Source organism: Pseudophryne corroboree, chromosome 2 (genome assembly GCF_028390025.1).
Source record: "Pseudophryne corroboree isolate aPseCor3 chromosome 2, aPseCor3.hap2, whole genome shotgun sequence".
Taxonomy (NCBI): domain Eukaryota; kingdom Metazoa; phylum Chordata; class Amphibia; order Anura; family Myobatrachidae; genus Pseudophryne; species Pseudophryne corroboree.
In genome coordinates, this window is record NC_086445.1 from 915,187,735 (window position 1) to 915,331,913 (window position 144,179).

At 45.8% G+C, this 144,179-nt stretch overlaps 1 long non-coding RNA gene across 2 annotated transcripts; it reads left to right on the forward strand.

Moving 5' to 3' along the window:
* Positions 1-27,149: 27,149 nt before the first annotated feature.
* On the forward strand, positions 27,150-99,605 carry LOC134986623 (uncharacterized). Of its 2 annotated transcripts, XR_010192484.1 has the most exons (4): positions 27,150-27,318; positions 27,648-27,717; positions 96,713-97,014; positions 99,498-99,605. It is a non-coding gene; the product is annotated as an uncharacterized LOC134986623 (long non-coding RNA). The 2 variants fall into 2 exon arrangements; XR_010192478.1 differs by lacking the exon at positions 99,498-99,605 and having other exon boundaries at positions 96,713-97,243.
* The last annotated feature ends 44,574 nt before the right edge of the window (positions 99,606-144,179 follow it).

Here is a 144,179-nt window from a genome sequence, read left to right on the forward strand (position 1 = left end):
TCACAGGATGACACACAGTAAACCTTGTATGCAACACAATGAAAGGCTGAGCCTATACTGTAAACCTTGGTTCTGTAATGTAAACACAATACTATGCTAATTAACCTCTATTATATAAAAGCCTCTTGAGCGATTGAGACGCTCTGAATACTCTCAGCAATGTAATAAACACACAATACCTTGCTAAAGTTCCAAAACCTTTACTAACGAGATTATAGTATGTAAAAGGGGAAAATACAGTAAACAGTTTATACACTACAGGCTAACATCAATATCTAAACATAATAACTACACATATACAATATACAACAGCGTAACAATAACAGACAGAGAGAGAGAGAGAGAGAGAGAGAGAGTATGGCAAATACAAACAGAGAACAAGTTGGTTACAGAGAAACACTTACACACTGGGGAATGATCGCTGCGCAGTTCTGGTACCAGCTCTCAAGTTAGTCAGTGATGAAAACCTTTTGTGGAGAGTAGACTGAGCTGGCCCAAGCTGGCTGCCTTATATACACTGCATACATTGCACTACAAAGGGGCCTGCAATCTCATTGTTCATTGGACGCAGGAATCTGTCCTTACATTATAACAAAAGGTCATAGGTTGATTCAAACAGGTGGGCTCATTGTTCATTGGACGCAGGAATCTGTCCTTACATTATAACAAAAGGTCATAGGTTGATTCAAACAGGTGGGCTGTGACTATTTCATACTGACAGGATGGGGATTAACCCCTGGTGTCCCCCAGCACACCAAACTATATGGGTAACATGACTTGAAAACCTACATGTAATAGAAATCCAGAGGTCTTCGTTACATATATGTGCAGAAATATGGCAAAGCCACCAGGCCTCGACAAGGCTCCTCTGATGCTGGTGGTCCTAAACCTAATACTATATCTGGGCCTGGGGTGCAGAACCCCACAAACCGGCATAGGCCAGCCACCCCAGGGCAGCACACATGTGAAAAGGTAAAGTGTTAGTATGTGTTAATTAAAGGGAACGCAAAATCTGTATACAAAAGTGATACACTAGTGACGGTGTAATTAAAAGACCTAAAGGATTAATAACAGTGTTAAGGGGGGTGCTAAATAAATATAATAGTGTGCTACCCCACAGCAGCCCAGCCACTCCAATCAGGGGGAACCGCACCCCAGACCCATTTCCAGTACTACTAATAATAATAAATAATAATAATAATAATAATAGCCCTTCTGGGTCATACTAAATGTAGTGCCACATGATAATGGCACCTAACAGATATACCCAAATTGAGAGCTAACTTACCTGGAGCCACCCCTGGGATCTCCATATGGCACTGTAGGAACCAGCATGCCCTCCAAACACTGGTCCCATCTATGCCTCTCATACTAGCAAAACAGAATGCAAGTTGCTCATATCAATTTGACAATATACTTCAGGTGCTTGAAAGGGAGGGGTAATTCTAAGCAAGAGACAGGATGGGGATTAACCCCTGGTGTCCCCCAGCACACCAAACTATATGGGTAACATGACTTGAAAACCTACATATAATAGAAATCCAGAGGTCTTCGTTACATATATCTGCAGAAATATGGCAAAGCCACCAGGCCTCGACAAGGCTCCTCTGATGCTGGTGGTCCTAAACCTAATACTATATCTGGGCCTGGGGTGCAGAACCCCACAAACCGGCATAGGCCAGCCACCCCAGGGCAGCACACATGTGAAAAGGTAAAGTGTTAGTATGTGTTAATTAAAGGGAACGCAAAATCTGTATACAAAAAGTGATACACTAGTGACATTTACATTTACACGGAGTGGCAAGGAACGGCTGAGGCCCTGGCCTATGTTCATGGCTAGTGGTTCAGATTCACATGAGGATGGAAGCACTCATCCTCTCGCTAGAAAAATGAAAAGACTTAAGCTGGCAAAAGCACAGCAAAGAACTGTGCGTTCTTCTAAATCACAAATCCCCAAGGAGAGTCCAATTGTGTCGGTTGCGATGCCTGACCTTCCCAACACTGGACGGGAAGAGCTTGCACCTTCCACCATTTGCACGCCCCCTGCAAGTGCTGGAAGGAGCACCCACAGTCCTGTTCCTGATAGTCAAATTGAAGATGTCACTGTTGAAGTACACCAGGATGAGGATATGGGTGTTGCTGGCGCTGGGGAGGAAATTGACAAGGAGGATTCTGATGGTGAGGTGGTTTGTTTAAGTCAGGCACCCGGGGAGACACCTGTTGTCCGTGGGACGAATATGGCCATTGACATGCCTGGTCAAAATACAAAAAAAATCAGCTCTTCGGTGTGGAATTATTTCAACACAAATGCGGACAACAGATGTCAAGCCGTGTGTTGCCTTTGTCAAGCTGTAATAAGTAGGGGTAAGGACGTTAACCACCTAGGAACATCCTCCCTTATACGTCACCTGGACCGCATTCATCAGAAGTCAGTGACAAGTTCAAAAACTTTGGGTGACAGCGGAAGGAGTCCACTGACAACTAAATCTCTTCCTCTTGTAACCAAGCTCCTGCAAATCACACCACCAACTCCCTCAGTGTCAATTTCCTCCTTACACAGGAAAGCCAATAGTCCTGCAGGCCATGTCACTGGCAAGTCTGACGAGTCCTCTCCTGCCTGGGATTCCTCCGATGCATCCTTGAGTGTAACGCCTACTGCTGCTGGTGCTGCTGTTGTTGTTGCTGGGAGTCGATCGTCATCCCAGAGGGGAAGTCGGAAGACCACTTGTACTACTTCCAGTAAGCAATTGACTGTCCAACAGTCCTTTGTGAGGAAGATGAAATATCACAGCAGTCATCCTGCTGCAAAGCGGATAACTCAGGCCTTGGCAGCCTGGGCGGTGAGAAACGTGGTTCCGGTATCCACCGTTAATTCCGAGGCAACTAGAGACTTGATTGAGGTACTGTGTCCCCGGTACCAAATACTATCTAGGTTCCATTTCTCTAGGCAGGCGATACCGAAAATGTACACAGACCTCAAAAAAAGAGTCACCAGTGTCCTAAAAAATGCAGTTGTACCCAATGTCCACTTAACCACGGACATGTGGACAAGTGGAGCAGGGCAGACTCAGGACTATATGACTGTGACAGCCCACTGGGTAGATGTATTGCCTCCCGCAGCAAGAACAGCAGCGGCGGTACCAGTAGCAGCATCTCGCAAACGCCAACTCGTTCCTAGGCAGGCTACGCTTTGTATCACCGCTTTCCATAAGAGGCACACAGCTGACAACCTCTTACGGAAACTGAGGAACATCATCGCAGAATGGCTTACCCCAATTGGATTCTCCTGGGGATTTGTGACATCGGACAACGCCACCAATATTGTGCGTGCATTACATCTGGGCAAATTCCAGCACGTCCCATGTTTTGCACATACATTGAATTTGGTGGTGCAGAATTATTTAAAAAACGACAGGGGCGTGCAAGAGATGCTGTCGGTGGCCCGAAGAATTGCGGGCCACTTTCGGCATTCAGCCACCGCGTGCCGAAGACTGGAGCACCACCAAACATTCCTGAACCTGCCCTGCCATCATCTGAAGCAAGAGGTGGTAACGAGGTGGAATTCAACCCTCTATATGCTTCAGAGGATGGAGGAGCAGCAAAAGGCCATTCAAGCCTATACATCTGCCCACGATATAGGCAAAGGAGGGGGAATGCACCTGACTCAAGCGCAGTGGAGAATGATTTCAACGTTGTGCAAGGTTCTGCAACCCTTTGAACTTGCCACACGTGAAGTCAGTTCAGACACTGCCAGCCTGAGTCAGGTCATTCCCCTCATCAGGCTTTTGCAGAAGAAGCTGGAGACATTGAAGGAGGAGCTAAAACAGAGCGATTCCGCTAGGCATGTGGGACTTGTGGATGGAGCCCTTCATTCGCTTAACCAGGATTCACGGGTGGTCAATCTGTTGAAATCAGAGCACTACATTTTGGCCACCGTGCTCGATCCTAGATTTAAAACCTACGTTGTATCTCTCTTTCCGGCAGACACAAGTCTGCAGAGGTTCAAAGACCTGCTGGTGAGAAAATTGTCAAGTCAAGCGGAACGTGACCCGTCAACATCTCCTCCTTCACATTCTCCCGCAACTGGGGGTGCAAGGAAAAGGCTAAGAATTCCGAGCCCACCCGCTGGCGGTGATGCAGGGCAGTCTGGAGCGAGTGATGACATCTGGTCCGGACTGAAGGATCTGCCAACGATTACTGACATGTCGTCTACTGTCACTGCATATGATTCTCTCACCATTGAAAGAATGGTGGAGGATTATATGAGTGACCGCATCCAAGTAGGCACGTCAGACAGTCCGTATGTATACTGGCAGGAAAAAGAGGCAATTTGGAGGCCCTTGCACAAACTGGCTTTATTCTACCTAAGTTGCCCTCCCTCCAGTGTGTACTCCGAAAGAGTGTTTAGTGCAGCCGCTCACCTTGTCAGCAATCGGCGTACGAGGTTACTTCCAGAAAATGTGGAGAAGATGATGTTCATCAAAATGAATTATAATCAATTCCTCCGTGGAGACATTCACCAGCAGCAATTGCCTCCAGAAAGTACACAGGGACCTGAGATGGTGGATTCCAGTGGGGATGAATTAGTAATCTGTGAGGAGGGGGATGTACACAGTGAAAGGGGTGAGGAATCGGAGGATGATGATGAGGTGGACATCTTGCCTCTGTAGAGCCAGTTTGTGCAAGCAGAGATTGATTGCTTCTTTTTTTGGTTGGGGCCCAAACCAACCAGTCATTTCAGTCACAGTCGTGTGGCAGACCCTGTCGCTGAAATGATGGGTTCGTTAAAGTGTGCATGTCCTGTTTATACAACATAAGGGTGGGTGGGAGGGCCCAAGGACAATTCCATCTTGCACCTCTTTTTTCTTTCATTTTTCTTTGCATCATATGCTGTTTGGGGACTATTTTTTTGAAGTGCCATACTGTCTGACACTGCAATGCCACTCCTAGATGGGCCAGGTGTTTGTGTCGGCCACTTGGGTCGCTTAGCTTAGTCACACAGCTACCTCATTGCGCCTCTTTTTTTCTTTGCATCATGTGCTGTTTGGGGACAATTTTTTTAATCTGCCATCCTGTCTGACACTGCAGTGCCACTCCTAGATGGGCCAGGTGTTTGTGTCGGCCACTTGGGTCGCTTAGCTTAGTCACACAGCTACCTCATTGCGCCTCTCTTTTTTTCTTTGCATCATGTGCTGTTTGGGGACTATTTTTTTGAAGTGCCATCCTGCCTGACACTGCAGTGCCACTCCTAGATGGGCCAGGTGTTTGTGTCGGCCACTTGTGTCGCTTAGCTTAGCCATCCAGCGACCTCGGTGCAAATTTTAGGACTAAAAATAATATTGTGAGGTGTTCAGAATAGACTGGAAATGAGTGGAAATTATGGTTATTGAGGTTAATAATACTATGGGATCTAAATGACCCCCAAATTCTATGATTTAAACTGTTTTTTAGGGTTTTTTGTAAAAAACACCCGAATCCAAAACACACCCGAATCCGACAAAAAATTTTCGGTGAGGTTTTGCCAAAACGCGTCCGAATCCAAAACACGGCCGCAGAACCGAATCCAAAACCAAAACACAAAACCCGAAAAATATCCGGTGCACATCACTACTTTAAACAGGTTATACGTTTGTACACAGCATACTGGGGTCAGAAAAGTAAGCTGTTTATAAATTTAGACATTTGAAATGCTGCATAAATAAATGCCTTGTTAATTCAGGTGCATAATGTATGGCTTCATCCAATTAAGGAATGCATTATGCACAACCCTTGACTAACAAAACCATTTTTCAAGCTCGCAGGACAGATACAGACAGAGTGACAGGTCACGGGACAGCAATGGTACTTTAAAGGGCCTATACACTACAACGATATGTCTAGAGGCTGAAGTCGGGGCGATTTCCCTTGAACTCTCTCGGGAGCTTCCCGGGAGTGGTTCCATACGATTCCAAATGATTTGGTACATTTAGCATGTGATATATCGCATGCGATACCAGCCATGCCTGCGGGAACCGACATATCACAAGTGCAGCACTAGCGATCTGGAGGATCCAATCTGATGCTCACAGGGCCGCGCTGCGCATCGGATCGGATACACAGCCAAAATGCCCGATTTCACCCAATATATTGCCCCGAATGCCCGAATTGGGCTGAAATCGGGCATTATCGTTTAAATTTCTGCTCCTGCCTCCCCTGTATATGCATACCTCCAAACTGTCCCGAATACAGCGGGACAGTACTGCTAACTAGACACTGTCCCGCTGTACCACCCGTGGGCCACAGTGTCCTGCGGGCAGGGGGGGCAGATGGGAGAGCCAGTGATCACCGCTGCCCTGCTCTCTAATTTTTTTCAAATATTATTTTCAGATTGTGGGGCAGTACTGGGGCATATGATTTTATAGGATTTGTTATTTGGACACAGTTTGCCATATATAATATGGGGGCACACTGGGGCACATTTTCTGATTTGTTGGCACACTGGGCCTCATTATGTGATTTGGGGGCACACTGGGGCATATTATTTGATTTGGGGCATACTGGGATGTTTGATGTGTGTTGGCGGCACACTGGGGCATATTATGTGATTTGGGGGGCACATTTTGTGCTTTGGGGGCACACTGGAAACATTATGTGATTTGGAGGCACACTTGGGCCCATTTTGTGCTTTGGAGGCACACTGGGGCACATTATGTGATTTTGGGGCACATTATATGATTTGTGGGCACTCTTGGGAATTGTATGTGCTTTGGGGGCACATTGGAGCATTTTATGTGATTTGGGAGCACACTGGGATATTTATGTGCTTCAGGGGAATACTGGAGCATATTATGGTATTTGGGAGTACAATGGGGGCACTTTATTTGATTTGGGGGCACACTGGGGCATGTTATGTGCTTTGGGGGCACACTGGAGCATATTATGGGATTTTGGGGCACACTGGAGTGCTTGATATGTGTTGGCGGCACACTGGGGCATATTATGTGATTTGGGGGCACACTGGGGCACATTTTGTGCTTTGGGGCACACTGGAAACATGTGATTTGGGGACACACTAGGGCACATTTTGTGCTTTGGGGGCACACTGTGGCGCATTATGTGATTTTGGGGCACATATCATTTGGGGGCACTCTTGGGAATTGTATGTGCTTTGGGGGCACATTGGCGAATTTTATGTGATTTGGGAGCACACTGGGATATTTATGTGCTTCAGGGGAATACTGGAGCATATTATGGTACTTGGGAGATCAATGGGGCATTTTATTTGATTTGGGGGCACACTGGGGCATGTTGTGTGCTTTTGGGGAACACTGGAGCATATGGGATTTTGGGGCACACTGGGATGCTTGATGTGTGTTGGCGGCACACTGGGGTATATTATGTGATTTGGGGGCACACTGGGGCATATTTTGTGCTTTGGGGACACACTGGAAACATTATGTGATTTGGGGGCACACTGGGGCACATTTTGTGCTTTGGGGGCACACTGGGGCACATTATGTGATTTTGGGGCACATTATATGATTTGGGGACACACTGGGGAATTTTATGTGCTTTGGGGGCACATTGGAGCATTTTATGTGATTTGGGAGCAAACTGGAGCATATTATGGGATTTTGGGGCACACTGGGATGTTTGATGTGCTTTGGAGGCACGGTGCTGCATATTACGGGATTTTGGGGCCCACTGAGGTGTTTGATTTTATTTGGGGTCACAGTGTGGTGAATAATATGAATTGAGTGGAAGTGTACATAATATAATGTGAAATGAGCACTCTTTTGCATAGTGTTGATGGGGGGGTGGGCCCAAAAGTATATTTTTGCATCTGGGCCCGACCCACCACTCACTAGTTACGCCTCTGATGCATAGCAAAGATGTGGCACAGCTAAGGTATGGATTAACTGCAAAGAGGCATTGTTTCTTCTGTAATAAATTATACATTTCTGTGGTCCCTTCCAGTGGTCGAAGTGGGCCGGTATGCGGCGGTAGGCATACCATCACTTCGCCACAAACCCGGTAGTCTTTATTTTTAATTTTTTTTATAGCAGTGTGCAGACTTGAGTCTGACACTGCAGAGGCAGCGCTGAGCAGCAGGAGGTGGGGTCGGACGCCCATGTGCAGGGGAGGCAGATTGTGAGTGCACGCTCAGGAAGGGGAGGCGCTGGTCAGTGTGTGTGGAGCGGAGGAAGACACTGGCGTCAGCGGCGACGACTGTGGATCCTATCAGCTGCAGCCGCCGCCATCCTCACTGCGCACTCTATTGCTATCTGACACCACCTCAGCTCTTACACTGCGTCTCACTCCTAGCAACCAGTGCCGTCCACAGCAAAAAGGTCAAACATAGTGGTGGCGCGAGGAGTCTTAGGGGTCTATTCATGAAGCAGTGAAAAGAATGGAGAAGTGAGCCTGTGGAGAAGTTGTCCATGGCAGCTGCTCCGTACAATTGTATAGTATGCAAATTATAAATGTTACTTCAATGCTGATTGGTTGACATGGGCAACTTCTCCACTGGCTCACTTCTCCACACTTTTTACTGCTACATGAATAGACCCCTTAGAGAGTGTAGCCAGCGCAGGGCAGGTGGTGAAGCAGCGCAGTCCACAGGGGTGAGCTGTCGCAGCTGTTCCTTGATAGCAAGCAGCCTCCCCTCAGCACAGGCAGCAGCAGCGCGTCACCGCACGGCGTACTCTGTACGCGTCACTAAGGCATGTTATTCATCTGTGCGGTACATGTTTCGTGTAGAACTAGACATAGTTTATCTGGGACTGTTTCCGAGCATCATGTCTGGCACTACAGCATCGTCTGCACTGCATGGTATGCTGGGGCATGTAGTCCCACATCATATGGGGAGCCAGAAAGTGCCTGAGTCTGTCCTGTGTATAATACAGATGTTCCCCCCCCCATACAGCTGAGCTCTCTATGTACACACCTGTGTCTCCCCAATACAAGCTCCCTATGTATACAGCAGTGCACCCTATGCCCCCCATACAGCTGTGCATCATATGTCCCCCCATACAGCTGTGCACCCTATGTATACAGCTCTGTCACCCCATATACAGCTAAGCTCCCTATGTATACTGCCGTCTTTCAAATTCCGCGCTGGAACCGGCAGCCAAGCAGGAGCGGCCGCGTGGCTGCTCTTGATTGGCTGCAATCCACGGCAGATTTCAAATGGTTGATGCTGCCCCGGGCCTTCTCCTCACCACCACAGCCGCCCACGTCTTCCTCATCGCTGCCACTGCCCAGGGCTTTCTCCTCACTGCCGCCGCCCACGTCCTCCTCACCGCCGCCGCTGGCAAGGGCCTTCTCCTCCTCATCGTCGCCGACTACAGCCTCTGCACCGCCGCCGACCACAGGTACTGTTCCCTGTGTCCCTCTGTCACTGCTGTCCCTCACTCTGTCTGTCACTCTCCCTGTCCCTGCTGTCACTCTCTCTGTCCCTGCTGTCACTCTTCCTGTCCCTTAATTGTGGATCATACCGCGTTGCATAATGTGAATTGTGGCTCATACCGTGTGGCATAATGTGAATTTTGGATCATACCGTGTTGCATAATGTGCTTTTCTACAGCGGGGTACATTGGTATTCCACAGGGAATAACATCGGGGTGTAGAGTAGGATCTTGATCCGAGGCACCAACAGGCTAAAAGCTTTGACTGTTCCCAAGATGCTCAGCGCCGCCTCCTCTATAACCCCGCCTCCGTGCACAGGAGCTCAGTTTGTAAGTTGGTGCCTGCAGTGCAGGCAGGGCTGTTCCAGCAGCCCTAAGAAGAGCTATTTTAAAGAAGATAGAAGACTTCAAGAGCTGCAGCAGAGGCACTCTAATGCTAGATATCATTCTGATATCTCCTGCTGCAGCTCCATCACCTCCCCCAGCGGCGCTGTGTACTCCCGCGTCCCCGGTTGCCGGGTACTTACAGCAGAGGCTCCGGTTCTTCACCCAGGGCACACACACTAACCGAAGTTCTCCTGGATCGCGTGACGGCACTCAGGGAGGAGGTAAGAGGGTCCCCCAGGAGGGACCTGCTGGAAATCGCGATCCGCCGCGGCCATTAGGAGGTGGACCGCGCACGCTGGTGTGGACACTGTGGCAGTACAGGGACCCCACTAGACCACCAGGGCAAGGGCACAGGTCGGATTGGCTATAATCCATTTTATTAAGGCCCGCAGCACCCGGTGGTGAAGTCCAGCAAGGGGATAAGGCTCTGGCCTGTAGCCCCTCCCCCAGCCCCTGGACGCCATTTAGAGTAAATGTTCCCGCCCTGGAGCTGCATCTCTTTGTCTCCCTCACTTCCTGTCAGCGTTTGGGCGCCATTACACAGCTGCGCTGATTCTGGGACTGCTGGGTGATGCCTCCTCTGTAAAGCCGCCTGCATTATCAGCGCTGTACATTTACAGGACACTTAAGTAGTCTACATGTCGTTTAGACAGTGTTAGTTAAGAACAAGCGCATACTTCAGGGTTATTTAGTACAAGTACCCTGTGATATTCATCCAGTTTTTACTGTGCGTTGATATGTCTGTTTATATACATAGCTTTACTCAGTAATAGTATTGCTAGTCCAGTGCAGTTTTATTGTTTGTCATAATTCCTGCATTGTACATGTGACTGTGTGTGTGCATATAGCTGCTGGGTGATCTCTACTCCGTGTATCTCACTCCTACTGCTATCCCTATATTCTGTACCCTGAGGATGCTCTGTGCGTCAGGGTTATTAGATAATATATATGGGTATTTCACAGGATATACATATTTTGTATTTTTCTCTTTGTTTTTCAGTCACATTTTACCTCAGAAATCCTCTGTTTGTGCTGTCACACTGCACGGGGGGTTTGTGTTAAGTATTATATCTGCTGAATATTGTACTGTGTCGCCCGTGGTTTACGCTTTCATATCATGTCAGCTACAGGGGGCTGATTCCGCTGTGCTCGGTTATGATGTCCCAGATGCATTTGAGGATAACATGTCTGCGGAGGGTTAGGTTTTGGGGGTTCTGTACCCCCAGGCAGTTTGTAACAATGGGGGTACATCAAGGCCCGCCTTGGGCTGCCTTTTCTAATTTACTGACTACGCTGGTAACTAGACTCGCGCCACCTATGGGACCTCCTGTGCCTTATCAGCCTTATATGGTCCCTGTGGTTAATCCGCCATGGACAGATGCTCTGTCCACTCAGTTAGAGCAGTTGAATAACTCTTTGGATAAGCGTATTCCTGACCCTCGCCCGCCTAAGACTAAACCTAAGAAGTCCTCTAAGCGGGCTGTTACTTCTTCTCAATCCACGCATGTTCCGGATACCTCTTCCGATGAAGACGGCGTGTATACTGACCCCACAGTCTCTGATCATGACGTTTCTGATGGGGAATCTGTTTCACAGGTGGATGTTCCTGATCTATTAGAGGCTATCAGGCTCATTCTTCATATTGATGATTATCCTGAGCCTGCTACTACATCTAAGAAACCGTAAAGGTTCAAACGACAGAAGGTTACTAAATTGGTTTTACCTCATTCTGACCACTTGGTTGACATACGTCAGGAATCCTGGGAGAACCCAGGAAAGAAATTCACCCCGCACAAGAAGATGCACGCCCTCTATCCCCTTGCGGCAGAATTGAGTAAAAATTGGGAAGCGCCACCGCCGGTGGATTCGCAAATCACTCGGCTGGTGGCGGCATCTGCTCTGTCTGTCACTATCGTCACTTCTCTCAAGGAGCTGACGGATAAGCATGTGGATGGCTGCTTAAAAGCTATCTATACCCTTGCAGGAGCTGCGCATAGGGCAACCATTGCGGCTACTTGGGCCGCAGAAGCTATTTAGGCATGAGCTCAGGAAATAGAGGCTGAGTTTCCGTCCAATTTTTATGAACATGCCAGACAATGCCTCTCTTATATTGTCACGGCATCTCATTACATTAAAGAAGCAGCTTCGGATGCAGGTGTTCTGGCGGCCAAGGCTGCTACGACATCCATTTTGGCTTGCCGTATTCTCTGGTTGCGGTCCTGGTCGTGGACTTGGACTCTAAGAAAACCCTGGAGGTGCTCCCTTTTAAAGGAAACATCCTCTTTGGTGAGGATCTCAACAAGATTGTCGCTGACTTGGCGTCTGCTAAGACTGCATGTCTACCTAGTACTACTCCTTCTGCACCGAAGGCTAAGAGTACTTCCTTTTGTTCCTTTCGCCCTACGGGTAAAGCAAACTGTCAGGTGTACCCGAAACAGCTTCGTACTTCCAAAACCACCAAGCCCAAGCCTAAACGGGCCTGGGCTGCCCATCAGCTGGCTTCCAAATTGGATAAGCCTGCGGCATGATGGGGCAGGCCTCCTCCTGGGAGATCCCAGGGTGGGAGGCCGACTTCTACAGTTCACCCAGGTATGGTTTAAGACCACTTCAGACGCTTGGGTGCGGGAAGTCGTCACTCACGGATACGCTATATCCTTCAAGACACGTCCCCCTCCTCGCTGTTGCCTGACGGACATCCCTTCGGATCAGGTGAAGGCAACAACTCTCCATTTAGTGGTACAATCCCTCCTGGACACCGGAGTGGTAGTACCAGTGCCTCTGGCTCAGAGGGGCAGGGGGTACTGTTCAACGCTGTTCCTAGTCCCCAAACTGAATGGTTCCTCCCGGCCCATTCTCAACCTCAAATCTTTGAACAAGTTTGTGAGGGTCTCCAAGTTTCATATGGAGACCCATCGCTCTATTGTCCTGGCTTTGGAACCAGAGGACTATATGGTATCCCTGGATATACAGGATGCTTACCTGCATATCCCTATTGCCATATCACATCAGCAATACCTGCGGTTTGCTATTGGCAATCTCCATTACCAATTCCGGGCCTTACCGTTTGGTCTGACCACGGCTCCGCGAATTTTCACCAAGGTCATGGCAGTTATGACGGCTTTACTCCGCCGTATCTGGACGATCTGCTGATCCTGGCCAATTCCCCAGAAGTTCTCCTCAGTCATTTGGATCTGATGGTCCAGTTTCTGTAAGCCCACTGGTGGCTCATCAACTGGAAGAAATCATCCCTGGTCCCTGCCCAGAGCATGGTGCATCTGGGAGCGTTGTTGGACACACACAACCAGAGGTTGTTTTTGTCACAGGAGAAAGTCCTGAAGCTTCAGGACAAGATACGTTGCTTCCTCTCTCGTCCATGTGTGTCGATACACTCGGCGGTGCAAGTACTAGGCCTCATGGTGTTGGCTTTCGACATGGTTGAGTGTGCTCAATTTCATTCCTGCCCTCTGCAGAAACTGATTCTTACTAAGTGGGACAGCCTGCCTCACCGGATCAGGTCTCAAATGATCTCCTTGTCTCCTGAGGTCCGTCTGTCACTGACTTGGTGGCTGCAGGACCATCGATTGAGCAGGGGTCGTCCCTTCTTGATCTCCGACTGGGTCCTTCTGACGATGGATGCCAGTCTGAGGGGTTGGGGTGCGGTGTTGGAGCAACACTCTCTTCAGGGTCGGTGGACCAGGGAGGAGTCTCTCCTCACGATAAACATTCTGGAATTGCGGGCAGTATTCAGTGCTCTGAAACTGGCCCAGCGTCTGGTACTGAACAGGCCTGTTCAAGTACAGTCAGACAACGCCACCATGGTGGCGTACATAAATCATCAAGGCAGCACTCGAAGCCGCATGGCAATGTTGAAGTATTAAAGATTCTTCAATGGGTGGAACGCCATCTGCCAGCCATGTCAGCAGTGTTCATTCCGGGCGTCCTCAACTGGGAAGCTGACTTTCTCAGTCATCATGACGTACACGCCGGAGAGTGAAGCCTTCATCCAGAAGTATTTCAACTCCTAGTGGAAAAGTGGGGCCTACCAGATGTAGACCTGATGGCGTCTCAACATAATCACAAGGTTCCGGTCTTCGGAGCAAGAACAAGGGATCCTCAAGCGGCATTCGTGGACGCACTGGCAATTCCATGGAACTTTTGGCTGCCATACATGTTCCCTCTGGTGTCACTCCTGCCCAGAGTAGTGAGGAAGTTCAAGCAAGAAGGAGGAATCCTTCTTCTAATAGCTCCAGCGTGGCCCAGACGGCATTGGTTCTCAGACCTACAGGGTCTGTGCTTAGAGCGTCCACTTCTGCTTCAGTAATGACCAGACCTCCTCGTTCAGAGCCCTTGTGTTTACCAGGATTTGGCCAGACTGATGGCGTGGCTCTTGAAGCTTCTGTACTAAGGGCCAAAGGATTTTCTGAGGCTGTCATGCAAATTATGTTGAAGGCCCATAATCCGGCTTCTGCTCGGATTTACCATAGGGTCTGGAATTCTTACTTTGCTTGGTGCGCATCTAACAATCATGACGTTTACAAGTTTAGTACGCCAAACTTTTGGCCTTCCTACAACAGGTCCTGGACTTGGGCCTTCGGCTGGCCTACCTCAATGTTCATATTTCTGCCTTGTTGGTATGGTTTCAGATAAAAATTGCGACTCTGCCTGATGTTCATACCTTCACTCAGGGTGTTTTGCGGATTCAACCTCCCTATGTCCCACCTGTGGCTCCTTGGGATTTGTCGTGGTTCTGGAGGCTTTGCAAGAGTCTCCGTTTGAACCTCTTGAATCTCCGGACCTTAAGTGGCTTTCCCTCAAGGTCTTGTTTCTGCTGGCTATTGCCTCTGCTAGACGGGTATCGGATTTGGGTGCCTTGTCTTGTAGGTCCCCCTATCTGATTTTTCACCGTGACCGGGCGGTTCCTCGAACGCGCCCTGGTTATCTACCTAAGGTGGTTTCTTCTTTCCACCTTAAACAGGAAATTGTGGTTCCGGCTTTTGTCTCTCCGGATTTATCCTCCAAAGAGCGGTCTTTGGATGTGGTACGGGCTCTACGTATCTATGTGAAGAGGACAGCCTCCATCATGAAGTCTGATTCTCTCTTTGTACTGTTTGGTTTTCACAAACGTGGCTGGCCTGCTAACAAGCAGGCCTTGGCCAGATGGATTAGAATGGTGATTGCACATGCTTATGTACAGGCTGGTCTTCCAGCTCCTGCTACCATCAAAGCCCATTCTACTGGGTCTGTTGGACCTTCTTGGGCGGCCCGCCGTGGTGCGACCCTTGAACAATTGTGCAAGGCGGCTACGTGGTCCTCAGTGAACAAGTTCATAAGGTTTTATGCCTTTGATACATCCGCCTCCCAGGATGCTTCCTTTGGACGCGGGTTCTTGTGCCCGCTACAGTGCGTCCCCTCCCATAAGAAACTGCTTTAGGACATCCCCTATGTTATTCCCTGTGGAATACCAGTGTACCCCGCTGCAGAAAAGGAGATTTATGGTAATAACTTACCCTTGTTAAATCTCTTTCTGCGAGGTACACTGGATTCCACAGGGCTTACACCCTGACGCACTTAGCTTCTTTGGGTTGGTATGGCATTAGCCGCTGATACCTTCTCCTGTTGTGAGAGTGTGGTGTACGTGGCTACTAATGGCTGTTGTCTCTTTTCCTGCTACTGCACTGGACTGGTTAACGAAACTGAGCTCCTGTGCACGGAGGCGGGGTTATAGAGGAGGCAGCGCTGGGCATCTTGGGAACAGTCAAAGCTTTTAGCCTGTTGGTGCCTCGGATCAAGATCCTACTCTACACCCTGATGTTATTCTCTGTGGACTCCACTGTACCTCGCAGAAAGAGATTTAACAAGTTCTTACCATAATTCTCCTTTTTGGATCATACTGTGTTGCATAATGTGCATTTTGCCTCATTCCATGGGAATTTTGCCTCATTCAGTGTGGCGTAATGTGTAAGGGGCACCAGTACTAGATAGTATTATGGGTCCTACTATTGTGGTGCATAATGTGTATAAGGGGTATATGGTGTGGTACACTACACTGAAGGACACGCCCCTTTTCAGCTGCCATCCCCACCCTTTTCCGGAAGGCGCGCACATAATTGCAACCTTCACTTTTCCATACCCCCCATTTCAAAATTTCCACTTCGATCACTGGTCCCTTCAAATGACTAGAATGTCTTAATGCAGCCACAGACCGAAAGGGATTATGCAAGACTGCTATACTATCAAATCGGAACAGTCTCAAATGGCTTGGCAGCTTTATTATACCTCTATAATTTGTTAGGTATAAAGTATTCCAGAATATAGCAATATACAAATAGCGGCGATTGTAGGGATATTATGAACCACTGTGTTATTGTTACTATTTCAGATACAGGTTCTTAGGACCCGTCCTGTCATCTATGCACTCTGAAAACTGTTGGTTTCTGATAAAAGCTCTGCATTATCAGACAGAACTGAGGGATTGGCACAATGCGGTGCATAGGTTATTTTAAGTTGTAATTTCCCGAACAGGAACATCTGAGTGTATGCACAAAGGTACCTAGTACAATTATTACACAGTGCAATGTATTGGTCTGCAAGAAAAGGATTGGGGGAGGGAAATTGTTCTGATTATACACAAAAATTGCTGCTTTAAAGAGTAGCTTTTCTCCTGCCAGTCCTCTCTGACTCACTCTCTGCCTTGTTTTTAATGGATTTTTTCCATGGAAACCCACACAGAGCCGGGAACTGCTTTAAATGTTCTGAATCATTCAGTCACTCAGCCAAATGCTGGCAGATGGCAAAAATAACTCCTGTGACTTAGTCACATCTCAAAAGCTTCCGACAAAAGGAACGTGGAGCTCTTAACTTCTTGGCTGCCATGAGGTTGCCCTGCCTGGTAGCACCATCTTGCTGTTTATGGGTTAAAAATATCAGGAACGCATATTGCAGGAACATAGCAACACACAAGCCCGGGATCTGTTTCTATTACATCCGAAGTTCAGCCCCTTAGTCCTGGAGTCAGTCCATGCGTTGGAGTTTGGATGTGTTCCCAGCTTTAAAGAAGTCAAACATGTATATTATGATCTGTACTCTAAATGGGTTAGGGGGCTATATCTCCCAATCTAGAAGCTACCTGTTACTGAAAGATGCCCAGTATGGTTTGGGATGCTGTCCTTTTAATTTAACAATAACCATTTATTTATGAGGTGAATGGTGGTGGGTAGAGCCATTACCAAACAGGGGAACACTAAATCTACATTGCTAATGTACATGTTGGTGAAGACAAGCTTATGACCAAGAGGATAATTACCATAGGTTCAGGAGGTGCTGTCACTATGGGGCCACACAGCTGAGCGGGGCTGATCTTTCCTGTTCAAGTTCCAAGTGTTACATACATTTTTCATCATTGGGTGGTACATGAGCCTGCATACTTGCCGATATTGTGATTACCCCCTCCAGGAGGAGGCAGCCATCTTGACAAGGCGGAGAGCAGCACACTGGGGGGTGGCCTCGGGTGCTGCTCCTGGGTAGGGCGGGGGCGTGTCTGCAAATTCCCATCATCGCGGACCCACCGCCGCCACCCAATGCTGAAATTACAGGCATTGTGCGGCAAGGGGACGGGGCCACAATGACGCAAATCACGTCATCAGTCCCCCTCGGCTGCGGGAGGATGAGTGGTGACAGAGGATTGCGGGCAGGAGGTGGGCCGGGAGACTTGCCCACCCTTCAGGGAGAGTAGGCAAGTGTGACATGAGGGATATGCAAACAGATGTTATGTGGCCAGCAAATATCTAGTTACGTCCCTGCTTATGACCATCTGAATTTCATATTCAAACTTTGTGAACTCTTATGAGAAAATAATACACTGAAGATAGGGTTTTTATTATGAAGGAAGACATTTTGCCATATGACTGAAATCAGCTGGCAGGAACTTGCAGTAAAGTAGATAACAAACCAAACTCTTGATCCCTGTGCCATTATAGATGACACAATTGCTTTTTCATTTCTCTGACGTCCTAGTGGATGCTGGGTACTCCATAAGGACCATGGGGAATAGACGGGCTCCGCAGGAGACTGGGCACTCTAAAGAAAAGATTAGGTACTACATCTGGTGTGCACTGGCTCCTCCCTCTATGCCCCTCCTCCAGACCTCAGTTAGAATCTGTGCCCGGCCAGAGCTGGATGCACTCTAGGGGCTCTCCTGAGCTTCCTAGAAAGAAAAGTATTTCTTAGGTTTTTTATTTTCAGTGAGATCTGCTGGCAACAGACTCACTGCTACGTGGGACTTAGGGGAGAGAAGCAAACCTACCTGCTTGCAGCTAGCTTGTGCTTCTAGGCTACTGGACACCATTAGCTCCAGAGGGATCGAACACAGGGCCCGACCTCGATCGTCCGTTCCCGGAGCCGCGCCGCCGTTCCCCTTGCAGAGCCAGAAAACGGAAGAAACCAGAGAAAATCGGCGGCTGAAGACTTCGGTCTTCATTAAGGTAGCGCACAGCACTGCAGCTGTGCGCCATTGCTCCCTATGCACACCACACACTCCGGTCACTGATGGGTGCAGGGCGCTGGGGGGGGGGGGGGCGCCCTGGGCAGCAATTAGAGTACCTTACATGGCAAATTGGCATATAATACAGCTTTTAAGCTGTATATGTGCATAATCCCCCGCCATTATACAGATAAAAAAGCGGGAGAAGCCCGCCGAGAAGGGGGCGGGGCTATCTTCCTCAGCACACCGGCGCCATTTTCTCTTCACAGCTCTGCTGGAAGACAGCTCCCCAGGCTCTCCCCTGCAGTTTCCAGACATCAAGGGTAAAAAAGAGAGGGGGGGCACTAAATTTAGGCGCAAAACTATATATAAAGGCAGCTATAGGGAAAATCGCTTTTGTTAGTGTAAATCCCTGATTATATAGCGCTGTGGTGTGTGCTGGCATACTCTCTCTCTGTCTCCCCAAAGGACTTTGTGGGGTCCTGTCCTCAGTCAGAGCATTCCCTGTGTGTGTGTGCGGTGTGTCGGTACGGCTGTGTCGACATGTTTGATGAGGACGCTTTCGTGGAGGCGGAGCAGGTGCCGATAAGTGTGATGTCGCCCCCTGCGGGGCCGACACCTGAGTGGATGGATATGTGGAAGGTATTAACCGACAGTGTCAACTCCTTACATAAAAGGTTCGATGACGCAGCTTTGGGACAGCCGGCATCTCAGCCCGCGCCTGCCCAGGCATCTCAGAGGCCGTCAGGGGCTCAAAAATGCCCGCTACCTCAGATGGCTGACACAGATGTCGACACGGAGTCTGACTCCAGTGTCGACGAGGATGAGACAAATATACAATCCACTAGGGCCATCCGATGTATGATTACGGCAATGAAAAATGTGTTGCACATTTCTGACATTAACCCGGTTACCACAAAAAAGGGTATTATGTTTGGGGAGAAAAAGCAGCCAGTGACTTTTCCCCCATCTGATGAGTTAAACCAATTGTGTGAAGAAGCGTGGGGTTCCCCAGATAAGAAACTAGTAATTTCTAAGCGGTTACTAATGGCGTACCCTTTCCCGCCAACGGATAGGTTACGCTGGGAGACATCCCCTAAGGTGGACAAAGCGTTCACACGCTTATAAAAAAAGGTGGCACTGCCGTCTCAGGATACGGCCGCCTTAAAGGAGCCTGCAGATAGAAAGCAGGAGGCTATCCTGAAGTCTGTGTATACACACTCAGGTACTATACTGAGACCTGCTATTGCTTCAGCATGGATGTGCAGTGCTGCAGCAGCGTGGTCTGATTCCCTGTCTGATAACATTGATTCCCTTGACAGGGACACTATATTGCTAACCATAGAGCATATTAAAGACATAGTCTTATATATGAGAGATGCACAGAGGGACATTTGCCGGCTGGCATCTAGAATTAATGCGATGTCCATTTCTGCCAGGAGAGTATTATGGACTCGGCAGTGGACGGGTGATGCTGATTCTAAAAGGCACATGGAAATTTTGCCTTATAAGGGTGAGGAATTGTTTGGGGATGGTCTTTCGGACCTCGTATCCACAGCAACAGCTGGGAAGTAGACTTTTTTACCTCAGGTTCCCTCACAGCCTAAGAAAGCACCGTATTATCAAGTACAGTCCTTTCGGCCTCAGAAAGGCAAGCGGGTTAGAGGCGCGTCCTTTCTGCCCAGAGGCAGGGGTAGAGGGAAAAAGCTGCACCATACAGCCAGTTCCCAAGAACAAAAATCGTCCCCTGCTTCCACTAAGTCCACCGCATGACGCTGGGGCTCCACATGTGGAGCCAGGTGCGGTGGGGGCCCGTCTCCGGAACTTCAGCGACCAGTGGGTTCACTCACAGGTGGATCTCTGGGTTCTACAAGTGGTATCTCAGGGATACAAGCTGGAATTCGAGATGTCTCCCCCTCGCCGTTACCTCAAATCAGCCTTGCCAGCTACTCCCCAGGACAGGGAGGTAGTACTGGCGGCAATTCACAAGCTGTACCTCCAGCAGATGATAATAAAAGTTCCCCTCCTTCAACAGGGACGGGGTTACTATTCCACAATGTTTGTGGTACCGAAACCAGACGGTTCGGTGAGACCCATTCTAAATTTGAAATCCTTGAACACTTATATAAGGAAGTTCAAGTTCAAAATGGAATCGCTCAGGGCGGTTATTGCAAGCCTGGAAGAGGGGGATTACATGGTATCACTGGACATCAAGGATGCTTACCTACATGTCCCCATTTACCCACCTCACCAGGTGTACCGCCGTTTTGTGGTACAGGACTGCCATTACCAATTCCAGAAGTTTCCGTTTGGTCTGTCCATGGCACCGAGGGTATTTACCAAAGTAATGGCCGAAATGATGATACTCCTTCGAAAGAAGGGCGTTATAATTATCCCGTACTTGGACGATCTCCTTATAAAGGCGAGGTCCAGGGAGCAGTTGTTGGTCGGAGTAGCACTATCTCAAGAAGTACTACAACAGCACGGCTGGATTCTGAATATCCCGAAGTCGCAGCTGGTTCCTACGACGCGTCTGCTGTTCCTGGGTATGATTCTGGACACAGAACAGAAGAAGGTGTTTCTCCCGGAGGAGAAGGCCAAGGAGTTGTCATCTCTGGTCAGAGACCTCCTAAAACCAAAACAGGTGTCGGTGCATCACTGCACGCAAGTCCTGGGAAAGATGGTAGCTTATTACGAGGCAATTCCATTCGGCAGGTTCCATGCACGGATCTTTCAGTGGGATCTATTAGACAAGTGGTCCGGATCGCATCTTCAGATGCATCGGCTGATCATCCTGTCCCCGAGGGCCAGGGTGTCTCTGCTGTGGTGGCTGCAGAGTGCTCATCTACTCGAGGGCCGCAGATTCGGCATACAGGACTGGGTCCTGGTGACCACGGATGCAAGCCTCCGAGGTTGGGGGGCAGTCACTCAGGGAAGAAACTTCCAAGGAAGCTTCCCTACACATAAACATTCTGGAACTAAGGACCATTTACAATGCCCTAAGTCAGGCAAAACCCCTGCTTCAAAACCAGCCGGTACTGATTCAGTCGCCCATGTAAACAGACAGGGCAGCACAAGAAGCAGGATGGCGATGGCAGAAGCCACAAGGATTCTCCGATGGGCGGAAAATCACGTGATAGCACTGTCAGCAGTGTTCATTTCGGGAGTGGACAACTGGGAAGCAGACTTCCTCAGCAGGCACGACCTCCACCCGGGAGAGTGGGGACTTCATCCAGAAGTCTTCCAACTGATTGTAAATCGTTGGGAAAGGCCACAGGTGGACATGATGGCGTCCCGCCTCAGCAAAAAGCTAAAAAGATATTGCACCAGGTCAAGGGACCCTCAGGCAATAGCTGTGGACGCTCTAGTGACACCGTGGGTGTACCAGTCGGTTTATGTGTTCCCTCCTCTTCCTCTCATACCAAAGGTACTGAGGATAATAAGAAAGAGAGGAGTAAGAACTATACTCATCGTTCCGGATTGGCCAAGAAGGACTTGGTACCCGGAACTACAAGAAATGATCTCAGAGGACCCTTGGCCTCTGCCTCTCAGACAGGACCTGCTACAGCAGGGGCCCTGTCTGTTCCAAGACTTACCGCGGCTGCGTTTGACGGCATGGCGGTTGAACGCCGGATCCTGATGGAAAAGGGCATTCCGGTTGAAGTTATTCCTACACTGATAAAAGCTAGGAAGGATGTGACAGCAAAACATTATCACCGCATATGGCGAAAATATGTTGCTTGGTGTGAGGCTATGAAGGCCCCAACAGAAGAATTTCAGCTGGGTCGTTTTCTGCACTTCCTACAGTCAGGAGTGACTATGGGCCTAAAATTGGGATCCATAAAAGTCCAGATTTCGGCCCTGTCTATTTTCTTTCAAAAAGAACTGGCTTCACTGCCTGAAGTTCAGACGTTTGTTAAGGGAGTGCTGCATATTCAGCCCCCTTTTGTGCCCCCAGTGGCACCTTGGGATCTCAACGTTGTGTTGGATTTCCTAAAATCACATTGGTTTGAGCCACTTCAGACCGTGGAGTTGAAATATCTCACGTGGAAAGTGGTCATGCTTTTGGCCTTGGCTTCGGCTAGGCGTGTGTCAGAATTGGCGGCTTTGTCATATAAAAGCCCCTATCTGATCTTCCATATGGACAGGGCAGAATTGAGAACTCGTCCCCAATTTCTCCCTAAGGTGGTATCAGCGTTCCATTTGAACCAACCTATTGTGGTGCCTGCGGCTACTCGGGACTTGGAGGCTTCCAAGTTGCTGGATGTAGTCCGGGCCCTGAAAATCTATGTTTCCAGGACGGCTAGAGTCAGAAAAACTGACTCGCTGTTTATCCTGCATGCACCCAACAAGCTGGGTGCTCCTGCTTCAAAGCAGACTATTGCTCGCTGGATCTGTTGCACGATTCAACTTGCACATTCTGCGGCTGGACTGCCGCATCCTAAATCAGTCAAAGCCCATTCCACGAGGAAGGTGGGCTCTTCTTGGGCTGCTGCCCGAGGGGTCTCGGCTTTACAACTTTGCCGAGCTGCTACCTGGTCGGGATCAAACACGTTTGCAAAATTCTACAAGTTTGATACCCTGGCTGAGAAGGACCTTGAGTTTGCTCATTCGGTGCTGCAGAGTCATCCGCACTCTCCCGCCCATTTGGGAGCTTTGGTATAATCCCCATGGTCCTTACGGAGTACCCAGCATCCACTAGGACGTCAGAGAAAATAAGATTTTACTCACCGGTAAATCTATTTCTCGTAGTCCGTAGTGGATGCTGGGAGCCCGTCCCAAGTGCGGAATTCTGCAATACTTGTATATAGTTATTGCTTAACTATAGGGTTTTTTGTTCTGAGCCATCAGTTTAAGGAGGCTCAGTTGTTGTTCATGCTGTTAACTGGGTATAATTATCACAAGTTGTACGGTGTGATTGGTGTGGCTGGTATGAGTCTTACCCTGGATTCCAAATCCTTTCCTAGTAATGTCAGCTCTTCCGGGCACAGTTTCCCTAACTGAGGTCTGGAGGAGGGGCATAGAGGGAGGAGCCAGTGCACACCAGATGTAGTACCTAATCTTTTCTTTAGAGTGCCCAGTCTCCTGCGGAGCCCGTCTATTCCCCATGGTCCTTACGGAGTACCCAGCATCCACTACGGACTACGAGAAATAGATTTACCGGTGAGTAAAATCTTATTTTTGGACCAGTGAATGCTAAAAATATAGGGGCAATTTGGTATATGTTGAAAAAGAGACTTCCACAACATTATATTTAATAGGGCACTAGCAATCCCTAAATGCCAGAAATGTGGAGATATCTTGTGCAGGGTCCCATAGTTCCCAAGATACTCACTCCTCACTCTGCTATAATAGTGATTTTAACAGCACTGGCCTGTGAAGACCGTTGGTTGGATCTACAGTGTGTTTCTGTGCAAACGTATTGGTAGTGCTGGTTATATGACACAAAGGGAGACATGTACTAAGCAGTGATAAAAGTGGAGAAGTGAGCCAGTGGAGAAGTTGCCCATGGCAACCAATCAGCATTGACGTAACATTTATAGTTTGCATACTATAAAGGTATATAGAGCAGCTAATTGGTTGACATGGGTAGCTTCTCCACTGGCTCACTTCTCCATTTTTAACACTGCTTAGTACATGTCCCCCAAAGTCTACTGCTTATATACACATTTGCATGTATCTCTCTAGTCAAAAAGTATCTATTAAATTGACAGTCTTTGAAGCTGAATGTGATAGTACGACAATGCATCTTTAATCCTATTCCATGAATAGAAACAGCAACAAGACTTATAGATTAATAGAAATCAAATTAAATAATAACCCTTTCAGACCACCTGAGGCAGGTCACACTCGGGTACCTGCCACAGGAGCTCCTAGTGTGCCCCCCGCCTCACACATGATCAAAAAAATTGGACTGTCCCGGTAAAATCAGGACATTTGGGAGGGTACTATGGCATAAGGTGCCAACGCATCACAGCAGCATACAACAGAATCAGCACCAATATGTTTTGGACTTATTTAAGTTTATGCTCTACAGCTGGTTTGCATTGAAGCTATTTCTAAAAATATTTTTTAGATTACAAGGGATACCTTTCTTCATATGAATATGGAGTACAAATGACACATGACAATTAATTGAAGTAAATATAGATCTGGCTGAAGGATTTCACGTTCCATTGGGATAACGTAAAATCTGCAGAACCCAGGAAGTAAGATATATGAGCTATGCATCATATACAGAGTATTTTATACAGGTACACCACTGATTTTCCGGCATCCTCAGTTCCAGTGTCGTGCCGGATTATCGATTTTGCCGGATTAACAGTGGAAATGTTTTTTTACTAATTTTGCACCTTCAGAACATTTCTAAAGTAATAAATAGTAATATATATGCTACAGTGGACACCATAACAGCCCCACCGATGCTTGCTGTGTCACCTGCATTGTCCGCGGAAGCTGTACCCACTGACACTTGCGTGTATTGCGTGTTACGCCCGTGCGCAGAAAATTTCCCGGATTAAAAAATGTCCCTAGCCCCCTTTAATCCGGACAAAGCAAAATTGGTTGGTTCCGGATCATCGGTTGCCGGAAAATCGGTGGTGTACTTGTACCATATTCATTAATTTCCCAGATGCCTCACTTCATGACTGTGTACTGCTGTGGTACTCCTGCATGCCTAATAGTTCCCTTCCTATCATGGCACTACCCTGGTCACGTGCAAGATCAGCAATCATTTCCTGAAATATTCTGTGCTGCTGTAAACATCCTGATGATCGGACAGGCCACAGGTTGATCTACCAAGGCCACTTCGAAACAGGTTTCACATGAATGAACAGGATCTGAAGGCTAATAAAAAACAGATGTCCAAACCCTGATCTAATACCCTGCAAAACAGTGCGCTCCTTTAGTTTTATACAAAAAAGCAAATTGATCTAAATAAATCCTATGATAACATGCTCTCAAACAATAAAATAATCTTCTGATACGCATTCATTGTTTTCCATGTACATATTTATTTTGTGTTTCTTAAATGACTTTTACGGATGTTATGCGTAGTATGTGGGGAAACAGGAAATGAAAACATACTGTAGTGTCCAGGATACAAACCTGCTCCGGGAGATTCCACTAACACATCACTATGGTCCCTCCGAAGAATACCTTCTGACTGCGAATATAATGACAACACGGAGGGCTTGTAGTATTTATTATGTATGGTGCAGATAAGGGTGTACAGGTAGGCGGTAGGTAAATGTGTATGACACATTGAATTACGATTGTTCCATCACTAATCCCATTCCTAAAGAAAACAGAATTGTTAAATATTTGCAGTGGTGACAACCGTATCTTCACAGATAATCGTCTTCAGACCTGCGTAATAAGTGGAGATTATGAGCCAGATGTGGCTGTGTGGGATGCGGGTGAACTTGGACGTTTTTTTTCAAGGGGCAATCACTGTCTTACAAGGCATGGTTTTGCCTTGTAAGTGATTGCCCCTTTAAAAAAAAAGTCGGAGTTCGACTGGCATTACACACGGCCGCCGGACTCGGGCGGAATTACATCTGGCCCTATATGTTAGACTGTAGCAGAAAAATAATTCTAGTGGCTATGGCCTAATTCAGCATCAGTAGCAGTTTTGCTAGCAAAACCGCTACTGCTTGCGATCGCATGCTGGGGGCCGCCCAGAACAGGGCAAGGCCACCCAGCATGTTAAGTGCCGGCCAGCGATGTGATCGCAATCCAAATGCGATCACATGGCAGAAATCGTCAGGTAGTGGAAGTCCCATGCACACACAGCCTGGCAGACACACCGCCGCCATGTTTCCAATCTCAGGAAACGCAGTCGTCATTGGCCGGCCCCGAAAATAGCCATGAAATGCCTGTGTTTCCTTCTGCCCCCCCCAACACCACGTCGTCGCTGCTGAACGTCGCCTGTCAATCAAATTAAAGTTTGCGCATGCGCATTTTTAGGCATTAGCGACAGATGCTAAATTAGGCCCTGTATTAGTTGCTGAGTAAGTACACTGATCATATGTTATAGGCCGTTCAGATTCCAAGCCTTCTTGCATACTCGTATTTGCCAGCAATCTGTAGACTAGACCTGGCCAATGTCCAGCTGTTGTGAAACTACAAGTCCCAGCATGCTTTACCAGCTGATCAGTGGGACAGTATGCTGGGACTTTTCACAACAGCTGGAGAGCCACAGGTTGGCCAGGCCATTGTAGAACATTCTTTGAAACCTTTTTTGGAGGAGAAAATGACAGATACATACTGTAGCTGCTGATAATACACTGAAGTTGAAGTGAGAAAGGTGAAACATTGCTCGTCTGCTTTCTGTGTCTTGCATTTATAAAGGCAGTCAGTTTTATTTTTTGGGTTGTTTTTGTTTTTTTGGATTCTACTTTCAATTTAAGTCAATCACAGGCCAAACACTACAGTGATACACCCACTTGCTCTTGTGACAATTATGCAATGGGATCTGTGGCGTATTAATCCAACCTGCAATAATGTTTTGGCTAAAAAGGGTTAATGGCAGAAACAATGGCTGTATTCCAGAACACAGTGATATATGACAAAGGAAAAAACCTAAAAGTTAACATAACCCTGGGATGAACCATAACAAGCACCACGGGAATACAATGGGTTAACTGTCTAACTTCCTGCATTTCATCAATGGGACTCTCAGAGGTAGTGAAGCTGAAGAAAGAGGTGGGGTGAAGAGGACCTCAGCCAGATGGCGAAAAAATCACTCTGTCCCTTGGCACAGCCCTTCTACACATGGTTTTCATAAGTGCAAATAGATCCCAGAAACTTCCTGGACAGCTTTTATTCTTGAAATCAATGCTCTTGACTCCTCTTCTGTGGATTTTTTTTTTATATATTATTATTTCACAAGAGGGTGAATTGTGCAACCTTGTTGACAAAGGGATGTTGGGGCGTATATTTATTTTTAATCCACAGTCTGGGTTAGCGCAGCCTCTTCTCTGAATGAGGAAAACACAGAGGTTCTGAGCGCAGAAGTTAGGTGATAGGAGGGGGCTTTTTGCGATGGCACCTGGAAAGTGACAAGTACGTAGAATGGAGAGCAACAGACTGGACACTGGACAATAACAATCAATGACTGCAACAGAACAGGGCGTTCTATACTGCAGAGCATCAGACAAGCAATTATTGGCTGTAAATGTGTTTTTAACAGACTGCCCTAGTCTGGAGGAAGCTAGGAGTTTATCTCTGTTTATATCCAGATGTCTGGGATGCCATGTCTTCTATAAGAACATAATAGAGAGCCTTGGCCTCGGTTTTTATTCAGTTCCTAATCAGTTTTAGCAACTTAGTTATTTTACGGTAAAAGAGAAAATTGTAACTAAAGGCTTTATATGATTTCTTCTGCTCTACAGGGAAAGGACTTTGGAATATGCCCCTGAATCTACAGGACAGAACAGCTGGCGCTCACATGTATTCCTCCAGGTAACAGATATTCTGTTTTCTGTTTTATTCTGTAGGCAAAGTGTGACATCCCAACTATTGTGGAACCATAAGTCCAGAGACGGGGACTGTTACTGGCAGTGCATGCTGCAACTTGTTGTTCTACAGCAGCTGTAGACTCTCAGGCTCTCAAATAACGTTACTTTCTTATTTAACTTGTTACATTTTTTATTAAATCTGTCATTTAAATAAATGTTTGTTCTGTCATATTGACAAACTCGCATTGCAGCATCATCCTCTGGTGTCATTTCTTCCCAAAACTGATACAGGACACCAGTACCGAACTTACTTGTAGTTTGTTACTGGCTGCTGTTTCGGTAGCGTTCAGGACAGCCGAGACTGTATGTGGAAATAAGGCAGCCACAGGTAAGTGCATTACATTTGGAATTATCTGATAGGTGGATAATATAAAGCTGTAACATGAAGTAAATAGAGCCTGTGTACTGAAATTCTGTACCAGGTGTTTTCATGTAGGCTCTCTCTGCATGTACATGAGTCATTTTATATCCTACTGTTTAACAATGAGTGTTACATAAACGAATGCATTTATTATATGCTATAATATGGGATTTTAATAACAGCTGGAAAATAGTCTCATGGGTGAATTCACTAAAGCTTCTAAAACAGAGAATTGGTGATGTTGCCTATCGCAACCAATCAGCTGCTGTCGATCATTTCTCTATTGCCTTCAGAAAATGATAGACAGCATCTGATTGGTTGCTATGGGTAATATCACCAATTCTCTGTCTTAGAAGCTTTAGTAAAGTTTCCCCTCAGTATATGACAAAGAGGAGAACGTCCCTACAAATGACTACGTAGATAATTGTGTGGCATGTCATCATTTTACATGAATATGCTGCAGAAACTATCTACTGGGACAGGAAAAACATTGTATACTTATTTGCATAACTGTGAATGCCCTGGTTAAACAGGACCTAACACCTGTCTATAGATAACGATACACAGAAAAACTAGAGATGAGCGCCTGAAATTTTTCGGGTTTTGTGTTTTGGTTTTGGGTTCGGTTCCGCGGCCGTGTTTTGGGTTCGAACGCGTTTTGGCAAAACCTCACCGAATTTTTTTTGTCGGATTCGGGTGTGTTTTGGATTCGGGTGTTTTTTTCAAAAAACACTAAAAAACAGCTTAAATCATAGAATTTGGGGGTCATTTTGATCCCAAAGTATTATTAACCTCAAAAACCATAATTTACACTCATTTTCAGTCTATTCTGAATACCTCACACCTCACAATATTATTTTTAGTCCTAAAATTTGCACCGAGGTCGCTGTGTGAGTAAGATAAGCGACCCTAGTGGCCGACACAAACACCGGGCCCATCTAGGAGTGGCACTGCAGTGTCACGCAGGATGTCCCTTCCAAAAAACCCTCCCCAAACAGCACATGACGCAAAGAAAAAAAGAGGCGCAATGAGGTAGCTGTGTGAGTAAGATTAGCGACCCTAGTGGCCGACACAAACACCGGGCCCATCTAGGAGTGGCACTGCAGTGTCACGCAGGATGTCCCTTCCAAAAAACCCTCCCCAAACAGCACATGACGCAAAGAAAAAAAGAGGCGCAATGAGGTAGCTGTGTGAGTAAGATTAGCGACCCTAGTGGCCGACACAAACACCGGGCCCATCTAGGAGTGGCACTGCAGTGTCACGCAGGATGTCCCTTCCAAAAAACCCTCCCCAAACAGCACATGACGCAAAGAAAAAAAGAGGCGCAATGAGATAGCTGTGTGAGTAAGATTAGCGACCCTAGTGGCCGACACAAACACCGGGCCCATCTAGGAGTGGCACTGCAGTGTCACGCAGGATGTCCCTTCCAAAAAACCCTCCCCAAACAGCACATGACGCAAAGAAAAAAAGAGGCGCAATGAGGTAGCTGACTGTGTGAGTAAGATTAGCGACCCTAGTGGCCGACACAAACACCGGGCCCATCTAGGAGTGGCACTGCAGTGTCACGCAGGATGTCCCTTCCAAAAAACCCTCCCCAATCAGCACATGATGCAAAGAAAAAGAAAAGAAAAAAGAGGTGCAAGATGGAATTGTCCTTGGGCCCTCCCACCCACCCTTATGTTGTATAAACAAAACAGGACATGCACACTTTAACCAACCCATCATTTCAGTGACAGGGTCTGCCACACGACTGTGACTGATATGACGGGTTGGTTTGGACCCCCCCCAAAAAAGAAGCAATTAATCTCTCCTTGCACAAACTGGCTCTACAGAGGCAAGATGTCCACCTCATCTTCACCCTCCGATATATCACCGTGTACATCCCCCTCCTCACAGATTATCAATTCGTCCCCACTGGAATCCACCATCTCAGCTCCCTGTGTACTTTGTGGAGGCAATTGCTGCTGGTCAATGTCTCCGCGGAGGAATTGATTATAATTAATTTTAATGAACATCATCTTCTCCACATTTTCTGGATGTAACCTCGTACGCCGATTGCTGACAAGGTGAGCGGCGGCACTAAACACTCTTTCGGAGTACACACTTGTGGGAGGGCAACTTAGGTAGAATAAAGCCAGTTTGTGCAAGGGCCTCCAAATTGCCTCTTTTTCCTGCCAGTATAAGTACGGACTGTGTGACGTGCCTACTTGGATGCGGTCACTCATATAATCCTCCACCATTCTATCAATGTTGAGAGAATCATATGCAGTGACAGTAGACGACATGTCCGTAATCGTTGTCAGGTCCTTCAGTCCGGACCAGATGTCAGCATCAGCAGTCGCTCCAGACTGCCCTGCATCACCGCCAGCGGGTGGGCTCGGAATTCTGAGCCTTTTCCTCGCACCCCCAGTTGCGGGAGAATGTGAAGGAGGAGATGTTGACAGGTCGCGTTCCGCTTGACTTGACAATTTTGTCACCAGCAGGTCTTTCAACCCCAGCAGACCTGTGTCTGCCGGAAAGAGAGATCCAAGGTAGGCTTTAAATCTAGGATCGAGCACGGTGGCCAAAATGTAGTGCTCTGATTTCAACAGATTGACCACCCGTGAATCCTTGTTAAGCGAATTAAGGGCTGCATCCACAAGTCCCACATGCCTAGCGGAATCGCTCCCTTTTAGCTCCTTCTTCAATGCCTCCAGCTTCTTCTGCAAAAGCCTGATGAGGGGAATGACCTGACTCAGGCTGGCAGTGTCTGAACTGACTTCACGTGTGGCAAGTTCAAAGGGCATCAGAACCTTGCACAACGTTGAAATCATTCTCCACTGCACTTGAGACAGGTGCATTCCACCTACTATATCGTGCTCAATTGTATAGGCTTGAATGGCCTTTTGCTGCTCCTCCAACCTCTGAAGCATATAGAGGGTTGAATTCCACCTCGTTACCACTTCTTGCTTCAGATGATGGCAGGGCAGGTTCAGTAGTTTTTGGTGGTGCTCCAGTCTTCTGTACGTGGTGCCTGTACGCCGAAAGTGTCCCGCAATTTTTCTGGCCACCGACAGCATCTCTTGCACGCCCCTGTCGTTTTTTAAAAAATTCTGCACCACCAAATTCAAGGTATGTGCAAAACATGGGACGTGCTGGAATTTGCCCATATTTAATGCACACACAATATTGCTGGCGTTGTCCGATGCCACAAATCCACAGGAGAGTCCAATTGGGGTAAGCCATTCCGCGATGATCTTCCTCAGTTGCCGTAAGAGGTTTTCAGCTGTGTGCGTATTCTGGAAAGCGGTGATACAAAGCGTAGCCTGCCTAGGAAAGAGTTGGCGTTTGCGAGATGCTGCTACTGGTGCCGCCGCTGCTGTTCTTGCGGCGGGAGTCCATACATCTACCCAGTGGGCTGTCACAGTCATATAGTCCTGACCCTGCCCTGCTCCACTTGTCCACATGTCCGTGGTTAAGTGGACATTGGGTACAACTGCATTTTTTAGGACACTGGTGAGTCTTTTTCTGACGTCCGTGTACATTCTCGGTATCGCCTGCCTAGAGAAGTGGAACCTAGATGGTATTTGGTAACGGGGGCACACTGCCTCAATAAATTGTCTAGTTCCCTGTGAACTAACGGCGGATACCGGACGCACGTCTAACACCAACATAGTTGTCAAGGACTCAGTTATCCGCTTTGCAGTAGGATGACTGCTGTGATATTTAATCTTCCTCGCAAAGGACTGTTGAACAGTCAATTGCTTACTGGAAGTAGTACAAGTGGGCTTACGACTTCCCCTCTGGGATGACCATCGACTCCCAGCGGCAACAACAGCAGCGCCAGCAGCAGTAGGCGTTACACGCAAGGATGCATCGGAGGAATCCCAGGCAGGAGAGGACTCGTCAGAATTGCCAGTGACATGGCCTGCAGGACTATTGGCATTCCTGGGGAAGGAGGAAATTGACACTGAGGGAGTTGGTGGGGTGGTTTGCGTGAGCTTGGTTACAAGAGGAAGGGATTTACTGGTCAGTGGACTGCTTCCGCTGTCACCCAAAGTTTTTGAACTTGTCACTGACTTATTATGAATGCGCTGCAGGTGACGTATAAGGGAGGATGTTCCGAGGTGGTTAACGTCCTTACCCCTACTTATTACAGCTTGACAAAGGGAACACACGGCTTGACACCTGTTGTCCGCATTTCTGGTGAAATACCTCCACACCGAAGAGCTGATTTTTTTGGTATTTTCACCTGGCATGTCAACGGCCATATTCCTCCCACGGACAACAGGTGTCTCCCCGGGTGCCTGACTTAAACAAACCACCTCACCATCAGAATCCTCCTGGTCAATTTCCTCCCCAGCGCCAGCAACACCCATATCCTCCTCATCCTGGTGTACTTCAACACTGACATCTTCAATCTGACTATCAGGAACTGGACTGCGGGTGCTCCTTCCAGCACTTGCAGGGGGCGTGCAAATGGTGGAAGGCGCATGCTCTTCACGTCCAGTGTTGGGAAGGTCAGGCATCGCAACCGACACAATTGGACTCTCCTTGTGGATTTGGGATTTCGAAGAATGCACAGTTCTTTGCTGTGCTGCTTTTGCCAGCTTGAGTCTTTTCATTTTTCTAGCGAGAGGCTGAGTGCTTCCATCCTCATGTGAAGCTGAACCACTAGCCATGAACATAGGCCAGGGCCTCAGCCGTTCCTTGCCACTCCGTGTGGTAAATGGCATATTGGCAAGTTTACGCTTCTCCTCCGACAATTTTATTTTAGGTTTTGGAGTCCTTTTTTTACTGATATTTGGTGTTTTGGATTTGACATGCTCTGTACTATGACATTGGGCATCGGCCTTGGCAGACGACGTTGCTGGCATTTCATCGTCTCGGCCATGACTAGTGGCAGCAGCTTCAGCACGAGGTGGAAGTGGATCTTGATCTTTCCCTAATTTTGGAACCTCAACATTTTTGTTCTCCATATTTTAATAGGCACAACTAAAAGGCACCTCAGGTAAACAATGGAGATGGATGGATTGGATACTAGTATACAATTATGGACGGGCTGCCGAGTGCCGACACAGAGGTAGCCACAGCCGTGAACTACCGCACTGTACTGTGTCTGCTGCTAATATATAGACTGGTTGATAAAGAGATAGTATACTCGTAACTAGTATGTATGTATAAAGAAAGAAAAAAAAACCACGGTTAGGTGGTATATACAATTATGGACGGGCTGCCGAGTGCCGACACAGAGGTAGCCACAGCCGTGAACTACCGCACTGTACTGTGTCTGCTGCTAATATATAGACTGGTTGATAAAGAGATAGTATACTCGTAACTAGTATGTATGTATAAAGAAAGAAAAAAAAACCACGGTTAGGTGGTATATACAATTATGGACGGGCTGCCGAGTGCCGACACAGAGGTAGCCACAGCCGTGAACTACCGCACTGTACTGTGTCTGCTGCTAATATATAGACTGGTTGATAAAGAGATAGTATACTCGTAACTAGTATGTATGTATAAAGAAAGAAAAAAAAACCACGGTTAGGTGGTATATACAATTATGGACGGGCTGCCGAGTGCCGACACAGAGGTAGCCACAGCCGTGAACTACCGCACTGTACTGTGTCTGCTGCTAATATATAGACTGGTTAATAAAGAGATAGTATACTCGTAACTAGTATGTATGTATAAAGAAAGAAAAAAAAACCACGGTTAGGTGGTATATACAATTATGGACGGGCTGCCGAGTGCCGACACAGAGGTAGCCACAGCCGTGAACTACCGCACTGTACTGTGTCTGCTGCTAATATATAGACTGGTTGATAAAGAGATAGTATACTCGTAACTAGTATGTATGTATAAAGAAAGAAAAAAAAACCACGGTTAGGTGGTATATACAATTATGGACGGGCTGCCGAGTGCCGACACAGAGGTAGCCACAGCAGTGAACTACCGCACTGTACTGTGTCTGCTGCTAATATATAGACTGGTTGATAAAGAGATAGTATACTCGTAACTAGTATGTATGTATAAAGAAAGAAAAAAAAACCACGGTTAGGTGGTATATACAATTATGGACGGGCTGCCGAGTGCCGACACAGAGGTAGCCACAGCCGTGAACTACCGCACTGTACTGTGTCTGCTGCTAATATATAGACTGGTTGATAAAGAGATAGTATACTCGTAACTAGTATGTATGTATAAAGAAAGAAAAAAAAACCACGGTTAGGTGGTATATACAATTATGGACGGGCTGCCGAGTGCCGACACAGAGGTAGCCACAGCCGTGAACTACCGCACTGTACTGTGTCTGCTGCTAATATATAGACTGGTTGATAAAGAGATAGTATACTCGTAACTAGTATGTATGTATAAAGAAAGAAAAAAAAACCACGGTTAGGTGGTATATACAATTATGGACGGGCTGCCGAGTGCCGACACAGAGGTAGCCACAGCCGTGAACTACCGCACTGTACTGTGTCTGCTGCTAATATATAGACTGGTTGATAAAGAGATAGTATACTCGTAACTAGTATGTATGTATAAAGAAAGAAAAAAAAACCACGGTTAGGTGGTATATACAATTATGGACGGGCTGCCGAGTGCCGACACAGAGGTAGCCACAGCCGTGAACTACCGCACTGTACTGTGTCTGCTGCTAATATATAGACTGGTTGATAAAGAGATAGTATACTCGTAACTAGTATGTATGTATAAAGAAAGAAAAAAAAACCACGGTTAGGTGGTATATACAATTATGGACGGGCTACCGAGTGCCGACACAGAGGTAGCCACAGCCGTGAACTACCGCACTGTACTGTGTCTGCTGCTAATATATAGACTGGTTGATAAAGAGATAGTATACTCGTAACTAGTATGTATGTATAAAGAAAGAAAAAAAAACCACGGTTAGGTGGTATATACAATTATGGACGGGCTGCCGAGTGCCGACACAGAGGTAGCCACAGCCGTGAACTACCGCACTGTACTGTGTCTGCTGCTAATATATAGACTGGTTGATAAAGAGATAGTATACTCGTAACTAGTATGTATGTATAAAGAAAGAAAAAAAAACCACGGTTAGGTGGTATATACAATTATGGACGGGCTGCCGAGTGCCGACACAGAGGTAGCCACAGCCGTGAACTACCGCACTGTACTGTGTCTGCTGCTAATATATAGACTGGTTGATAAAGAGATAGTATACTCGTAACTAGTATGTATGTATAAAGAAAGAAAAAAAAACCACGGTTAGGTGGTATATACAATTATGGACGGGCTGCCGAGTGCCGACACAGAGGTAGCCACAGCCGTGAACTACCGCACTGTACTGTGTCTGCTGCTAATATATAGACTGGTTGATAAAGAGATAGTATACTCGTAACTAGTATGTATGTATAAAGAAAGAAAAAAAAACCACGGTTAGGTGGTATATACAATTATGGACGGGCTGCCGAGTGCCGACACAGAGGTAGCCACAGCCGTGAACTACCGCACTGTACTGTGTCTGCTGCTAATATATAGACTGGTTGATAAAGAGATAGTATACTCGTAACTAGTATGTATGTATAAAGAAAGAAAAAAAAAACACGGTTAGGTGGTATATACAATTATGGACGGGCTGCCGAGTGCCGACACAGAGGTAGCCACAGCCGTGAACTACCGCACTGTACTGTGTCTGCTGCTAATATATAGACTGGTTGATAAAGAGATAGTATACTCGTAACTAGTATGTATGTATAAAGAAAGAAAAAAAAACCACGGTTAGGTGGTATATACAATTATGGACGGGCTGCCGAGTGCCGACACAGAGGTAGCCACAGCCGTGAACTACCGCACTGTACTGTGTCTGCTGCTAATATATAGACTGGTTGATAAAGAGATAGTATACTCGTAACTAGTATGTATGTATAAAGAAAGAAAAAAAAACCACGGTTAGGTGGTATATACAATTATGGACGGGCTGCCGAGTGCCGACACAGAGGTAGCCACAGCCGTGAACTACCGCACTGTACTGTGTCTGCTGCTAATATATAGACTGGTTGATAAAGAGATAGTATACTCGTAACTAGTATGTATGTATAAAGAAAGAAAAAAAAACCACGGTTAGGTGGTATATACAATTATGGACGGGCTGCCGAGTGCCGACACAGAGGTAGCCACAGCCGTGAACTACCGCACTGTACTGTGTCTGCTGCTAATATATAGACTGGTTGATAAAGAGATAGTATACTCGTAACTAGTATGTATGTATAAAGAAAGAAAAAAAAACCACGGTTAGGTGGTATATACAATTATGGACGGGCTGCCGAGTGCCGACACAGAGGTAGCCACAGCCGTGAACTACCGCACTGTACTGTGTCTGCTGCTAATATAGACTGGTTGATAAAGAGATAGTATACTACTAATATTATATATACTGGTGGTCAGGTCACTGGTCACTAGTCACACTGGCAGTGGCACTCCTGCAGCAAAAGTGTGCACTGTTTAATTTTAATATAATATTATGTACTCCTGGCTCCTGCTATAACCTATAACTGGCACTGCAGTAGTGCTCCCCAGTCTCCCCCACAATTATAAGCTGTGTGAGCTGAGCAGTCAGACAGATATATAATATATATAGATGATGCAGCACACTGGCCTGAGCCTGAGCAGTGCACACAGATATGGTATGTGACTGACTGAGTCACTGTGTGTATCGCTTTTTTCAGGCAGAGAACGGATATATTAAATAAACTGCACTGTGTGTCTGGTGGTCACTCACTATATAATATATTATGTACTCCTGGCTCCTGCTATAACCTATAACTGGCACTGCAGTAGTGCTCCCCAGTCTCCCCCACAATTATAAGCTGTGTGAGCTGAGCAGTCAGACAGATATATATAATATTATATATAGATAATAGATGATGCAGCACACTGGCCTGAGCCTGAGCAGTGCACACAGATATGGTATGTGACTGAGTCACTGTGTGCTGTGTATCGCTTTTTTCAGGCAGAGAACGGATTATAAATAAAACTGGTGGTCACTGGTCACTATCAGCAAAACTCTGCACTGTACTGAGTACTCCTAATGCTCCCCAAAATTAGTAAATCAAGTGTCTCTCTAATCTATTCTAAACGGAGAGGACGCCAGCCACGTCCTCTCCCTATCAATCTCAATGCACGTGTGAAAATGGCGGCGACGCGCGGCTCCTTATATAGAATCCGAGTCTCGCGATAGAATCCGAGCCTCGCGAGAATCCGACAGCGTCATGATGACGTTCGGGCGCGCTCGGGTTAACCGAGCAAGGCGGGAAGATCCGAGTCGCTCGGACCCGTGAAAAAAAAACATGAAGTTCTGGCGGGTTCGGATTCAGAGAAACCGAACCCGCTCATCTCTAAGAAAAACGTAAATTTTTCAGCACAGGATATAGAAACAAATGGCTGGAAGGAGGAGACAGATGCAGGGGTCATATCGTGGATTTAAAGATATACCGTTGGGATGACCAGAGCCGGCCCTAACCAATATGATGCCCTAGGCAAGATTTTGTCTGGTGCCCCCTAGCAGGGGCAAACGCAGGATAAAGTGAGGGAGGTTTCTGTGAGGGTGTGTGTGTGTGTGTGTGGGGGGGGGGGGGTCTGTGTATATGTATGTGTGTGTGTGTGTGTGTGTGTGTGTGTATATATATATATATATATATATACATACATGCATACATACATACATACATACAAACAAACACACACGTACATATTTACACACACATATATATATATATGTGACAGGACGGTACCGTACGGAAGCACTCGCCGCTTGCCGCGTCCCGTTGACTGCGCACAGAATGGAAGGTCAAGCTGCACGAGGCCTGACCACATAGGGGATTCCCGCTTACCGTCAGTAACCGCCTGTTACTGACTCCACCCACTGCGCTGTGGGCGGGTTCTTGCTGCCACCACCAAACTCCTACCCTGCCGTGGCGTTTGGAACCACGGTTCTGCTCTGTATGTGCCGACGCACTGCCTTACCACAGCTGTGTGGTGTTGACGAATCCCCTCTAGCCACTTGCTAGGCCTCTACCGGTAGCTGGCGGAAGGCGGAGCTTGGAGACGTCAGGTGCTTCCCTGGACAGCCGGAGAACGGGGCTAGGTTTGGCCTAACCCTGTAGGTCACAAGATGAAGCAGTCTTCTTGAGGCAAAGGTGTTTATTGCTCAAATAACCTTTAAAAAGGCTCCTCCCTATTGCTAGGGGCAACAGCATACAATCAAGATGTTTTCAGCAGAAGAAGATGTTACAATACACTCTGGAGGCACACAGGTCTCCTTTTTATGTCAGTTTTCCACACAGTATCACAGGGGGGTAAGCCCTCCCTGTCTTCTCCAACCAATCGGGTTATTTTACAAAATACCAATAAATTACATTTTACAAGGATATAAGTGCAATAAAACAATATCCTCCTTCCTGTCACCCAGACAACGTTTGGTATCAGATTAACATTCACTGTTGATAAATTTATCACATATCTTCAAAATACAAATGTTTCTGGTCATTCACATCTCCAGGCAATCTCAGTGTTTGAGATTACAACAGGAATGCTACAATACAAACAAACAGTCTTCCTTCCTACATCGATCGTATGTCAATTAAATCAGGTACATGAAACAAGTTCCAAGCCCATAGACCCAGTGATTAGCATCTATCTCTAAGGAACTTACACATCAAAAGGTATTGTCCTTCACACCTCTCTGATAGCACAGAGCCATTAGCATGCCACTTCCTATTTCCAGAGGATAAGAGTTGCTTATTCAGACAGCTATAGTAACTGCATTTTTCCTTTAAATATACACAGAGCCTGTCTTGAATATAAAATAGATACAGTTAAACATGCATTCCTGCAATGGTGCACAGAGCACTACATATGACATGTTAAAAGTAAAACACACCATTAAACAAACTTTCAAACAGTCCGTAACATGGCGCCGGGCACGAGGGTTAACCCCTTCAGTGCCGCAGACCCCATTGCACATGCGGCTGACATATTCTCTCCGGCCACATTCCTGCCTCCCCATTCAAGCGGGTCAACCAGGGACCCATGTCCCAACGATTTGGGTCCTGGTCCCGCAGTCCGTTGGGGTGAAGGGGACGCTACCTGGGATGTGTAGGCTCTGGCCTAGACAGTTCATCCATAGTGTAGTGGGTCTCTCTTCGTGGGTGCACAATGTTCAAATAGTCCACCTGAAGTCCAAGTTCAAGGCTCCACCACAAAAGTCTGTCAAATTTCCCCAAGGTAGGTTGCCGCCACCTAACGGGTAGGTGGTAAGTCACCACGGTGGGGGGCCGGTTACAAACAAGTGCCACCCAAGGTGTCCCAATCGTGGCATACCCCACCTCCCACAATAGCAGTATACTGCTCAACCAGGCCACAGGGTGCTCCTGCCCATATGGCTCTTTCTGGCTTGGTACAGCTCCCAGTCCGTGCAGTGGCGCAATAGTTCGTAACACACAGTCCTGGTCAAGAATGTGCGCCATCAGCACTGGAGCGGGTACCTGAGCCTCCTTCAATGACTGGAATGCCAACTCGCAAGCGGGTGCAAAGTCCACTGACTTGGGAATGCCCTTCCTAGCCATCTCTGTCAAGGGGTTCACTACAGGACTAAAGTCAATGACAACATGTCCGTAGGGCCTTACAGGTTCTAAGGTCAGTACCGGTCTGGGTGATGTGGGTCGGGGACAGCCTCTGGTTGCCTCCACCCCCTCTGGGTTGGGCCTACCCCTGTCTCCTCCCACATGGTGCCCCAGGCACTGCACCTCCATCATACCTATCTGGCAACTGTCTGCCCTAACTGTCAGACCTGCCCTCCAATCCTCTTCTGTCGACCTATGACTCGGGAAACCTATCCTGTCACCTAGGCCTACTCTTCCCTCCTCGTCCGCTACCTGTGCCACAGTGATGGCGGCCAGACCACCAGCCTCTGGATCCTGTGTGGCATCCACTACAGGGAGGCTGCGTGTCTTCCCCGATCTACTGTGCACAGGCAAGGGACCTGCTATGTCCACAGCAACTTGCTGCAAGGGTTCTCCTATGGGCAGAGGCCCAGAGACAACACAACCGCTGGAGTGCCCCGGCTGCCAACGCATGGCACCAGCCTTACAGTTGGTCTGGGCGTCATCCGACATTCCAGACCAGGGTAAGCTCTGTGTCAGGCACTTCAGGGTACGGTCTGTCCCCGGGTTACTGTCCAAAGGGGTTTCACTGGCAACCGACACCGGTTGCGCAGGAACGTTCCCTGAGGGGACCAGTTGGACACATTCCCTATCTGGTCTATCCCCTCCCACTTTCCTGGCTACCCTGTACCTTAACCCTTCCTGCCAGGGCAAACTTCCTGCCCCAACCCTGTCAAGGCCGCTGCCAGAGTGGCGCCTCATGCCTTTCGGGGATGGGTCAGAGAGTTGAACCTCCCTAAACTCCTGCCTGTGGCCCTCAATCTCTCCTAAATTGGGACACTCTACAGGGGGATCTAGGTGGGGACTACTAGGGACAGTCTGGTAGGGGTCAGTCATGAAAAAGTCAGTGTGGTTTCTCATACTCACCGCCGGAGTTGGCAAACCACTTGGGTCAGGAGCATCATTGGGCACCCCCACAGGATCAAACGAGCTGGAACCGACATCCTCTGTGTTGCTAGTGGACGTGGGCATACCAGAGGCAAAAGGCATGCGGGGTCGATGTGCTGATCTAGCCGCTGTAATCTTTTCCTCTGGGCTGATTGATGCTGTGGTTGGCTGTGCTGGCAGTTGTCTAGCAGCTGTAGTCTTTTCCTCTGGGCTGGGCTGTGCTGGAGTAGCTGATGTCAACGGTGGGTTTGGAACTTGACTCCGGGGAATGGCGCCAACAAACGTAGTGACGATCCCACCACCCAGGTCATTTCCTAGGACCACATCAGTTGGGAGACCATCCATGACGGCAACTTCTCGCAACTCTGGTCCAGCTCCCCAGTCCAGGTAGACTCTTGCCATGGGAACCGCTTTTTCTGTTCCTTCTGCCAGGGTGACCGTGGCAGTGCGACCCTGCAATACTGCAGCAGGATCTATAAGGTGGGGGCTCACCACAGTGATTGAGGCCCCAGAGTCTCTTAGGCCTTCTCCCTGCAGGGGTCCCACGTGGACTGGCTGCAGGTGCCTCCACATGTTGTGTAGGGGCTGTTTGGCCATGCAGGTGACTCTCTCCGCAGAGTGCACCTGTCTCTCGCCACACTCCATCGGACTGACTGGAGGGGGAACAGTCTCTGTAGGCTCATCTCCTCTCGTCAAACAAGCGATCCGGGCTCCAGCACTCGGATTTGGGGCACGAGTCTGGGGTGCTTGGGATGCAGGACAGTTCATCCTCAGATGTCCGATTTTCCCACAGCCGTAGCACTTCTTCTCCAGTCGTGGCACCGATGATCTCTGATCAGTTGCAGGGACGCTGCGGTGCGGTTGCTGGCCAAGAGCACCCGGGTTGGAAGATGCTTGTCTTTGGGGTTGATGAGCTGAAGAGGGTGGTCCCCTGGGTGGTACAGTCTGTTGGAGCTGGCTGCTGGCGGGGCGCTTCTGCCCCCGTGGCCGAATTGCCACATATTTGTCGGCTAATTGGGCAGCCATTTTTAAGCTGGGTGGCTCCCGATCTAGCACCCACTCCTTCACTTCTTGGGCGCACCTGCGGTAGAACTGCTCCCTGCAGATCAGGTCGATCAGTGCGTCCCATGTAGTGGCTTCCGAATCCTTCACCCACTTCACCACGTACTGCCGCAGCTGGGTGGCGAACTGCTCATGGGTGCTGCTAGGATTCTTGGGCAAGTCTCTGAACTTCTTCCTGTAAGACTCTGGAGTGATGAAGAATCGCTGGAGGAGGGCCTTCGCGACTTCGTCGTAGTTCCCACAGTCCTCCGTGGCCACTCCCCGATAGGCCTCCAAGGCCTCTCCATGCAGAGTGGGCACAAGGTGTCTCACCCACTCTGACTTGGGTAGATCGTGTAGTTTACAAGTCCTTTCAAAGACTTGCAAATGTCCATCAATGTCCCCATCACTGTCTGCAAACTTGGCAAACTGAATACGTCCTGATCTGTGTACAACAGCTGACAACGGCTCCCGGGGTACCACGGCCTGTGGTGCCCGCTCCGCATGCCACATCCAAATGACAAGCATGCGTTCTTGCTCCGTTGCCCTTTCCCCCAATTGCGCTAGCCGATCTGCTAGGGTATCCGGGCCGCCCCCCCTGGGACGTTGGGATCCTGGCCCTGCTAGGGATTGCTGGGAAACATTGCTGCTGTGAGAGTAGGCGGGGCTTGTGGTTCTCACCGGTTCCTTACGAAGGTCCACTGTTGGGCCGTCCTCTGCGATGCTGACGCCGTCAGTGCTTTCCACCTCCGCCCGATGAGACTCCTCCACGCTCCTGAGCGCCGCCTTCATGACGCTTCTGGACGCGTTGGAAGGGATATCCACACCCTTCCCCTGGCATACGATCTCCAGATCCTCCTTGGACATTCCGCTGAATTCCGCCATCTTGTGCGTTCTCCTGCGCTGCAGTTACTCCTCTCCTGAGTAACTCGGCTTCTCCAATCAGGTGATGAAAAGCCGCCTGGGATTATCCCACCACTATGCCACCAATTTCTGTGACAGGACGGTACCGTACGGAAGCACTCGCCGCTTGCCGCGTCCCGTTGACTGCGCACAGAATGGAAGGTCAAGCCGCACGAGGCCTGACCACATAGGGGATTCCCGCTTACCGTCAGTAACCGCCTGTTACTGACTCCACCCACTGCGCTGTGGGCGGGTTCTTGCTGCCACCACCAAACTCCTACCCTGCCGTGGCGTTTGGAACCACGGTTCTGCTCTGTATGTGCCGACGCACTGCCTTACCACAGCTGTGTGGTGTTGACGAATCCCCTCTAGCCACTTGCTAGGCCTCTACCGGTAGCTGGCGGAAGGCGGAGCTTGGAGACGTCAGGTGCTTCCCTGGACAGCCGGAGAACGGGGCTAGGTTTGGCCTAACCCTGTAGGTCACAAGATGAAGCAGTCTTCTTGAGGCAAAGGTGTTTATTGCTCAAATAACCTTTAAAAAGGCTCCTCCCTATTGCTAGGGGCAACAGCATACAATCAAGATGTTTTCAGCAGAAGAAGATGTTACAATACACTCTGGAGGCACACAGGTCTCCTTTTTATGTCAGTTTTCCACACAGTATCACAGGGGGGTAAGCCCTCCCTGTCTTCTCCAACCAATCGGGTTATTTTACAAAATACCAATAAATTACATTTTACAAGGATATAAGTGCAATAAAACAATATCCTCCTTCCTGTCACCCAGACAACGTTTGGTATCAGATTAACATTCACTGTTGATAAATTTATCACATATCTTCAAAATACAAATGTTTCTGGTCATTCACATCTCCAGGCAATCTCAGTGTTTGAGATTACAACAGGAATGCTACAATACAAACAAACAGTCTTCCTTCCTACATCGATCGTTCGTATGTCAATTAAATCAGGTACATGAAACAAGTTCCAAGCCCATAGACCCAGTGATTAGCATCTATCTCTAAGGAACTTACACATCAAAAGGTATTGTCCTTCACACCTCTCTGATAGCACAGAGCCATTAGCATGCCACTTCCTATTTCCAGAGGATAAGAGTTGCTTATTCAGACAGCTATAGTAACTGCATTTTTCCTTTAAATATACACAGAGCCTGTCTTGAATATAAAATAGATACAGTTAAACATGCATTCCTGCAATGGTGCACAGAGCACTACATATGACATGTTAAAAGTAAAACACACCATTAAACAAACTTTCAAACAGTCCGTAACATGGCGCCGGGCACGAGGGTTAACCCCTTCAGTGCCGCAGACCCCATTGCACGTGTGGCTGACTAGTCTCTCCGGCCACAATATATATATATACACACACACAGACATATATATGTATATACATTCATACACATATACACTATCACACACAAACACACACACATACATACATGCATACATACACAAGCACATATACATATACATAACTATAATATATACTGTACATACACAAATTGTTTCCCCACCAGGAGCTGGGAGCAGATCGATGGGCAGCAGTGTGAGAACGGAGGGAGCTGCTGTGGCTGAGCATGTGCATCCAGCAGCTCCCCGCCGGGCATTCTGTAAGAGAGCTACTGTACAACATAAATAAAGGATAATAATAAAATACAGTGCAGTAGCTCTCCGTTGCTACAGCAGGTCAGCAGCTTCACGGTCGCGATCGCGACTTTTACCTGAGACGGAGACGCTGTGTTTCCGTCTCAAAAATAGAAAATTTGGCTCATCAGGGGGGATTTCCAGGTACTCGGAACCCCCCCTGCGTGCGCCACTGCCTAGCACCACCGCTAGTTCCGCCTCTGACCCTGCACCCCTTTCCCAGCACCATGACCCCCCTCCCATAGCAGTCCTTTTTTTTTTGTTTTCCTACCCCCTGTAATTTAAATAAGAACAGTGTGCACATTCGGCGTACAGCCCAAAAAGGTATGTGTTTTTGCTGACAAGGGGCATGGCCACACAATAGTACCCCCAATTCAAATTATGCCTCAGAGTAGTGCAACTTTATTCACAATTTATCATACGATAGTGTCCCTTATTCACATTACATCACACAGTAGTATCAATTTACCTTATATACGTTACTTCTCACAGTAGTGCCCCTCATTCACATATCATACTGAATTGCTCCTTATTCACATTACACCACAACATATTGCTCTTTATTCACATTAGACCACACAGTAGTGCCCTTTCTATACGTTACGCCACACAGTAGAGCACCTTATACACATAATGCAACACATTGGTAATGCATTTATACACATAATACCACACAGTAATGCCCTTACAGATATGACACACATTATTAATGTCCTTATAAACATAATGCGTCTTACACATTATGCCAACCCTTATTAATGCCCTTATACACATAATTTCCCTTACACATATGCCGCACATTGTTAATGCCCTTATACACATGACACACATAATGTCCCTTATACATGTGCCGCACATTATTAGTGCCCTTAAACAAATAATGACACACATAGTGCCCCTTACACATATGGTACACATTATTAATGCCCTTATACAAATAATGACATATATAGTTCCTGGCGTGAGTCAACTGGCAGCTCTGCTAACGTCGGGTGCTTATTTTTTATGAAAAAAAAATCTTATTTGCATTGCTATGTGGCTAGGATGCACAAGCAGCTTCTGCTGATTAAAATGATATGCAGCATCCCTATATACTGTGTGCGACTGTGGCTGTATCTGCATATGAAATGCTACACACAGAATATAGGCATGCTGCATATCATTTTAATCAGCAGAAGCTGCTTGTGCCCCTAGGCATACCAGATGCCCTAGGCCAGAGGTTCTCAAACTCGGTCCTCGGGGGCACACACAGTGCATGTTTTGCAGGTAACCCAGCAGGTGCACAGGTGTATTAATTACTCACTGACACATTTTAAAAGGTCCACAGGTGGAGCTAATTATTTCACTTGCGATTCTGTGAGGAGACCTGCAAAATATGCACTGTGTGTGCCCCCGAGGACCGAGTTTGTGAACATTGACAATGTTAAATTCCTTTGTCGTATAAACAACCCTTATGAAGCTAAGAACACTGTACGCTGTTTACTTAAGAAGTACCGTAATGGTACGCTATCTGCGTAGCGATCGCTCAGCCGTAGGCGAGACGCTCAAGCGTCACGTTCGCTCACGGCCTAGTGATCACAGGACACGTTATTGGTTATGTCTAGGGGAAAGATTCGCTGTAACGTAGCGTACGCTCGAGACCACGAGGAGGTCACCAGCGGTGCAGACGCTCACAGCACAATACCTTTATATTTAAACCTTTTAACAATGTACTGCGCTATATACCTTAATGTGAATACAGGGTGTAAATGCAACTTTGTGTAGCCTGACTACCTACAAAGCTGTTTGAGCGTCACCGACGCTCAAGTGAACACTTAACACTATAGTAAATACACAGATACTGTTTTAGGGTTCCAAAGCCTATTATCTGTATTATATCTAGTATACTTGTAAAAGAGTAACACAGTACAAATGATACACTACAATATAACAAAGCCTTCCTAACCAAACACCTAACTAAGGGATAAACTACAATACTATCCTGGCCTAACACAATACAATACAATACTATAAAGTTTAGTCTAGGGGAGTTACGAGAGAAAAGAGAAAATAGAGAGAGAGAAATAGACACAGAGGGAGAGAGAGGAATTGGCTCACAGAAAGACAATGATTACGGAGAGAACTTACGCACAAAGGGTATGATCGCCTGCGCCTCGATATCCAGCTCCCGATTATCAGCAGATAACCGTTGATGAGAGAGTGAGAGCTGGATGTGGTCGGCCTGCCTATTTATGCCCCACACACAATGCAATCTCCTGGTCCTACAATCCTTCAGTTTATTGGACACAGGAATTCGGCCCTGTACTGTAACCAAAGGTCATAGGTTGATTCATACAGGTGGGCTGTGCTGAGTTTAAACGGCTCAGGTGGGTGGGAAACTGGGTTTCCCGCCGCATACCTGAGTATGGGTAAATAATAGAAATGGACATAAACTTCTTATGTTCATAACTATTCGCACGAGCGATTAATACGCTCCAAACCAACACCGGAATATTGCTAATTAAATACTCTTCCGATGGGTACCAAATACTACTGTATGACTCCTGTTAGACCCTTCGTACAATACAAAGAGGGATTCCTCCGCTCAGGGACATTCTATCTAAACCAAACTTACAGAAACTATTGAGGGGAACATGATCTATAAACGACATTAATTGTGAACTTTTGTAACGAATGAGTCGCACGCTACGATCACATAAACTCTACCGTAAATGCGCATACTGCGCGTGCGAGTGCACGCTATTGCGGGTATGCGCTTCCACGGGAGAGCGTACGCATGCGCAGCACGGACCAGTGTGCGGTGCAAATATGGCAGTGTGCATTGAGACATTTTTCTGACTTCGACAGTCCACCCTTTGGCAGTCAATAATAACTGCCACAAAATATTTAAGGAGAAAAATGTAAGTCAGGGGTTAATTGATTTCCATGGTGGGGAAAGGAGGAAGAATGGAGTAGGTGTGAAGAGAGTATGACCTAGTGAGAAAGCAGGAGCATGTGTGTATGAGTCCATGTTTGGGGGGGTCATGTATCATCGTGCCGTACGTGTGGTAAATCAAGCTTCGAGGTATTGCGAAGTATACATTTGAATTCCTTCTTATCCTGTGGTACAGGTCTGTGGATGGGCTGTCAAACTCTACCGAGCTCATTTCGGCTGTGGTTGTAACACAATGGGGATGCACATTTTAGTTGATGATACATGAATTGGGGGGGGTATGTGGTTGCTGCTATCTGTGCCTGTATTCCCTATCGACTATGTGTGTTATTACCTGAGGGTTGCAGAGATGAAGATAAAGAACACTTACGAAAAATGCAATGATATTCTATGTCAGGTTAATGTACGTTCGTCGATTGAGGTCTTGATTGGTGTCGTTTGATTGCAGTCTTCTTCTTTGTGCTTTTGCTCATAAATCGTGAGTAAAGCAAACAACGTCCATGGATTTACAAAAAATGTTGGGCTAGCGTGATTTTAAAGTTCCTAGGGAAACTGGGGTACCCATGGCATTGTCCATAAAATCTTGTATATCAGGTCGTCTGCTCTTCTTCTTTCCATCTTTCCGTTGTCGGCCCCTTGGCTCATCAGGTCCTTCGTCTACGTGGGTCTTTGTACCTCGGAGGAAAACATAGAAATGGGTGAAAGACGGACCGTATACTCATTACATCATTACGTCATGGTTTCTAGCATTGGGTCATAAATCAAATCCAGGTTAATTACAGTTTCCTCACTCCTCAAGCTCATCACTTTCGTACTTTGTTTGCACCTCATTAAAGCCTGCCCGCATCTAAATATCAATCCAATAGATATAACGACACCCAAAATACATAGGAGAAACTTTCCAACATCCATTATGACTTCTTGAGCCCACTCTCCCAAACCGGAGAACCAATTTCGCGGGTTCAACCATGACACCCAACCAGTCAGCTCATTACCTATAGCAGCAAGGGTGAGATTGTGTTTCCGACGAAATTCCCACTTTAATTGCAGAATATCGTCCATCTTTTGGTCTATAACCTCTACCGGATCCTCGGTGTTATTTGTGATATACGTGCAACACTTTATACCGTACTGTGTTGCCAATGTAACACAATATCCGCCTGTTACTGCTGTAAGGTAATTAAGAACCATCCTATGCTGAACTAGTTCTGTTTTGTAAGCTTGAAGTTCTCTTCCAGTGTATCTAAACGTGTCATCATACATTTCAGTGATATTATCTAACAAATTGGCGAGTGCGGAAATGTATTTATAATTCATCACTCCTCGAGCGGTACGAGTGAAATCTAACGCTACCAGAACCTGAATCCCGGTGGATTCATGGATAAGATCAGAGGCCGGATGCTCTAACCTTTCTGACAGTTGTCTTTTAACTCGGTGTTCGTAGTGAGTGTGAGTATAAGGAGCTTGGGCACCACGGTGTATGTCCTTCATTTTGTCATGTGTTACAGTCATCACTTCAGGCAATACTTTTCCAATATAACACAATCCTTCAGAGTTTGGGGCAAGCCACTTGTACGCCTTTCTCCCGCATATGAAATATGCATCATCGGGGAGAACATAAGGGACGGAGAAGGACATGACCATGTTACAAACCTTCCAGGTGAAATCTCCTGACCCTAATTCTTCCATCTGCCTAATGCACGTATCGGTCTGTACGATATGTGCACAGTATCCTGGTGATACCTCTCCAACTCTAGTAATCCTATTTCCTAAGGTATATCGATACCGAAAAGATTTTCCTCTACTGGCTATGTGGCGTACGAGCTCTGTATCTGTAGGCATTCTATCTGCTCTGTGTGAAAAGGTCATGGAAAGGTTGCTCCATGACACTTCCCAATTTCCCGGTTTTCTAGGATTGGAGATGTTAAAACATAGGAGGGACCTATCCACATGGTATTGGTGGAGCTTCAAACTAGGAGGGCTGGAGATGTTAAACCTCCGGTCCACCGGTCTCCCACCACTTAGCTCAAGTACTTCCCCTAACGTTAAAGGAAATGGTACTAGCCCTGATTTGCTGTGACCCTGAGGTACTTGAGAGCATACCCAACAATCTGTTTGGTTCAACACGTTACCCACTAGAGAGTGATAGTCACTCAATGGATGCCGGTCCATATGGATGTTAAAACTAGATTGGCATTGCTTTATGCATCCATCTTCAACCAGATTACCACAGAGCCTACAGATACAATTTTCCTCAGCTAACAATCCATCACAATTTCTTCTATCGGATCGTTTTCTGATACTCGCCTTTGCTTGTTGGATTGGTTGATCTTGGAAAACTACGCCTCCATCATCATAATCGGAACCCATTCCAGAACCTCTCTCGACCTCTATGGTACTCTCGCCGGAACAGACTGCTCTGGTCAACATCATGGTTAACATCAAAATCCGGATCACAGTCTCTTTGGGCAAGTCCATCTTTGAGGAGGAAATGGAGAAGAATGAGAAAGGGGAAAAAGAAATATCAAGGGAGAAGGGATGGGAAGTGGAGAAAAACAATAAAAGGGAGAAGGGAGTCGACAACTGCTTTCGATCTTCAAGGCTCAGGTGCCGCCTCAGTCCTCCTGGAACAGACACTCCAGTGATACAACCTCTACCGTCTGTTCCTTATCACGGGACTTCTCTGGGTCAGCAACCTTCTTGCAGTGGGATGAATGGACCCAAGTCTCTCTCTCAGCAACCTTCAATGCTGTGGTGCTAGTCAATAAGACCTGGTATGGTCCTTCCCATCTATCAATAAGACAACCTGAGCGTAGAAAATTTCGTATCATTACATAATCCCCAGGTTCAATGTCATGACAATTACTATCTGGTAAATCAGGAATCACCAACTTCAGATTATCATTTTGACTCCTCAACTGCTTACTCATGTTAATCAAGTACTTTACAGTTACTTCATTGTTACATTTCAAATCATCCTGAGGGTTAATCATGACATGCGGTTGTCGACCAAACAGAATTTCAAAAGGAGACAGATTAAGAGGGGACCTGGGAGTGGTTCTGATGCTATATAAAACAATGGGTAAAGCTTCTGGCCATGTCAATCCTGTCTCTGCCATTACTTTACTCAATTTATTTTTAATAGTGCTGTTCACTCTTTCGACCTTCGCACTCGCCTGTGGACGGTACGGAGTGTGCAGCTTGCTATCAATTCCCATCAACTTACACATTCCTTGAAAGACATCACCTGTAAAATGGGTACCCCTATCACTTTCAATGATTCTAGGGATACCATATCTACATACAAATTCCTGCACGATTTTCTTAGCTGTAAACATGGCGGTATTTGTAGCTGCTGGAAAAGCTTCGACCCAATTCGAGAAAACATCTATACAGACAAGTACATACTTTAAGTTTCTACATGGGGGCAATTGGATGAAGTCAATTTGTATTACTTGGAAAGGGCCGCCGGCAGGTGGGATATGGGAGGGTTCTGTAGGTATTGCCTTTCCAATATTCTTTCTCAGACAGGTAAGGCATGACATTGCTCTTTTACCAGCATGAGAGGAGAATCCTGGGGCGCACCAGTATGCTCTTACCAATTTGCACATCCCCTCCTTGCCTAGATGAGTCAGCCCGTGAGCTGCTTCAGCCAGACATGGAAGGTATGCCCTGGGGGCCACTGGTTTACCATGTCCATCCGTCCAGAGCCCTGAGGGCTCCTGGCCATATCCCTTTGCCTTCCAGACTGCTCTCTCTTGAGTGGAACACAAATTCTGCATCTCACACAACTTCTGTGTGTTGATGGTATTAAATACCATCAACTGTGTGGTGTCTGTCCGTATGGGGGTAGCAGCTGCAAGTTTTGCAGCTTCGTCTGCTCGGCTGTTACCAAGGGATACTGGGTCTTGGCTATACGTATGTGCTTTACATTTGATAACAGCCACTCTGTCGGGTTCCTGTATCGCTGTTAGAAGCCTTTTTATATACGCTGCATGCGCTATCGGTGTGCCAGCTGCCGTCATGAAATTTCTGAGCCGCCATAGGGCTCCGAAATCATGGACTACCCCGAACGCGTATCTAGAATCGGTGTAGATATTGGCAGACTTACCCTTAGCCAATTCACATGCTCTGGTTAGGGCGACCAGTTCAGCAACCTGGGCTGAGTGAGGTGGGCCTAGCGGTTCCGCTTCTATGGTGTCTTGGTCATCTACGACTGCGTATCCAGTACACAAGTCTCCCGAGTCTGACTGTCTGTGACAACTACCGTCCGTGTAGAACGTGAGTTCTGCATCTTCTAGTGGATTGTCACTGATGTCAGGCCTTGCGGTAAAATTTTGGGTCAAATATTCCATACAATCATGTGCATCCTCCTTTGTATAAAATCCTCCTTCCCCATCACTCTCACCTCCCACCCTTTGTGCCTGTCCAGGCACACCTGGGAGAAATGTTGCAGGGTTTAATGCGCTGCATCTCCTTATGGTGATGTTTACTGGGGCCATTAATGCCAATTCCCATCTCGTAAACCTTGCTGATGAGACATGTCTGGTTTGGGCAGAATTTAATAAGGCAGATACTGCATGTGGTGTATGGATTGTGAGGTTGTGGCCTAGCACGACATCTTCGCTTTTCGTCACTAGCAATGCTATCGCCGCAACGCTACGCAAGCATGTGGGGAGGGACCGCGCTACCGTATCTAGCTGAGCGCTGTAGTATGCAACTGGCCTGCTGGCGTCACCGTGTTTTTGTGTTAGTACACCTGCTGCGCACCCAGCACTTTCTGTTCCGTATAGTTCAAAGGGTTTCCCATAGTCTGGCATACCTAGTGCAGGTGCCTGCGTTAGACACTGTTTGAGTCTCTCAAATGCCGTTTCAGATTCGTCTGTATGCGAAATCCGATCAGGTTTGTTTGAGGAGACCATTTCCTGCAGAGGTAGTGCCAATATGGAAAACCCTGGGATCCAATTACGGCAATATCCACACATTCCTAAAAACGTTCTGATCTGTTGCTGGGTTTGTGGTAGTGTCATGTCTCTAATGGCTTGGATTCTATCAGCGGTCAGGTGTCTCAGTCCTTGTGTTAGACAGTGTCCCAAATATTTTACCTTAGCTTGGCATAATTGCAACTTGTCTTTGGAGACCTTGTGACCTGTGTCTGAAAGATGAAACAGGAGCTGTTTCGTATCTTTCAGAGAGGCTTCCAGTGAATCTGAACACAGTAGTAAATCGTCCACATACTGTATCAATACTGATCCACTTTCTGGTTGAAAAGACTGTAAACAATCATGCAAAGCCTGAGAAAATATACTTGGACTATCTATGAAACCTTGGGGTAATCGAGTCCACGTGTATTGGACTCCTCTGTATGTAAATGCAAACAAATATTGGCTGTCAGGGTGCAGAGGTACCGAAAAGAAAGCGGAGCAGAGGTCAATGACAGTGAAAAATTTGGCAGTGGGAGGAATTTGCATTAGGATGACAGCTGGATTAGGCACTACAGGGAATTGACTCTCAACTATTTTGTTAATCCCCCTTAGATCCTGCACTAGCCTGTAACCCCTCCCCCCACTCTTTTTAACAGGGAAGATGGGACTATTTGCTGTGCTGGACGTTCTTACTAGAATGCCCTGTTGTAGCAAGCGCTCTATTACGGGAAAAACTCCTAACTCCACCTCTGGCTTCAGAGGATACTGTGGGATTTTTGGAGCTATCCTACCATCTTTTACTTGCACTACTACTGGAGCTACGTTTGCCATTAATCCAGTGTCCTGTCCATCTTTTGTCCAAAGTGAATCTGGTATCTGAGATGTCATCTCTTCTACCTGGGATGGATTCCTATTTGTCATAATGGAATGTGACATTAATTTTGATGGGGAGTCTAACATATCTCGTACTTCTTGAGCGTGATTCTCAGGTATGTCCAAGAATACACCTTCAGGAGTACAATAGATGACGCAACCCATTTTGCATAGTAAGTCTCTTCCCAGGAGATTGGTAGGTGCCGATGCAGCCAGCAAAAAGGAATGCTTGGTATGCAAAGGTCCTATTGTAATCTCTGCTGGTTTGCTAACAGGGTAATGCTGGACTACTCCTGTTACTCCCATGGCTGGAACTGTCCTACCAGTGGTTCTCATGCCCACTGTCGAATTTATCACTGACTTGGCCGCCCCTGTGTCTACAAGAAAATTTAAAGTTTTACCAGCTACATTGATTGCAATCTCTGGTTCACTTCCAAGACTAGCAATCAACTTAACTGGCTGCAGATTACAGGTATGGCCACACCCCTATTGGGTATGGTGACCTCCCTGAATCCCAGTGGCAGCAACTACTTGTGGGGGAGTTAGCTGGGAACTACCAGAGGCGTGCCAATCTCTGTTCGGGGGGTATCTTTTTGTTTCCCCTGTATGTGGCTCAAAACTCCGCCTCTGTGGACCCTGCTCCCAATGTCGTGTGTGGTGTTGTTGTCTAGGGGGTTGAAAAGATCTTTGTACATTCTTTGATCTACATTCTCGTGCAAAATGTCCTGGTCTGTTACAAGAAAAACATGTTATTCCACTTGCCTTACCCACAGGATTCGGTGGTACATACGCAGGCTGCCTTGTGGTCAGCGCCTGTATACTTACGGACATCAACTTATCACTTTGCGACTCCCTGTGCCTAGTGATGTTTTTGTCGTGATCAACAGCAGCCTCTCTCAAAGTGGACACTGACAGACCTCGCCAGCATGGCTGCGTGGTCTGTACCCTAGCCTTTAATGTTTCTTTCAAACCATCCATCAGTACAGATACTGCTACTTCTCGATGGTTTGGGTTGGTCTTTATGTCTTCTATACCAGTGTATTTTGCCATTTCTGATAATGCCCGGTGGAAATATTCTGCTGCCGTTTCAGACTCCTTTTGTTTAATGGAGAATAGTTTATTCCATTTAGCAACGGCTGGGAAATATTCTTTTAGCTGCAAATTTATCCTTTTTACATTATCCTGGTCGTACACATCTGTAAGTGGTACCTCTTTGTCTAGTCCACAATCAGCCAAGAATTTAACTGGGTCGACACTGGGGGGTAAGCAAGCTCTTAGCACTACCTGCCAATCCTTATTATTGGGCTCTAAAGTGTTTCCTAGATCCCTGATATATTTTTGGCTTGCCACTAAATCCTTTCTGGGGTCTGGGAATTCAGACACTATGGTCCTTAATTCCATTCTAGTGAACGGGCAATACATGGCGATGTTCCTGATGGGTGTGACTCCTGATGCATCTGTTTTCCCATTGGGAACTACTATCACCTTAACTGGATTAACTCTTATAACTTCACTCTGTGTAGATTCTACAGCTTGGGGTGTAAGTGTTTCAGTGTAATGCATGGTGCCGTACTTACCTGATGACACGACCTCACCTATCCCTCCGCTAGGGGCCTTCACTAATCTCGTGGCTGTTGATGTGCCTACTGTAGTCTCTGAAATGGTGGCTGCAAGAGAGAGAGCTGAAATTGTTGATGGATCGTCTTCTTGATCACACTCCTGGGGAAGGTTCAAAACAGGGTACAACTTGCACGGGTTAATACTTGCATGGGTTATTTGGTTAACATCATTAACATTAACATGGTTACTAAGAGTTTTAGTTTTACAACCCAGTGCGTTTCTCTCCGCAATCAACTTCTCTCCTGCAATATATGGTGGAGGAGGAGCTGTGGCTATCAGTTTCCTTACTGCCCCAGATCCTGCCGCCAGAGCCAAACCTCTCTGTATCTCACCTTCCTGGTGCCACAACTGTAAATAATCATAATGCTGAATTCGTCTCTTTGTTGGTTTTACGAGACATATCCTCCTCCTTAAATTTTGTAACACTTCCGGGCTGAAACTACCTATTCTTGGGAACTTGTCCCTGTCTTGTACAGTCATTCTCTCCCATTCATCACATAAAACCTCTGTGTGACTACCGTATTTTTCACACATAATGTATCTTGCCGACCCAACTGGTCGGTTCACAGAATCAACCTGAACCAGGGTTGATCGCCCCCTACCTGAGCAACTGGCCCCCATCGTCTGTAGGTGTTGCTTAGTCCTCCTTGGATTTTCTGTATCAAGGTTTTCAGCAAGCCTTTACAGACAACCAAATTACTCCACAGTAGGCCGGCGGTGGCGGTTTACCGAGTACCCCACTCACTCGCCCACCTCGACCAATACGACCTGATCACACCGATATGGTGCTGGCGTACTCGATACAGGGCCCCTATGGAACCTTCAGTTTACTGGAACATATGAGGGATACCCGCAGGACACTTACTCTTTCCAGTAAAGTTTAGGTTGTTGGATAGTTCCTGAGTGACCAGCGAACTTCCCTTCCAAAAATAAAAAATTACACAAATCACGTCAGAATGTACAAATAGCGTTTATGACCTTCGTACACAAATAGTACCGGTCAGGTTTACTAATGCACACAATTACGTGCGGTACAATCGTTCAGCACATAAGCAACTAATCTTATGTGCGGAGCGACCAGTGGAATCGAAAATTTCGGCTGCGAATTCCTTCAGCCAGAGCTTAATGGCCTATATGGGTTCTGCACCAACACCCCAGGCGTTGTGCCACTGGACTTTTATAGCGGACCTTTTTACCTTATGACCTCCTGGTCTTGTTACACCTTATGGTCCGCTATACTCTAATGCTCAAATATTTATTTAACCAGAGATGCCTCCCTAGCCACCGTATATGTCACTTACACGTATGTTCCTTGACGAGTACTCGGCTTTCCTTTTGGTTCCCCCTTTAAAATTGTATAAACACACTCACTCAACACATGTACACTTTTGTTTCTACCTCTATTTCTGCGCAGAAATTTGTCTTCAGCCCAAGTGTGTTACTAATTAGGAGCAGGATCTGTTAAACTAAATTTCGGGTTTTCCAAAAATTGATTTGCGTTATTTACCGCGTCGCGTTATCTACCGCTGTGCGTTACTTATCGCCTTTGCGCTAATTATCGCTTTGCGCTAAAATCCACTTTATCACAACTTGAGCTACGTGGACGTAACCAGACGCTACGTTGCGTAATGTACGCTGCGTGCGTCTGCCTTTCGGATTGCGTACGCTAGTCTTTGTTAGCGACACGTGTACGCAATGCAGAGGATCCACCGTAACACAATATTTATTTATCAATGTAGATGATCCCTGATCATCCACCGCAATCCACACTGCACACTGGCTGCCTCGTCTCTAAGACAAAACCGTGTTCTATACTTTAATTATTACTTTTACTATTAAATAACAGCAAATCTCTTTTTGCACTTTCTATCAACTATAAAAATTGGCAAACAGGAATAGTGATATACGAAAAATGAAATATACAAGTGGAAAGAAATGCAGGTATATGCGTGCGTACGCAAGACAAAAGAAAAATAAACAGTTTTAAAAGACACAAGCGTTTTGTTCTTACTTCCGGTTACCGGGTTCCTTCAGCACTCTTTACCTAAGCGAAGCAGACGCTTATCCCGTCAGCAACTGTGAGACAACCTCCCACCCTTTTGCTGGGGGATAAAGTCTGCTGATCTACCTAGTGCAGATGTGAAAAGGACCGGGCGAGCCCGCAATTGACAATGTTAAATTCCTTTGTCGTATAAACAACCCTTATGAAGCTAAGAACACTGTACGCTGTTTACTTAAGAAGTACCGTAATGGTACGCTATCTGCGTAGCGATCGCTCAGCCGTAGGCGAGACGCTCAAGCGTCACGTTCGCTCACGGCCTAGTGATCACAGGACACGTTATTGGTTATGTCTAGGGGAAAGATTCGCTGTAACGTAGCGTACGCTCGAGACCACGAGGAGGTCACCAGCGGTGCAGACGCTCACAGCACAATACCTTTATATTTAAACCTTTTAACAATGTACTGCGCTATATACCTTAATGTGAATACAGGGTGTAAATGCAACTTTGTGTAGCCTGACTACCTACAAAGCTGTTTGAGCGTCACCGACGCTCAAGTGAACACTTAACACTATAGTAAATACACAGATACTGTTTTAGGGTTCCAAAGCCTATTATCTGTATTATATCTAGTATACTTGTAAAAGAGTAACACAGTACAAATGATACACTACAATATAACAAAGCCTTCCTAACCAAACACCTAACTAAGGGATAAACTACAATACTATCCTGGCCTAACACAATACAATACAATACTATAAAGTTTAGTCTAGGGGAGTTACGAGAGAAAAGAGAAAATAGAGAGAGAGAAATAGACACAGAGGGAGAGAGAGGAATTGGCTCACAGAAAGACAATGATTACGGAGAGAACTTACGCACAAAGGGTATGATCGCCTGCGCCTCGATATCCAGCTCCCGATTATCAGCAGATAACCGTTGATGAGAGAGTGAGAGCTGGATGTGGTCGGCCTGCCTATTTATGCCCCACACACAATGCAATCTCCTGGTCCTACAATCCTTCAGTTTATTGGACACAGGAATTCGGCCCTGTACTGTAACCAAAGGTCATAGGTTGATTCATACAGGTGGGCTGTGCTGAGTTTAAACGGCTCAGGTGGGTGGGAAACTGGGTTTCCCGCCGCATACCTGAGTATGGGTAAATAATAGAAATGGACATAAACTTCTTATGTTCATAACTATTCGCACGAGCGATTAATACGCTCCAAACCAACACCGGAATATTGCTAATTAAATACTCTTCCGATGGGTACCAAATACTACTGTATGACTCCTGTTAGACCCTTCGTACAATACAAAGAGGGATTCCTCCGCTCAGGGACATTCTATCTAAACCAAACTTACAGAAACTATTGAGGGGAACATGATCTATAAACGACATTAATTGTGAACTTTTGTAACGAATGAGTCGCACGCTACGATCACATAAACTCTACCGTAAATGCGCATACTGCGCGTGCGAGTGCACGCTATTGCGGGTATGCGCTTCCACGGGAGAGCGTACGCATGCGCAGCACGGACCAGTGTGCGGTGCAAATATGGCAGTGTGCATTGAGACATTTTTCTGACTTCGACACTTCTGCCCTAGGCAATAGCCTAGTTTGCCTATGCCTAAGGCCGGCTCTGGGGATGACTGAAATGATCTAACATTTTTTCTGTGTTCTAACATAAAACTAGATAAATATATTTCTGTATAAGCCAATAGTTGTTTTTTTGTCTGTTTTTTCGTATAGAGGAGAGGTGCACAGTAATGCACAAATAATTATTTATTGCAAAACATACTAAAGGTGTGGAATTCAATTAGCCCTGTTAATTTAACGGGGGTGAAAAAGGGTAGTGGCCTTGGGCTATAACACCTGGAGCTGTTCAATTCCAGTCCCTTTTTTACCAAGGACCCTTTTTAACACCCATTTAATTAATATGTTAACACATAATCCATGTTAAATTCACAGGCCTATGCGTTAACAGAGTCGCGGCACCCGTTAACACACTGGTCATCATGTCTGCAGGTGCCTTTGTGGCTAATTGAATAGCCCCAGGGACCATTTAACCCACGGTAAGTTACCACGGCTAATTAAATCCCCCCCCCCCCTAATATTGCATTTTATACCCAGCAATGACCAGCATAGATTTATTATTTATTTATTACCAGTTATTTTTATAGCGCACACATATTCCACAGCGCTTTACAGAGAATATTTGCCCATTCACATCTTTTATCTTTTAGATTGTCTCCAATGTATTCCTTTATCTATATCATATTCCATGTTTAATCTAACTTTATTTCCATTTGTCATCTCTGAACCATTTTTAGGATTTAACGAGGTGCTGACGAGAAGACCACTCTATGGCTCTTGTGTCTCTGAACAGTAAGAGATTATGTGCTGCTGAATGAGGAACCAGCACATGGCCTTTTACTGCCCTGGGAGACAGGGGATACCCAGTGTAATAACGCTTCTTTCTGGAAGGATCATGGTGTCTGTGGAGGATATTTGCAGATAATGTAGATAAATGAAGCAAGTAACAGAGCTTGAGCTTCCTGTATACAGTATAATACTCTCATGTCATTGTATTCCTTTACTAATACCCCTTTTACATTCGCAGGCTCAGGTAATTCCCGGGAATGACCATTTTACATTAGCGGCCCGACCCGGCATCTTGCCGGGTCGGTGACATCACCGCTGACTCTACCGGAGGCGGTGCTTGGAGATAATCTTCTCCAAGCACCGCCTCCTCCTATGCAGAGAACGGGTGCCGGGTCGCCTTGACCCCGGTATACCCGTTCACACTGCACAGCTTCCCGGGATGGTCTCGGATTCAACCCTGGTCGAAAACTGGGTTGAAATCCCGGGATGCTCGTCTCGGAAAATTATTAGTGTACCCTTTTACACTGACAAAAATCCCGGGATGATGCACGTTCACGTGCAAAATCCCGGGATAAAATTGTCAGTGTAAAAGGTGTATAAGTGATACTTCTGTCTGACTATTTGTTCTGTACCCAGGCTTGGACTGGGCCCCAGGCGCACAGGGGAAATACCCGGTGGGCCCCACTACCTGAGGGCCTCACTACCTCCACTGTGGGTCAGTCACTCGGTGGAACAGGATCATGGATGAACTTGTTTCTGTGGACACTACACAAAGTTTAGCCCTTCTGCCAATCAAAGTGGTGGTCCTGACACACCCTTGTCCTCTCCATCCCTTAAGCTTGGGTCCCTACCACTGCATTCCCTGGGGGGGGGGGTCTCATGCTCAAGTCCAGTAATGTCTGTACCTCCCAGTATTTTATCTGCACTGTCTCTTCTACTTGTGAACTCCAGATATATGCAATGTAATTGACTGTCTGATTGATTTGTTGTAGTTTGGACAAGCTAAGTGTGCCTATCAAAATATGACAAGAACAGCCTCACGCATTACCTATCCAAAAATAATTACATGTTATTTGAAAATCCAGATGCTTGAATTGCCTTTGACAATACAGGTTGAGTATCCCTTATCCAAAATGCTTGGGACCAGAGGAATTTTGGATATGGGATTTTTCCGTATTTTGGATTAATTGCATACCATAATCAAATATTATGGCGATGGGACCTAAATCTAAGCACAGAATGCATTTATGTTTCATATACACCTTATACACACAGCCTGAAGGTCATTTTAGCCAATATTTTTTATAACTTTGTGCATTAAACAAAGTGTGTGTACATTCACACAATTCATTTATGTTTCATATACACCTTATGCACACAGACTGAAGGTCATTTAATACAATATTTGTAATAACTTTGAGTATTAAACAAAGTTTGTGTACACTGAGCCATCAGAAAACAAAGGTTTCACTATCTCAGTCTCACTCAAAAAAGTCCGTATTTCGGAATATTCCGTATTTCGGAATATTTGGATATGGGATACTCAACCTGTATTACAAAATAATATACCACTGCATTTCAAGTACCCTGTCTGCAATACATCAGTGTTATCTGGCGGTGTATGTTCTGTTTTGGGTAAGGGCCCATTCCAAAATAGCCAGCTATGGGCTGATGGCTACTCTTTCTGGCCTATCGGATAATAACAGTTGTCCTGTTTCAGTAGCTGATATTCTCCTAATGACATTTGAGAATATCAGCTACTGTGCCTTACAGTATTTAACTAGCATTATGGGCCACATAAATTATCACCAATTCCTTATGTTTCTGGAATAATTCTTAATTGAATATATAACATAACACTATAAAATATTCTCTTTAAATCTTTGTTTTGCAAATAGCTTTTAACACATTTTTAATTGTGAGAAGGGTTATTTAATGAGCCATAAGCAAATTCAAAGTAGGAAAAAGTTAGTTTAGTTATTACCATAATTTCTTCATACAATGGAATAGTATACAAAAGTGCTAAAAAAAATAATTAATGTGATTGTTAACAAGGTTTGCAAAACATTTTGATAACTCCAGGAAAAATCAACTGTAGATAATTCAAAAGCCTAATATGCCATTAATGATTGGTTAGATACACTGCACTCCCTACTACCACTAACCTTTGCTCTGCTCAACAATAGATATAAGGTAGAGCAAAACGGCGCTGTCAAGAAGCAGCTACTGTAGTTCAGAGAGCGTGTCAGCCTCCAATATACTCAAGGGAAGGAAGGGGAGATGAACTTTTGGGATTTGTGTTCCACACCATGGAACGCAAGCTGGAAGCTGTCACCTGCTACGGCTAGTTGTCACTTCCAGGTGCCATTACCAGGAGCAGCGGCATAGAGTTAGGGAAGGGAGGATGGAGCAATCTGCAGGCGAGAGGCCCTGGAGAGGGATGGGATAGTTGGGCCGGTGTTGAATGTGTGAGTATTGTTAGTGATGGAAGCGGTACTTTGCAGTTACATACCACTGTACGTGTGTTTTCATGTCTCTAGTACATGTCTCCGGCAGCCCCCTTACCCGTCGCCAGTGTATATATCCACTCAGGCCCCAGTCTATATTTCCTCATGCCCCCTCCAGCCGCAGGTTGTATGTCTTCATGTACCCCCTACTGTCCCAAAGTGTACATCTCCATGTGCTCCCCTGTCACCAATGCGTACCTCTCCATGTGCCCCCCTCCCTCACCAATGTGTTTGTGTGTTCGCCTCCATGTGTCGTCATCGTCCCCCCCCCCCCCCCATCACCAATGCGTAAATGCGTATGTCTCAATGTCAGGGCCGAAACTAGGATTCTTGTCACCCAGGGCAAGGCAATCATTTGCTAACCCCCCCTCCCCCCTTTTGGTATCTAGACCTTCAACACAGGACTGAGAACTATGTACAAAGTACAGAAAGGATGCCGAACCAGAACCTCAATCTGACATCCTGGGAGAGCTGACACCCCACAACACTCTGCAGATATACCACCTAAATATACATATAAACCCTGCAGGAACACAGGAAAATGTATAATATAAATCTAAAAAGATTTAAAAAAGTTTAACATTTTTAAATAGAATGATGGGGGGGAGATCTCTTTCGACAGAGGCTGCTCAGTGTGGCGACTGAGGGGAAGATGCGCTTCTCTCCCCCTACCTGGCCAGTGACTCCCCACATCTGGCCAGCACACCCCGAGCTCAGGCCGCCGGCTACCTGCCCACTCTCCACTGCCATTATTGTTTGTCTGGTGGCTCTCCATCCCCCTGGCCCAGGCCAGTAGTCTCTGTCCTGACAGGTGGCTGGGTGGCGGGAGAATGGGGGCAGAAGCGCCAGCTAGATAGCCCCCTGTTTGTGTGTGTGTGTTGCTTTTGCCGGCAGTGAGGAGAGCATGGTGTGGCAGTCTGCTCCAGGAGGGGAGGGGATGATAGGGGGTACAAGGGTGGGAGGGAAGTGGAGTGGATAACAGGGGTGGCATGGGAGGGGAGAGGATTACGGGGCATGGGTGGATGGGGAGAGGATAACAGCGGGCACAGCAGTGGGGGAGGGGATAAAAGGGTGCACAGGGCCTCAGGGATCAGTACCTGGTGTAGTCAGACACAGCAAAGTATCCTAATCAGCAGTCACCTGGGAGCAGAAGATCAGAGGGAAGGAACACGGGGGCCACACATCTGGTGCAGTGCTGAAGTCAGGTGGAGCACACAGGCCAGAAGTTGGGTGGAACACACAGGCTGGAAGCTGGGTGGAACGCATAGACCAATGTGTAACATCCTGTGGGTGAGATGGGGACTGTCTGTGCTTTCTCAAAGTTGGGGCAAATCAGCGCCCCCTCAAATGCAGCCCCAGGTTGCATGCCTCCTTAGCCCCCTCTAGTTGCAGCCCTGTCCATGTGCTCCCCCTGTCACCAATGTGTACATCTCCATGTGCTCCCGCCATCACCAATGTGTACGTTTCTATGTGCTCCCCTCTGTCATCAATGTGTATGTCTCCATAACCCTCTTCCCCAACCCCCTGTCATCAGTGTGTACATCTCCATGTCTTCCTTCCCCCAGATTATGGTTAGGGTTAGGCTGCCATTATGATTAAACTAGGATTAGGCTGCAGTTATGGCTAGTGTTAGGGTTAGACTATAGTTATGGTTATGGATAGATTAGGGTTAGGGTGCAGTTATGGCTAGGGTTAGGATGCAGTTGTGGTAAGGGTTAGATTATGATTAGTCTGCAGTTATGGCTAGGGTTAAATAAGGGTTAGGCTGCAGTTATGGCTAGAGTTAGATTAGGGTTAGGCTGTAGTTATGGCTAGGGTTACATTAGGGTTAGGGTTTGCTGCAGTTAAAGCTAGGGTTAGATTAGGGTTAGGCTGCAGTTATGGCTAGTCATAGATAAGTGTTAGGCAGCAGTTATAGGTATGGTTAGAATAGGGTTAGGCTGCAGTTATGAAGAGGGTTAGGTTAGGGTTAGACTGAAGTTATGGCTAGGTTTAGATTAGGGTTAAATTGCAGTTATGGCTAGGGTTAGATTAGGGTTAGGCTGCAGTTGTGGCTAGGGTTACATTAGGGTTAGGCTGCAATTATGTCTAGGGTTACATTAGGGTTAGGCTGCAGTTATAATAAGGGGTAGATTAGGGTTAGGATGCAGTTATGGCTAGGGTTAGATTAGGGTTAGGCAGAAGTTAGGGTTAGGCTGCATTTATGGCTAGAGTTATATTAGGATTATTCTGCAGTTATAACTAGGGTTAGATTATGGTTAGGCTGCAGTTATGGCTAGTGTTAGATTAGGGTTAGGCTGCAGTTATGGCTAGTGTTAGATTAGGGTTAGGATACAGTTATGGTAAGGGCTAGATTAGGATTAGGCTGCAGTTATGGCTAGGGTTACATTAGGGTTAGGCTGCAGTTATGGTTGGGGTTATATTAGGGTTAGGCGGCAGTCATGGCTAGAGCTAGGCTGCAGTTATGGCTAGGGTTAGATTAGGGTTAGGCTGCAGTTATGGCTAGGGTTAGATTAGGGTACAATTGCAGTTATGGGAAGGTTTAGAATAGATTTAGGCTGTAGTTATGGCTAGGGTTATACTAGGATTAGGCTGTAGTTATGATTAGAGTTAGGCTGCAGATATGGCTAAAGTTAGATTAAGGTTAGGGTTTGCTGCAGTTATGGCTATGGTTAGATTAGGGTTAGGCTGTAGTTATGGCTAGGGTTAGGCTGCAGTTATGGCTAGGGTTAGAATAGGGTAAGGCTTCAGTTATGGATAGGGTTAGATTAGGGTTAGGCTGCAGTTATGGTAAAGGATAGATTAGTGTTAGACTGCAGTAGAAGTACGGGTTAGATTAGGTTTAGGCTGCAGTTATGGCTAAAATTAGATTAAGGTTAGGGTTTGCTGCAGTCATGGCTAGGGTTAGATTAGGGTTAGGCTGCAGTTATGGCTAGTATTAGATTAGGGTTAGGCTGCAGTCATGGCTAGGGTTAGATTAGGGTTAAATTGCAGTTATGGGAAGGTTTAGAATAGATTTAGGCTGTAGTTATGGCTATGGTTATATTAGGATTAGGCTGCAGTTATGATTAGAGTTAGGCTCAGAGCCGGCCTTAGGCATAGGCAAACTAGGCAAATGCCTAGGGCATTTGGTATGCTTAGGGGCACCAGCAGCGTCTGCTGATTAAAATGATATGCGACATGCCTATATTCTGTGTGTGACTGCGGCTGTATCTGCATACGAAATGCTACATTGCAGTGTATTCCTAGAAATCACTGTAATGTAGCATTTTCGGATGCAGATACAGCCGCAGTCACACACAGAATATAGGCATGCCGCATATCATTTTAATCAGCAGAAGCTGCTTGCGCATCCTAGCCACATAGTCATGCAAATAAGCATTTTCATAAACAAAAGGCGCCCAACGTTAGCAGAGCTGCCAGCTGACTCATGCCAGGGATCTCCTGCAGAACTAGCGGCGGTGCTAGGGGGCACCAGCCAAAATCTTGCCTAGGGCATCATATTGGTTGGGGCCGGCTCTGGTTAGGCTGCAGATATAGCTAGGGTTAGATTAGGGTTAGGCTGCAGTTATGGCTAAATTTAGATTAAGGTTAGGGTTTTCTGCAGTTATGGCTAGGGTTAGATTAGGGTTAGGCTGTAGTTATGGCTAGGGTTAGGCTGCAGTTATGGTTAGGGTTAGAATAGGGTAAGGCTTCAGTTATGGATAGGGTTAGATTAGGGTTAGGATGCTGTTATGGTAAAGGATAGATTAGTGTTAGGCTGCAGTAGCAGTACGGGTTAGATTAGGTTTAGGCTGCAGTTATGGCTAAAGTTAGATTAAGGTTAGGGTTTGCTGCAGTCATGGCTAGGGTTAGATTAGGGTTAGGCTGCAGTTATGGTTAGGATTAGATTAGGGATAGGCTGCAGTTATGACTAGGGTTAGATTAGGGGTTACATTACAGTTATGGGAAGGATTAGAATATATTTAGGCTGCAGTTATTAGGATTAGGCTGCAGTTATGATTAGGGTTAGGCTGCGGTTATGGTTAGGGTTGGATTAGGGTTAGGCTGCAGTTATGGCTATGGATAGGTTAAGGTAAGGGTTAGGCTGCAGTTATGGGTAGGGTTAGTGTTAGGCTGCAATAGTGGTACGGGTTAGATTAGGTTTAGGCTGCAGTTATTGTCTTAACTTAGATTAAGGTTAGGGTTTTCTGCAGTTATGGTTAGGGTTAGATTAGGGTTAGGCTGCAGTAATGGCTAGGGTTAGGCTGCAGTTATGGCTAGGGTTAGAATAGGGTAAGGCTTCAGTTATGGATAGGGTTAGATTAGGGTTAGGCTGCAGTTATGGTAAAGGATAGATTAGTGTTAGGCTGTAGTAGCAGTACGGGTTAGATTAGGTTTAGGCTGCAGTTATGGCTAAAATTAGATTAAGGTTAGGGTTTGCTGCAGTCGTGGCTAGGGTTAGATTAGGGTTAGGCTGCAGTCATGGTTATGGTTAGATTAGGGTTAAATTGCAGTTATGGGAAGGTTTAGAATAGATTTAGGCTGTAGTTATGGCTAGGGTTATATTAGGATTAGGCTGCAGTTACGATTAGAGTTAAGCTGCAGTTATGGCTAGGGTTAGATTAGGGTTAGGCTGCAGTTATGGCTAAAATTAGATTGAGGTTAGGGTTTGCTGCAGTTATGGCAAGGGTTAGATTAGGGTTAGGCTGCAGTTATGGCTAGGGTTAGAATAGGGTAAGGCTTCAGTTATGGATAGGGTTAGATTAGGGTTAGGCTGCAGTTATAGGGTAAGATTAGGGTTAGGATGCAGTTATGGTAATGGATAGATTAGTGTTAGGCTGCAGTAGCAGTATGGGTTAGATTAGCTTTAGGCTGCAGTTATGGCTAAAGTTAGATTAAGGTTAGGGTTTGCTGTAGTCATGGCTAGGGTTAGATTAGGGTTAGGCTGCAGTTATGGTTAGGATTAGATTAGGGATAGGCTGCATTTATGACTAGGGTTAGATTAGGGGTTACATTGCAGTTATGGGAAGGTTTAGTATAGATTTAGGCTGCAGTTACAGGTTGAGTCTCCCTTATCCAAAATGCTTGGGACCAGAGGTATTTTGGATATGGGATTTTTCCGTATTTTGGAATAGATGCTTACCATAATGAGATATCATGGTGATGGGACCTAAATCTAAGCACAGAATGCATTTATGTTTCATATACATCTTATACACACAGCCTGAAGGTCATTTTAACCAATATGTTTTATTACTTTGTGCATTAAACAAAGTGTGTGTACATTCACACAATTCATTTATGTTTCATATACACCTTATACACACAGCCTGAAGGTCATTTAATACAATATTTTTAATAACTTTGTGCATTAAACAAAGTTTGTGTACATTGAGCCATCAGAAAACAAAGGTTTCACTATCTCACTCTCACTCAAAAAAGTCCGTATTTCGGAATATTTCGTATTTCGGAATATTTGGATATGGGATACTCAACCTGTATTAGGATTAGGCTGCAGTTATGATTAGGGTTAGGCTGCGGTTATGGCTAGGGTTAGATTAGGGTTAGGCTGCAGTTATGGCTATGGATAGGTTAAGGTAAGGGTTAGGCTGCAGTTATGGCTAGGGTTAGTGTTAGGCTGCAATAGTGGTACGGGTTAGATTAGGTTTAGGCTGCAGTTATTGTCTTAAATTAGATTAAGGATAGGATTTTTTGCAGTTATGGTTAGGGTTAGATTAGGGTTAGGCTGTAGTTATGGCTAGGGTTAGGCTGCAGTTATGGCTAGGGTTAGAATAGGGTTAGCCTTCAGTTATGGATAGGGTTAGATTAGGGTTAGGCTGCAGTTATGGTAAAGGATAGGTTAGTGTTAGGCTTCAGTAATGGTTAGGGATAGATAAGGGTTAGGCTGCAGTTATGGCTAGTATTATCTTAGGGTTAGGCTGCAGTAATGGTATAGGTTAGATTAGAGTTAGGCTGCAGTTGAGGGTTAGCGTAAGATTACGGTTAGGCTGCAGTAATGATACAGGTTAGATTAGGGTTATACTGCAGTTATGGTTACCATTAGATTAGGGTTAGGCTGCAGTTATGTCTAGGGTTAGATTAGGGTTAGGATTCAGTTATAGTTAGGGTTCGACTGCCATTATGGCTAGGGTTAGGATTAGGCAGCAGTTATGGCTAGGGTAAGATTAGGGTTAGGCTGCAGTTAGGGTTAGATTAGGATTAGGCTGCAGTTATGGCTAGGGTTATATTAGGGTTAGGTTGCAGTTATGGCTAGGGTTATTTTAGTGTTAGGCTGCAGTAATGGTATGGGTTAGATGAGTGTTAGGCAGCAGTTATAGCTATGGTTAGAATAGGGTTAGGCTTCAGTTATGACTAGGGCTAGATTAGGGTTAGGCTGCAGTTATGGCTAGGGTTAGATTAGGATTAGCCTTCAATTATGGTAAGGGTAAGATTAGGGTTAGGCTGCAGTTATGGTATAGGATAGAATAGGGTTAGGCTGCAGTAATGGTTAGATTAGGGTTAGGATACAGTTATGGCTAGCGTTAGATTAGGGTTAGGCTGTAGTTTGTAGTTAGGGTTAGACTGCAGTTATGGCTAGAGTTAGATTAGTGTTAGGCTGCAGTTTTGGCTATGGTTGGATTCGTGTTAGGCTGCAGCAATGGTACAGGTTAGATGAGGGTTAAACTGCAGGGCTAGGGTTAGATTAGGGTTAGGCGCTAGTTATGGCTAGGGTTAGGTTAATGTTAGTTTTATCTGCAGGTATGGCTATGGTTAAATTAGGGTTAGGCTGCAGTTATGGCTAGGGTTAGATTAGGGTTAGGATGCAGTTATGGCTAGGGTTAGATTAGGGTTAGGCTGCAGTTATGGCAAAAATTAGATTAGTGTTAGGCTGCAGTAATGGTTAGGGTTAGATTAGGGTTACGCTTTAGATATGGTAAGGGTTAGATTAGGGTTAGGATGCAGTTATTGTTGGCATTAGATTAGGGTTAGGCTGCAGTAATGGCTAGGGTTAGGATGCAGTTATGGCTAGGGTTAGATTAGGGTTAGGCTTCAGTTAGGGCTGGGGTTAGATTAGAGTTAGGCTGCAGTTATGGCTAGGAATACATTAAGGTTAGGGTTAGGCTGCAGTTATGGCTAGGGTTATACTAGAATTGGGCTGCAGTTATGGCTAGGGTTAGATTATGGTTAGGCTGCAGTTATGGCTATGGCTAGGTTAGGGTTAGGCTGCAGTTATGACTAGGGTTAGTATATTATTAGGCTGCAGTTATGGATAGGGTTAAATTAGGGTTTGGCTTCAGTTGTGGTAAGGGTTGGATTAGGGTTAGGCTGCAGTAATCGAATGGGTTAGATTAGAGTTAGGCTGCAGTTATGGTTAGTGTTAGATTAGGGTTAAGGTTTGGCCAAAATTAGTTAGGGTTAGGTTTATATTGAAAGTCTCATTGTCGACATTCTGTAGACATTCACAATGTTGACATTCTAGCAAAGTAGACATGTCAGTGATGATAGTATGAATGTTGATATGTTAAATACTGAACATGTCGGCAGCAGACCATGTTGACATTATTTTGCTGATATTCTGAATATCAACATGGAGTGGAACCAAGTGACAAAGTAAAAGACAAGAGGTTGAGAGTCACATTGACAATCCAATTGAGTCTGCATCCACCTGTGCACTGTTTTCTAATGTATCGCATGCAACTAATGCTGCTTTCACATCGCAAACCCTGCTTTTAAAACGTTTCTTAAAAACGGGTCTTAAAACGGGTCTGAGCAGTTAAACCCCCTTCACATCGCATGTTGTAACCAGTATATTACCGTTTTGGTACCTTTCACACTGAACCCGTTTCACCCATAGAAAACAGTGGTTGTCATTGTAAATGGACTTTTCTGGCCCACACATTATTAATTAATTATTAATAATTTGGCTAGTCGTACGATGGAACCCAGCAGCTTCAAGCATCTTTACCACGTTTTTGTAGATTACTGCATCCTTCACTGTCTGTGATTTGTCTACATATTTCTTCATCCCCTCTGATCCTAAGCAGCTCCCTAACCTCCTCATCACTCCAATTTGCCATTTTAAACTGTATTCTGTATAATAAAACGCTCCCTTCACTCTCATGTGTTTCCTCCAGTTTATTTCCTGCTTCTGTCTGGTGACATCATGCATGGAGACAGCCTATCACCTTCTGTGGCTTGGAAATACCGTTTCTGAGCCTTGCACACTGCACAATGAAACGGGTCTGTACCGTGTAGGACCCTGCTTTTTAACCATTTCAAAATACCAATATTTTGAAAACGGTAAATTCAAGGTGGCCCTTTCACACTGCAGCTAGAACCGTTTTGGAAGGCTTAAAAATTGGCAATTTACCGGGTTAAAGCTGCGGTGTGAAAGGGGTATTAGTGAAGTGCTAGTGGAGTAAATAAAAGGAGTATGAAATCGGGAGATGGTCTACGTATTTCTCCTAATGTGTACTTGTACTGCACCACTACAATTGTCCCAACTTAACTACTGATCTGGCTACTGTGTTACACTGATTACTAAAATTACATATGCAGGCGCCTTTTAAAACATTAAACTCCGCAGGGACTGAGAAAGGGGACGAGATGGTTGAGTTAACCTGAGAGTGCAACAGGCAAGAGGTGGGGAACATTATAATGCCACAACAGTGTTTGGGCTACACAAACTCTGGTCCTCTGACATCCAGATGACAGCCACTGATGGATTTTCTTCTACAGCAGGCATTCCCAACCTCGGCCCTCAAGGCACACTAAAGGGGCCTACACACGTTGCAATATTTCTACCGATATGGACTCAGCGGCGGAACTCCCGGAGACAGTGGAGTCATTTGCCGCCGGGCGTCAGCACTGAACGGAGCACTTCCTCCATTGTCTCCCATTCCGCGTCCCTGCTGCTCTTCCCTGCAATGTGCTGCTCTGCGTGTGAGGTGCACCTGCCAGCGATTTTTACTGTGCACAGGGGTTTGGCGGCGGCCAGGCGGGACTGTAATATTCACCTGCTACATTGCAGTAGATTGGTGGTATCAGCGGGCTGCAGGGGGGAGGAGGTGTCGGAGTTGTTTGCTGAACTCCGTTCCATGAAGGCTGCACGGGTGTTTGTAACCGAGGTTGAGCTGAATCCAGTGCATAACCCTGTGCTTCCTGGTTGTTGCTGAGCTGCACTATCTTGTCTCCCTCTCTCTGGCCGTGATGTTTATCCCCATGTCACTGAGAATGGGGAGGGAGACCTACTGGGGCTCTGAAGGCATCTCTGTGGTTGGAAGACCCACTGATATTCCCTCACACACCCCCTTCCCCCTTCCCGGAGTAGCTGCTCAGGGCACTTTGCTACAATGTATGTTACATTGTATCAGTTCATGTAACGCTCAGTCACTGAGAAATCTGAGCTCAGCCTGAGCCCTCTCTACATACCCCAGCCTCCTCAAACCTCTTTCTTTCCCTGCCCCTTTCAGGTTATGTTGGGGTGTCTGCCACTCCTCCCCCACCCCCTTCCCTGATATAACAGCTGAGACCTGGTTGATGCAGGAGGGGTAGCTGGATAGTGAAATTGTACTGTAGTTCTGCCTAATGTTATACCTCCCAACATGACCCTCTCCAGGAGGGACAGAATGCTCTGCTTCTAGACTTCCCTCTTAAATTATAATTGCCATCACCTGTGCTGAAACACCTTTCTTATCCATTAGCCTGTTCAACACAGGTGCTGGCAATCATGAATTAAGAGAAAATCCAGGAGCAGAGCATTTTGTCCCTCCTGGAGAGGATCATGTTGGGAGGTATGCAATGTGCCCACACAGGGGTTATTATAAGTGATGGCTGCGCCCAGAACCTCGACCCTATCACCCTTCCCAGGTCTTTGTCCCACTAATTAGCAGCCCCTAGGTGATTATTGGGGTGAGTTTGTGCTGGAGTTGGGCCCCCTCTTCTAATCATTCCTATCCTACAGGTGCAGCCTGCACTCAGGATGGGCATAGAAGGGTCTTATGGTGGGGTCAGTCCTGTGAGTGCCTTTAGGAGGTGTTTGTTTAGGTCCCTGCAGATAAGTTACAATGAAGGAGATCACAGGATGGAGTAGGCTACGTGCGATCAACTCGGAATGACACCCTCTGTGCGGCTCAGGCTTTGGAGAACAGTGCTTTAGAAGGCAAGTGGGAAGAGCAATGGACGCTGGTGTGAGGTGTCGGCTGCCTGAAACTCCATGCTGCTCATGCTTTGTGGAACAGCGCTGGAGGGGGCAAGCAAGAAAGGTAGGTGCTTGTATGTGTGGCTATGGGGTTAGTGTGTGCACGGCTATGGGGGCACTGTGTGAAATTGCATGCAGTTGAGGGAGGAGGTCCCCAAATGGATATCTTGCTTAGGACCCAATGAGGTCTAAATCTGGCTCTGCAGTGTGGAGTTGCCGGGAGTATCGGTTGCCTGCGACCCAGGGACCCTAAATGCAGGTATAGTGGGCCGGGGGCTGCTGTGGGTCCACGGGTCTCCTCTTAGGGTTCTGTTCTGCTGACGTGGAGCTGCAGGGCACCATGTGTAAGGGTCTGGGGCAAGTTAATAAAGCTAATATCAATATGCAGCCCTTACTGAGAAAGTGAAAATGGGGGACCGTACAGTGAATGGGGCCCCTGTGACTGTGGTAATGTATGCAAGTGATATTCTAGCTGCTGTGGAGGTGGCTGTGCTGTGGGAAAGATATTGTCATGTAACGTGGGGACAATGTATTAGAAATTAAGGGGGGCACCTCCAACTGTTTTGCCTCCGGGCGCCTGGTATGAACTTACGCCACTGTATGGACTATATAGTCCATATCGGTAGAAAATAGTGCATAACGCTCCATGTGTAAACACCTTACGATGCCGATGCGCGGTCTTGCTGGATCGGCATCGCAAGGAAAAATAGTGTGTGCAGGCAGGGTCGATAATGACTACAGTATATCGGAGGTTCATGCCTCCAGACACAATATTGGGGGTCATTCCGAGTTGATCGTTAGCTGCCGATGTTCGCTGTATAGCAATCATTTAAAAAAACGGCAAAACTACGCATGCGTATGCAGTACAATGTGTATGCGTGGCATACGGGTACAAAGAGCATCGTTGTTTTGCACCACTGCTTCTAGCGACGATTCCATTCGCACAGCCAATCGCAAGGAGATTGACAGGAAGTGGGAGTTTATGGGTGTCAACTGACCATTATCTGGGAGTGTTTGGATAAACGCAGGCATGCCCAGGCATTTGCAGGACGGGTATTTGGCTTCAATTCCGGGACCTTCGTCGCAGCAATCATCGCACAGAATAAGTAACTACAGGGCTGGTCTTGTTTTGCACAAAATGTTTTTGTTCCGTTCAGCTGCACAGGCGTTCGCACTCTTGCAAAGTGAAAAAACACTCCCCCATGGGCGGCGACTGTGCGTTTGCACGGCTGCTAAAAGTAACTAGCGAGCGATCAACTCGGAATTACCCCCATAGTCAATATCGTCCGTTAGTCTGCATTGCAACGTGTGTATGCTGCATAACAGTGCAGGTTTTAGTCGATATCCAGGCTTCAGCACAGATGGCTAAATCAAAATAACTGATCTACTAATTAAGTCACCTGTGCTCAAGAATGGATATCACTACAACCTGGACTGTTAGTGTGCCTTGATGACCGATGTTGGGAATGCCTGCTCTAGATCTTACTCAACAATAATTGTGTATATATGTTAATTAGCTGTATTTATTTTAGGATGATTGTTTAAGTTGTGTTAAAGCAATGAGTGTATTAGTGATGCATACAAAGTTTTTATCTGTTATTTTCGTCTTATAATAATATCTTAGAACAATTAAAAAACTGATCAGTGGGTAAAGTGGCCACAACCAGAAATCTGTTTCTATTAATAACTATGCTGGAACCTGCAATATATGCACGCAGCATGATGGCCTTTGCAGAACACCTCATACAGGATGAATGCATACAATGGGTTTTACCACTCTGCAGTGTATACATAGATGCAGTGTCACTGCTCCCAGCGCCGGTCAAAAGCAGCTGCAGTTTGTGTTTAAATTTGGTGACAGTCGCAAGCCAATCACGACTCGCGGATTTTAGGCAATCATGGGCGACTGCACTGCCGGTCCTAATTTACTGCTGGTACACAAGCTGTGATTGACTTGCGGCCACTGCCAAATTCAAAATGCAACCAAGGACAGTTTGAGGTGAAGGGAGCTGTGCTGTGAGGTGAGGGGGCTGCCCCGTGAGGGTACCTCTCTTTGGATACAGCACTTTCACATAAGCCATATTGGATTAAGAAAAATGCTGACTCTTCCCTGTGAGATGGTTGAGATGAGGGGTAGGAGACACTGTAGGTAGGGATTGACTTATAGAGGGATGAACAAATGCATATTCATTAATGAAAGCATGGATGCCATGTAGCAGCAGTATATAGACAAAACAATCCCGTTTCCATGACAATGGAAAACTTATTTTAAACTCCTATGGTATATTCATATTTTATAACTGCTGAAGTAAAGGTGTGTACATACGGTGCGATATGCACTTAACTTTTCTTACGATTTTGACTATATAGTCAAAATCATAAGGAAAGTTAGTGCATATTGCACCATGTGTACACAGCTTGTGATGCCGATGCATGGTCCAGCGCGATCAGCATCGCAAGGAAATATAGACTGCGCAGGCAGCCCAACATTGACTATATTGACAGGGGAGTGTCGGTCAAACAGCGCATCGCGCCATGAGTACACGGCTTACGAAAGTATGATTGCAAGATCGCTGCCATGCAGTTTCAGAAGGGAAATTTTCTATGTGACTGATCGATCTTCAGCGCAATTCATTAACATCACGGTTTCTAAATCAACTATGTGGACTAATTTCTTAGACAGATTTTATAATTGTAAACCATATTGAATTAACCAGCCTTTAAAGCAGGTGTGCGCAAAATACGGCCCGCAATTTCCTAGATAATTTTTATACAATACATTATGGAAACTGGGGGCCTGATTCTGTACCATTTGCTAATGTGAGAATGCACGCACTAAGCGATTATCTGCAGACTGCGCATGTGCTGCAAACACACTGTGCGTGTGCAAAATTCAAGATCGTTCTGCGTATGCTGCCTAATTGTAAAGAGAGCGCAATTTGATTGACAGGAAGTGACCGTTGGTGGGTGGCAACATGGCGTTTATGGGGAGTGCGTGGAAAAATGCAGGCGTGTCTTGGACGTTTTCAGGGTGTGTATCTGATGTCATCTGCGAAAGCTGCGATTAAAAACATGGCGCCCAGTGCAGCTGCATTCAAATTATTCTGAGTAGGCATGGGTTAGCCACAACTGTTGATTGTGCTATTTTTTTGCAAATGCATTACGATTATGTTAATGCACACGCAGATTTGCGAAAGCATCGTAGGTGTCTTTTACTCTTTTTGGGCAACTCTAAACATGCAAATTTTAGCAGTAGCTGGTCTGAGAAAATTGCTAATTCAGCCTCAATAGCGATCCATAGTGACTTAGTCCCTGGGTGCTGTGAGGAAATACTGTATGTACTTGTATCAAGGAAATGTTTGTATGAAACAGTGTTCAAGTCCATGGAGTCATTCTGAAAAGGAATGATATGATATAGGGGGTAAATTTACTAAGATTCGTGTTTTCCCGTTTGAGGTCAAAGTTCAATCACGAATGACATCGAAAGTGTAAATATGCAACTTTTTGAATTGATTACGACTAATTTACTAAGCTGCCGTATTCTGCATTTTCGGGTTTTCCGATGTCGATGTCATTCGTTTTTTTTGGCAGTGTTTTACGTGAGTGACTTGTAAAACACTGCCGACTTTAATACAATGAATCTCGGCCGGATCTGAGAGATCCATGCTGGGCTTCATTGTGCACTTTGTTTAACAAAAAAATAAAGTTTAAATGTAAAAAAAAAATTGCGTGGGGTCCCCCCTCCTAAGGCAAACCAGCCTCGGGCTCTTTGAGCCGATCCTGGTTGCAGAAATATGGGAAAAAAATGGACAGGGGTTCCCCCATATTTAAGCAACCAGCATCGGGCTCTGCGCCTGGTCCTGGTTCCAAAAATACGGGGGACAAAAAGCGTAGGGGTCCCCCGTATTTTTGAAACCAGCACCGGGCTCCACTAGCTGGACAGATAATGCCACAGCCGGGGGTCACTTTTATACAGCGCCTTGCGGCCGTGGCATCAAATATCCAACTAGTCACCCCTGGCCGGGGTACCCTGGGGGAGTGGGGACCCCTTCAATCAAGGGGTCCCCCCCCCAGCCACCCAAGGGCCAGGGGTGAAGCCCGAGGCTGTCCCCCCCATCCAATAGGCTGCGGATGGGGGGCTGATAGCCTTTGTGAAAAGTGATTGATATTGTTTTTAGTAGCAGTACTACAAGGCCCAGCAAGCCTCCCCGCAAGCTGGTACTTGGAGAACCACAAGTACCAGCATGCGGCGGAAAAACGGGCCCGCTGGTACCTGTAGTACTACTACTAAAAAAATACCCCAATAAAGACAACACACACACACCTTGAAAGTATAACTTTAATACATCCATCCACACCTCCATATACACATACTTACCTTATGTTCCCACGCAGGTCGGTCCTCTTCTCCAGTAGAATCCATGGTGTACCTGTAGAAAAAATTATACTCACATAATCCAGTGTTTTCGGCTCCTCTGTAAATCCTTTTGTAATCCACGTACTTGAAAAAATAAAAAAACGGATACCCGACCACGAACTGAAAGGGGACCCATGTTTTCACATGGGCCCCCTTTCCCCGAATGCCAGAAACCCACTCTGACTGATGTCTAAGTGGGTTTCTTCAGCCAATCAGGGAGCGCCACGTTGTGGCACCCTCCTGATCGGCTGTGTGCTCCTGTACTGTCTGACAGGCGGCACACGGCAGTGTTACAATGTAGCGCCTATGCGCTCCATTGTAACCAATGGTGGGAACTTTCAGGTCAGCGGTTGACCGAAAGTGACCTCACCGCTGACCTGAAAGTTCCCACCATTAGTTACAATGGAGCGCATAGGCGCTACATTGTAACACTGCCGTGTGCCGCCTGTCATACAGTACAGGAGCACACAGCCGATCAGGAGGGTGTCACAACGTAGCGCTCCCTGATTGGCTGAAGAAACCCATTTAGACATCAGTCAGAGTGGGTTTCTGGCATTCGGGGAAAGGGGGCCCATGTGAAAACATGGGTCCCCTTTCAGTTCGTGGTTGGGTATCCGTTTTTTTATTTTTTCAAGTACGTGGATTACAAAAGGATTTACCGAGGAGCCGAAAACACTGGATTATGTGAGTATAATTTTTTCTACAGGTACACCATGGATTCTACTGGAGAAGAGGACCGACCTGCGTGGGAACATAAGGTAAGTATGTGTATATGGAGGTGTGGATGGATGTATTAAAGTTATACTTTCAAGGTGTGTGTGTGTTGTCTTTATTGGGGTATTTTTTTAGTAGTAGTACTACAGGTACCAGCGGGCCTGTTTTTCCGCCGCATGCTGGTACTTGTGGTTCTCCAAATACCAGCTTGCGGGGGAGGCTTGCTGGGCCTTGTAGTACTGCTACTAAAAACAATATCAATCACTTTTCACAAAGGCTATCAGCCCCCCATCTGCAGCCTATTGGATGGGGGGGACAGCCTCGGGCTTCACCCCTGGCCCTTGGGTGGCTGGGGGGGGACCCCACTCCCCCAGGGTACCCCGGCCAGGGGTGACTAGTTGGATATTTGATGCCACGGCCGCAAGGCACTGTATAAAAGTGACCCCCGGCTGTGGCATTATCTGTCCAGCTAGTGGAGCCCGGTGCTGGTTTCAAAAATACGGGGGACCCCTACTCTTTTTGTCCCCCGTATTTTTGGAACCAGGACCAGGCGCAGAGCCCGATGCTGGTTGCTTAAATATGGGGGAACCCCTGTCCATTTTTTTCCCATATTTCTGCAACCAGGATCGGCTCAAAGAGCCCGAGGCTGGTTTGCCTTAGGAGGGGGGACCCCACGCAATTTTTTTCCAGAAAATGTATAACATTTCCCCCCCCGTTCCCACTGAAAAACATGCACGGATCTCATGGATCCGTGCATGCCTATACAAACACGGGATAAAAAAGCAGGTCTGTTTTTTTTTAGCACTTTTTCACGATTTGTATTTTATCACGGCAGTGTTTGGCTATTGTCGGCAGTGTTTGTGTTTTGCACTTTTTAGTAAATTCCCGATTTCTAGCAAATTGCAGGCGTATTTGACCGATGGTGTATTGATTCGTGATTTTTTCCTAGGACTTCCAAAATATTACGAATGCCCTCATCACTGCCGTGATTTTTGCTTAGTAAATTACCGAGATGACACTTTGATGAAAAAAACGGCATCTCGGTCAAAATCGGGACCTTAGTAAATATACCCCGGGGTCTGCAGCTGTGATTTTGGACGCAGTGAAGCAATGTTTTCTGTCCTGTATACACACAGATTCACAGCAGAAATTTAGAAGCATGGTAGCAGACACGTATGGGGCGTTCCTGAACGGTGACTCGGAGGTAACGGGGCTGGCTAAAAGGGAAGCCAATCCCAGGATCGGGATCAGGGGAATGCCGTGATTTTCTGCAACAATTGGTGCCTCTAATACTGGAATTTTCAGGATTAAGCTGTGCATATTTCTTCAGCCTGGGCTGAGCACTACTTCCATTGGCTCACACGCTACCCCCTGGGCCTCCTACGGCTGTGCAGCTACGTGTGACGTAAATAGGGGTCACGCTGCACAGCCCCAAGTCAGTCCGCCCCTTATACAGCCACTCCTGTCCTCACTATGGAGTCTGCTGTAGGCGGTCAGCGGAGGCCTGCCTACTACACTGACTACTGGCTGCTGAAGCCTGCCTGTGTGCTGTTCTTCTTAACTGGTCAGAGGACGGTGAGCCAAGTGAATGTGTGGGCCAGTGTTGGCTGGGCAGGCTGGGGGGCCATGAAAACTATTCCTGTGGGTGGCATGAAAGTTTTATATTTTTCCCTTGGGTCTGGGCCATGATGAGTGTTATTTTATTCCTGTGGGGTTGGGGCTGGACTGAGGCTGGGGGCCATGTTGTTTTTTTCCTGTGGAGCTGCTGGGTGTGAGAGGCTATGAAAGTCATTGATCAACTCAATCACGGGATTAAGATTTTTTCAATCCCGAATCCCGAGATTGAAAAAAATGAGGCGGGATTGGCTTTCCTAATGGAGATGTTGCATTTTATATTAGTGACTCAGAGCATACAGAGACACCCAGCTGCTCATACATAGGAGGCCGAACTGCTCTTGCCAAAGGGATTACACAGGAGGCCATACTCGGACAGAGAACCTGCACCTGCCATAGGGCTCAGACAGGAGGCCGTACTCGAACGGAGAAGCTGCACCTGCCATAGGGCTCAGACAGGAGGCCGTACTCGGACAGAGAAGCTGCTCTTACCACAGGGCTCAGACAGGAGGCCGTACTCAGACAGAGAAGCTGCACCTGCCATAGGGCTCAGACAGGAGGCCGTACTCGGACAGAGAAGCTGCTCTTACCACAGGGCTCAGACAGGAGGCCGTACTCAGACAGAGAAGCTGCACCTGCCATAGGGCTCAGACAGGAGGCCATACTCGGACGGAGAAGCTGCTCTTACCATAGGGCTCAAACAGAAGGCCATACTTGGACAGAGAAGCTGCACCAGCCATAGGGCTCACACAGGAGGCCGTACAAGGATGGAGAAGCTGCTCTTACCATAGGGCTCAGAAAGGAGTCCGTATTCAGACGGAGAAGCTGCTCCTGACATAGGGTTCAGAAAGGAGGCCAGACTTGGATGGAGAAGCTGCTCTTACCATAGGGCTCACACGGGAGGCAGTACTCAGACGGAGAAGATGCTCTTGCCATAGGGCTCAGACAGGAGGGCATACTTGGACAGAGAAGCTGCACCTGTGACAGGGCTCACACAGGAGGCCATATTCGGATGGAGAAGCTGCTCTTGCCAAAGGGCTCAAATGGAAGGCGGTACAAGGATGGAGAAGCTGCTCCTACCATTGGGCTTACACAGGAGGCCGTACTCAGACGGAGAAGCTGCTCTTACCATAGGGCTCAGACAGGAGATAGAACTTGGATGGAGAATCTGCTCTATCCATAGGGCTCAGACAGGAGGCCGTACTCCGGAGAAGCTGCTCCTGGCATAGAGCTCACATAGGAGGCTGCACTCAAATGGCACCTGCCAAAGAAGAACTTTGCTGTGACATTAGCAGAAAGTCACAGACAGGACTGGGGCAAATGATGCAAAGACGACTGCAACTGCGTCCGTCTCAAAGTCAGGCCCTTAATATCATGAGCTGTACATTTAGGGTGCACGTCTACAGAGCAAATATTGAGGCTCATATCATGAATGGGAAATATACGTTATGGTAAGAACTTACCATTGATAACAGTATTTCTCCTAACTCCACAGGATAACAATGGGATTTGATGAAGCGACAGCGGATTTGCACCACTCGGCTTTCTGGCCTCCCAGCATGCAACGGGCCCATCCATATATCCCCGGCTCCCGGCTCCGGCAAATCAGTTGTATTCCAAAGCTCAAGGCAGGAGCATCATAGATAACCCTAATCAGGCGATAAGAACACACATGCACACCCTTCCGTACAAGAAGGAAGATGTTAGTGAGTAAAAGGATCCTCAAATCAGGTGCATCAGGGTGGTATCCCTGTGGATCCTGTGGACTTAGGAGAAATACAGTTATCAACGGTAAGTTCTTACCATAACGTATATTTCTCTTGCAGGGTCCACAGGATATTCACATGATAACAATGGGATTTCCCAAAGCAATTTAGTGGTGGGGACGCTCCTGATTGGACAGGAGAATCCTTCGCCCGAATTCAGCATCATGAGAGGCAAAGGTATCCATGGCATAATGTCTAATGAATGTGTTAATGGAAGACCATGGGGAAAATTTACTAAGATGGGAGTTCTATTTAAGATGGGATGTTGCCCATAGCAACCAATCAGATTCTACTTCTCATTTAACTAGCACCTTCTAGAAGATAATACCTGGAATCTGATTGGTTGCTATGGGGAACATCCCATCTTAAATAGAACTCCCATCTTAGTAAATTTACCCCCATGTGGCTGCCTTACATATCTGCTCTGCTGAAGCGCCATATTGTGCTGCCCATGATGGACCTACCTACCTTACGAGTAGAGAGAGCAGAGACATTAGCCGGAACAGGGAGATCAGCTTGAGAATATGCTTCTGAAATCGTCATTCAAAGCCACCTCGCCAGTGTCTGCTTGTCAGCAGGCCATCCTCTCTTGTGAAATCCGTAGAGAATGAAGAGAGAATCTGTCTTTCTGATGGCACTGGTACGATCCACGTAGATCCTTAATGCACGGACCACGTCCAGCGATGCATCTCCCGCAGAAAGGCCCGGTACCTGGAAAGCCGGGACTACAATTTCTTCATTAAGGTGGAATTTAGACACCACCTTCAGAAGATACCCAGATCTAGTTCTTAGAACTACTTTATCTGGATAAAAAAATCAGAAATGGGGAACGACATGATAAAGCCCCTAAATCTTATACTCTTCTAGCTGACGCCATAGCCAGTAGAAAGAGAACTTTAGCTGTCAACCATTTAAGATCCACTTTATTAAGTGGTTCAAATGGGGCAACTTGAAGGGCTTTCAGGACTAAACTTAAGTCCCAAGGCACTATAGGAGGAACAAAAGGAGGTTGAATGCGCAGCATTCCCTGGAAAAAAGTATGCACATCCTGTAAGTTGGCAATTTTCTTTTGGAACCATACAGTCAATGCCGACACTTGCACTCTCAAGGAAGCCACCTTCAAACCTTTATCCATTCCTGCCTGAAGGAATGCTTAGACCTGTAAAACTCTGAAAGACTTAGGGTCCATTTTCCGGTCACTGCACCAATGAATATAGGTTTGCCATATTCGGTGATAAATGCGAGCTGAGGAAGGTTTCCTTGCTCTAAGCATACAGTAGTTTGAATTACCTGTTGTGAGAATCCTCTTGACTTCAGGATAGAGGTTTCAAGAGCCACGCCGTCAAAGACAGTCGATCCAGATGTCTGTGATAACAAGGACCCTGCATCAGTAGATCTGGACGTTGAGGGAGCAGGAGTGGAGCATCCATAGACATTCTCTACAGATCTGTGTACCAATGCCTTCAGGGCCAAGCCGGAGCAATTAGTATCACGGCACCTTTCCCTTGCTTTATCTTTCTCACCACCCTGGGTAATAGGGTGATTGGAGGAAACACATAAGCCAGATCGAAGTCCCATCTCACCGACAGGGCATCCACAAAGATCGCTCTGGGATCCTTTGTTCTTGACCCATATGTGAACACTTTGTTGTTCAGACAGGATGCCATGAGATCTATCTCTGGCAACCCCCACTTGTCTACTAGAGTCTGGAAGACCTCTGCGTGTAGAGCCCATTCGATTACCCGAATGGCGTGTCGACTGAGAAAGTCCGCATCCCAGTTTAGGACTCCCAAAACGAATACTGCGGACAAGGCTGGAAGATAAAGTTCTGCCCACTTTAGTATGTGACTTACCTCCTTCATCGCTTTTTAGCTGTGAGTTCCTCCCTGATAGTTGAGGTACGCTACTGCCGTCACATTGTCCGAGCGGATCTGGACTGGTTTTCCCCGAAGAATGTCCTTTGCCTGAATCAGTGCCATGTATATGGCCCAAAATTCCAATATATTTATTGGCAGGCAACCTTCTTCGTTGGTCCATTGCCCCTGGAAACACAACCTTTCTGAAACTGCTCCCAAGCCCTGTAGACTGGCATATGTTGTCAGAATTTCCCAATCTGATATCCACAAGGGTCTCCCCTTGTCCAGATGGGATGTCTGTAGCCACCAGGCTAATGACCTTCTTACTTCTATCATAAGCACCATAGTCTGTGTTTTTATCGTCTGATACAGCCCATTCCATTTGGCAAGAATCAGACACTACAGAGGTTTTGAGTGGAATTGTGCATACTCCACCATGCTGAATGTTGACACCATCAAACCCATCACACGCATTGCTGCGTGAATGGATACCTTTTGACTGTGTAGCAACTCCTAAATCCTTGAATGAACCTTGGATATCTTGTTCAGAGGTATCATTACTCTCTGAAGGCTTGAGTCCAGTACAGCCCCCAAGTGAGTCATCCGCTGTAACGGAACCAGAGACGATTTTGCCCAATTTATGAGCCACCCGTGTTTTTGCAGACACATTATTGTCTGTTGCAGATAACATAGGAGCAATTCCTGTGACTGTGCCAGGATTAAAAGATTGTCGAGGTATGGAAAAATTCTTATTCCCTGCTGTTGGAGATAACCTGCCATTACTACCATAAGCTTGGTAAATACTCTGGTGGCTGTGGCTAACCCAAAAGGTAGGGCCTGGAACTGAAAATGCTGTTGGAGGATAACGAACCTGAGATAGCACTGATGGAACAGTGCTATAGGAACATGTAGGTAAGCATCCTGTATATCCAGGGATACCATATAAACCCCTGGCTCCATGGCCAAAATGATGGAACGTAAGGTCTCCATGTGAAACTGAGGTACCCAAATGTATATGTTCAGCAGTTTGAGATTGAGAATGGGCCGAAATGACCCATTTGGCTTCTGAACTAAAAACAGGTTGGAGTAAAAACCCTGTCCTCATTGCGCAGGAGGAACTGGAATGACTACTCCTGACTGAAGCAATTTCTAAACTGCCTCTTGCAAAGCCCTGGCCTTCGTCTCTACCAGAGATGGGCTGGTACAAAAAAAACTTTGAGGATGGTACTTCTTGAAGGCAAAAGCATAACCTAGAAATACCGTTTCCTGCACCCAGGCATCTGTTGTAGACTGCTGCCATATCTGTGCAAACTGAAGAAGTTGGCTCCCCCACCCTGGGGTCCCCCAGGTGGAGGCCCTCACCATCAGGCTGATGGCTTATCATCTGTTTTACCAACCAGTCCTCTCGTAGCCCAATGCTTTTTAGTCTTACCAGACTTGTTGTATCGGGACTGCCTATCACTTTTGCCTTTAGCTATTCCTTGAGACCGAAAAGGCCGAAATGCCGGAACTTTAGGTTTGAAATTGTATGTGGAAGGAAACTTGACCTTCTTGGAGTCTGCTTCTGACTCCAAAATATCTGTCAATTCTTTACCAAAAAGAATATCTCCAGAAATGGGCAAAGATTCCAAAACCTTCTTAGATTCTGAATCAGCTTTCCACATACATAGCCAAACTGCTCTGTGAGCAGCTATTGTTGAAGCCCTGGAGGCAATAGAACCCATATCCAATGCTGCTTCTTCCAAGAACATTGCAGCCTGTTTTATATGTGCTATATGGGATTTTTGCTCTCTAAATGCTATTGAAAAACCCCCCTCCAATGCATCAGCACAGGCAGCCACTGCCTTTGCCATCCAAGCTGAAGCCATGGCTGGCCTTATGACTGCCCCAGACAGGGAAAAAATGTTTTTTAGAAAACCATCCAATCTCCTATCCGTGACATCATTTAATGATGTTGAAGGCAAAGGTAATGTAGATTTTCACACTAATCGAATCACATGCGTATCTACTTTAGGAGCCACCTCCCTTTTTAAACAATCCCCAGCTGGAAGAGGATAATTGGAATTCCAATTTTTAGGAATTCTAAACTTCTTATTAGGCGTAGCCCACGCCTCTTCCGTGATTTCCGTCAGCTGATCTGACCCTGGAAACTCAGTCTTAACTGTTTTGTGATGTTTAAACACCGGTGCCTTGGTTTTTAACACAGGCTATGCTGAATCCTCTAAGGATAGAATGGCTTTCATTGCTTTAATTAACTCAGCTATATCCACTGAGCTGAGACCTTCCTCCTTCTCTTCGTATGCCGAAGTAGAATTAATTGAGCTTTCATCCTCCGATGAATCCTCATCTGAACCATGTGTAGCCTGTGAGGATGAAGATTTACTTACCACTGGCTTATCAGCCTGTTTCTTCTGAGAGGCTGCAGCTGGAAGTGATACACCACAAGTGGGAAGCTGCATGTAAGGGTTAATCGTGTAACCTATCCCCGGTACAGAAGTTGAAGGAATTATCCGTTCAGCTATACTGGATAAAGTCTGTGCAAACATAGCCCAAGGTGGATCAACCTGCACCTGAAACTGCCTTGTATTTTTAAAGAACCCCTGGTGAAAGCTAAAATAATTTGCACACAAACCATTCTGAACAAGATCCTGAGAGGATAATACAGCTTTGCAAGACAAACATAATATGAGTGTTGGTGTTGCTGTGAGTGTATCTTCTTCACCGTTGCCGCTCTTAGATGTGATAAATAATCAACACTTCCACAGTTACTACACAATTTGTGACTGTAATCACTTTAAGTTTTTTTAAAGTGACATACAGTCCAACCCTACCCATGTACCAGCATTGAGGATCGAAATAGAACAAAACTGACAGAATATAGTAAAGTCAGCAATCACACTAGCAGTCAGTCACATGTTATCCATTAGTATAATAAGCAATATGAGCACATCATCAACTACAACTACATTTCAAGTATGTAGGAGAACATATTACTGAATCATGTTTAAACAGATCTACCATATTCAGACGCATTGCGAAAGAAACAACAGTATATGTATACAGACTCGTATGCAATAGGCACTTATCTAACTATTCATACTCAAAAGGTAGATAGCGAATTAGTGCTGTATTACCCGTACTCAGTAGATTGGGATACAGGGAGACTCACCTCGCTTCCAGGACCGATCAATACATTAGCAAGTGCTGAGTGGATCCAGACACTACTAGTGTACACTGCCGCTCCATGAACCTATAGTGAACACAGACGCTCAGTGAACACAGACGCACCAGTCACACAGCCACCTATGCTGCAACTGGGTCCCCTCGTGTACAGCGTCTGAGACGGAAGCGGGAAAACAGTTCATGGCGGGAGACTCGGAGGAAACTAGTCATGAACCAGGGGGAGGGGCGACCAGGAGAGCATCTGACTCCACACTGCTGACATCAACCCTAGGGATCGCAGCCTCATACTATTCCTGGAGCCTATGATCCCTAAGGCCTAGCGCTGGTGCACCCCAGGTGGCAGCCGTGTCAGCAACTGTTTGGTAGTCTCCTCCCAAAACAGTGCGGCTGTGTCCATATTCCCCTTCTAAGCGGAACCGATTCCTTACCTTCTCCCCGTGCTCCGGCCACAGCCTGGTAACGTCTGCTGGACCTGCTAGTATATCCGACACAGACGCCCACCGAAACAGCACTGTACTCGTGGGTAAGCGTTGTCGTGACCCGATGGAGAGGTGTTAGAGCGACGCTTTCTAAGGTACGTATAAGACGCTGTTTAGAAAGATTGCTCAGAAAAAATAGTAAGACTATAGAAATAAAATAAGAAAGCTTAGGGCTGCTAAAACCAGCAGCCCTCTGACCATGGTCCGGCTCTTGCCGCACCAAACAAAAAACTGATTTGCCTAAGCCAAGAGGTGGGGATATATGGACGGGCCCGTTGCATGTTGGGAGGCCAGAAAGCTTTGACCGATTGGTGCAAATCCGCTGTCGCTTCATAAAATCCCATTGCTATCCTGTGGATAACCTGTGGACCCTGCCGGAGAAATGACTGCTGCGGATGTGTGCAGTGTGTATATCTGAGGGTAGAATCGGGATTTAGGTTATGTGGGAGGTGTGGCAGTTGTACAGGACAGGAAATAGTTACTGGTGTAGGAGATGGGCACTGAGTAGGAGTAAAGGGGTTTGAGGGGGCAGTGACATGTACCAAGGGAAAATGTTAGTGTTTTGGCTTTAAGGAATTAATTACTGGTATGGGGCTGGTTCCCTCCACGCAATCAGGCGCAGCACTCGACCGCTCACCAAAATCTGCTCACTGTACCCACAGCAGAAGTAATTGGCCACCATTGCATCATTTTTATTTCTTCTTGCATAACATATGGATTTCTATTCCATGCATACATACAATATGGAAATATGGTGTGGGAATAAGCTGGCAAGCATAGGCTGAGTACAGTATGAGTTCACATACATGCGGCCAAGGAAAACCAGGATAGAGATGTATATTCATCTGTTAAATGCTGTTCCTGTCCTTGAGCAAACTAAGCACTTGTGGTGATGACGTTCAGCAGCTGCTCCTGATTGGTCGATTGGCTGCATCTGGGTCCCTCCCAATAACAGTATTTAAATTATTATTGTGGCTGCTATCATGTTACATAATTTATATTTGCATTCAGATCATGACAGAAAACCATATTCCTAGCCCTTTGTTATTACCAGTTTTGTTTTATCACTGTTGTTTCCAATTGTTTTGTATTATTTCATCACTGCTGTTTCCAATTGTAAAGTGCAACAGAATTTGCTGCGCTATATAAGAAACTGTTAGTAAATAAATATATATATATTCTCAATGGCTTTTTTAATGGGAAGACAGCAGTAGATAGCGTTTCATGTAATTTGTCCTTTAATTTTGTATTTGTGCCTGTATTTCAATGTATTTTGAATGGGGGAGTACTGGCACCACTGCTTTGGCAGAACAGCGGCTGAATAAATGGTATAGGTTTAATTTGCCAACTGTTGGGATCCCGGCATTCAGGATACCGACGCCGGAATCCCAACAGCTGGTAATGCCGGCAGGACTATTCCCACTCGTGGGTGTCCACAGCACCCATAGAGTGTGAATTGAATGTGGAGCAAGCCACCGAACCCGCAGTGAGGCAAGCACAGCGATCCCGCAGCGTGACGAGCGTAGCGAGCCTGCAAGGGAGCTCTTTGCATTTTTTGCTTTTGCCCCGCTGCCGGCATACTGGCAGCCGGGATGCCGCTGTCGATATATTGACGGTCGGCATCCCGGCTGCCAGTAAATAATACTGAACTCGAATAGATGCAGTGAACTTGTACACAGCATCTATTCACAGTGCAGAGAGAGCCGGGGGTGGGGGGAGGGGCAGCAAGTCAGAGAGTGCAGGACATGCCCCTACAGTGATGCAGATGGGGACATTTATTGTGAGGCTCCGCAGCTTAGTCGCAGCTACGCTACTGGCATGAACTAAGTGCATATGCTACCACTGCAGAGTTGGACACATACAGAAGGAATTGCAGCTTGTTATTCTGATTCACGCTTTTCACATCTGCTTCTCACACACAAAATGCATCTAACGCTGTATCAGGTCCTGTCTTTGCAGTAACACAATTTTGTTTCATCCCTATAAATGCTCCTACCTAAACATGGAGGTCTCCTACTCTTCATACAGATCCCAATGACGTGCAGAGTGTTTTTTTACCTGTATTTTTAGAACTAAATCTCCCTTAAAAGCAGCAGACATATAAATTGCATGTTCTAGCCTGGTGCTTGTTTTTGTTTGCTATTAAAAAACTCCTCCACAGAATACAATGAAGTATTTGCTGCCTGAGAGAGAGAGAAAGAGACATTAGAATACATTCATAAAATGCAATACACAGAATACTTGCAGCTATGTAACTAATGGCAGGATTGACATTTACAGGAACATTACAGAAATGTGTTTGCTATGTCTGAAATCAAAGGAAAACAAGATTGCAATCCCGTCCAGCCATTAACCTGCTATATAATGTACTGCACTAGATACAAGGTTAAAGGGCTACACACACACACAGACACACACACACACACACACACACACACACACACACATACACTCACATATATAGATATACTGCACATTTTTGACCAGCACTCCACCTTTACTTAGTAATACCTGGGTGCACACCCACGGACCTCCAAGGAATATAGCACAACATAGATGATTGGGAGGCACTCCATGGATTTTGAACAAAGTACACAGCCAACACAGCTTGCTTTTCAACGTTTCAGATATATATATATATATATATATATATATTTTTTTTATATATATATATATATATATTATCTATACATATAAATAAGGTGGTAAAGCTTAAATAATAATAGTTATGATCAGTGCTACTAATATAATTGTCAGTCAAAAAAGGTTTGGTTTAATGTAACATCCAATCTAATAAATCAATAAATGTATTTAAAAACAAAATCTTAATGAGTGCACCATATGTATTATGTAAGGCTTCAGTCATGTTGGCATAATAAAATGAAAAGAGCAGAGTCCTAATCTGGATGGAACCAAATCCTGGAGGTTACTTCGCAAGTGCACCCAATACATGCTGCTAAGACGGGAAGCGGTCACCATACCGCTAGTCAGCATCCCAGACGTCGCAATACCGAAGCCAAAATTCTGAGTAGCGGTGAAATACCGGCGCCACATCCTTTTCTCCCTCTGTGGGTGTCCACTACACCCATAGAGGGATAATAAATCCTGTGGCGAGCGCAGAGAGCCACCATGCTGCAGCTTGGCAAGCACAGTGAGCTTGCAAGGAGCTTGGTAGTGCTCACCCTGCTGCATACCAGTGGTCAGGATCCCACTGTCGGTATACTGACGGCAGGAATCCTGTTAAACGGCTTTACATACCGTTCCCGCTAAAACACCATGGTTTTGCACTGGTGCGCTTCAGTGGTCCACCAGACAGACTTCAGACAATAAAAGGGAGGTTAGGCTCCAATTCAGTGATTAGGCTTGTAGCATTGAATGAGGCTTATACAGTCAAGGCAGCCTATGACTACAAGTTATACAGCATACCAGCCCGAAACACATAATAGAGTATTAGCTTAGGGGCACATGACCACTATTTTATTACAAACAGTTCCATTTAAAGCATGTTAGGTACACCCAAATGGTATCTATCTATCTATCTGTCTATCTATCTATCTATCTATCTATCTATCTATCTATCTATCTATCTATCTATCTATCTATCCATTACTGTTTTTGATTAAACTTACCAATATCCTCCTTACCCCCTTACATAAAGCAGGGTTATTAATTGTGTACGGTGGATATTTGTTTGATCTACATATATATTTTATCCATTACCTACTGTATTTTACTTTACTACAGCATTCCACTACAGAAGCCATTTTAATGAATACCAGTAAAATATAAGTTTTAGCAATATTTTGGGTAGGATGAGTGCCCCACAAAAGGAGAGTACTTTTCTTTCTGTTTACATCTAAATAACCTACTCTCACAGGTGCACCTCCAATTCTAGAATTATTACACAGCCATATAATTCTTATTACTTGTGATTGGTGGACAGTTACCTACCCCCTGCAACCCCCACCCCCTCCCCCCTTCTGTATCACTCTCTACATTCCTGTGCTCCGGAACCCCTTCCCCTCTCCTGTAGGAAAACACAAGTATAAACTTAATTGCAGTGTTTGGGACTGATGTACAGCTGAACACAAATTAATTTGCAGAACTTTGTTGATAAAGTGACCATTAACAGCATCCCCTTCTAATAACAGCAAGATGCCATACTGTAGGTCTTAAAATATTCATCACATCTCAGAAGAACTGGAGCTGTGTAGATCGTATAATAGCTGCTAATGTCTGTCTTTCAGCATAGCTACATCTAATTACAAGTTTGGAAATTCCTTTGAACACCAACAGCAAATCAGAACAAAGCGATTTTGTTTTGTGAAAACTGCATTGTGTTTTCCCTCTCTGTGCCTCCTTTCTATCTCTAGTTCTCAGTTTGTTATGAACATGACCGTGATACAGATTACATAGAGCTTTTGTGTCTTCATATGCACAACACACTGTACAAAACATTTTAATGGGTCCGCAATAAAACTGACTAGGCACTAAGGGATAAGTGCTTAGATGGCAGTACCCTTAAATCCAATAAACTTATATTGGCATCAATTCCTTCTTTAAATTAACTAAAATCATTATTATCACAATTGTTCGTAGTATAATAGATCCTGATGATGCGTTTAAACATTGTGGCTGAGTAACAATACATCATTTGAGTGCATGGTCTGAAACTTGACTCCTAGAGGTGAGGGTGGGGCCCTCAGGAAGTGAGGCCCACCAGGGATTTCCCCTCTACCCCTGTGGGCCAATTAAACACAGGTGCAGCAGTGGCAAATGCAGGATTTCTTGAGGGGGGGTTCCAAATGCAATCCACAATCTCCCACTCTGCAGAACATCGGAGCAAGTGTGGGAGTCTGAGGGAGCAGTAGAAGAAACTATTACCAACCCTAGAACATATACTGGATGTCTTAGTCTTTTTAAACATTAGATAGTGTATGGAATACAGTATTAATAATTAACACTATAGATGGTCTATAGTATAGACTCATGGTAAAGTGCCTGTCTCTTCTTCCTGACAGCTGCTCTCTGGTCCAGTGCACTGATATGAGTACTCAGATTCACAAACACAGCAAACTTGGTGGAAGAAGCTGCTACCACTGAGCATGTGCAGCAGCTCTTCTCTGTCCCTTAAACTGCATTATGTGACGACAGCTCTAGTAATTGTATGATATGCTATTGTCGTTATCATTTGAGCTGCTGGCCAATAATAGGGGGGTTTCCGGGCAACCCCCCTTCCCCCCCTGCATTTGCCTATGTGCTGGGTACACACTACACCACACCCATATAATTATACTTACTCCCCTCTGAAGTCTTCTGTCAGCCGGCGCTGCAGAAATCACCGGGAAAATGGTGTGGCAGCCAATAGATTTGCAGGGAACATAACACAGGTCTTATACTTGGTGCAAATACTATGCCAGGTGTATATATGCTTCAGTCCAGTGCTACATATTTTGCATTTGTGCCAAAATGCTGTCGCTGAACCTTCCTTAGATGAGAACTCACCATTACTGCAAGTTATGCCACTAGTAAAGATGTGCTTCAACTGCATTTACCGTAGATGCATCAGCTACATTCCAGAGCACGTGCAGTGCTAAAAACACACAAAACAATCCACAACATGTTTACTCATGCCCTAAATGATTACATCATCATGTGAGATCTCATCATATTATACTTCCTTTTATATTTTAAATGTCAGCAGTTATGCTCTATGTTGTCATTGGGAGGATTACTTTAGCATTAATATTATTATGCTGAATATAAAAATATGTAAAATTATTGTGATACATATCCTAAATAAACATCATATCCTGGAAATATAATTGAGCTTTTAAGTGTATGGTTTTTTTTTTAATGACTGCCATTTGGGAACATAAAAATGTTGATTGTTGAATAAATGGATTCTGTGCCACTGTCAGAAGATGAAGGAGCTGTATGTATTTTCCTGTGAAACAAAAATAAATGATTTACTGCTGAAGTGAAATGTAGTCCCAGATGTGCATCTGATTGGACCAGAAGACACAAGACAGAATAAAATTCATATAATAAAAATGCATTACAGTTATGAGATATATAAAAATCTGAGAATGGTGTTACATTCAAATGTTTTCTTCCCATTGGTTGATTTGTTTTACTTTCTTTTTTTAAACAAAATACCAATTATTACATAAAAATTTGCACATAAATGTTTACTTATGTCCTGACATAATTATTTAAAGGACATATTTATGGGTAGAGTTATAAAATTTTGTGGGGGGAAAAGTGGAGCTGTCGCACATAACAACAAATCAGATTCTGGTTATCATTTTCTGTAATGTACTAAAAAAAAAAAAAAGATAGTTAGAATCTTATTGGTTGGTATCTGAAACATCTTCTCTTTTTTAGTCATGATCAAATAATATGACACCGTGATCTTCTTTTGCAAAAATATTGTGAACTAACCACTAAAAAACAATTACTGATACAAATATTATTATTTGGCACAAGTACCCAATTTCCTTATAGTTGTGCTTCTGTAAAATACAATAATTAAATAATATATTTCATGTATAGCCAATTGTAAATTACTGAAAAGAAAAATAATTAATTCAAAACACAACACTTGATCCAGGGGATAAATAAAATACTTCATTTAAGACCACATTTTTAGTTTTAAGCTATTTGTGTTGCCTATCCCTTCATATGAAAACACATTTGTGTCATAATGTTTATAAGGATTATCTTATTAAATTAATAGGATAGAATGGGACAAAATGTACCTAACATCATAATAAACACATATGAGGGTACGCCAGACTGTTTGGATGTAATCAGAAAAACAAAACAATTATTTTTTCTATTATTAAACACATACAGTAGTACGTTTGTCTATTTCTCCACATAATCACCTCCTTCATTTAAGTATTTATCATATTTGGCCAGGAGCTTTAGAATCCCCTTATTGTACTCTGCTGACTCCAGTCCATCTAACCATTTGTTGACTGCAAGGTTTAACTCATTATCACTTCCAAAGTGTTTTCCTCCCAGAAACTCTTTCAGCTTACTAAAAAGGTGAAAATCACTTGGAGCAAGGTCTGGACTATAGGGTAAATTATCAAAAACCTCCCAGTGACGTGCAATCAGGATAGGCAGGGGAGGCAGAGCCTCAACTGTCATACTCCAGTACACTATGATGTATGTGGTGTAAAATGTTCAATAATGGATGAACAAACGTGCATCACTTGTCACAGTTTTGGGTGGGAGGTTTCAGTGAGGTGCAGAGAAGTCAATGGCTGGTAAGGCACTGGCTAGTATCCGATCCAGATTTACATACATATATGATTTGGTGGTGTATTTTGACTATAAAAATTAATAGAATAATACAAAAAAGATACTTATAACTATAAATATTGTCTTTATATTATTCATATCATCTTTGTGTTATGCTAATAACTTTTATAGTCAAAATTCACCACCAAATCATATATGTGTGTAAATCTGGATCGGATACTAGCCAGTGCCTTACCAGCTGTTGACTTCACCGCACCTCACTGAAACCTCCCACCCAAAACTGTGACAAGTGATGCACGTTTGTTCATCCATTATTGAACATTTTACACCAATTTCTCTGCTTTAATTGACGATTAATGTCAGCAGGTCTCATTTTCTGCACATTCAAGAATCGAATAACACTGACTTTACAGTCCAAGGGATTTCCTGTCATAGGGACTTTACAGTCCGAGGGATTTCTTATCATTGGGTTCATCACCAATAATAACCATAACAGCATGCTACTCGAAGAGCACTTGGAAAACAGTTTAGGTAGATTGCTTGACCATGAATTGTAGAGGATGAATAACCTGAGGAATACACAAACGGTTTTTACTTTCTGGATTACCATTGTATATAGAATACGTTAAGTGTCTACATTTTATTTGAACAACTTGAAAAAGTTTGTGATTAAATAACATAATAAAAAAGTAGAACGCGAGTTGCTTTTATTACTTACCTTAACTCTTACCTTTGGACTGTCCTATAATATTAGGTCTGCATGCACTTGTAGCTGTATGTGTCCTTGGCTGAGCCTATCTTTGTCCTGTACAATTAGCGTGCCCAATTGATGTCTAGGCCGCCTGCGTCTTGCCCGAGCGACCATGGCTGTAGACTGTTACCAAATGCAGAATGACAGTAACAATCTAAAGCCACGGTTGCCCTGGAAACAGTGAATTTGATAATGGGACACCCATTCTGGAGAAAAAGAGAACTGTCCAATGTTAGGAAAAGAAGCATCTGTTCTGAATATATTTCCCGGATACATACAAGTGGAAGAAAAAAATTGTAGTGCTCATTTATTCCTATGCAAGTATAAATAACTATCTAGAGTATGTTCAACTTCAATGTATCAATCTAGAAGAACATTTAGCTGATGTATTGTCTCATAAAACTGCCTGAAGCCAAACCAGAGAGTGTCACTAAACTGAATGATAAATGACTTGCTATGCAATGCTATTAAATAAGTGAAGGATGCCATTGTTGCAACACCTTACAGTGCTCTTCCATTAAGAAATAAATGTCTACAATAATAGACACAACCATAGCCGACTATAGCCCTACAGCCAATGACAAGACTCTTCAAGTACAGTACCACCCACCAGGACTTTCAATCACATGAAATTATTATATAGTTGTATATAGTTGTATATAAGGTAACTAGGGGGCAAATGTACTAAGCCTTGGAGAGTGTTTAGGTGGAGAGAGATAAACTATCAACCAATCAGAGCTCCTGTGATTTTTCAAACACAGCCTGTTACATGGCAGGAGCTGATAGGCTGGTATTTTATCTCTCAACTTTATCACTCTACAAGGCTTAGTACATTTCCCCCTAACTCAGAGTGTGTTCACACTTTGTGCCTGATATAGATGGGACTATATTTGGCATACAGTGCTCAAAAAAAGCAAGCTTGTAAAAAAAATGCCTTTATTCTCCCATATGCAGGTGTAGAACTATCGCCTGTGCCAGGTTTGCTACTAGGCATCATCATCATCATCATCATCATCATCATCAGTGACTTGCCCTATTCTAGGTGCAAATGCTACATCTCCAGAGCCATAGAGATAGCCACAGGGGACATGACCAAATCCAGGTGGAAAATACTTTACGTGGTGCTAGGAAACAGTGCAGGGTGCTACAAAGGGAAGCACTTGTCCCCCTCAGCAGCTGGCCCGAGCCCCTCCAACAGACCTGGGCACAGGTAATAAGTAAACCCCCACCCCATTTTGGGTGCTACTGGTAAACACCTCCAAGAGCAAATTTATGATTATGCCCAGGTCTGTATAGCCCTCATTTGCATGAGCATGTGCTCACAGAACTTTGCGTCAGTCTTTGGTTTTATAATGGACTCATCCATTGCACAAAGAGAGTAAGCAGTCTATCAATTCAATTATTACAAGTTCCTACTGCATAATTATTTTTTTGCACACTATAGTTTTTGGGATGTAGTCGGCATCCTGACGGTCACAATCCCCAGTCAGAATACCAGCGGAGGGATCCTGATGGGTAAAAATGCCTACAACTTCAAGTGGTAAGTATGAGGTTAGGATTAGGCTGCGGGAAGGGGCGGTTAGATTTAGACTGCGGGAAGGAAGGGTTAGGATTAGGCTGTGCAGTGTGTGTGCGTGGGGGTGTTAGGGTCGGGGTTAGCCGTAGAATACTTAACAAAGATTGCCGGCATTTTCACTGTCAGGATCCTGCAGCCAGCATTCTGTCGTTTGGGATTCTGACCATCTGGATACCGTACCCAACCCAATTTTGCACTTTTTTAAATTTTTATAGTGCTTTGTATGTATTTTATGTACATCCATTTACAGCAGAGCCCGGTCTCTGGTTATTGCGGGACAATGCAAAATGCAAAAAGAAAAGTGGATCAATTGTTTACAATGTTATAGTATCTAATAGCAACTGTATTCATCCTTTCACTTGGGTAGTCATAGGTATAGTGTATAAATATGTTACATATACAGAGACTTATTTAGCACATTCTACATTTTTAATACAGATGTGATAAATTAATTACATCTAATTTTGCACCATAAAAATTTTAATTTTTCACAGGAATTTAGAAAAAAGCTCTTTCTGGGACACACAGCTAGAGACAGAGTGGTTGCTTATGCTATCACTCTTCTTATTGGTTCAGACCCAGAGCGCATACTAGGCATGCATGGTCATCAGCCTGCACATGTGTCAGTGGGGGCCAACGGAGAGGGATCCTCCAGAAAGGATAGGTGCTATAGTAGCCATAGACAATGGTTGGCTTATGCCTTCTTCAGAAGGCTTCACATTCCAGAACATGGAAAATTTGACATCTTAGTAGAACCCCTAGAATTCCAGGGGGGCTGCTTTGTTTTCAGAAATGGAGGAACTGAGACAGAAATCACAAATATTTGCTGCAGTCCCACCTTCTGATCCTTAATATGTGTGGGTGTTTTTGGGGATACCCCACAAATTTATTTTGATAAATTTGCCCCATAGAGACGAACTCTACATTATTATTCCACCTCAAAACAAACGGTAATTTAACATTTGCATGTGTTTCAGTGCAGTTACACTTGGTATAGTCATCTGCTCCTTCTACTTGTTATGTAATGTTCTTGAAATACTGTATGTTAGATGTGTTGTCTTTCCACTTTTTATTGCCTTCTGTCATTACATTCATGCTTGGAGAGTTTTCCACTCCCATCCATATGCCCCATCTGTTTCCTTCTACTAATAACATGAATAATTACAGTTCCTCAGTACTTTATTTTTCATACATCTCCTCACCTTTTCTCTGTTGACTACTCTTTTCATTGCAAGTCTTTGAGACAACTTCAAATGTATTTATCACAATATACTGTAGTATTATCGCATGTATCCTAGTAATGTACTGACTATTGTCAAACCTTAATTTCTTTCTAGCGCAAACTCAGTAGAGAGTTTGCAGGGAGGCCCCTCCCCTCACAGCTCTCACTGGCTGGCAGACATGGCTGCGCACAGGTTCTATCTCCACCCCAGCACCAACCCGTGAAGTTAGAGCCATCCTCTGTCACTTTACAAGATGAGTAGAAGCAAATGTACAAGAAAGTAATTCATAGACTGAAGTTTTCCATCTTGTAAGAAACCCAGCACCGAAGGAGGAAGAGGAAGGCCACATGGAACAACAGCTGTTCAAAACTACAAACAGGAAGGTGTATTGTCTATCGGGTGATGACCAAAGTGGGGTAATAATACAAAATTTTTGTATTACAGTGCTAAATGAGACACACAGGTTTACACTGTACCATACAGTAATACATGATTCCTAGTGAGAACATTCTTTACTTTCTGGTGACAATGACAGCTAAACTACATTCATTTTCTTTCATAGTCAAGTGGCAGTGTGGCTCAAGTTCTGCGATCTCTGTGTGCTTAATACAAATAGCTGTTTTTCAGATTACTGGTTGGAAATAGTGGAGCATCCAGTATAGGAGGGGGTAGCAACTGCTGTGAGTCAGGGAATGTAACATATGATTGTGGGGGGGGGGGGATTTGAAGTACTTCATTATATATCTCCGTCGGTGCACCACCAACATGAGGTTATCTGACACTGAGCACTACTATTTGTGTCACCTATACTTTAATCTGTTATTGTTGTGCACATTATTTTGCCTTGAACTATTCTTCTATACCCTTTTGTGTATCTAGTAACCAATTACAAGCCTTTGACAACAGTACTGACACCCCCCCCCCCCCCCCCCATTTCATATCCCAGAGTCTTGCAAAAGCAGCAAACAGTATTTCATATACATCCCCATTAAATGTCTAATGCAGTACTTAAATGTTTGGAGATACCACAGAAGCTCTATAAAACAGAATTAATGCACCTTATAAATTTGGATAATTGAATTAGTTGTTATGATGCAGTACATAAGGTATATACACAATGTAGTCTGTGTTTTCCAATTATGACGATTGAGTGACTTGGCTACCCAAGCATCGAAAGAGCTCACTTTATACAGGCAGTTAATATATTTTTAATCTAGTATATTAAACTAAACATATTACTCTAAATAATGTTTATTATTTAAAAGTAATTTGTTTAATTCAACGTGGTGCAAAATAAAATGCATTATACCATCTAATTGTCAAAATACATGATGTATGAGATTGTATAGTTGCTCCCAAATTGATTCTCTTAACAGGGCATGTTCTGTTCAGAAAAGAATTGTTATAAGATATTACATTTGTGGTTGGACTCCAAGACCAGTATGTAACATACTGTATGTACAACATGAAAATAAATTTCTTTACCATTGCCACTAGAGGAAATTGGGAGACCAAATCATATTTCAGTACCTATACAGTACACTGTGGCTCTAGTTTTGGTAAACAGCTCTCGGTGGAACAGGTCCCAGGCGACTTGGCCTTGCCAAACGTCTTTCTTGACCTCAAAATGTTCATCTTATTCACATAAATAAAACACTGGATGCAGCAAAACTACTTTGCTAGAGTGCAATGGTCCATTTGACATGCAGCTGAGCCTGAATCTGTATACAAAGTGCTACGATGCAGCAACAGTGACTTTTTGTTAAGCCAAGTTCCGCTGTACTTCATCTGCAACTGTTTATGTGTTTGAAACTAATTCCTGTGCAGTTAAAGTTGCAGTCTGGCATATCTAATACACTTTCAGTGGTGTTTCGCTGCCTCTATGCTGCACATAAGATGCAAAATTTTAAGAAAAAGATGGTATGCTACTCCTCTGTAAACAGCTCCGTCTTGCGTGAAACATCTGTAAGAAATATATTAGTCATGGGTTGCCATAATAAGGGGTGGTAATATCTCAGTAATGGCAGTGGTGGTCCATGTGCTGAGACCCCTTCATTATACTAGTTATAGAGTTGAGGGAAGCTAATAAATACTATTTTGGAGTTCTGTTTATATTTATTTTAATATAATGTTTTTAGGTGTTGGCTATTTTTAGGGTTAGATTTATACCTAAAGGTTTTGTTTAGAGCTAGCAGAAACAATAGAATCAGATTGTACTTGACCACAAGGCTAGCTTTTTTGTGGGGAGCTTGTTTTGTTTTTTAAATTTTACCCAAACAACTTTAGGATCACCTGGGTCAACCTACTAATAAGCTGCTCTTTTCATTTAAATATGGTCTATGATTTAGATCTTTTTAGAGCCATATATCCTACAGATTCTATTGTTAGGAAGTCTAACAGTGTAGCCTATCTGCTGGGGGACCTTGCAGGCTCATTTGTTACATTGAATTGTGTGTATGTATATATATATATATATATATATATATATATATATGTATATAATGTGTATGTATATATATATATATATATATATATATACATATGTATGTATATATATATATATATATACATACATACATACATATGTGTGTATATATATAATGCATTTGCCATATAAATTATCAACGTAAAGTCCCTAAATCATAAACTGTTCCTGGAATGCACTAACTTTTTGAATTCTGTATATCACTTATATCGAGTTAAAAATGTTAAATGTTTAGCAATTTCCCTATTGTTTGAGTTTTTCTTGTTACTGGGTACTGTGTTACCTACTTACAGTAGGTATAGCAACTCCTTGTTTCCTGACAAAACACAACTGTTAACACTACTTACATCCTATTGAACTTCAAATTCCTCCCAAATGTTTGTTTTCCAATGTTCTTTAATATTTGGTTCACAGGCAAATGCATGGGAGGGTTGCCAGTTGACAGGAAAACCTCCTTCCCCACAGCCTGGCCAGTGGTCACTGCATGCAGTATAAAGGGCAGAATGGAGCTGCTGCACATGCCCAGTGGCAGCAGACTTTCTTACCAAGTTTGCTGTGTGTTTCTGGGGATCTGCTCAATCATCGCACCAGAGAGAGAATCTGGTAAGTGGCTTACTGTGATCATTGGGCCTGCATATGTCTGAAGTACTGTATCACATAAACTGCACTTTGGGACAGACTATAGCTTGCTACATGCTAATTATGCATCATTCATCCTTCATGGACTGGCAACAATCGCTCTAAAATCAAATATTTAAAAAAAAAACCTCCAGAAATACTGTGTCTGCCCCTGTGGGTTCCACAGAAACCTCTACGTAGAAAGAGCCCGAACGATCCCAAACATTGACAGAACCTAAGATTTGTGCAATTATATTTAATTTGTTGCACAGCTTAGCCTATTGTGTTTTTCATTAAAGACAGGAAATTCGCCTTGAATATGAAGGAAATATTCCCCTGTGATTATAATTTTATCCCAAATATTTTGTTTTTGCTAAGACTTTGTAACACTTTGTGGCAGTGCCGTAACTAGGTGTGTGCGCTGTGTGCCTTGCACACAGCGCACTTGTGATAGGAGCGCATCATGCCCCTTGACCCCCGACCGGCCTCCCTTCTGTAGTGTGCAAGTGACAGCGGGTTCCGCGCGTAACCCCCCCCCCCCCCCCTTCTCTGTCAAAGTGTCCCGGCTCCTGCTCCGACAGCCCTGGTGGTCTAGTGTTTTACGCGGTAGTAGCCGCATCTGTTATGTGACCGTGACTGTCAGCTGCAGCCACGGTCACACATGGCACGGGGAGCCACGGGCCGGAGTTACAGCATGCACAGCGCTGTAACTCCTGTAAACTCCAGCGCTGTAACGCTGCAAAGTGGAGCCAATGTGTTACAGCGCTGCAACAGAGGAGAGGACCTGGTTCTCAGCTTGAGCTCGGAGCCGGAGTTTGGGGTGGAGGGAGAGGCGACTGCTGCTGCTGCTGCTCCAGCACTCTGAACAGCCTGGATCTTCCTGTGGTACCGCTCATCATGTCATGTATGGTAACAGGTAAGTATAATTCTCTCTCTCTCTTTCTCAAAGGGGGACTCTGCTGCCGTAATGTGTAAAAACAGGATGCTGTCTGCCGTAATCTGTAAAAATAGGACGCTGTCTGCCGTAATGTGTAAAAACAGGACGCTGTGTGCCGTAATGTGTAAAAAGGGGACGCTGTCTGCCGTAATGTGTAATAAGGGGACGCTCGCTGTCTGCCGTAATGTGTAAAAAGGGGACGCTGTCTGCTGCAATGTGTAAAAAGAGGGCGCTGTCTGCCGTAATGTGTAATAAGGGGGCGCTGTCTGCCGTAATGTGTAATAAGGGGACGCTGTCTGCCGTAATGTGTTAAAAGAGGGCGCTATCTGTCGTAATGTGTAAAAAGGGGGACTGTCTGCCGTAATGTGTAAAAGGGGCTCTACCTGGTGTAGTGGTGCTACTGTGCAGCGTAATTGGAATAATGGAGACAACTGTGCACCGTAGTATGAATTGGTATTATTTTGTGGCCACGCCCCTTACCCATGAGGTCACGCCCTATATATTTTCCACGCGACTACGGCGCGCACTGCCCCTGTCTTGCATGGGGGTGGGGTGGGGGCGCCAACACTGTCTCTTGCACACAGCGCTAAAATGCCTAGTTACGGCACTGCTTTGTGGATATTTGTCAGAAGTTTTATTAGCTATCTTATATAGGGCACCTTTTACTTTAGGTTTATTGGGCATTTTTGTTATCTTTCTGGAGATTTATCTGGAGCATAAAAGCTACTGCTTAATTTATGTAAATGATCAAATTTAATAATACTTAAAGCAGAAACCCAAATGAAACTTTTCTGAACATATGGGAGCTTAGGAAATGTTTTGTAGATCTTTCTATGCCTAAAATCCTGAGCAATTTCAAAAGCAAAAGTTTTGATATACACATTGCTTGTTTGTTGGAAAACACACATTTACAGTACCTTCCAGTCTTATTACAGTACCTTTCAGTCCTATTACAGTACCTTCCAGTCTTATTACAGTACCTTTCAGTCCTATTACTGTACCTCCCAATATTATTATAGTACCTTTCAGTCCTATTACAGTACCTTCCAGTCTTATTACAGCACCTATCAGTTCTTTTAAACTACCTTCCAATCCCATGTGTGGAGAAAGATATAGGTAGACAGGCTCCAGCAATGCAATTTACTATTTTATATAATTGGGAATCTGATTCATCAGAGTACATATAATGTATGTATCAATTTTAAACATAAAAAGTATTCTTTGACTTAAATTTACAGTGAAATTATCTCCATGCTGCTTTTGCTTTGTGCCAATAATTGACATTTTAATAGTGTTGAAATAAATACAGGGTTATTATGGATCTTGCAGATGAATATATAACATAACCAAACATTTCAAGGCAAATTTTAGATTGCCAATAAGTGCCTCTGAATCACCAAATATTGCATATTGGGCCTTATTCAGGTTTGTTAGCAAACCAAAAAAACACACTAATGGGTAAAACCATGTTGCACTGCAGGTGGGTCAGATGTAACCTGTGCAGAGAGAGTTAGATTTGGGTGGGGTGTACTCAAACTGAAATCTAAATTGCAGTGTAAAAATAAAGCCGACAGTATTTACCATGCACAGAAACAATATAACCCACCCAAATCTAAATCTCTCTGCACATGTTACATCTGCCTCACCTGCAGTGTAACATGGTGGTTTTGCCCATTAGTGTGCTTTTTTGGTTTGCTAACCAACTTGAATAACCCCCATAAGCAGTAAACATAAACACACAGAAGTAAATAAATGAATTTAGATAACAGTTATTGTTTCCTTTTTATTTCTGGTCTGACACTACTCTAGAAAAATGCACTTAAAAGCCATCAAATTCACTTTTCTCTTTTCTCCTCCAAACGTTCTTTCTTCTCTCCTAGCTCACTTTTCATGCCTTTTTATTTTTCTACACCCTTTTTTTCTACCTTAATTATATCTGTACTTACCCCAGAACTCTTATTCTTACACACCAGCTCTTTGATGTTTAACCTTCTCCCCAGTTCTTACTTTTGTGTAGCAAGAACTTTTGCCTTTTTTTTGCCACCAAGACTGCAATCCATTTTTTTTTAAATCTTACCTCTCTATTTGCTTTGGACAACATTCTTTATCCACCCCTGATGCTCTGTCAACCAGACCAAGCTCACTTTTAATAATCTACCTCTTTGTAGGTCACCCCTAACAAGCTTTCTTTTACTCCCTTCCTGCAGCCAGCCCCCATCGCTAAACCCTGACCCCCTCCCTATTTGAATAGCACTGGGAAAAAGCTGCTGGAGCTATTCAGTTCAGTGCAATGTTATCCCCTTCTAAAGGATTTCTCTAGCACCCCTCCGGGTGTGTGAGCAGAAATCCAACAAAACTAGGTCCGCAATGCTGTTTTCTGCCCTAGTGCCATGCAAACAGTGTTGTGGCAATGCTCTTTAGTTGGAGAATGCCCATTCTCGTGACTAAACACCCTGTTTAGTCCACGAGTATTGGCATGCTCCGACTTAGCATCTGATCACTTGCGACTACATCAGCTGACTGAGTGACCCATGGGGTCACACAAGACAGCCACAGCAGCTCCTACCGACAGGCCAAGAAATCTCCATTGGAAGACAGAGATCCTGACCTTGGCACTCCCACAAAATGGAGGTGACATGCCTTTATTTTGGGAAATGGAGGCCATCGCTGTCCTCCTGCCCCCAACGCCTGCAGTCAATCACTTAGGGGTCTATTCATGAAGCAGTGAAAAGAGTGGAGAAGTTGCCCATGGCAACCAATCAGCTGCTCCGTACAATTGTATAATATACAAATTATAAATGTTACTTCAATGCTGATTGGTTGCCATGGACAACTTCTCCATTGGCTCCTTTCTCCACCCTTTATATTGCTTCATGAATAGGCCCCTTTATGTCTACAGCCCTTCTGCTTCCGACAACGCAGGACCCATACTGAACAAGCACAGTACGGAGCCTGTACATGCGCAGGGTACAGAACATTGGTACTTTATGATGTACAGCAGGAGCAATGGGATCTGAAAGGCCCCATGTCTACACTGATTGATCTGCATGGTGCCATGGTCTGCCTTGGCAGTTATTCTGCACAGGGGCATGCCTGTGATAGACAGGCACTGTACAAGTAAAAAAAAACAACAGCAAAGGTATGAATGCTAACCAGGCAGTGGAACCACTCATGGATCACACAATGTCAGTGTACGGGGGTTTTGGAGCAATGAAACCCTCAATAGATTGTACCTGCTGCTATCAGTATTTAATTGATGTAATCATTTTATTTTGGCATATTACACAGTTCTCAAAAGATGCTCATTAGAAAAATTGGGAGACTGTGGCTACAACCATTTAATTTGAACTGAGCATTACGGAATCTAAAATATAAATCTAATGTTTATTTTTCCTGAAAACGCTTGTCCTTTACTAACAATGTGCTAGTTCCTAGCAATAAATATCCTCACCCAAATGGCTTGAAGGTTGTCTCCTAGGTATCACTAGCTGCCCATAAATATGTCAGATCAATTTTATAATAGAACTCCTCATTCATATATTTTTTGTCCATTGTGATGCAGAGGGATGTTAGAAAAACTATCACCAACACATGCCAAAGGGAAAAAATGGTAGAGCCAACCTGGTCCTTTAAGTGTAGATATTCATAGAGCCACAGCCCTGCTTATAGCACACATATATAATTCCATCTGTCCAGAGTCACAAAGATGTAGCTCTGCTGCAGTATAACCATTGTTCAATGAGATTTTCATGCAACTTGGATTCAGCACCATGGACAGAGTAATCCCGTTATCAGCAGATATCTCAATGAACAAATGGCTGCCAGCTCGCTACAAACAGGACTTCTAAATAAAACATTTTGTTACTTCCCTACATTCAATAGTTCCAGTAATTAATTAGCTACAAAATATTTACACATTCCACGTGTCCTTTATTTGCATTGGAGCTAAAGGTGATATCCGATTGCTGTAACATTACAATTAACCGCATATCATTTCCAGCGTAACTTATCATTGTTATTCTCCATCTTCACGGTAAGGTCTGGTCCTTTGCGGTATGTGTTCTCACTGCACATAGTGGTGGTGTCCGAGAAGTGACAGTCATACGTCAGTAGCCATGACTGTAGACTGTTACTGTTCCTATAGCACAGTATCACAGTAAGCAGTCTAGAGCCAAGGTGCCGATGCAATGACCGGTGTATGAGCAGCATCTGTGGTGCATCCGCCGGAATGAACGCAGGACAAATAGGCGGGAGGTACTAGCAATCAACAGACGTGGGTAGATGCCTCAGCAGATATAGGAGCGTGGGGGTATCCCAGTGACAAGCAATCACACACTGTGCATCCACAGACACTCTGTATAATGACCTGAATGTCAGTGACACAACAAGCGTTCCGCCTAACACGTAGCGTCTATGCTGCAGCCAAATCCTAATTTCCATTGATAATAGGAATGAATGGGTGTCTTAGAATGTTAGGCTAGTATATGATGTCAACTGGATTAAATCAAATCAGCGAACTCAATGCACTGCAGCTACATCTTAAATCATCCCATCTAGAGAAATATTAAGAAGCATCTCATAATTATTATGAAAAGTCAATTAGTAACCATTGATAAAGTTGCCCACACCTGTTAAAAGTCTCACTAGTTCCTGTTTTGAGATAGATAGATAGATAGATAGATAGATAGATAGATAGATAGATAGATAGATAGATAGATTTGTGACTATGTACGGTATATGTATGTGGTCATTCCAGTTATATGCGCAGCATCCAACTGCACACCTGCAAACTGGCATATTGTCCGTGTCATTTCACTGGCATTCTAGATACTCCACTTGGTACTGGTATTGTGCTCACTATAGTGCACAATGGCATTCTGCTCCTTTCACTGCACACTGGCATTCTGCTCCTGTGCCTAGCACTGCACATTGGCATTCTGCTCAAAGCACTGCACATTGGCATTCTCATAACACTGCACCCTGGCATTCTGTTCATAACACTGCGCACTGGCCTTCTGCTCATAGCACTGCACACTGATTCTGCTCATAGTACTGCACACTGGCACTGGAATTACTAATCTGTACACTGGTATTCTGCTCATCGCACTGTATACTAGCATTATGCTCCTAGCACTGCCCATTTGGCACTGATCCTAGCACTGCGTGCACATTGGCATTCTGCTCCTAGCACTGCTCACTGGCATTCTGCTCCTAGCACTGCACATTCTGCATTCTGCTCCTAGCACTGCTCACTGGCATTCTGCTCCTAGCACTGCACATTCTGCTCCTAGCACTGCTCACTGGCATTCTGCTCCTAGAACTGCACATTCTGCATTCTGCTCCTAGCACTGCTCACTGATTCTGCTCATAGTACTGAACACTGATTCTGCTCCTAGCACTGCTCACTGGCATTCTGCTCATAGACTACACACTGGCATTCTGCTCCTAGAGCTGCACATTCTGCATTCTGCTCCTAGCACTGCTCACTGATTCTGCTCATAGTACTGAACACTGATTCTGCTCATAGTACTGCACATTGGCATTCTGCTCCTAGCACTGTTAACTGGTATTCTGCTCATAGCACTGCACACTGGCATTCTGCTCATAGACTACACACTGGCATTCTGCTCCTAGAGCTGCACATTCTGCATTCTGCTCCTAGCACTGCTCACTGATTCTGCTCATAGTACTGAACACTGATTCTGCTCATAGTACTGCACATTGGCATTCTGCTCCTAGCACTGTTAACTGGTATTCTGCTCATAGCACTGCACACTGGCATTCTGCTCCTAGCACTGCACACTGGCATTGGAATCACTACACTGTACACTGGCATTCTGCTGAATGCACCGTGCGCTGATATTCTGCTAATTGCACTGCACCCTGGCATTCTGCTCATAACACTTCCTACACCCATGCAGACATCCTGGAGCAGTAGCCGAAGCTCCATAGTGACAAGGAGATGTTGTGACTCACAACAACTATTTATATAGCTGGACCTAAATAATGGCCACAGCACAATCCGTTACTAGCTGAGGGTGCAGGGAAATGAGCAGGGAGTGAGAAGGGAAGAAACTATGCTGCCTGCACCTTTAAGAACAGGCTGCAGCAGGTGAATGGAGGGGCTGCATTGACGCAGAGATGAATTTCTCATCCCACAAACACGTCAGAGAAGAAATCTACAGGGAGGAGAAGAGCTGCAATCCGAATGGGCAAGTGCAAGCAAATGGGAGAGATGACTAGCATGGGAAGGAGAGGACACTGGCGGGGGGGTCAGAAAGATGAATTGGAAGGAAGGAGTGTGCAATTGTATTTGCTCTAATCAGTGACTCACAGCTAAGGGCCTCCCACTATACATATCACACACTCACACACCGGATGCTGCTGGGGTGGGGGACAGCTGGCAGAGATGCAACGATAGATAGATAGATAGATAGATAGATAGATAGATAGATAGATAGATAGATAGATAGATAGATAGATAGATAAGAAAGAAGAAAAAGAAAGAAAGAAAGAATACAATGTATATACATGTAGATAATTGGTAGAAAGCTTCAAACCGAAATGTTTTTGGGAGATGTATGTATGTATGTATGTATGTATGTATGTATGTATGTATGTGTGTGTGTATGTATGTATGTATGTATGTATGTGTATATGCGTGTGTGTGTATACATATCTATATATATCTATATCTGTATATCTATCTATCTATATATCAATAGATATAGATAGATATATCTATATATATCTATAGATATGTATATCTATAGATATCTATATATAGATATCTATATATCTATATATATAGAGAGAGAGAGAGAGAGAGAGAGAGAGAGCTATAGATCTATGTATATATATTTATCTGGGCTGTGAATAATGTATATGTGATTTTGTCCAGAACGGGACATGAGTGGGTGCTGGCAGGCTGAGGGACGCAGAAGAGAGCGTGGATTACAAGTGGGAGGAAACAGAGAGAACAGAATGACTCTGTGAGTGGGAGGCAGTGATAAGGGTACAGAAAATTGGTGCATATTGGGGACGGATGGGTATGTATTGCACTGATTGCTATTCAGTACACTCAGTGAGCCAGCATGTGATGGCACCGATTACCGGGCACTGGGCATATGCTGCTACTGCCATTGTAATAGCCCTTCTACAGGAGAACAGAATGCTGGTTACGGCTGAAAAATTAACCCTGCCACATACCTGAATACTAGGGGACAAAATAGGTGCAGGGGTGCAAGTTATAACACCACACAAACACAGAGACACGCATAAATACATGAATTATAGATGTATGTATATGTAGATATGTATAAACATACTGTATACTCACTAATCAACTATTCAGATCGTTCTATAAACTATGATTGGTTTACATTTTAAGGGGGAACAAAGTCCTGAGCTGAGATTAGAGTATCTAAGAAAGCAATCATAATAAATAAACATGCACAAAAGAATGAAAAAAAAAAATACTATTATATATATATATATATATATATATATATAAAATGTCTGCTTAGACAGGTATGACTGGCATAGTAAAGGCATAACAAGCAGAGTGCTGTAGCCCATGGGCACTATTTGGCTATGACCGGCACTAATAATGGGCAGCATTGGGGGATTCTGCTGTATGAGAACAGCAACTCCGCACGTGTTACTCTGACTATACCGTAACTACTCTAATACAGCCGCCAGCCCAGCACTTGGCAGCAGAGCACTCTCTCCTTTTCCTCTATAATTCCCCATTGAGAGCACTGTAAGAAGGGGGATGTAGAGCTTACCTGAGCTGTATGCCCGCCCGGCATAAGGCAGCAGTCTGAGCTTCAGCACTGGACAGCTCCCCATCAGCTTCCATCTACTTCCCTGCCCCAACGCCGAGCACCATTCAGTCAGAGCCCCGCTCTGCTTTTATACGCAGCCTGTAGTACTAGCGAGCCGGGCTCCTCATTCATTCACAGGCAGCACCTACACATTTACGTGGCTCCGACGTCATCCGGACACCATGTAGGAAATGGGAAGATGTTACTATTTATATCAGCAGGGAGCAGGCTCAGGAGAGAGAGGGGGAGAGGGTGGGCAGAGGACAAGGAAAGGGGGGAGCGGAAGAGAATAAAGGAGCTAAAAAGAAAAATATATATATTAAAGGAGATGACAGGGGGCGAGGACTAGAGCAGAGTTATGGGGTGTGAGGGAGAAGTCCTATCATGCTTAATTGGCAGGACTGGGAATTTGCAGAAAAGGTTAATAATGAAGCTAAATAGTACTTAAAATATCCCATTGGAAGTGATGCCACCTATCAAGTCCAAAAATAAAAAGGCTGTCCCCATTTCCATTTGCAAAGGGTTCCTGATCAGGCTTGGAACAGATGAGCAGAAGGTGCATGGAACTCAGGGGGCTTTACAGAAAGAACTCAGGGGGCTTTACAGAGAAAAAATGCGTATATGAGAAACAGAGCACCATTAAATAATCATACATAAAATACAGCAGGGCATATGAGCAGGAGAGAGACGCAGACTGTACAGAAAAACAAAGTGAAAGGCAGAGCCATAACTTATTAAGTAGCTAATAGGGCAAACAGAAGGTGAGACAGGAAGGTTGGGGGAGGTGGGGTGTATGGGGGGGGGGGGGGGGGGGGGGGTAATGGTGGTATCATAGGCAATGGCCATCACCTTTCATACTTACATGGTGTCGACTAGACTCACACATGACAGTACTGGAAAAGAACGGGTTAATGAAATTAGTTTCGCAGAAATATGCAGCAGAAAAAGCAGCAACAATGTGGGGGGAAAAAGTCAGAGAAGACAACCGCGGGCTATGAGCACAATACCTGCAACGGAAGTAAGACAATGACAGGCGATGGTTGCGACTTGGAGGTGACGAGGACGCACTTGGATTTGGGGGTTTGCAATAGAAAAGGAGAGGAATATGTGATAAGGCACCTCCTGCACATTGCAGTAAATGCAGCCTGGGATCCCGGGATTAGCAATTTGCGCTAAGTGTTGGCGTTCAGGGAGGGAGCATCATGAAGTGAGGCGTGGGGATGCTTTTTGTGGAGTTGGGGTGGTGGTGGGGGGAGTCCTCAAAAGCAAAACCAGCCAGTATTTAAATTAAAATTCCTCTTGAGTGTCGAATCTCAGGAGCTTAGACGTTTAGTATCACTGGGAAAGTTAGCCTGTCGGTTGTAGGCTGGGGATTTGAAGTACTGATTCCAAGTTACTATATGAATTTCGTTACAAGAAGATAGAACGTTTGCAAACAGGGTTCATCCTAGAGAAACGTTTCACATAGGGTTTTTTTTTTTATTGTTTTTTTTTGGAAGATTAATAATTGGAAATCAGATGGCTGCTGACAAGGTCTTTTCTGAGTGCAATGTACTTCCACTACGTTATCTGGATGGTAAATCGAAAAGGTATTGGTCGACAGTCAATAGGTCAACACCATATAGTCAACATGCATTAGGTCGACAGGTACAAAAGGTCGACAGTGCTAAAGGTCCACAGCTGCAAAAGGTTGACAGGTTCAAAAGGTCGACATGACAATGGTTGACGCATTTTGTGTGTCTTGCACATATTTTCTCAATATTTCCTTGATTTACTATCCACATCTATTGGAAATAGTAACCTAATTCATGTCGACCATTTGGTGTTGACTTAATGACTGTCAACCCTAGCATTCTTAATCCACACGCTTCCAGTGTAGGGCAGTGTTTTAGAAAGACATCAGTTGCTAACTTTTTTAGGTCAACTCATGATTCGACCTATTCAATGGACCTGCGGTTTTTCTGATTTGTCGGCAATTCCGACTTGTTGGAAAACACGTGGTTCGGAGGATTAGCCGCGGGTCCACATGTTTTGTCGAATTTGCGGCCAAATCCAACAGGTTTTAGTCTCGTATTTCGACAATATCAGTCGGATTGGCATTGTCGAAAAATGGGCAAAACCAGTCGGATTTGCCCTCAAATTGAATACTGCATTGTCGGATCCTCTGCGTCGGAGAGGATCCGACATGCATTGAATAGACCCCTAAGGCTCCGACCACTGAGCCAGCTAAAGCTCTGAACAGTTCACGAAAAGACTACCTGCAGGGGCTTCGCCAGGGATAGCGGAAAATGCAACCACTGTCCCTGAGATTATTGTTCCTGAATAGCAGGGAAAAACATGGAGAAAAAAACATATCATATTGATCTGTCTGAAAATATATGGGGCAACATCAGCATTGGTGCAGAATACTGTCCATAATGTATAACAGGATTTGGGGCAAAGAAATCTCACTTGTTTCAACTCACACCCTACAGAGCCTCAAGCAAAAACCAGTGAGATTGTTATACCGTAATGGATGGAAATCTGCACAGGTGCAGGTTGTGTGAGCACCATTGGAATTGCACTCTTTATTAACTCTGCACCATAAAAGGCAGCAACATAGGCCCTCATTCCGAGTTGTTCGCTCGTTGCCGAATTTCGCTATATTGCGATTAGTCGCTTACTATGCATGCGCAAGGTTCGCAGAGCGCATGCGCTTAGTTATTTTACACAAAAGTTAGGTATTTTACTCACGGCATTACGAGGATTTTTCATCGTTCTGGTGATCGTAGTGTGATTGACAGGCAGTGGGTGTTTCTGGGCGGAAACTGGACGTTTTCTGGGAGTGTGCGAAAAAACGCTGGCGTTTCTGGGAAAAACGCGGGAGTGGCTGGAGAAACGGGGGAGTGTCTGGGCGAACGCTGGGTGTGTTTGTGACGTCAAACCAGGAACGAAACTGACTGAACTGATCGCAATGGCTGAGTAAGTCTGGAGCTACTCAGAAACTGCTAAGAAATTTCTAATCGCAATTCTGCTAATCTTTCGTTCGCAATTCTGCTATGCTAAGATACACTCCCAGAGGGCGGCGGCTTAGCGTGTGCAATGCTGCTAAAAGCAGCTAGCGAGCGAACAACTCGGAATGAGGGCCATAGTTTAAGCACTAAGGGGGTCATTCCGAGTTGTTCGCTCGCTAGCAGTTTTTAGCAGCTGTGCAAACGCTATGCCGCCGCCCACTGGGAGTGTATCTTAGCTTAGCAGAAGTGCGAACGAATGTATCACAGAGCGGCTACAAAGTTTTTTTGTGCAGTTTCATAGTAGCTCAAAACCTACTCAGCGCTTGTGATCACTTCAGACTGTTTAGTTCCTGTTTTGACGTCACAAACCCGCCCAGCGTTCACCCAGCCACGCCTGCATGTTTCCTGGCATGCCTGCGTTTTTCCTGAAACACCTGTGTTTTTCCGAACACTCCCTGAAAATGGTCAGTTGACACCCAGAAACGCCCACTTCATGTCAATCACACTGCGGCCACCAGTGTGACTGAAATGCTTCGCTAGACCCTGCGCAAAACTACATCATTCGTCGTGCCCGTACGACGTGTGTGCACATTGCACCGCATACGCATGCATAGAACTGCCATTTTCAGCCTGATCGCTGCACTGCGAACAACTCAGAATGACCCCCTAAAACCGTAGTTGTGTATAGTTTCTGATATTTTAAAAATGTGCTCTGGGAGATTTTGGAGGGCAGGCATAATTGGAAGTGTGAGGTTGTGTGGAACAGTGGATTTCGTCATTATGATCCTACCACCTGGTGCTCAGTGCAACAATTTGCAGCAACCGGTGGGTGAGTGGTTGAGCCAGCAGTTCACAGTGAAATGTATCATCAGGCCTCTGGACTGCTCACATCTCTGGTGAAGTGTGCCGATTCGTGCAGTAAACCTATTGTCTCATGAGTCTGAGAGTGCTCCCAAAAGTAGGCAAATGTGCACCTGGTAACATTGGGCACAATTTATATTTGTAAGGAATTGCACAGCTGCAAGGAAGCCTCCTGCGTACATTTGCGAGAATCGAAGTGCTGCATCCTCACACTCGGATCCTCGCAAATGCAAACAGGAGGCGACCATTGGTCGCAATTTGCGATGTTTGTAGGGACTAGCCTGCCTGTGCAAGCTGAAGCTGGCTGAGGCTGGCCGTTTGATCTGGACACCCAGGTCCAGGAAGTCTGCGGCTGATGATGCAAACGCTAGATCTGTCACGCCTTCAAAATAGGGGGCAACATGCCCCCTTCTTCAAGAATAGTGTCTAGTTAGCAAATAAAAGGAGAGCGTGGCAAATAATTTCATAAGGGCCTATTTCAGAGGTTTACACAGTTTTGATTCGGTCTCAAATGACCAGTGCGCATATGCCACGATACTGTCGAAACGTGTTGGTGGCCACCAGCGTGCATGCAGTGACTCTGCATCTCTTCCTGGAAACAAGCTTTAGAGCCCAGCAGAGTGTTATTCCGGAGAACATTCTGCCTCACACCACTAGTGTCTCCACACTTCTACACCGAGTATGATCATCTTAAAAACCACTTAACTGGCATGGTCAGATTTCATGCAACTGCGCCGTCCCACCCTGTCCCCCCATTTTTTATGAGGAGATCCGTTCTGCAGATGTGCATAATATAATGTTTAAATATTTTAAAAAATACTTTTTCAACTTTATTAAATAAAATACATTTTAAAAACCAATGTTATTAATGCTTTTGAAGGGAAAAATCGTCAGTTAAGTGGTTTTAATAACTACTGTTATTACTGAGCTTTATGACCAGTTATGTATATAGCGGGAAATTCATATTCCTCACTGTGCATTTATCTGGATGACATCTCAAGAACAATACATCATTACTGAAGGTGCATTGAAGTTCTATTGTATTTTACAAATTGCCTTTTTGCTTTCTTTTACTTGCTACCTTTTCCTGTGATTCTATCACCACATGTTTTTAATACTCTTGTTATGTTTTGTTGTTTTTATACATTCCTTATATAAAGTATCATCCACCAAGTTATTTTAGTTTTTAATTCATTCCTTTTGTGTGGGAATACTGAGCGCTCATTGGTCCAACACCAACTACTGCTAGCATTTAGAATGACGGCCAGCGACAGTTTAGGGGAGATAATAGGGAGTGGCAACTAAAGTGCAGGCGTGACACGACCGCTTTGGGGGTGCATCACAGCTGACCACTGTGTCATCGGATGCAGTGCTTCTGGCCCCGGTCACTTTGTCTCAGTTGCAACAGACTTTCTGAGCAGCCATAGGTCCAATGGTGCTAATGATGTTCTCAATGTGCATCCGAAGGTGAGTCTTCGGATGCAGAGCAGTAGATCCGAGAAGCCACCAGTGGCCCTCATTCCGAGTTGTTCGCTCGCTAGCTGCTTTTAGCAGCAGTGCACACGCTAAGCCACCGCCCTCTGGGAGTGTATCTTACCATAGCAGAATTGCGAACGAAAGATTCGCAAAATTGCGAATAGAAATTTCTTAGCAGTTTCTGAGTAGCTCGACACTTACTCTGCCACTGCGATCAGTTCAGTCAGTTTCGTTCCTGGTTTGACGTCACAAACACACCCAGCGTTCGCCCAGGCACTCCCCCGTTTCTCCAGCCACTCCCGCGTTTTTCCCAGAAACGGCTGCCTTTTTTCACACACACCCATAAAACGGCCAGTTTCCGCCCAGAAACACCCACTTCCTGTCAATCACACTCCGATCACCAGAACGAAGAAAAATCCTCGTAATGCCGTGAGTAAAATACCTAACTTTTGTGTAAAATAACTAAGCGCATGCGCTCTGCGAACATTGCGCATGCGCAGTAAGCGACTAATCGCAATATAGCGAAATTCGGCAACGAGCGAACAACTCGGAATGAGGGCCAGTGATCGTCTCTTTACAAAAGATGGCTCCTGCAGCATTAGTTTATCTTGTTTGATCTGCTGCAACTAGGAGGCAGCAACATATGATCACTGCTGCTCTGGAACCCACAGGCAAACAGGAGCGCCACAGTGCATCACGTTCATTATGTTAATAAGGGTTCTCATAGAACTCTCCTTTGGGCCCACAAATGCCTGTTATGTCCCTGCTTATGCTTTCCGTATTGAGTGTATTCCATATACTGTACACTCACTGTAACATAACCTGGTCCTATATAGGGGTTCACTACGATATGCCGGCGGTCAGGCTCCCGGCGACCAGCATACCGGTGCCGGGAGCCCGACCGACGGCTTACCGACAGTGTGGCAAGATCAAATGAGCCCCTTGCGGGCTCGCTGCGATCGCCACGCTACGGGCACGGTGGCGCGCTTTGTGCGCCACACTATTTTATTCTCCCTCCAGGGGGGTCGTGGACCCCCACGAGGGAGAATAAGTGTCGGTATGCCGGCTGTCGGGATCCCGGCGCCGGTATACTGTGCGCCGGGATCCCATCAGTCGGCATACAGAAGACCACCCCTGTATAGCCCTGGTTTAGACATTGCTCTCTTGATATTATTGCTACTGATTCACAACAATGTATTAATGCATTGATTGATTTGAAGTGCACGGTATACAGTATAAATGGCCTTCATCTCGAGGCCATAAATTGTATTGCACATTCAGTAAAGTACAATGCAATCTAGAAACTCATTGCCCCTTTAGTTAATGCTAAACATCCTCTTTTTATTGATCTCTTTATAGAAGTGAGCACAATTCCTATGTCCCAGGTTACAGACAGCACTTACAGTAAATTATACTCTTCAAAAATGTATCGTATACAGTACATAGAAACCAATTCTGCTAATAAAAAGGCTTCTTTAAATTATTCCTTAAACACAGTTGTGTGTGCCGCTGTATCTCTTCCTTTATTACTGAATACATTGTCAGGTCTACAAAATGAATAATTTAGTTTAGTATGGAATTTCTGTGAAATTGAATAGAGTGCTTTAGTTACAAACGCCCTGTAGATCCAGCAATTCCACAGGTCCAGAGGCATCTGATGGTCCAAATAGGAAATCTTCTCACCAGTCTGATGGACCTTGTTTGGGTAAGATTCTCCATTGCAAACTTTTCAGTTATTTGAATGAGATGCTTGCGAGGGAGTTCGCACCCCCAAACAAGGCCCCATGGGAAGGGACGCAGGATCTCCTGTGTAGACTAATGAAAGCATTGGAGGCAGGACTGTAGCTGGGTACTTTTGCATCTTATGTCCCACCCCTGAACATGATGTCATCAGGGGCATCTTTTGAGGGAAGTCCTTCCCCCTTGCGCAAGAGCATTTGCAATGCAAATTCTGACACTGTGCCAGAGTCTGCTGCGGGATACTTGTCTACCTTTCCAGGGGGTTGGGAGTGGACCCAATTTTCAGGAGGCTTCCGGCCATTCTGGTAGGGGAGGCAAGTATGCTGCACCTATTAGATATATGTTACTGGATGTCATGTTGTTTACAAAAGAGACGGCTGCAAGATGGAGGCTGGGTGCCAGGCATAACCTAAGGAATCACTGGGTGCCCTTGCAGGCATCCCACAAGCTGAAGACAGGTGCCACCAAGCAGTGTTGGACTGGGTTATGAAGAGCACACCAGGGGAATGCAGAGGCAGGGGCCCATGCTTACGGGTGTGGTCATTCTCCAGATCTGGTGTGGTCAGCCACCACAGTGGCCTGGCTAACTAATAGAGTGTGCACAGTTTGGCCCTTTTATGAGTATATATCTGCTAGAGCATGCATGATAATGTACCAGATTAATAACATCAATGCACTGTTGACAATACAGCATAGTGCTGTGCAGTATGGGTTCGGTATGTATTACCCGCATCCCGACAATGAATATCCCGACATCGGAAGGGGGTAAGTATTTTTACACCCACCCACCCTAAACTTCCAGGGGTTGGCGGCTAGGGCTAACCCTAGGGAGGTTGCACCTAGCACTAACCCTAACCCCCCCACACACACCCCCCAGTGCCTAACCCTCCCTTTCAGGACCCTATCCCTAACAGTTCCCACAATACTTACCCTCAAGAATGTCGGCTGTCGGTGTCCCGGCGCTGGTCTCCCGAGTGGTGTCGAGATTCTGGCGTTGGTCACATGAGCGCCGGCCGCCCATCCATTGGGATGCCAGTATAATGTAACATATGTATAATGCATAATTCAAGTGCAGAGTCTGGAACCTGATCTCTAGAGGAGGGGGTGGGCTTTCAGGCAGTAGGGCCCAGTGGGGATTTCCCCTGTGGACCAGTCTGACCCTGCCACCAAGGCAGCAATGGTTTCTTGATACCTACCCTGGTAAGCGATATTGGCCCTCATTCCGAGTTGTTCGCTCCCTAGCTGCTTTTAGCAGCATTGCACACGCTAGGCCGCCGCCCTCTGGGAGTGTATCTTAGCTTAGCAGAATAGCGAACGAAAGATTAGCAGAACTGCTACTAAATAATTCTTTGCAGTTTCTGAGTAGCTCCAGACCTACTCCTAGACTGCGATCACCTCAGTCCATTTAGTTCCTGGATTGACGTCACAAACACGCCCTGCGTTCGGCCAGCCACTCCCCCGTTTCTCCAGCCACTCCTGCGTTTTTACCTGGCACGCCTGCGTTTTTTAGCACACTCCCTGAAAACGCAGAGTTGCCGCCCAGAAACACCCACTTCCTGTCAATCATACTACGATCACTCGAGCGATGAAAAAACGTCGCTCGAGCTTTGGTAAAACTACAAACTTTTGTGTGAAAGTACTTAGTGCATGCGCATGGTACACGCGCATGCGCAGAATTGCCATTTTTTTTACTGCGAAAATCAGCAACGAGCGATCAACTCGGAATGACCACCATTGTTTGCACACCCATAGTTACAACCATGACAGGAGGACCCACCAAACTACTAGAACCATTGAGCGATGGTTAGAAAACCTTATTTGACTGTATTTTATTTTACTTAATTCCACACAAAAATACATTTTGGGTGAAGTTCGTCTTTAACAGGTCCGTCCTATATATCCCACTCCTTTACCTGACCCTTATTACTGCTCATTTTGATCTTCTGATCACACAAATGGACATTGATACAAGAGGAAGTAACAAGTAAAGACCAAATAGAGATGACTTATTCCAGTGCCCTCTGGTAGCTAGCACCTAGTAGGGTGCTGTAGTTTCATATTTTCTTAAAAAGATATGTTACACAATTTAGCTGTTTCTCTTCTGTTTATTAAGTACTTTTATCGTTTCTGAGCAGCAATGTTAACACTTTGCAACAGGACAACCTATGCAGTAGATTAATGCGGCCTGCTGTTTTATTACAGCAATAAATACGCTTTACTTGTTTATGTGTCACTAAGGCAGAGGTTCTCAAACTCGGTCCTCGGGGGCCCACACAGTGCATGTTTTGCAGGTCTCCTCACAGAATCGCAAGTGAAATAATTAGCTCCACCTGTGGACCTTTTAAAATGTGTCAGTGAGTAATTAATACACCTGTGCACCTGCTGGGTTACCTGCAAAACATGCACTGTGAGGGCCCCCGAGGACCGAGTTTGAGAACCTCTGCACTAAGGCTTCACTCATCCCATAGACTGCAGCCATTCAGGTCTGTAATTAGCATTCAATCCCTTTGCTAATCTGGAAATTTTTTATAGTTTAGTGTTTCCCAGCTTCAGTAGTTTTAATTGCGTTCTCAAGAATAAGAAATGAGCACAATAAGGAATAGATGTTGTCATTGTTTTACAATACTTGCTCAAATATATGTAACTTCCCATTATTTGCAATGCTGAGTGTTGCACTGGGTATGCGGTCTGAATGTTGACATGGACAAAATGCTGACAGTGAAAATAACAACATTCCCAATGGTGATATGGTCATTATGCTGAAGTTGTGAATGATGAAAGTCACAATATCGACAGTACATGTCGGCGATAGGGTTAGGCTGCGGTTATTTAAAGGGTATTATTAGGGCTTAAATACTGTAAAAACAGTATGTCAACATACCAAATGTCATGCTGAGGCTTCTAATACTATGCTGGAGGAAGAGAGATGCAGATGCACACTCCTAGCACTAAGAACACTGATAGTAAAAATTATTTAAATAAACCCTTACAATTAATATGGAGTATAATTGGCTTCCTTCCTCTGGTAGGGAATGTTAGGGACCCATGTGATTAAGTCACCTGGCCGCGGTACATGGGCCCGTATTTTTGCGCAAATGTGTGCTAAGAACTTCAGTTATATTCCATGTTAATTGTGAGGGTTTATTTAAATAAGTTTTACTATCAGTGTTCTTAGTGCTAGGAGTGTGCATCTGCATCTCCCTTCCTCCAACATACCAAATGTCGACATGCACCATGTCAACATAATGACCATGTTGATATTGTGCATATCGACATGTTACACGTTGGCATAATGTAAGTTTTGACATGCAGTCCATGATAACATTCTAAGGGGAGATTCAAATGTTTGAAAAGTCAGTTGGGAGTCTGTTTTATCTAATAGACAGGAAAATACTGACACCCAACCGACTTTTCAAACATTTGAATTCCCCCCTAAATGTCAACATTTCATATCGCACCCCTTGTACGAAGTAGAGATGTACAGGTTTGGATTTACTTGGTTCTTAATGTCAGAGTTAACGTAAGTTTGGATTTATCCTGATTTTTCTTATTGGCTGTCCAAAACACGTGACATCCAATAAGCTGTTGTTTTGAGATCCGGGTAAATCCATACTTGCACATCTCTAGTACCAAGCCTGTTAGGTCCATTCTATGGCAACAAGTAGACAGTAGTGCTGAGACCTGGACCCGAACCTGGACCCGAACCTGATGGGGGGCCCCAGCGGGGGCCTGCATCCGCATCCCCCCCGCTCCCCGCCCTCTTCTTACCTGGCAGCTGCAGCTCTTCTCCTTAGCCCAGCAACCCATACACACAGGCTGCAGTGTGGCCAGGGAGGCTGCTGCCTGTGTGGATGGGGGTAGTGATCACACTGGTCAGATGGCTCCCTCCTGAATTTGTTCCTGGCTGAGGGGCTCAGTGCACCCCCCTGTCTAGCATGGTGCACCACTTTGCAATGCTTAAAGTACTTTTTATTCTATATTTTTTCTAAGGGAGTGGTGCCAGAGCTTGATAAAGGTTTGGGGGGGGGGGGGGGGGGGGGGGGGTCTGGAAGGGGCACTTAAGACACTATGGCCTGGTGGAAGGGGGGGAGGTGTATCTTTAGATTGTGCATACCTCCCAACATGACCATTTGCAGGAAGGACACAAAGCTCTCTACCTGGACTTCACTTTTAATATATGATTGGCGTCACCTGTGTTCAACTGTTTAATAGATAACAAAAGTATATCAACACAAGGTGATTGCAATCATAAATTAAGAGGGAAGTCCAGGTTGAGAGTAGTTTGTCTCTCCTGGAATAGGTCATGTACGGATTGTGTATATTGCACTTAAACCAATGGTATATATTAGATATAAACTAAAAGTTTAATAATGCCTGGGTGCTGTTTATAGCTCCACCTGTTTACAGCTCCACCAATTGAGAGACAACGATTTTATAAAGTTTTCTTGTAATGGAACAAAAACAACTTAAACAACCTTAAAATATGCATAGAAAAATAAAATCTAGAATTTATCTTGTCACATGCAAGAAGTGTGTGTGTGTGTGTGTGTGTGTGTGTGTGTGTGTGTGTGTGTGTGTGTGTGTGTGTGTGTGTGTGTGTGTGTGTGTGTGTGTGTGTGTGTGTGTGTGTGTGTGTGTGTGTGTGTGTGTGTGTGTGTGTGTGTGTGTGTGTGTGTATGCTCTAATTATATAATAGGTTACACAGGACCTAGACACCCAGGCAGGGAGGAGGGGAAGCTGGGATCCCTGGGTCACTTACAGCTCTCTCCCCTCCTATCTCTCCTCTGGTCAGGAAACTCCATGGTAGATTATGAAACCTGATTAGCCTGCACTGCATACTGGGGGTAATTCCAAGTTGATCGCTGCAGGATTTTTGATAGCAATTGGGCAAAACCATGTGCACTGCAGGGGAGGCAGATATAACATGTGCAGAAAGAGTTAGATTTGGGTGGGTTATTTTATTTCTGTGCAGGGTAAATACTGGCTGCTTTATTTTTACACTGCAAATTAGATTGCAGATTGAACACACCACACCCAAATCTAACTCTCTCTGCACATGTTAAATCTGCCTCCCCTGCAGTGCACATGGTTTTGCACAATTGCTAACAAAAATCCTGCTGCGATCAACTTGGAATTACCCCCCCTGTTCTGCTCGCATTATGGCTCCCTGGTTCTGCTGCTGCATTAGAGGGAGAGCTAGTGATGTCAGTGTGTTCCAGCCAGAGGATGGGTGCTGAAAGAGGGGGGCCCGGGGTACAGTATCCTCTACACCCCCCTTAATTTGGCTATGGCAATATATATGGGATGTAATCATGTTACCAGTGGACAGGATCCCGCCGATCAGTATACCGACCCTGGAATCCAGACCCATGAAAATCCCAACAGTCGGCATGCCAACTAACAGGGACTATTCCCATTCGTGCGTGTCCACGACACCCATAGAGTGGGAATAGAACCTGTAGCTAGCCCACAAGTGGTTTTGTTGTGCTCGCTCCCCCGGCGACGGTATGCTGACCACCGGGATCGCAACCTCCGGCAACCTAATCCCAACCCATATATATATATACACACAGTATATATTATTTAGTCTTTTATATATATATATATACACACACAGTATATATTATTTAGTCTTATTGTTTCTTATAAATATATGAATGATTGAAACCCATTCATTGTAAAGGAGTAAAGGAGTTACCAGGGTTATATGACTTTGTGACTCTGTCATTCTTTTTCTTTCTCCATTTGATACTATTATTTTAACAAGCATAGAAAGGGGTGCAAGTGGGGCAATGGCCCCAGGCTCTGCTGTGAAGACAGCAACACAGACCACCTGTACGCAATGTGACAGGATTCATCCAGGTTGACAATGATAGCTGTTTTCACTCAGGACACTAATCACTGATGCTGACATGCTGTATTCTATATGTGTCTGGCTGCTAGGCAGAGAAATAGCGATTGCACACTATGACATTATCTGAGAGGCAGACAGACTCTGCCTCTCTCTCTCTCATCAATTGCCACTACAGGACGCTGCTGTGAGCATTAGGTGACCAAAAGTCTAGGTCAGAGGCTCTCAAACGCAGTCCTCAAGGCTCCACAATGGTCCAGGTTTTAAGTTTATCCATGATTGACAACAGGTGAATTAATTAGCGCCTCAGTCAATTTGATTTAACCATCTGTGCTGAGACATGGATATACCTCAAACCTGGACCGTTGGGGTGCCTTGAGGACCGCATTTGAGAACCTCTGATCTAGATTCTTTTATACTATACAGTTCTGTATATGTGATGTACAAACAAAAACAAAGTTCAGGGCCAGACAAGTAATTGACATAAGAAGAAATCAATAGCTACTTTGTGTCATAAATGCAAATAACCTTCTTATTTAAATAAAATTAACATTTATTATACAATACAACATTTCAAAAATGTATCTTTAGGAATAAAATAAAAGTGTTTCATTCTTATAATAATCAGCATTCCACATTGGTCCACAATCTTATAATAAAAATAATTTGAAGCAATATACTACACACCAATAGCATACCTCCCAACATGACCCTCTCTGCTTCTGAATTTTTCTCTTAATGTGTTAACACAGGTAATGGATAAGAAAGGTGTTTCACTACAGGTGCATATCCTGGAGGGAGGCAGGAGGCACAGCAGGGGACAGACATGCTGGGGGGAGGCAGGAGGAACAGCAGGGGACAGACATGCTGGAGGGAGGCAGGAGGCACAGCAGGGGACAGACATGCTAGAGGAAGGCAGGAGGCACAGCAGGGGGCACATATCCTGGAGAGAGGCAGGAGGCACAGCAGGGGGCACATATCCTGGAGGGAGGCAGGAGGCACAGCAGGGGACAGACATGCTGGAGGGAGGCAGGAGGCACAGCAGGGGACAGACATACTGGAGGGAGGCAGGAGGCACAGCAGGGGGCACATATCCTGGAGGGAGGCAGGAGGCACAAGACCCAAGACCCACGGCGTCCAGGAAACACGACTGCACTGTCAGGAAAGCACTGCGTCCCGGAAACACAACGAGAAAGCTCGTGCAGCCTTGCACATGCGCCGTACGAATTACCGGGACACCGCACCTATATCGCGGGGAGGGGGAGTTTTCGCAATGACTGATTGCGAATGAAAAAAATTATACATGGGACGGAATTATCGGGATTTGTGCAGCGGAACTAGCACGAAAAAATCCCGATAATTCACTACTTCGGCCACGAATATTAGTACATCCCGCCCATTAAGAGAAAAATCCAGAAGCAGAGCATTGTGTCTTTCCTGGAGAGGGTCATGTTGGGAGGTTGCTGCAGTGTGATCTCGGCAGCCCCCTGTAATGAGGTGCCGGGGGCGGAGGGGAGAGGAGAGGAGGGCAATCGTTTCTGCAGCCGGACTGCCCAGTAAACACCCAGGGGGTAGTACGATGTGGGGGGGGGGCCACAGTTGCGGATATCAAAGTGCCGGCAGGGGAAAGGAGGAGAGAGTGGCCGCAGCACGTGTATAAATTGCCGGCAGGGAAGGTAGGTGGAGCGGCCCTGAAAACGAGATTTATGGTAAGAACTTACTGTTGTTAAATCTCTTTCTGCGAGGTACACTGCATTTCACAGGGAATAGCATCGGGGTGTAGAGTAGGATCTTGATCCGAGGCACCAACAGGCTAAAAGCTTTGACTGTTCCCAGAATGCATAGCGCCGCCTCCTCTATAACCCAGCCTCTGTGCACAGGAGATCAGTTTTGTTAACCAATCCAATGCAGTAGCAGGTAAAAGAGACGGCAACCGTTAGTAGCCACATACACCACATTCTCACGACAGGAGAAGGTGTCTGTGGCTAATGCCATACAAACCCAAAGAAGCTAGGTGCGTCAGGGTGGGCACCCTGTGGAACCCAGTGTACCTCGCAGAAAGAGATTTAACAACGGTAAGTTCTTACCATAAATCTCGTTTTCTGCTGCGGGATACACTGGGTTCCACAGGGAATAACATCGGGATGTCCTAAAGCAGTACCTCATGGGAGGGGACGCACAGTAGCGGGCACAAGAACCCGGCGTCCAAAGGAAACATCCTGGAAGGCGGATGTATCAAAGGCATAGAACCTTATGAACGTGTTCACTGAGGACCACATAGCCGCCTTGCACAACTGTTCAAGGGTCACGGAGGGCCGCCCAAGAAGGTCCAACCGACCGAGTAGAATGGGCCTTGATAGTAGCAGGATCTGGAAGGCCAGCCTGTACATAATCATGTGCAATCACCATTCTAATCCATCTGGCCAGGGTCTGCTTGTGAGCAGGCCAGCAACGTTTGTGAAAACCAAACAGTACAAAAAGAAAATTGGACTTCCAAATGGAGGCAGTTCTATTCACATAGATACGGAGAGCCCGTACCACATCCAAAGACCTCTCTTAGGAAGACAATTCAGGAGAGGCAAAGGCCGGAACCACGATTTTTTGATTAAGGTGGAAAGAAGACACCACCTTAGGTAGGTACCCAGGACGTGTTCGAAGAACCGCCCGGTCACGGTGAAAAATCAGTTAGGGGGACCTACAGGACAAGGCACCCAAATCCAACACCCGTCTAGCAGAGGTAATAGCCAGCAGAAACAATACCTTAAGAGAAAGCCACTTAAGATCTGTAGATTCAAGATGCTCAAACGGAGACTCTTGTAATGCCTCTAGAACCACCGACAAGTCCCAAGGAGCCACAGGTGGGACATATGGAGGTTGAATCCATAAAACACCCTGAGTCACAATTTTTCTCTGGAACCAAACCAACAAGTCAGAAATATGAACCTTGATGGAGGCCAGACGAAGGCCCAAGTCCAGGCCCTGTTGTAGAAAGGCCAACATTTTGGCCGTACTAAACTTGTATGCATCATGATTGTTAGATGCGCACCTAGCAAAGTAAGAATTCCAGACCCTATGATAAATCCGAGCAGAAGCCGGTTTCAGGGCCTTCAACATGATTTGAATGACCGCCCCAGAAAATCCTTTGGCCCTCAGAATGGAAGCTTCAAGAGCCACGCCATAAAAGCCAACTGGGCCAAATCCTGATATACACAGGGGCCCTGAATGAGGAGATCTGGGCGCTGCGGAAGTAGAAGGGGACGCTCTATTGAGAGACCCTGAAGGTCTGAGAACCAATGCCATCTGGGCCTAGCGGGAGCGATCAGAAGCAGGAGTCCTCCTTCTTGCTTGAACTTCCTTATTACTCTGGGCAGGAGTGACACCGGAGGGAACACATATGGTAGCTGAAAGTTCCATGGAATTGCCAGTGCGTCCACGAACGCTGCTTGAGGATTCCTTGTCCTTGCTCTGAAGACCGTAACTTTGTGATTGTGTCGAGACGCCAGCAGGTCCACATCTGGGAGGCCCCACTTGTCCACTAGTAGTTGAAATACTTCTGGATGGAGGCTCCACTCTCCGGCGTGTACGTCCTGATGACTGAGGAAATCCGCTTCCCAGTTTAGAACTCCCGGAATGAACACTGACGATATGGCTGGCAGATGGCGTTCTGCCCACTGAAGAATCCTTGATACTTCCCTCATTGCCATGCGGCTTCGAGTGCCGCCTTGATGATTGATGTACGCCACCACGGTGGCATTGTCCGAATGTACTTGAACAGGTCTGTTCTGTATTAAATGCTGGGCCAAGTTCAGTGCATTGAACACCGCCCGCAGTTCTAGAACGTTTATCGGGAGGAGAGACTCCTCCTTAGTCCACCGACCCTGAAGAGAGTGTTGCACCAACACCGCACTCCAACCTCACAGACTGGCATCTGTCGTCAGAAGGACCCAGTTGGAGATCCAGAAGGGATGACCCCTGCTCAATCATTGGTCCTGCAGCCACCAGCTCAGTGACAGATGGACCTCCGGAGACAAGGAGATCATGTGAGACCTGATCCGGTGAGGCAGGCCGTCCCACTTGGCAAGAATCAGTTTCTGCAGAGGGCGGGAATGGAATTGAGCATATTGTAACATAGTAACATAGTATTTGAGGTTGAATAGAGGCAAATTGCCCATCGTGTTCAACCTGTTTTAAGTTGTGATGATTCTACATACTTGCTAAATAATGTTTTATGACTAGTTAGCTACTATAACTCATGTTACCCCCGAATTAACCACGTTGATATTTTAAGTATTATAACCTTGGATAGCTTTTTCATTCAGAAATGTATCCATTCCTTTTTTAAATCCAATTACAGAGTCCGCCATTACCACCTTCCCTGGCAGGGAATTTCACATCCTGATTGCCCTAACAGTGAAGAACCCTTTCCTCCGTTGCGTTCAGAACTTTCTCTCCTCCAGTCGCAGCGAGTGCCCACATGTCCTAAACTGTGTTCTCTTAATAAATAATTCCTCTGATAACTCTTTGTGATGTCCCTTTACATATTTGAAGATATTAATAATATCTCCTCTTAGGCGCCTCTTTTCTAGTGTATACATATTCAGCCTAGTAAGTCTTTCCTTATAGTCCAGTCCTTCTAGGCCTTTAATCAATTTAGTAGCTCGCCTTTGAACACTTTCAAGTTCACTGATGTCTTTTTTATACAATGGTGCCCAAAACTGAACACAATATTCCAGGTGCGGTGGTACCAATGCCTTATACAGCGGCATGATTACATCTGAGTCCCTTGTCTCAATTCCCCTTTTTATGCACGCTAGCACATTACTTGCCTTCTTTACTGCGTTTTGACATTGTGTACGGTTATTAAGCCTATTATCAATGAATACCCCCAAATCTTTTTCCAACTCTGTTTCCCCTAGGAGTTCCCCATTTAATATGTAGGATGCAAGTTTGTTCTTAGTCCCAAAATGCATAACCTTGCATTTGTCTGTATTGAACCTCATTTTCCATTTAGACGCCCAGAGTTCAAGTTTAGATAGATCATTCGGCAAGGACTCCACATCCAATTCTGAATTAATTACCTTACACAGTTTAGTACCATCTGCCTAGACTGACACTGTGCTTTCCAGGCCTATTTCTAGGCCATTGATAAATATTTAGAACTCCACCATGTCGAAAGCCGACACCATGAGACCTAGCACTTGATTTGCCGAATGTATTGACACTTGCGGATGAGATAGGAAGCATCGAATCCTGTCCTGAAGTTTCAGGATCTTCTCCTGAGACAAGAACAACCGTTGGTTGTGAGTGTCCAACAATGCCCCCAGGTGCACCATGCTCTGTGCTGAGACCAGGGATGATTTCTTCCAGTTGATGAACCACCCGTGGGCTTGCAGAAAGTGGAGCGTCAGATCCGGATGGTGTAGGAGAATTTCTGAGGAATTTGCCAGATCAATAAGTCGTCCAGATACGGGAGGATCCTGACCCCTTGACGGCGGAGTACAGCCGTCATTACCGCCATGACCTTCGTGAAGACTCGCGGGGCCATGGTCAAACCAAAAGGTAAAGCCCGAAATTGGTAATGGAGGTTGCCAACAGCAAACCTCAGGTACTGCTGATGCGACATTGCAATAGGAATATGCAGGTAAGCATCCTGTATGTCCAGGGAGACCATTTAATCCCCGGGATCCAAGGCCAGAACAATAGAGCGAAGAGTTTCCATACAAAATTTGGAGACCCTCACATATTTGTTCAAAACTTGAGGATGAGAATGGGCCGAGAGGACCCATTCGGTTTCGGGACTAGGAATAGCGGTGAATAGAACCCCTTGCCTCTCTGAACCAGAGGCACCTGTACTACCACTCCTGTGTTCAGGAGAGACTGTACCACCGACTGAAGAGTTTTTGCCTTCACCTGATCCGAAGGAACGTTTGTCAGGCAAAATCTATGAGGGGGACGATTCTTGAAGGATACGGCGTACCCTCGAGTGACGACTTCCCGTACCCAGGCAAAGGAAGTGGTTTTCAACCATTCCTGGGTACTCCCTAGAAGTCAGCCCCCTACCCTGAGATCCCCCAGATGAAGGCCCGCCCCGTCATGCCGCAGGCTTGTCAGGATTGGAAGCAGGCTGACGGACAGCCCAGGCCCGTTTAGGATTGGGCTTAGTGGATTTGGAAGTGCGAGCCTGTTTCGGGTACACCTGTCCTTTTGCTTTACCTGAAGGACGAAAGGATCGAAAGGAAGTACTCTTAGCCTTCTGCACCGAAGGAGCAGTACTAGGTAGACACGCTGTTTTAGCAGAAGCTAAGTCAGCCACTATCTTGTTGAGGTCTTCTCCAAAAAGGGTTTTCTTAGAATCCAGATCTACAGACCAGGACTGTAACCATAGAATCCTGCGAGCCAAAATGGACGTAGTAGAAGCCTTGGCCGCCAGAATACTGGCATCAGAAGCCGCCTCTTTAATGTAATGAGAGGCTGTGACAATATATGAGAGACATTGTCTCTAGCATTATCAGAAAAGTTGGAAGGCAATTCCGCTTCCACCCCGAGCCCACGCTTCAATAGCCTCTGCAGCCCATGTTGCTGCAATAATGGCACCTGCTAGGGTGTAAATCGCTTTTAAACAACCCTCCACACGCTTATACGTCGGTTCTTTCAGAGAAGTGATGGTAGTTACAGGCAGAGCTGAGGATACCACCAGCCGCGCCACTTGCGAATCCACTGGCGGGGGTGTTTCCCAATTTTTACTTAGTTCTGCAGCGAGGGGATAGCGAGCTAGCATCTTCTTCTGAGGTGTGAGTTTCTTTTTCTGGATTTTCCCAGGATTCCTGACGTATGTCAACTAAATGGTCAGAATGAGGTAAAACCTGTTTAACAACCTTCTGACGTTTAAATCTGTCTGGTTTCTTAGAGGTAGTGTCAGGCTCTGGGTCATCAGTAATTTAAAGAATTAGCCTGATAGCCTCCAATAAGTCAGGAACATCCACCTGTGAGACAGATTCCTCATCAGAAGTATCTGGATCAGTGTCTGTGGGGTCAGTATACACACCATCCTCATCAGACGAGGTATCTGGGATGTGGGTGGATTGTGAGGAAGGAATGGCCCGCTTAGAGGACCCCAAGGTCTTAGGCGGGCTAGGGTTAGATTTCTGTTTATTCAGTGATTGGTTCAATAGCTGTAACTGAGCAGACAGGAGGTCCCATAGGGGGCGTAAGTTAAGTTACCAGCGTACTTAATAATGTGTAGCCCAGAGTGGGTCATTTTGAACCCCCGTTGCCACGATCCCACTGGGGGTAGAGAACCCCCAGAACCTGAACCCTGTGCTGCTATGTTTTCCTCTAATGTGTCTGCAGCGTCACCACCATGCAATGTGTGATCAGCCCCAGCTCCGTCGCCCTTTGTTGCTGACATATCTGAAAGCTCAATTTACGGGCAACCTAATACAATGTGGGTAATTCCGAGTAAATTTAGCACAGCTACGATCATCTTCCCTGACATGCGGGGGGACACCCAGCACAGGGCTAGTCCGCCCCGCATGTCAGTCCGCCCCCCCCCCCCCCTGCACAAATACAAAAGCATCGCACAGCGGCGATGTTTTTGTATTTGTGGAGTAACTCCCGGCCAGCGCAGCTCCTGCGGCTGGCCGGGAGTTGATCGTCGCTGCCACTGACCGCAGCGGCTGCGTGAGATGTCACGCAGCCGCCGCGGCCCACCCTCCCAATGGTCCGGCCACGCCTGCGCCTAAACGGCAGCTTAACGTTGCCATCCAGCCCCCTCCCGCCCTGCGACCGCCTCTGCCTGTCAATCAGGCAGAGGCGATCGCTACTGAACAACGGCCTTCGGCCATCCAGCATGCGCCGGCGCACTACGGTGCCGGCGCATGCGCAATTCCGACCCGATCGCTTTGCTGCGATAAACTGCAGCGAGCAATCGGGTCGGAATGACCCCCAATATCAGCAGTCTAGTACCTTGACAAGAACCCTCTGTGCAGTGTGACAGCACAGAGAATTCAAGAGGTATATGGAGACTGAAACTCACAGCGAAAAATACATACTAAGTATATCCTGTGAAACACCTATATTAAACAATAACCCTGACGCACCTAGCCCCATCAGGGTACATAATATAGGGATAGCAATCTGAGTGAGATACACGGAATGGAAATCACGCAGCAGCTGTATATGTACACACATACAGAGTCACATGTACAATGCAGAAATTATGACATGCAATAAAACTGCACTGGACTAGCAATACAAAGTAATACTAAGTACAGCTATACAAACAATAGATATATCAATGCACAGTAAATACTGGATGTATATCACAGGGTACTTGTACTATATAACCCTGACTAAATGCACTCTTTCTTAATTAACACTGGGGGTCATTCCGAGTTGATCGTAGCTGTGCTAAATTTAGCAAAGCTACGAACGTAAACTCAGACATGCAGGGGGACGCCCAGCACAGGGCAAGCCCGCCCCGCATGTCAGTGCCAGCTCCCCCCCACACACACACACACACACACACACACATACAAAAGCATCGCCTCTCCTTTGTATTTGAGGAGTAACTCCCGGCCAGCTCCTGCGGCTGGCCGGGAGTTGCTCGTCGCTCACGCAGCTGCGGCGGCCCGCCCCCCCAACGGTCCGGCCACGCCTGCATTGGCCGGACCGCTCCCCCTAAACGGCAGCTTAACGCCGCCGTTCAGCCCCCTCCCACCTAGCGACCGCCTCTGTCTCAGAGGCGATCGCTAGTTAACGAAAGCTGCCTTGCGCCAGCGTGCTGCGGCGCCGGCACATGCGCAGTTCCGATCCGATCGCTGCGCTGCAACAAACTACAGCGAGCGATCGGGTCGGAATGACCCCCACTGTCAGCAGACATGTAGAATACTTGTGTCCTGTAAAATGCACAGTGCTGACATGCAGGCGGCTTTACAGAGGAGGATTTGCCCAAACAGTCCCAGGATCAGCTCAGTCTGTGGAAATGGCGCCCAAACGCTCACAGGGAGTGAGTGAGTGAGGGAGAGAGAGAGATGCAGCTCCAGGGCGGGAACATTTGCTCTAAATGGCGCCCAGGGGCTGGGGGAGGGGCTACAGGTCAAAGCCTTATCCCCTTGCTGGACTTCACCACCGGGTACTGTGGGCCATGTAACAAACGGTTTTTAGTAAAACCGACCCGTGCCCTTGCCCTGGTGGTCTAGTGGGGTCCCTGTACAGTCACAGTGTCCATGCCAGCGCGAACGGCCCGCCTCCCACTGGCCGCGCTGGATCGCGGTTTCCAGTGGGCGATGCTGGGAGACCCTCTTATCTCCTTCCTAAGTGCGCACACACGATCCTGGAGAACTTCGGTGATGTGTGTGCCTTGCTGTAAAAAACCAGAGCCTCCGCTGTAATTACCCGCCAACCAGGACACAGGAGTATACAGCATCGCTGGTGGAGGTGATGGAGCTGCAGCAGGAGATGTTTGACTGACATCTAGCACAGACAGTGTCTCTGCCGAAGTACTTGAAGTCTTCAATATTCACTTATAAAAGCTCTACTAAGGGCTACCTGAGCAGCCCTGCCTGTAGTATGCCTGCACTGCATGGCACCAACTACAAAACTGAGTTCCTGTGCACGGAGGCGGGGTTATAGAGGAGGCAGCGCTATGCATTCTGAGAACAGTCAAAGCTTTTAGCCTGTTGGTGACTCGGCTCAAGATCTTACTCTACGCCCCAATGTTATTCCCTGTGGAACCCAGTGTACCCCATACGGCCACGGGGGTCAGCCGTGGCCGGGTTACATATGTAAGTTGCTGGCGGGGGTTGGGGGTGGCCGCCCCCGGGAGACGCAAGTAAGGTGGTGCCAGCAGCAGGGGCTGGTGTAGGCTGCAGCTTCAGAGGGGGAAGTTACCAATTTACGAAATACTGACTCCTCAAAAAGACCAGTTTTTCGGAAGTGATAATTTTCTCATGGGGGCATAATGAATAGTGAAATAATTGTGAGAGAATACAATGAGAACTGAAAACTAAAAATTCTCATTGCATAATTTTTTTCATGATGAATATGCCCTGGGCCTAAATAGGAGTCATACTGCACTGGTGCCACCCATAATCATAGACACAATAGTGTTCCGTATATACTGTACCTCCTGGGGAATCTGAAGGGGTGGTACTGTCCTCCAAAAATACTGCGGGTTCCTTGGAGAGTTGCCGCTTGCTTTCTTTCGCTCTGCACTGGTAAGCTGTGCTGCCGCAGCTCAATTAGATATCAGTGCACACTGAATAAGCAATCCATCAAAGCAAAGATGAATCAGTAACATTATTTGTAACAGCCATCTGGGTGATACTGTAGGTCTGCAGTGTGATAATATAAGAGGGTATGTGTAATGACTGGGGACTTGGGTAGGCTTGGATTGGTGTTTGAGACTGGAGCCAGGGTAGCTGGAGAAATGAGGAAGTGCAGGGGCATAATCTAACTCCTACTCATGCAGTGTAGTGCACAATGAGATATGTAGGTCACTAAACTTTATGAGATATGTTGATGCTCTAGCAGTGGTTGGCCCGAAGGCATTAAAGAGAAATATGATAACTTTATTAAACAGCAAAAGATCTGAGGCTTGAACTCTTGGATGGATGTTGGCACCGGTGACTGGCTACAGGAGCCGGTAGACAGGCTAGATTGCTGGCACTGGACTAGAGCTATAACAATAGATTTAGAAGCTGATGAGATGCTGGACTTCATCCGGAGAGAGGACTGGAATGGATCCAAGTAGTAACCGGACTGGCACTGGATTAGTAGCAGGAACTCGAAACGGATAGTGGCCACTCTCTTGACGCGTTTTGGACCGCGCCGGGTCCTTCATCTGAAGTCACAGCACCACACTCTTAACGCGTTTCGGACCGCGCTGGGTCCTTCATCACAATTCTGATGAATGACCCGGCACGGTCCGAAACGCGTCGAGTGTGGTGCTGTGACATATTAATCGGGACATTCCTTGGCGCTGAATATGACCCCTGAGTGCTGCTGCACATGCAGGACCTGCTTTTGACTGCCCCCACGCTGAACACCAGTGGGACACTGTGGTATATTTGAAGCGTTACTGTGTTTGCCAGTATAAGGATGTCGATATGCTGTTTTTATTGTTTGTCTTGTAAGTGCAACTTGTATTAAAATGATGTGTCATTTTAAAAGACTGCTGCACTATTATTGGGGGGATATTGTGCATATCCCCCCATTGCTGTGCAAGCTTGTGTGAGGGTAGCACATATATTGTTGCAGGTTTCCTATCAAAGGATTTATCATATGCCTGCTGCAAACCTCGAAAAATCCGGAGAATAGATTGGACTAAAACTTAAAAGCTCAAAGCTTAGTATCTTTTACACTTTTCCTTGTGTGAATCCACGTGTTGTACATTTATTTGAGATTTCATTACTGTGGTGTATTTCGTTCAGTACATGTGTACACAAGAAAGCGCAGGGATTTACATATAGTTTTTTCCTTTACTAGTACCATTTTTAGGTGTTGGATGAACATCTTTTCTAGATGTAACCCAGCTGAATATCCTGTTTTTAACTGCGCACATTTTTAGCAAACAACTCTTTTCTGCTGTAAAGATATGTCCTCCTAACAGGCTTATATTCAAGTCTGCATGAGCTGCATTTGTGCAAACACATATTTACTGTATTCAGCCTATGTCAGAACGCCTCCAACCCTAGGCTTATGATAGATCTTCCTGCCCCTCGGCCTATCTCCGAATGCCTCTGGCTCTCAGCCTTGGTTGGAGCTCCCCTGCCCTCGGCCTATGTCCAAACACCTCTGCTTATGTTAGACCTCTCGAGCCCCTTGGACTATGTCAGAACACCTCCACCACTCTGCTTATGTTAAAGCTCTCCTGCTCCTCAGCCTGTGTTAGAACACCTCCGCCACTCTGCCTATGTTAGAGCTACCCTGCCCCTTGGCCTATGTCCGAACACCTCTGCCCTCAGCCTCTTTTGGAGCTCCCCTGCCCCTCGGCCTATATCAGAACTGGATGTAGTTAATATACTGGCTGTCAGATCCCGCCATTTAGGATCCTGATGCCAGAATCTCGACAGCCGGTAAAATGCTGGAGGTTGGAATACCGCTCCACAGTATTCCCACTCCGGTGGTGAATCCAACCGAGCCCGAAGCATGGCAATCACAGCTCGCTGCCGGTATTGCGACTGGCGGGATGCCACTGTCAGGATCCTGACAGGCGGCATCCCGTCAGCTGGCATATAATAACAATCCCATCAGAACGCCTCCTCCCCATGGCCTATGTTAAAGCTCCCCTGTTCTTCTGCCTATGTCAGAGCGCCTCCACCCTGAGTGCATGTAAGAGCTCCCCCACCCCTCAGCTTATGTCAGAACAACTCTGACCCTCAGCCTATATTGAAGCTCCCCTGCCCCTTGGCCTATGTGAGAACACCTCCACCCCTCGGCCTATATAAGAGCTTCCCTGCCACTTGGCCTATGTCAGAACGCCTCCACCCGTCATCCTATTTTAGAGCTTCCCTGCCATTGGCCTAAGTCTGAACGCCTCTGCCCCTCGGCCTATGTTAGAGCTCCTGCCCTTGGCCTATGTCAGAACACCTCTGTACCTCAGCCTATGTTACAGCTCACCCACCCCATGGTCTATGTTACAATATCCCCACCCCTCGGCCTATGTTAGAATAGTAAGCCTTTCTATTGCCAGAGTCACGTAGTCTGCATAGGTGCAAATTTGATCATAGCAATTTTATTTCCCACTATGCATCAGCCCCACTATGTATGCAAGATCTAGGTATTGTAAAGTAATGCAGTAATTGGTTATACCTTTACGGGTTGCTTCTCCTGCTTTAGTTTACTTTGCTGCAATGTCTATTTTTCGCCATTCATCCTCTTGCTGTTTTTTTGTTTGTCACACACTGCCACTATGGGGTATATTTACTAACATTCGTAATTCTCCCGATTTGGTGGGAGAATAATCACGAATGACATCGAAAGTGTAAAACTGCAACTTTTTGAATTTATTACGCCTAATTTACTAAGCTGTCGTATTCGGGTTTTTCTTTTGTTCCGATGTCGATGTCATTCGTGTTTTTTTTTTTTTTTTTTTAACGGCAGTGATTAGCAAAACACTGCCGACTTTTTAAAAATGAATCTCGGCCGGATCTGTGTGATCCGTGCTGGGGTTTATTTATTTATTTATTTTTTAAATTAAACAGTGTAAAATTTAAAAAAAAATTGCGTGGGGTCCCCCCTCCTAAGCATAACCAGCCTCGGGCTCTTTGAGCCGATCCTGGTTGCAGAAATATGGGGGGAAAAATGACAGGGGTTCCCCCATATTTAAGCAACCAGCATCGGGCTCTGCGCCTGGTCCTGGTTCCAAAAATACGGGGGACAAAAAGAGTAGGGGTCCCCCGTATTTTTAAAACCAGCACCGGGCTCCACTAGCTGGACAGATAATGCCACAGCCGGGGGTCACTTTTATATAGTGCCCTGCGGCCGTGGCATCAAAAATCCAACTAGTCACCCCTGGCCGGGGTACCCTGGGGGAGTGGGGACCCCTTCAATCAAGGGGTCCCCCCCCCAGCCACCCAAGGGCCAGGGGTGAAGCCCGAGGCTGTCCCCCCCCATCCAATGGGCTGCGGATGGGGAGGCTGATAGCCTTTTGTGATAATGAAAAGATATTGTTTTTAGTAGCAGTACTACAAGGCCCAGCAAGCCTCCCCCGCACGCTGGTACTTGGAGAACCACAAGTACCAGCATGCGACGGAAAAACGGGCCCGCTGGTACCTGTAGTACTACTACTAAAAAAATACCCAAAAAAAGACAAGACACACACACCGTGAAAGTAAAGATTTATTACATACATGCACACAAACATACATACATACTTACCTTATGTTCACACGAGGGTCTGTCCTCTTCTCCAGTAGAATCCAAGGGGTACCTGTTGAATAAATTCTACTCACCAGATCCCGGGTCCCAGGGTCCTCGGGGCAACCATTTGTAATCCAGGTACTTGAATAAAATAACAAAACGGATACCCGAGCCACGAACTGAAAGGGGCCCCATGTTTTCACATGGGACTCCTTTCCCCGAATGCCAGAAACCCACTCTGACTTCTGTCTAAGTGGGTTTCTTCAGCCAATCAGGGAGCGCCACGTTGTAGCACTCTCCTGATCGGCTGTGTGCTCCTGTACTGAGTGACAGGCGGCACACGGCAGTGTTACAATGTAGCGCCTATGCGCTCCATTGTAACCAATGGTGGGAACTTTCTGCTCAGCGGTGACGTCACTTTAGGTCAACCGCAGGGCAGAAAGTTCCCACCATTGGTTACAATGGAGCGCATAGGCGCTACATTGTAACACTGCCGTGTGCCGCCTGTCATACAGTACAGGAGCACACAGCCGATCAGGAGGGTGCTACAACGTAGCGCTCCCTGATTGGCTGATGAAACCCACTTAGACATCAGTCAGAGTGGGTTTCTGGCATTCGGGGAAAGGAGTCCCATGTGAAAACATGGGGCCCCTTTCAGTGCGTGGCTCGGCTCTCCGTTTTGTTATTTTATTCAAGTACCTGGATTACAAATGGTTGCCCCGCGGACCCTGGGACCCAGGATCTGGTGAGTAGAATTTATTCAACAGGTACCCCTTGGATTCTACTGGAGAAGAGGACCGACCTGCGTGTGAACATAAGGTAAGTATGTATGTATGTTTGTGTGCATGTATGTAATAAATCTTTACTTTCACAGTGTGTGTGTCTTGTCTTTTTTTGGGTATTTTTTTAGTAATAGTACTACAGGTACCAGCGGGCCCGTTTTTCCGCCGCATGCTGGTACTTGTGGTTCTCCAAGTACCAGCATGCGGGGGAGGCTTGCTGGGCCTTGTAGTACTGCTACTAAAAACAATATCTTTTCATTATCACAAAAGGCTATCAGCCCCCCCATCCGCAGCCCATTGGATGAGGGGGACAGCCTCGGGCTTCACCCCTGGCCCTTGGGTGGCTGGGGGGGGACGACCCCTTGATTGAAGGGGTCCCCACTCCCCCAGGGTACCCCGGCCAGGGGTGACTAGTTGGATATTTGATGCCACGGCCGCAGGACACTATATAAAAGTGACCCCCGGCTGTGGCATTATCTGTCCAGCTAGTGGAGCCCGGTGCTGGTTTTAAAAATACGGGGGACCCCTACTCTTTTTGTCCCCCGTATTTTTGGAACCAGGACCAGGCGCAGAGCCCGATGCTGGTTGCTTAAATATGGGGGAACCCCTGTCAATTTTTTCCCCATATTTCTGCAACCAGGATCGGCTCAAAGAGCCCGAGGCTGGTTATGCTTAGGAGGGGGGACCCCACGCAATTTTTTTTTATAAAATAACCACTTTCCCACCCCTTCCCACTGATATACATGCACGGATCTCATGGATCCCTGCATGCCTATACAATCACGGATTAAAAAAGCAGGTCTGTTTTTTTTTAGCACTTTTTTACGAGTTGTAATTTTTCACGGCAGTGTTTTTTTTTTTTTTGCTTTGCACTTCTTAGTAAATTACCGAGATTCATACTTAAACAGCCGCGTTTTGACCGATGGTGTATTCATTTGTATTTTTTTTGTTGGACTTCCATAAAATTACGAATGCCCTCATCACTGCCGTGATTATTGCTTAGTAAATTACCGAGATGACACTTTGATGAAAAAACGGCATCTCGGTCAAAATCGGGACCTTAGTAAATATACCCCTATGTTTCTGAATCTGAATCTACTTCCATGTCTCGTAAAAGTAAAAAAAGTGAATATAAAAATATATATATATTTTTTTTACTTAACACCTGGAGGGTGTCTCACAACAGTGTTGCTCTCACTTTCTTGCTACAGCCATGATCAACTTTATTTTGCTTAACTGGTTTAAGATTACATATGGAAACAAATTTTCATTTCATCTTTTAAGATTTGTCTCTGTGTCTACAATGAATCTAATCGGGAGTGATACTCAAGGCCGGCGGTCGGGATGCCGGCAGTCACATGACCAACACCAGCATCCCAACCTTCAGAATGCAGACAGGGGATGGGGTTGTTATTTTACCCCTCCCCTGTCCCCTACCCTAATTCCTCTGGGGCGGTGGCTAGGGCTAAGATAGTGGGAGTGGAGACTAGGGCTAAGACACAGGGGGTGGCGGCTAGGGTTAAGACACAGGGGGTGGCGGCTACGGCTAATCCCCCTCTAGTGCCCAACCCTGACACCCCCCGGACTGTAACCTAAATAGGCAACCGATACTTACCTTTGGGATGTTGGTGGTCAGTGTTCCGGTGCAGGGATTCAGAGTGGTGTCGGGATTCCAGTGTCAGTCACAAAGTGTTTTGCTGTATTACTTATGGGCTAACTATAAGCTATAGAATAAAGCAGGAATCTCATGAATAAATAGGGGTGTCATTTTTACATAAATCACTGCGGCAGTCTACAAGAAGCAGTTTAGTAATTAACTGTTTTCCTTGGTTTGTTTCTTCAGACTGTACGTTACTGAGAATTCTGCTATTCTGCCTTTGAAGATGACCTTTACAAATTAAAAATTGCATCAGTATTGTTATTATTAGTATTTATTATTATTAAACTTTCTGTATAGGGCACCACAAGTGCTCCGCAGCACTGTACAGAGGGGATAATTCAGACCTGATCGCTAGGGTGCGTTCTTTGCATCCCTGCGATCAGGTAGTCGCCGCCTACAAGGGGAGGGTGAATTTGCTGTGCATGTGTGCGATCGAATGTGCAGGAGAGCTGTACAAATAGAAGTTTGTGCAGTGTCTGCACAGCTCAGGACTTACTCAGCCGCTGCGATGATCGGGAACGGAGCTGACGTCACGAATCTTCCCTCCAAACGCCTGGTCCCTCCTGCGTTTTTCCAGACACTCCCTGAAAACGGTCAGTTGCCACCCACAAACACCCTCTTCCTGTCAATCTTCTTGCGGTCGCCGGTGCGATCGGATTTGTTGCACCATCTTGTCGCTGACCAGCGCTCCCAGTTGCTGTGGTTCATCATGCCTGCGCATTGCGGTGCATACGCATGCGCAGTTCAGACCTGATCGCCCGCTGTGCGAAAACGCACAGCAGCGATCAGGTATAAATTAGCCTCAGAGGGAGAAGCAGAAACTTATAAAACATGTAAATTACGTGATAAACATAAAAGGAATGCAGGCACATATTATGTGAAGCTTCTCTGCCTTGAAATGAGTTTAAACGAGTCCTGCTTAATGTGGCCACAATTCCGGATGCCTACAGTTATTGTTAATCCTATGAGACTATCCACCTGTTTTATTGCATCGAGGCAGTTGCATCACCCACAGCCCTCCGCACCTGAGCACAGCCATCATCATTAATAACTAACAGCTCTTACACCTACCCACCACTTATATCAGAAAATGTTATATTAACAGCATTGTTTTCCCAATATATGTTTATTCTCTTCAAAAACAAAGACACAAATAAACACATAGTTCAGAATGAAAGACAGCAAGTGCAGTATATAAACTGTAAATGATATGGACCCACCAGAAGACCATGCACACAATGTATCAAAAGTGTCCAAAACAGTATAACAACATTTTTTGTTATTAAATATGGGTTGGTATCGTGTGACCGGTTGTCGTGAGACTGCTAATCACCATACCGACACTGAGATCCCGGCATTTTGATGCCCGGCAGCGAGGGGGGCGAGCACAACAAAGCCACAGGTTCTATTCTCACTCTATGGGTGTCGTTGGCATGCCGACTGTCAGGATTGTGAGTGGGCGGGATGTAGGCGTCGGTATTGTGAGCGCCGGTCACATAACTTCATCCCAAACATATGTATTGAAAACAGCATGCTTAAATTTATACTGCCTGCACGGTCATGATGCTCTAAGAAGCATTTTTACGGCATCAGGTTAGGGCCGTTGGCATTCTGCTGGTGATGTAGTCACTGACAACAATGTGGCCCTTGACCTAATATATGTTATTCCTTGTGAGGATAGGGCAGAGCTTGGGCATTGCAGGACGGTATGGAGATGGCAGTCAAAATGAAGACCGCGGCATCCTGAAGGTCAGGATCCTGACACCAAGGTGTTAAGGAGACTAGCGCTAATCTCCAAGCCCCCAATCCCCCTTACCTGCAGCTTGACCCCAACCACCCCCCACACCCCCAGGCTAACCCTAACCCTCCCCAGTGGTGGTGTCTAACCATAACCCCTGCCCCCCATGGCCTAAACCTAATCCTCCCTCCCCCCGCAGCCTAACCCTAAGTCCCCCTCCCCTCAGCATAACCCTAAGCCTCCACTGCAGCCTAAACCTAACCCTCCTCCCTTCCCTGCAGCTTACCTCTCAAATCCTTGTTCGGGATCCAGGCGCCAGGTTAGGGATCAATGTGATTCGGCATCGGTATTTTGACTGGCAGGATCCCGACCACCGGGATCCTGACCGTATCCCCAGCAGGACATACATGGCAGTCTCACTGTAACCATTAGATCCTGTGCCCACACTAAATTACAGCAACATACACATTCTTTCTTTATATGGCAACATCTTAGCCACCTCTATTCTCAAGGTGTGAGGGTTGGGTAACACATTGATTCTGGACAGAGAAGAGGAGGTGAATCAGTGGGAGAAGAAAGCAGTCTGGCGCTCAGCGAGCCTATTCCTGGGCTAAGGCAACCACACAGTCAGAGCAGGGCCGGATCTAGACCTTGTGGTGCCCAGGGCGAAAAAATAGGGGCGTGGCTTCATGGAGAAGGGGCATGGTCAGTTATGCCCCCTGTAGCTGTGCCCACAGTAGTATTGCCCCCAGTACTGTGCCCCCTGTAGCTGTGCCCTCAGTAGTTGTGCCCCCAGTACTGTGCCCCCTGTAGCTGTGCCCACAGTAGTATTGCCCCCAGTAATGTGCCCCCTGTAGAGTTGTGCCCCCTGTACTGTGCCCCCAGTAGAGTTGTGCCCCCTAGTTGCGCCGCTTACAAAATAAAAATTAAAAAGTAAAAATAAATTAGTACTCACAATAGCCGCTCCTGCTTCCCGATCGCTGCTGCCCTCCGTCTCCGGCCGCCGGCGCCGCTGCTCGGATCTATGGGAGAGACGTCATAACGTCTCTCCCATAGCACCGCATAGACACTAGAGGTCAATTATGACCTCTAGCGTCTATATGCCGCTCCCACAATGCAGTGCGGTGCGCGATGACTTCACCGCGCACCGCATCTACACAACACTGGGCGGCACCAGTAGCGTATCTTGCCACGGCGGCGGTGCCCTCCGGAAGGCGGCGCCCCGGGCAAAAATCCTGCTTGCCCGTAGCAAGATCCGCTACTGAGTCAGAGTCGCTGCAAGAGACTAGGACTGTGCTGGGGTTGAACATGAAATAGACATGATTACTTACATATATATTACTGGCCTACACACTTTTAAAAGGAAAGCATCCCTACTTACATCCTCTAAATGACTAGGATATCCTTTGACGTATCTGTGCTTCAAATTCTTTTCATTATGAGTCTTTGAGCAGGCTCTAGACAGAGAGCTCTAAGTAGGGATACTTTCATTTAACTTGTAAATTATTGCTAGTGCTCCCCCTGGTGGCCATTGTCTGCCAAATGACACTTCTGTTACACTTTAAATAATACCTCCTGTTCCAGATGTGCTAGTAAAGAAGTGACACTTTCCTCTTGGATTTTTACAAAAGTGATTTTTATACATTCAGCCCTATTTATAGTGATTAGCTGGTAGATCTGCCTTATTACAGTAAAGTTTACATATCTATCCAACTATACTAATCATTTGACTATCGTTTCTGTTTCATGGTATCAAGATGATAGGTCAACACCAATTGGTCGACATGCATATGGTCGACATGGTCAAAAGGTTGATAGGTTCCATATACTGTAACTCGTTAACGTAATGGCTAACTTTCTGACTTTATTTCACAGCTCATTTTTAGATTAATTTACTACGATGTTGGTTTACACTGGGCATATTTATACATACTGGGCCTTATGCAGAGGTGGACAAAAATCAGGTGTATGTTGCTCTTAAAGTGCAGGAATGGGAAAACTACACAGATGGGCCCGTAGTTGCACTGCATGCATCACCATACCCTAATCATCAGCATCATTGTGCACTTTTATCTTGTACTAGGTACAGGAAACAGGTGTATTTATGCGTACGCCCGTTACGATAAGGGGCAGTTTAAGAAAGGAGGGGGCCGGTGTGCACACTCCAGACACGCCCCCTCCTTTCTTCAGCACAGTAAACTCTGTGTATGCGCAGGTCTCCAGAAACATGGTGCTTGCCATGTGCCTGGCAACTAATCTCTGTTGTGCATGCGCAAATCACCAGTAAAATATCCGCTGTGCCATTTTCCGAGTGATTTCTACCGCAGCTGTGCCGACGTGGGACTTTGGAGAGGTAAGCAATTGTAGCAGGGTGTGTACCATAGGCGCTTAGCTTGCTGCACCCTCCTTTGGAAGGTGGCAGCGTAGTATGCTAATGGAGACGTGGCCAGCGACAATGTGGGCGGTCTGGGGCGTGGCCGGTGGGGGAAGTGGGCAGTCCAGGGATGTGACATCGTGATTGCATCATCGTGGCCACGCCCCACTAAACAGTGCAGAGGAAACAGGCACTGTATAGCGGAGGAGGAGCTATGATGACTCATATCCCCCTCGAACTGTCCACTTGTTATCTGCTGTGGGCGGCCAAGAGGAGGGGCAGGAGGCTGCCAGCGAAAGCGGAAGACTTGCCCACCTTTCTGGGGGGCTGGGAGGGCCACACAATTTTCGGGTGCCTCCCGGCCATTCCGGGTGGGTAGGCAAGTATGGTGTGCACAGAACACACTGCACCCATAATAGATATGCCTGTGGCCTAAATGGAGCAGGGGACTTAGGAGGGAGATGTACTAAGCAGTGAAAAGAGTGGAGAAGTGAGACAGTGGAGAAGATGTCCATGGCAACCAATCAGCATTGATGTAACAGCAAACAGTAATTTGCATACTATAAAACTATATAGAGCAGATGATTGGTTGCCATGGGCAACTTCTCCATGTCTCACTTCTCCACTCTTCCACTGCTTAGTACATCTCAAAGTTCTGATTTCCTATGGGGTTGTACATTTCCAGTAGACAGTGTTTCTACAATAAGAGGCGTAACTAGCAGCTGCCAAACCTCACAGCAGATGTTGTTGCCAATATGCAAACATAAAACCTATATATTTCAACAATCTGGAAGGGCTACAGAAAGAGGCATAAAGGCTGCCTTGGCCTACAGTAGTCCTAATGGAAAGGGCAACGAGGTACAGTAATGTGACTTGATACATTACAGCTACTGGACTATCATTACAGCTACTGTACTGGAGTGATTAATTGCATGGTGATAAAGTACCAACCAATCAGCTCCTAATAGACACACTAACAGTCTCCTACTTTGGAAAGTGCTTCACCCTCGACCCCCCCTCCCCCCCTCCCCACCACAGGGACATAGCTGGCACAGGGAAAATAGCTCCGTGTGTATGCACTAAGCTATTTTCCTGCCAGCGAAGTCCACGATCATCGCTGTGCATACATGCTGGGCAAAATACCCACTGTGTATGCACCTCATGTGAATGGATGCTGAACGAAGAGTCATAGGGAGAATTACTAGGTTTAGTGATTAAACACTGATGACTCAGTCTATAGCGTTTATAATGCCTGGATTCCTGTAACTGAGTAAACCTTAATGATGTCTCATATACGGGTCCCCAGTAGAATATTCAGATCACATAATTGTCTACATAACAAGTATAAAGTGTCAAAACCGGGTTTTCATTTGTGTATAACGGTTTTCGTCAATGGGTAAGTAAAGTCTCACAGCTCAAAGTAATAAAGAATAATTGATCTGCGGGGGATACAGTATTATGCAGACATCACACATTTAACACGGAAACAACATTCTGCTGCCTGACCCAGGAATTACATTCTCCTTCATAAGACCACTTTTTAGTGTTACTAATTTTTTAAATGTTAACTTATTGCTGAAGAAAGACATTGTTTGTATTCTCAACACTCTGCTGTTATAGGAATGGACAAGTCAGTTAGATTCATGAACACAAATATTGTATTATAGAGTTATCATTACTTCACAGCCATTTCACTGTCCAGTAAAGATGTAAAGTTCACAGAGGAATATAGATAGATAGATAGATAGATAGATAGATAGATAGATAGATAGATAGATAGATAGATAGATAGATAGATAGATGAGTGGATCTCATGGAGAGATCTCTCTGCTGCCTTTGACACTGTTGACCACTCTCTCCTCATACAAACACTACAATCCCTAGGTCTTCAGCACGCAGCCCTTCTTGGTTCTCATCCTACCTATCTAATCGCTCCTTCAGTGTTCATTTCTCTTATTCTACTTCCTCTTTGCTACCTCTCTCAGTTGGAGTACCGCAAGGCTCAGTCTAAGGTCCTCTGCTTTTTTCTATCTATACCACATCTCTTGGCAAATTAATCAGCTCTTTCAGATTTCAGTATCATCTGTATGCGGATTATACTCAAATCTACCTATCCTCCCCATATTTGTCACCATCTGTATTGGGCAGTGTCACTAAATGCCTTTCTGCCATTTCATCTTGGACGACATCTCGCCACCTCAAACTTAATATTTCCAAAACAGAATTAATTATATTTCCACCGGCCAATAGTAGTTCCCAACCTGATATCTCTATCACTGTTGAGAACTCTACAATCAGCCCTACACGACAAGCTCGCTGCCTAGGTGTCATACTTGACTCAGAATTGTCCTTTGTTCCCCACATTCAATCTGTCTCA